This window comes from Rhipicephalus microplus, chromosome 5, assembly GCF_043290135.1.
Source record: "Rhipicephalus microplus isolate Deutch F79 chromosome 5, USDA_Rmic, whole genome shotgun sequence".
Classification (NCBI taxonomy): Eukaryota; Metazoa; Arthropoda; class Arachnida; order Ixodida; family Ixodidae; genus Rhipicephalus; species Rhipicephalus microplus.
Genome location: NC_134704.1, coordinates 93,093,283 through 93,237,461, shown reverse-complemented (window position 1 = coordinate 93,237,461; position 144,179 = coordinate 93,093,283). Strand labels below are relative to the sequence as shown.

Sequence of the window (144,179 nt, the reverse complement as noted above, 5' to 3'; positions counted from 1 at the left end):
ATTATGAAATATGCCGTAGTGGAGGGCTCCGGAAATTTCGACATCCTGGGGTGCTTCAACGTGCACCCAAATTTCAGCACAGCGTCAACAGCATTTCCACCTGCATAGAAAATGCAGCCGCCGCAGCCGGGATTCAATCCCGCGACCTGCGGGTCCGCAGCCGAGTACCTTGGCCACTAGACCACCGCATCGGGGCGCCTCATAGATGTGTAGCGGGTAGCTCGCTTCTCCACCGAATTATGAATAATGACATAGGAGCAGGGGCATAGCCAAAGATGCCACACCGACCACGTGACTCTCACTATTTTTTTTCATGGCATAGAGAGCGATAGCGGTAACGGACGCTAGAGGTGGTCTATATAACTTCGGCGCCGAAATTGGCTCTTGTGATACCATAACACTGTAATAAGGTCCTCGGACAACACCACTCAATATAGAGAGACTAATCTGCTTCCATTTCGCATGCATTTATATCCTACTGCATCACGCATTGTGCCGACGCCACCCTTACAATGACACAAATTTTATGCCACGTTCAAGTGCTCATGCTTATTTATCCTGCCGCATTTAACTGAATGTTCATGCCACACTGGCTGATGACACCGCTGGTCTCGCGTACGTGCAAGCGTCGCAGCTTTGATTCTCAGTATTATTTCGAAAGCCAAGTCATCGGCGAGGGCCCATGCAGCATAGCTTGCAAAAAAGAAGCGAGAGAACGCCGCCAAAACAACACTCACGTCTTGGGGTTCAGGCTAGTTCGGCCACGTCATGTGCTCGTGACATCGAGTGCCCATGGGGTGTACTTACATGCGTGCTAATACGTAAGCGTCATGTGATCCTCCCGCTTGCTAGCCAAAGAGGGCACGGAATGAATTTGGCTTTCGAAGGCTACACGGGGGCGAACTACGAGGATTTCAATGTCGCCTCCTCGAATCATGGTCTCACGTCGCTTCAAAACATTAATTTCCTCAGCTTCTAATGAACCGATTAGAAACATTATTGTGTAATAATGCTCTTTATTGGGTGCGCAACAACTTCCAGTACCTAACAATAATTCGTTACGTCACCGTTCGTTGTGTCATCTGATCAAAAGCCCTCAAAAAGCATTCGTAAAATGGGCTTCTCCTCAAAAAGTGCCTTACTGTGGAGAAGCCATCCTTAACGTCTAGTATGCTCTTTTAATATCGACTCCATAAAATGATACATTCTAAGAAAAAAAGGTGTACTTGAAGTTTCTTTCTTCCACACTGCACTAAGCATCGTCTGGCTTATTTTCGCTTCAACTGCAAGCACTGTGATGTCCCAGAAACCATATTCTATGTGGTATGGGGATGCAGACAAAGCCCTGTAGCCACTACACTAACTGAAGAGCAGTGGGATGTCCAGTTATCAGACCCGGGCCTGAAGAATCAACGCAACATGGTTCAACGGGCGTGGGAGATGGCGAAGCCCCACGGCTACCTGGAATAAGGAGGCCGCCCAGCTTGGGCGCCCAATGCGTTTGCCCAAACAAAAGTTTATTTTCTCTCTCTCTGTCTCTTTCTTTCTTGAAAACAGCGCTCTTCCACTTTTATCATCCGTCCTATTTCCCGCTGATAACGTTAACGCAAGTTCGTGACTGAAAACTTGTGACGTGCAACGATAACGAAAAGAAAGCACACGATATATGATAATCATCGTTGTGTGGCAGAAAAACGCCCCAAAATACGTCTTATACTGATTAAGGGTGCAGCCTAAAGGTTTTTTTCACAAACTACTCAAAAACACTCACTATTGTGTGTGTGTGTGTGTGTGTGTGTGTGTGTGTGTGTGTGTGTGTGTGTGTGTGTGTGTGTGTGTGTGTGTGTGTGTGTGTGTGTGCGTGTGCGTGTGCGTGTGTGTGTGTGTGTGTGTGTGTGTGTGTGACACGCGATGACACTAACACAACAAAAAATATAGAACCTACATTGTCTCAAAAAACCCATGTTGCCAGACTCCATAGACAACACCAACAAAACATGGAGCGCTAAAGAAAAAAAATCTCAGCATATCGAAGGAGTGAATAAGATGATGAGCGGGGCAAAGCGTTCATCCGTGCATACGTGTCTGCCTGTCTGTCTGTCTGTCAACTATACCAAATCGTCTGTCTGTCTGTCTGTCCGTCAACCGTACGAAATCATCAACTATGCGAAAACCATGCACTAACGCCATCTAGCGATACTATTTTCAAGAACACATACGCACAGCACCATCTAGTGGGCGATTCTGAAAAATAACTACAAGTGCCGACATACTACTAGGGTGGCTAGAATGTGCACCTTAATACTACTACTACACTACTCTAGAGAGGAGGTAACGACCCACATCCTAAAGAGCTTCGCCCTTTAGGGCATGCCCTTTCCTACCTTTCCTTCCATGGAGGAAGGAAAGGTAGGAGAGGGCATGCAAGGCCGGCACGCTAGCCACCATATGCGCGCTACGTGAAAGGGTGGAGGAAATGACATCATGGCGGCCATATTCACTGGGCACAACGGCGGTGTTGTTATGGTTACGTGTTGCGCAGTGGAGCTGGTCTAGCAGTAGTGAGCGGCCGCGGCTGGCGGTGGCATGTATGCCTCCCCAGGTCTCGTGCTGAGCCGTGGCGGACAATATCCGTGCTCTGCGCTGCGTTATTGTTTACGCAGTGTTCTCCTAGCAGTTACTGTACTCTTGGCAAAGTTTACAAATCCTTTCGTCCATCACGGGGTTTCAACAGTGCGTAGAACGAGTGCATATCCGGCGGATGCGTGCGTAGAACGAGTGCGGCGGATGACACGGATGAAGCAATTAGTGTTCAGTAATACTGCGTTGGGCACCATGACGAAGCGGAACGACGATGAACGCCTTGCAGGTCTGTGACGGTTGGGCAGTGCTCCTGCTTGTGACAATGGACGACGCTGTTGAGCCCAGCTAGACGCAATGAGGACCATGTTCACATACGTAGTTTCGTGTTCTGTGTGTACAGTAACAACTTGCATGTGCGCTATAAAAAACCTTTTCTGTTCCGCTTCGTATACTCTACCCCAGCATTGCATGTAATCTTAACGTAACAGCAACCGCGTTCAATTGTCACTTGCATCGCGTACTCAAGGTCACCACGGTCGCATAATGCTGACGCCTGTGAGTTTCACGCGGAACACGGACACAGTGGCCGGACGCTGCATCGGCCGCGTGACGGAATGCAACCGTAGAAGGCTCACGGCCGATCGTGTTGTCTGTGCAGTTGCTGAATTAATGACGTGAAAACACTCGCCGTTGTCAGTGCATCTAGCGCGCGTTCTCTTGTACTTGCTTCGTTGTCGGTGATCTATTACTCGCTGTTAATACTCGTATGAAATGATTTCGCCGAAGGTGTCGCGCTGGCGCAGAGTGTTGAGCCCCGTTCGATTAGTTTCAGATCGTCACGACACGCGCGCTGCACAGCTCACGTGCTTTTCGAGCCGGAGAGAGAGTCGTGCCTTCTACTTTACATTCGGATGTACACAAGAGAGGAGAATTCGCCCAGTCAATATGGCTGACTTCCGGCTTCATCGCGGCTTCACAGCGAGTTACGTCAGGGCCTCTCCTACCTTTCCTTCCTCCGTGTTCGACCCTATAAAGCGATTCTGTTGCTGCATCACGTATAGTTCTTTCCTGCAGCACAGCCTATGTGCATTTCTTTTTTGATTATGACATACACCTTGTTTTAATTACCATAGTTAGTCGAGCAACAAGTCTTATCAAGCAGTGTACAAGTTTTACGGACGCAGCCGAAGCAGCTGTTCTGAGTATGCGCGAAGACGACGTGGCAAAGGTATGCGGTGATAGTCAGAGGCTTTAAGAATGAATAAAACGGTCAACAGCTCACTTCGTTGCTATATCATGCTATACCTCGATCATAAATGTCGTCATCGCAATCCAGTATGTCTTTTCGCCATCTTTAATCGATCTCGCTTGTATTATTAACCTTCAGGTCGCGCAGATTTCTTATGCATCAGCTGAAACAAGACGAAGCATCGGTGCCGTGGTTTTGTAAAAGTAGGACCAAAAGAAATGCAGTGGAGCGCAGTAAAGCAAGCAAACTTTGGCGGCACAGTATGTTCAACGCAAAAGGAGCGGTGAATATTGGCAATTGTTAACAACTTACATGGTCACTCACCTTGTGCACCCGTTTTCCGCCTCGCTAGTACATTGATTGCGGTGCTTGTGTGCTCGGCTGACCCGAAGGCACCAGGTTCTATATTGGCTGCTGATAATGCATCTCGATGGAGGCGATATGCTGCGGAGGCCCGTGCACCATGCGATGTAATCAGATGGTCGAAAGAAGCACTGGTGGTTGAAATTTCCGGAGCTATCCACTACAGCCATCCACTACTCATAACCATATCATCATTTCGGCACGTAAATAGATGGTATTACTGCAGACCTGTCGTTCCTGCGGGCGTGCGGATGAAATATATTCCAGTCTTTCGCACCTGGCTAGACACAGCTCCGATTTCGAATCACGCGGAGGTACAGTTGTGCGAGGACCGGTTTTTCACACCTCGCTAGAAACACTGCAGCTACGTGTTCATATCATGAAGTGGTAAGTCAAGCGTGAGTCCAAACAATGTAAGTGCCGCAGTTTCGCAAGAAAAACGGGCCCCAGATTCATCGAATGCAATCGATGGGTTCTCGCGCCCCCTTCGTTTCCCTGTAGATTTGAATCGTGTCATAGCGCATGCGCATCCTGAGTATCAGCTTCATCGCGGGATGAGCCTATGTCGACGCAGTTAACGCAGTCACCACCGTAGGAGAGATGACGCTATGCTTACGTGGTGGTGCCCTCCTGGCGGCACCACGGAAACATGGTTACTGGGGGCAAGGCCTCTGAGGTGGCAGGCGGCGGGTTTGAACGCGCCGCGCGCCCGCCATCTTGGAGACCATGCTCGGGATAGTGAGAAACACCTAATAAAGGCAGCATTTTTGGGAGAACATGAATATATTTTATCTATCGATAACACTCGCCGCGGTGATTCTGCGGTTGTGGTGCTCGACTACTGACCCGAAGGTCGCGGGATCGAATCCCGGCTGTTGCGGCTGCATTTTCATTGGAGGCGGAAGTGCTTGAGGCCCGTGTGCTTAGAATTAGGGGCACGTTAAAGAAACCCAGGTGGTCCAAATTTCCGAAGCCTTCCACTACGGCATTCTTCTTGGTCAAATTGCGGTTTTGAGACGTTCAACTCCACCAATCAATAAAACTATTACCCATCGATAATGACGACGACGCCGACACCCCATTTTCGGCGACGCGGGCTGCTTCGCATTGTCCCGTTAAGGTTTATGCATTCTTCTTGTGAATCACCTGTGGAGCATACCCGCATGCCACCTTGAATAGATAGACAGGTAGCACTCATGTGCCAAAACCTGTGGTGCCTGTGAGAAACGAAGAAGAAGACGCGGGCACGATTGTCTGGCTACTTCGAAGTGTGAACGGAACAATTGAGCGAGCCAGCGCCCCGCGGCTCATGCTCGTGCCCACCACCCCTTCTTCCTCCTTTATTTGCAACACTCCCGTGGCCGGCAAGCTCGCGGCAATGTTCGGGTACACAGCGGCAGAAGTTCCGACGGACATTTGCGAACAGGCTGCGAAAGAGTGAAAGGGGAATGTAAAACGAGTGAAGTGGGGTAGTGTTACACGGAGAATATGGCGTGCTTTGCCAATGACGATGAAGCTTGGGGAGGCGGCGGCTTGTCCTGCGGAGGAGGTCGATCACACTCGCTGTAGTTTTAAGATGAATTCGTGGTCACGTTCTTTGCCATCATCAGGTCATACTGGGAACTTCTGCGCTTCTTGCGTCGCTTGTAAATGAGTATGATATTGGCTTGCTGTCATAGACTCGCAAGGTTTCCTGATAGCTCACGTACTTCTTCAGAGTCATTTTCACCAGCCGTTGCTTCTGAAGCATCTGTAGTAGCTGCGTGATCATGCGCTGCTGGACAACTTCGGGTGTCAGGTGGTCCTGAGCGTGTGGCTGGTTCGAAAGTGCATCTGAGCTGGATGAAGGCTCCAAAATTGACAGTGATTCTGCTTCCTTACTCGACGAGGACGACGATGATGTCAAAGCATCCTGGTTTTATCGGGCGGTGACCTCACCAAGGACGAGAATCTCGGCGTCGTTCGAAAGCCGCGGAGATTTGTCCACTTTCTCTGTGGCCGGTAGCGGAATGTCGGCGTCTGTCCCGGCGTCATTGACAGAAGTGCGAATCGAGCTGACGTTTCCGAATGCATGAGTGAGTGGTGGCGGCGTTTTTGGAGACATCGCTGCGGCAGTCTCCCGACGACTTCTCGATCACGGTGTGTCGCGCTTCGCAAGAGTCCTCGTTTCCACCGTTGTCTTGCGTGATGTAGCTGTGTGGTGTGAAGATCATACATACAGCGCAGGTCAGGTGCCATCTTCTTGTGATGTTCGGCGGTGTCCAAGTGGTCGTGGCGTGCATGTACTTGCTTGAGTGGACCTTGTAGCAGCGCTGCAGCTGCTATTCCGATCGTCTGCTTCTTTGAGCTTGATGGACGACTAACTCGACAGGCTGCCGCCAGGATTCGGCTTCAGAAACATGTAGGGAGAGTAGTAGCTAGGACTCCACGTACTGTTGCTTCTGGGGCAAGTCCTAAGGCATGTGGTGCCGCGTGACGGATAGTACAAGAGTTCCTCGTCTGGGTCACGAAGGTAAGATGGATTTGCCACGCAGCGGCTCAGGTTGTCGGAAGCCGGATCTTTGGATTCAATGCACATGGTGCACCCACGGTTTTTATTAGCCATCTAACTCGCCATGGCGCACCTTCCGAGCGAGTCTTTGCACCCAAGGACTGTGGATTGCGTGGACAGCGACAGTTCTTCCAGCGTGTACTCGAAGTCCTTCAACTGGTGGGGATGGCTTCGAGGTAAGTATATAGTGCGTAGGCTCGTGCGCAGCGAACTGCGTAGCCTGGGTTAGTATGAAGCGAAATACTGGCGTTGTAGTCGGGAGGCTTTGAGAAGGTAATGTCGCGGCCTGCTGGAATGACGAGGCGAGAAAAGTCATGAGGCCAGTTCACAGTGAAGTCATGGCTTGATCGAAGCGAGAGGAGTCGAGAAGCCAGTCGAAGGTGATGTGACAGTCTGCTGCGACATTGGGGTGAGAGGGGTCGTAAGGGCGTTTGACTGAGATGTCGCGGCCGGCCACGATGCCAAAACGACGGGAGTCGAGAGGTTGGTCGAAGGCGAAGTCGTGACCTACTGCGACCTCGAAGCGAGAGGATTCCTGAGGCCGGTCGAAGGCAAAGTCATGGCCTACTGCGACATAGATGCGAAAGAAGTCAAGAAGCTGGTCGAAAGCGAAGTCGCGGCCTGGTGCGACGTCGGTATGAGAGGAGTCGTGAGCGTGGTCGAAAGAGAGATCACGCCCCGAGAATGCGTGGTAGCGGACCATGGTGCGTAATCTCGTCGTACCGAGGTGTTGCTGACATGCTGTGATCGGTTCGTTTCGTTGTTGATGTTGCACAGAGAAGTTAAACGTCGCCCCGTGCATCGGCAGCATTGCTGGGTTCTGGCGGAGCGGCAATTATTGGCGAAATGGTTGCGTTTGTTGCAGCGAAAGCGTGGCTTCTCTTCATGAAGCCTCTTCCGCATCTCTTCTAGAGGAAGGTGTTTGGAGTAATCCTGGACAGTGTGTTCGGGACGCGGGGGGGGAAGAGTGTGGAGATCAAAGTTCTGCTGATAAAGCCGCAGCGCAGGGCAAGGGTGGCTGACGGGTCGGCAAGTCTCACTGCGGAGGCCTCCGGCTAGTAGATGATGTGAGAAGCGGAGAAGGCGACCCGGACCCGATCATCTGGCTGCATTGAAGGTCAAGGGATCAACTGAACGAGCCAGCGCCAGCCACTCGTGCCTACCGCCCCTTCTTTCTTTCTTTGTAACACACTCCCGTGGCCGGCAAATTAGCGCGCGTTTTACGAAAGCTTCGAGTCTGCCGGGAGGTCTTACACAGAGATGATGCAGGGCTTTGGCAACGGCGAAGAAACTTTGAGAGGTGGTGGCTTGTCTTGCTGGGGAAGCCTTCCATTCAAGCTATAGTATTTAGATGACTTCGCAGGGACGTTGTTTGATATCCTTAATGTTTCGTCTCGAAAACCGGTGCGCTTGCTTCACTGCTTGGCGCTGCTGATAGCGTCGACACGATGCCGAAACTCACGCTGGTGGCTTTTGTGCTTCTTGCGTCGCTTCTTGTAATAGGATGAGTCTCCGATTTTGTAGACACTGAAGACGAATGCCTGTTAAGCAGCGTTATTCTTGCGTTGTTGTTGTTGACGTTTCATGTGAAGCCTCTGCAGGTGCTGCGCGAATATGCTCCACTTGACCACTTCGGGTGTCAGGTGGTCATGATCGTGTACCTGGCTCGCGGGTGCTTCTGATTTGAATGAAGAATCCAATGTTGATGACGGTTCCTTTTTGTTTGACGAGGGCAACGATGATGCTAAAGAATTTCGGTTCCGTCGGGCAGTGACGTCATCTAGAGTGAGAATCTTGGTCTCGTTCGGAGGCAGTGGAGATTCATATGCGCTCTGTGGCCGGTAGCGGATTGTCGGCGTCCGTACCGGCATAGTGAATGATGGCGCACATCGAGCTGACGTTTTCAGGTACACGAGTATGAGTTAAGATGATGTTTTTGGAGACATCGCTGCGGAAGACTCCCAACGACTTCTCGACCATGGTGTCCCACTTGGCGAAAGTCCTCGTTTGCGCCGGTCTCCTGTATGAGGTGCGTGGCGTAGTGCTGGAGCTGTGCGGTGTGGCGCTCCTACACGCAGTGCGCACCTCTGGCGTTAGGCACCATCTTCTTGTGATGTTCGGTAGCGTCATAGACGGTCACAGGGTCCATGAACCTGGTTGAGTGTGGCTCGTGGCAGCACTTCCGCTCGCACTCCCGATAATCGACTTTCTTGGGCTTCAGGGGAGACGAACTGGAGCGCCTACCACCAGGATCAGGCCTCAGGTGCATGTAGGACGAGAAGTAGGGCTCCACGTGTTGTTGTTGCCAAGCCATGTCCTGGAAGTTCATGGTGCCACGTCACGGATAGTTTATGCATTCGCCCTCTTGATCTGAGAAGTGGGACTGCTTTCACAAGCTGTGGTTCAGGCTGTGAGAAACCGGGTCCTTGTAGTCCTTGCACATGGTGCATCCTGGGTTTCACTTAGTCATCGAACTCTGCATGGCGCACCTTCCAAACAAGTCCTTGCACCCAAGCACCGCGGATTGCGTGGACAGAGACAGTTCTTCCAGCCTATACCTGAAACTCTTCAACTGGTAGGGATGGGTTCGAGGTAAATTGTCCGCAGACTTGTGCGCGACGAACTGCGTAGCCTGTGTTAGTTCACCGCGAGATACTGGCGTCGCAGTCGGAAAGCCTTGAGAAGGTAATGTCGCGGCCTGCTGGGACGACGAGACGAGAGGAGTCGTGCTGCCGGTTGACAGCGAAGTCGCATTCTGCTGTGACGTCGAGACGGAAGGGGTTGTGAGGGCAATCGGCTGTGGAGTTTCGGCTCGCTGTGACGTCGAAACGAGAGGAACCGATAGGCTGGTCGACGATGAAGTTGCGACCTGCTGCGATGTCGGTACCAGAGGAGCCGTGAAGCCGGTCGAAAGCGAAGTTGCGGCCCGAGAAGGGATGATGGTGGACCCTGGTGCATAATCTTGTTGTACCGAGGCGTTGTTGGTACGCTGTCAGCAGTTCGTTAGGTTGTTGATGTCGCACAGAGAAGTTAGATGTCGTCCCACGCGTCAGTTGCATTGCAGGGTTCTGACGGTGCGGCAATCATTGGCAAAATGGTTGCGTTTGCCACAGCGAAAGAATAGCTCCTCTTCCTGAAGCCGCTTCCGCATCTCTTCCTGAGGTAGACGTTCGGGGCAATCCCGAACGGTATGTTCGGGAGAGTGCACAGGACGCAGGGGTGCGAGTATGATTGAATTTCTACTGCTAACGACGTAGTGGAGCAAGGGTGGCTGTGGTGTCCGCCAGTTTCACTGTGGAGACCTCCGGTAGGTAGGTAGGTATAAACTTTATTTTTCCTTTGTAAAGGAAAGGTGCAATGGAAGAGAGATGAGGAGAGATTGCTACGCTCGATAGTCCTCCGCAACCCTCTCTGCCCAACCCAGGATGGCCTCCTGGACGTCGGGTTTCAAGCTGCGCATGGCAGCCTCCCACTGCTCCTCATTACTAATTAGTTTTCGAAGGGACGGTGGAGGGGGGTGCTTAGAGCACCCCCACATGATATGATTAAGATTTGCTTTCTGTGCGGAGCAATATTTACAGGAGGAGGACGGGTAAAGAGAAGGGTACATGAGGTGAAGAATGTAAGGAGAAGGAAAGGTGTGAGTCTGCAGCTGTCGCCACAGTACTTCGCGCCTTCGTATGGATTTCGACGTTAGCGGCGGTAAGGATAAACGACCAAGGCGGTAGTGACTACAGATGTCGTGAAATGTTAAAAGGCGATCCCGCGCAGCAAACGGTGCCGTTGTCGGAACGTGGCCTGGCTCTTCCAGCGCCTGCGCCCGGAACGTAAATCCTCGGGCGCTGGCGTGAGCCGCCTCGTTACCGGCAAGGCCCGCGTGCGCGGGAGTCCATATTAAAGCCGTGTCTTGTTGCGGGGGATGGGCCAAAAGGAGGGAGAGGGCTGTTTTGGACACCCTACCCGCTCCAAAATTGTAGATGGCAGTTTTTGAATCACTAATAATAAGTGAATAATTTGGAACTGTAAGGGCCAGAGCTATGGCTGCTTCTTCCGCCTCCTCAGAAGAGGAAGCAGAAATAGAAGCAGCAGCAGATATCTGACCTAGCGAATTCACAACTGAGAGGGCGAAAAAAGGACGAGTACTGTATTCGGCAGCGTCAACGTAGAGCACTTCTTTAGAAGTAGAAAATCGTTTTTCGAGAGTTTTTGCACGCTGTCGTCGACGTTGCTCGTGGTGCACAGGGTGCATGTTTTTAGGGAGCGGCGGAATGAGTAGATTCTTGTGTATTTCACGCGGAATAGTGTGTTTGGCGTTAGTGGTTGGAGTTGGCCTGATACTGAGGGTATCGAGTATGTATCTTCCGGTCTGTGTGTTGGAAAGACGAGCATATTGTGAAGTTAAGTGTGCTTCAATAAGTTCCGTTAAGGTGTTCAATGTGCCTGTCTCCATGAGCCGTGCGGTGGACGTTCGAATGGGGACTCCGAGAGCGAATTTGTAGATTTTACGTAACAAAGTGTCTACGTTATTTTGTTCTCTTCTCAGAAGGAACAGATAAGGGAGAGAATAAGTCACTTTATTGAGGACGAAGGCTTGGATGAGGCGGAGGAGCTCTGCCTCTCGTAGCCCGCCATGCTTATTAGATATCCTGCCTATAAGGCGTAGAGTGTGGTCCACAGTTGTTTGAAGTGCTTTAATGGTGTGTGTGTTTAGTCGATTTCGTTGTATGTGTAGTCCAAGCACCCTGAGTCTGTCAACTTTAGGCACGGGTGTATTGTTCAGTGTTATTTGTATATCAGAGATGTGCTTTTCAGAGCCCCGATGGGCAGGAAGGAGGAGCAGTTCAGATTTAGTGGGTGAACAGGTCAGATTCATGTTACCCGCACAAACCACCACCCTGTCAGCAGCAGTCTGCAGAGTTTCCTGAATGTGCCCATCGGAGCCGCCTGTCATCCAGAGGGTAATATCATCTGCATAAAGTGAAAATTTGAGATCTGATATGGATCTCAGCGTTCGAGCCAGCGGCATCATCGCGATGTTAAAAAGGAAAGGTGATAACACTGATCCTTGAGGTGTGCCGAAACTCCCCAAGGAGTAAGAACAAGAGTGTTCAGACCCAATGTAAATAGTTGCCGTACGGTTCGAAAGGAACGCAGATATGTAATCATGAATCTTTTTACCAACGCCTATAGCGCTCAGTTCACTCAATATGGCAGTGTGGCTGACGTTGTTAAAAGCCCCATGGAGATCGAGACTGAGAATTGCTTGAGTATCGAGACTAGAGTTAGGGATAATGATGTCATGCTTCAGTCGAAGCATGACATCTTGACTGGAAAGGGATTTACGGAAGCCTATCATTTCGTGAGGGTATAAGTTGTGTTCTTCTATAAATTTGCTAAGGCGGTTGAGGATTACATGTTCAAGTGTTTTCCCGATGCATGAAGTGAGGGAAATCGGACGTAGGTTGGCTGTGTTTATGGGCTTACCAGGTTTTGGTATGAAAATAACTCTGGCGTCCTTCCACGCAGCCGGCAAGGTAGAAGTGTCGAAGCAGTGGTTAAAAAATTTAGTGAGGGCTATAATTGAGTTTTCATCTAAGTTGCGGAGAAGTTTATTATTGACGAGGTCAGGGCCTGGTGCAGATGAGGTGCGAAGGTTCGCAAGCGCGTGTCTAACCTCAGCCTCCGTTATGGGGCTACTGAGATCATCATTTGGTTGTCCGATATAGTCAGGTGCATCGTATCGATACGCGCTGGGTAGGTGTTTGTCGCGAAGATCATTAAAAAGAGTGTTTAAGTTACCTTTGTGCGAGTGAAGTAGTTTGTTAATGTGATGATTATTTGCGGTACGTGATATGGTAGGGTCTAATAAATGCCGCAGGAGCTGCCATGTCATCTTGCTGTCTAGGTGGCCATGCATGCTTTCGCATTTCTGGGTCCATTGTTGACAAGCAAGCTGTATGGCATAGTCCTGAATTTGCAAATCGAGTCTCGCAATTCTCAGTCTCAGTCGGCGATTGTGTCGCCTCTTCTTCCAGCGTTTGAGGAGAGATTGCTTAGCTTCCCACATGTGAAGAAGTCGGGTGTCAACTATTGTAAAAGGCGTATCAGGTGGTAACATGGTGGTATGCGTTTTTGTGTCAGTGTGCAATTGCTGTACCCATTCCGAGATATCATCTATCTCAGTAGGCGCCGAGCAGTGACGGGCCTCGCGAAACTTGTTCCAGTTAATAAGGCTCAGGCGCTTGGGAGCTAAAGGTTTGTGTCGGAAGTGTATGGTAGTTTGAATAATGTAGTGGTCACTACCGAAGTTAATGTTCAGGTTGGTCCATGTGACAAAGTGAACGCGATGGCTGAGTGTAAGATCGGGAGATGTATCTTTAGCTACACTATTACCTAATCTAGTGGGCATGTCTATATTGTTGTGGAGGGTGAGGCGGTGATCCTGTATGTGAACCCACAAAGCCCTACCCTTGGGTGTAGAAACAGAGTGGCCCCATACTTGATTTGGTGCATTAAAATCACCAAGTATTAGGAGAGGGTGATGTTTCGCGGCCGCAATGGCTCGGGCAAAGAGAGTATTGAAGCGATGGTGTTTCGCCTGTGGCCTACTATAGACGTTTAATACGTATAAAGGCGATTCTTGAGTTTTACAAGGAAGGACCTCCAAAAAGTTGTGCTCCACATCGACGCCGTCGAAATTAGAGTGAGTTACCGTCAAATGTTTTTGCGTTAATATTGCAGTATCGGGAGAATTTAGAGATTTAGTTTGGTGTACACTGTAACCGGGAAAAGTTATGTTTCCGTGGGTCTCTTGTAGGGCAATGACTGCAGGGGGTTTGGGGCAGGAGGCCAAATATTGTTGAAGAGTCGCTTTCTTTTTGCGGAACCCCCTGCAGTTCCATTGCCATACTACAAAGTTCGAGCGATTAGGGTTTGCAGCCATTGTCGGGAGGGGGTGTAGGAGAGAAGGCGGGTACGGCTATATTTGGATTATTGGCCGTGACGGCCGCAATCCATGCAGTGGTCTGCTGCATTTGAGTTTGTACAAAATCTAGAAACTTGTCAAGTTTGTCATTTATGGCAGCTTGGCCCGTCTCCTGAGCTGTGAATCTGCTCTCTATGTGAGAAATCTTACTTTCAATGACGGCGAATTTCTTCTGTGTTTTATTTTCGAGGGCGTTTATCCTATCGTTAAGAGTTAGAACTGTGTCGCTGAGAGATTCTTCTTCGCGTGGTGTGGCAGGGGTTTTGCGCTTATTTGAGGGTGGCAGCTGGGAGGTGTCTCGAGGCATTGTAGTGTCCATGTCAGTAGGAGGAAGAGGTATCGTGGGTTCAACAGCAGGGGGCGATTGAGCAGGAATGAAAGATCGTGGTTCGGAATGCTGCGAAAGATTGCTAAGGGGCATTCGGGATTGTAGCTCGAGCTTTAACTTTTGAATTTCTGCCTTGAGGCTAGCGTTTTCAGCTAGAACTTTTTCTAGGCTAATGTTTTGAGATAAGGAGCAGTTAGAGGAAGCTGCCTGTGCCCAGCTTACCTTTAATGGGTTTGGCAGATGACTGGTGGAATGGGGGTTCGTTGACTGGGTCGGGAAGTCAAGTTCTTTGGGAGTCGAGTTTGGGCCCCGCCTCTTGCTCTTGCTGCGACCCCGCTGTGGGCCACGCTCTTGCGAGCGATTAAGGCTCGGTGTCCGGGATGATGGAACTTCTGAGGGCTTAGGTGTCTGGTATTTAGGTGTCTTAGTCTTGTAACGCTGTTTGCACAATGGGGAACCGGTGATGTGAGCTCCACCACACACGACACAGACGGGTTCACATTCATGGTCCATTGAGGAATCCTTCAGTCCGCACTTGTGACAGATTGCATCGGGAGTAGAGGGGCAGACATCCTGGCGATGTCCAATTTTTCGGCAACGGGTGCAGGCTTCCACCTTCAGTCGGAATGGGCGGCAGCGAAGCGTGCAGCCTTCGTAGTTGATGTAAAAAGGGACGTGCGTGCCACGGAAAACAACCAAGATGGTTTCGGTGGTGCTCAGTCGGCGAGCGGCCCCAATGGTCATGGCTGGATTACATCTTTGGAGGGTTGGAAGGATTTCCTCGTCAGCGTAATCCAGAGGGAGATGAAACCTTCCACGACAAGAATCTACAGGGTCGGCAACGTGGGTGACGACTTCGTAGGGGACTCCGTTGAACTTTAAGGTCCGTATGTTGTGGTATAAATCTGCTCGGTCCATGCTTGACGTACTCACGAGCACTGTGTGACTGGTGGGATTGACCCTGATTTGATCAGGGCTGCTGATGGGAAGTCCAACTGCTTTGAGAACGAGTTGTCGTAAGACACAGGGGTGCAACTTGGTACAGTCGAGACCCCCGCGTATCCGAAGAATCACCTTGTAGTCCGCATCGGGCAGTGGTGGAGGTTTAGGCTCCCATGAAGATGGTTTCTTCAGATCCGCTGCGCAGGTGTCAGCCGATGAACCAGTGGGACGAAGGTCAGCATGTAGAGCACGCCATGAGCGAGCGGCGTCGCCTCCAGCAGCGACGCCCGCTGCGACGCTGGCCGCGTCGCGCTGGGCGCCTCCACTCATACTAGGCCGGCGGTTAGGCCTAGCGCGGAAGCGGTCGAGCTGAACAATAAACAGTCAGCACTGTTCTCAAGGAGCATTATCACATCCCAACAAGGTGTCGAATGGGTGCCAGGTCCACTTACAGTTGGTGTGATGTGTGATCCAGGGTCCAAGGACCTGAAGAGGTGGTCATAACACGGTAAGTAGCCGGAGCCAAACGTACACACGTCAGCGTTTGATCGGGATCAAGACGCGTCTCCTGGAGACCTCCGGCTTGTTGACGATATCTGTTCCTCGAGACCGCTTTCCTCCTGTACACTTGCACTTTCATGAAGCTCAGGAGGTCTTTCACTTGTGATTGGTCTTCCTGGGATGCTGTGGCGTTTTCAGTTGGCATGGCTTCCTTCTGCCGTAGGCGATAGAGGATGCTGAGGTCTGGAGGTCACGCCTTCAAGAGGACGTGCCGCAGCACCGTGCAATACTCTCCTGGATACACAACACCTTCCAGGTCGTTGATGTGGAATGTGGCTTCATCATGTAGATTTCTTAACAAAGTTACGTCGGTGGAACTTCAGACTGGTGTGATTCATAGCAAACTGTCGAGATGGTCGTCGACTAGCATGTCGCAACGACCAAGGCGGTTTGACAGGATCTGAATGGCAATGTCATAGTTCGCTTCGGCCGGGCGAATATCTTGAATGGCTGCCTTCACTGCCCCAATCAGGTATGTCAATAGGTATCGAAACTTGTCAATTTTTGGTATCCAGTCGTTGTTGTAGATACTGGCTTTAAACAGGCACCAAAATCTTTGCCAGTCTCGTCATTCGCCTGAGAAACTAGGTATGTGCAGCTTGGGCAGTGCGAGGCGATACGGCGGCGTGGGAGTCGGAAGGCCGGGCGAAGGTAAGGTTGCGGTTGGCTGCGATGTGCCAGCGAGGGGTTCACTAGGTGGAGCGGTTGTGACGTCGACGTATGCGGGTTGGGTTGGCGACTGCGTCTCTGTTGCGTGTCGAACCCTTCCTTTAGCGCAAATGACCCGATCTTCGTATTCACTAGCTCTGGTCAAGTCTGCCTCGAGGTCATCACGGTGTAGCGCAGCTTGCATATCCTTGTCGAAGGTGATGAGGTGGGCGTGTTTCACCACAATGATGTCGATGAGCTCCTGAAGTCTGTGAGCAGGGGTCATCGAGTCTACCAGTAGGGTGTCGAGAGTTGATATGGCCTTGGTGATGGCTGCCCGGTAGAAGCCACGCTGTACTCGGAGTTGATCCATTGTCGAAGTCGAAGGCCAGATGACCGGGTGGGTTTCGGCACCAGAACAAAGTGTGAGAGACGAAGAAGGGGGTGCGGGCCCGATCAGCGGCTGTGTTAAATGTCAAGGGATCAAATGAGCGAGCCAGCGCCCCTGGCACGTGCTCGTGCCCGCCTCCCCTTCTTCTTTCTTTATTTGTAACAGTGCCGCCACAACTTTGAAAGCGGCGTCAACATGGCTCATAATTTTGCCTTCCGGGACAGCAAAAGGGTACCTTTGCGAATTTAGAAAAGGTTCATTGCGACGTAGGACGACAAGGTGCCTTTATGTATATAGGCAGCGTTGTTTGGAAGCTTATTTCATAGTGATACGTACCAAACAATAGGAAACAGTGTCTATACATTGAGGACAGTAATGAACACACACGTACAACCAAATTTTTCCTGCGAATGACTAAGCGTAATGAGCATGAAAAATATTAAAAAATGCTGCCCGCATCTTCCCACGGGGAGAACTCGTGTAAATGTGTCGCAGAGTGGGGGGGGGGGGGTATCGCGTGAGTGTTGCGTAATTGTGTAAAGTTTTGAGAATGCTTAGTTGTTTCGTCTTCACTATTCCCAAGTTCCGTAGACTGTCCCGCCACCCCGCGGCTGCCAGCGTAGTTTTTTTTTCTTTTTCGAAGAGTATTGGAGTAGCGGTGAGGCAGCGACGCTCATATGTGCATGTACGTCTTGGCTGGCGTTGGGCTTTCACTATAGAACGTTTCTGTTGTAGTTACCTGACGTACACAGGTAACTGCAGTCGTTACATAGTCTCCATTTGCAAAAGGTGCGCTTTTCAGAGACAACGACGTAACAACTGAGACGCTTATTCGCGTTCATCTGTACCTGTGAGTACGCGGGGCTCGTTTCGGTCTGCTTGCCATTTGGTGCGTGACCTTTCGATTTGTTGCTATCGCGTTCATTGCTTCGCCTTTGCGGCAAAGCTGGGACTTTTTTTTTTCAAAAATGCGTCAAAGATATTGGCATTGCGATAACTTAGCAAAATCCTACATCGGTAAGCATTCACTCAAAACTGAAGACATGAAAGGAAATACAGAATGTTATAACACTATTTGGGTTTTGCATGACAAACCACGTAATGATCGTGAGGCACGCTTTTAGTGGAGGGCAACGTGCATGAACATCGCACGTTACAACAAGTGATGTGTTTGGCATTCGGGACTTCTTCGCCATCAACGAGGCATCGTATCCGAGAAACAGTTGGCACGAGACGCAAGCATGCGGCATGATACGCGCGGCGCGAGCATGCGCAGTGGGTGTGTGGACAACGTTTACGCACGAGGCGTGACATGATGCGACTAAGAAATGCTCCGCATTTGAAATGTCCAATTCCACAGGATATGCAAAACACATTGGCTTAATGCGCGTTTAGAACAAATAGTCGACGGTTCAGAGTATGCAGGATGTACTCTACTACGGGAATGCAATAAGCTGTACCAGTTACAGCATACTTAGTGATACCGACTGCGTGTTTGAAAAGAAGTGGTTAACAATTTAGAGTGCTTGGTACTCTACTATGGGAGAGCATAAAGCCGTCCCGTGGGCCTTGATAAGGCCAAAAACGAGATCACGCCGACGCACTGCGTGCATGGATCCAGAAGTGACAGAACACACCTACATCGAATTATCTAGGAAAGCCTTCGTGCTAGATCTAGTTAGACAACGGAATGCTGGCACGTATAGAAAATAGCTTTAAACGTTACATGCACAATAAATGCATGGCAAAATAATAATTAAGTTTCCGTTGTATCTTTTAAGCAGGTGACTGTAATCCAAAACCTACGCTTGCAACGATGCCGATTAAATATCCGTCACGAAGCTGCCAGCAAGGATCTATCAAAAGACGCGCTGATAGTCATTGCAATGAAATAATCAATAAAATTATGAATTATTTAACTATTGAACAATATTTACCAAATAAATATAAATTCTTTAATGGAGAAATCTGCGCAAACTACCTTTTGGGGGTCGTTCATGGAGTTCTTCTAACCTCTTCGGAGTTGTGTAAAGGGCCTACATCGGTACTTTTCAAGAGCCTACATCGGTGCACATCGCATCAGCACGTAGCGGCACGCGCCAGAATTTTTTTTTGGGGGGGGGGGGGGGTAAATGAATTGGTAAATCGTGTAAATGTGTAAATGGCGGAAATGAATTGGTAAATCTAACGTTGGTTGTAATCACGGCGTTACATAGAAATAACGATTATTGTTTTTTTTTAGAAGCTTCCTTCTTTTGCGGGGGGAGGGGGTTGTTCCTTGCCCTTCCTGCCATGTCCACTTGTTCTTATTGCTCTCGCTATGCCCACCGTTGATTTCAAGAGCGCTCACTAGATGGCGCGCCCCCAATAAGGCGGTGATGAGGACAGAAGTTCAAGATCTGACGAGATCTGATGAGATCAGAAGTTCAAGCAAGATTAGAAATTAAGCAACGTGGAATAGGTAAGCTTCTCTTAGGAGCTAGCGGGTATGCACCAAATCAGGGAGCACAAGGCGATATGGTATGGACATCATTTGAGGGCAGGGAAGCTAGCAGCAAGAGAAAATTTGAGAAGCAATTGAGAGAAATCGGGGAAGAGCGTTGGGCTAGGAAGCTACTTGTACATGAAGAATGTCGATACAAAATGGAGGAAGCGAACCATAAAATTGACTGGTAAATGCTTAGAAAACAGCAGGGGGCCAAACCAAAAAAAAATTATCGGTTAAGAAGAAGGTGAAGGAAGCTGAGACCGATATGTGGAGAATCGGCATGATTAAGAAGTCCGCACTAGAGATCAATCGAACTTTTAAGCATGAAATTGCCAATGAAAGGATCTATGATAATGCTCGGGGTAGTTCTCTACTGTTTGAGGCCAGGACGGGAGTATTGCGAACCAAGACATATCGTGCCAAATACGAAGAGGTAGACACGGTATGCAGTGCGTGTGAAGAGGAAGAAGAAACTGCCGAACACTTGATAACGTTCTGTAAAGGGCTTCACCCTATAGTTCAGGATGATGGCGCAGAGTTCTTCAAAGCACTGGGGTTTAGGGACTGGGAGGGCAAAATAGACTTTAAGCGGGTAGAATTAACTAGAAGTAAGTTATCTGATTGGTGGCTAAAGTCAAGGCACGAGTGAAAATTCAACCCTTCACTGCAAACTACGAATCCTCAACCTCATTATTTAAAGAAAAAAAATAAATTAGTTTTTGTTCATTAGGTATTACGGCTTGGTGGCGCTAGTTACCGCCCGATATAAAGGGTACAGCCATATCCATCCATCCAACCACCCATCCATCCATCCATTGGTGGTGCACTCTGTGCACGTGCTCTAGTTACATAGAAGACCGCTAGAGAGCCGCGCTATATATATAGCACTGGTTCTTGGCGCGCCTCCTTTCTCTTTCACCGAACATCACCCAGTGCACTTCGTCACTGCGTCAGGCTTGCTGGACTCCGTGCTGAACGAGGTGCTAGAGGCACCTCGTAAACAGGGTGGCTAGTTTTTCTGACACAATCTGTCCTCCATCTTTCAGCAGATCTGATGTTACCTGGTCCTCACCAGCAGCTTTACCTCTTTGCATACTCTCCAAGGCTTTTCTGACTTCTATCATTACTGGTGGGGTGTCATCTGAGTTACTGCTAGTTCTCATAGTATTAAGGTCGTGGTTGTCCCGGCTACTGTACAGATCTCTGTAAAACTCCTCCGCTATTTTAACTATCCTATCCGAATTGGTAGTTATTTTGCCTTCTTTGTCCCTTATTGCATACATCCGATTTTCGCCTATCCCAAGTTTCCTCTTCACTGCTTTGACGCTTCCTCCGTTTTTCAGAGCGTGTTGGATTCTCTCCATGTTATGCATTCTCACATCGGATACCTTACGCCTATTAATCAACTTCGAAAGCTCTGCCAGTTCTGTTTTGTCTATTGTACTTGAGACTTTCATAGTTTGACGCTTCTTAATAAGATTTTTCGTTTCCTCGGAAAGCTTCCCAGTGTCCTGTCTAACTACCCTGCCTCCAACTTCCACTGCACACTCCGTAATGATACTAGTCAGATTATCATTCATTGTATCTACGCTAAGTTTGGTTTCCTCACTAAGAGCCGAGTACCTGTTCTGAAGCGAGACTCTGAATTCCTGTACTTTCCCTCTCAGTGCTAGCTCATTGATTGCATTCTTGCGTATCAGTTTCTCTCGTTCCTTCTTCAAGTCTAGGTGAATTCGAGACCGTACTATTCTATGGCCACTGCATCGTACCTTGCCAACGACTTCCACATCCGGCACGATGCCTGGGTGTGCACTCATTATAAAGTCTATTTCGTTCTTATTTTGGTCATTAAGGCTCCTCCATGTCCACTTATGGTTTCCTCGTTTACAGTAGATGGTATTCAAAATCCGTAAATTATTGCATTCTGCGAATTCTACTTGTAGTTCTCCTCTGCCGTTTTTAGTACCAATGCCATAATGTCATACTGCCTGGTCTCCAGCCTGCTTCTTCCCTACTTTTGCATTAAAGTCTCCCATCAGTATAGTATACTGTGTTTTCACCTTACTCATTGCCGATTCCACGTCTTCATAGAAGCTTTCAACTGAAGCGTCATCATGGCTGTATGTAGGCGCGTAAGCCTTTACCACCTTCATCTTGTATCTCTATTCAGTTTAATTACAATACCTACCACCCTTTCATTAATGCTATAGTATTCCTCTATGCTGCCAACTATGTTTCTATGAATTAGGAACGCCACTGCCAGTTCTCTTCTTTCAGCCAAGCCACGATAGCAAAGGACGTGTCCATTCTGTAGTACCGTATATGCCTCATCTGTCCTATTAACCTCACTGAGCCCTAAAAGCGTTTATTGCTGAGGCAACGGTGATCTTATATTAGTAGAGACGTGACGCAAAGGTCACGTCTGCATTGTGCTTGATGCTTGGCCTGGTGACGTCATGCTGGCGCAGCTCTGTTACATCTCCTGTTTCTGGACCAACAACTAGCCTTAACGTCTTTCGGCTTGCGGGTACCAGCAAGGCTCGCGTCGTTGCCTTGTGCTGCGTCGTAGGGCTTGTGTAGGTCTTGTGGCTTCTTGATGCACTGGAATAGTGGCAGTGGCCTCCCGAGTTGGCATGATCCTGACATGTTCTTTTGTGCGACGAATTTCCTTACCGTCTTCAGTTTGCAGAACCGTGCCGCTGGCCGCAAGAAGACTGCTGGTGACCAGGTCCGCGTGATGGTACTTTAGGTGGTGACCTCGTGGCCACGTGACAGAGGTGGTAGATCCCTGGCGCCGTATTTGTAGTAGATTTTCCGCTTCCAATGTATGTCGCGAAGTCGTCCGTGGACCGTGCTGCTGGGCACTGTCTGGGGTTCCAGGTGGCTCCTTGGTACTGGTAGAAGGGTCCGGGTCTGACGTCCCGTCAGCCTCTGCACAGGAGACTTCAACACGTCATCACGGGGTGTGCTGCGCCACTCGATAAGAGCTGTATGAAAGTTGTGCATGTTAAAGGAACACTTCTTTAAAAGTTTCTTGGCTTCCTGCACAGCACGTTCCGTCAGGCCATTAGAACGTGGATGATAGAGACTTGAAGTAGCATGCGCTACTCCTAGCTTTCTCAGATAATCCTTGAATTCTCCGCTGCAGAACGGTGGACCATTATCTATGCACAGTTTGACTGGTAGTCCATGCACCGAGAAAACTTTGGAGCACCACGATGTGAGCATGCACGCAGTTGTGCGCATTTCTCGCACCTCAAAAAAGAAAGAGTAGAAATCGACAATCAGGGCTACCTGGCGTGCACCACAGTAGAAAAAATCGATTCCCACAATTTGCCATCACAGAGTGGGGACTTCGTGGCATAAAAGTGGCATCTCTACGTTCCTCGGCTGATATTTCTGGCACGTCTTGCACGCTTTGCAAAACTGTTCAATATCACCCAATTTACTGGGCCAGAACATGACCGTTCGTGCTCTGGCTTTCATTTTCTGTGCTCCCGCATGCGCCGTGTGAAGAAGGTTCATCATCGCCACTCTTTTAGACAGAGGTATGATTACCTTATTGCTGCAGAATACCAAGCCGTCCTGCGCATGTATCTCCTCTGTTGGGACTCTGGGTCCTGCCGGTCTCGTTTTCGGTAGCTGGCCCCGTCGCAGGATCCATCGTCCGACAATTCAGCGAGAAGAAGCGCCCGAACGAACGACAGAGATTTATTTACATGTTGAGAAGTGATCAACTGATCCAAAGAGAGAAGAGAGAGAGACATACAAAACGTCTTCGGCATTTTATAGCGCCGCGTTGCCAACACTGGGCGCATTGTCCGCATCGTCAGCCAATACGGTGGCCCCGGCACCTCGGCCACGAGGGAGGGGAAATACACCTCACAACAAATGGAGGGGCACAACCTAACACGATGCCCAAATATAGTCTCGACGCCCTAAAGATGCCCAAACATGGTCATGAACGCACAGCAGATTCCGGAATTCTCCCGGCGAGGGGGAAGAGCCTGAATGGGGAGGTGGGGGTCGACGACACAGTCGGTCAGGAACCAGTTCTCCCCGCAACTCCTCTTGCTTGGTTCCCTAGCGCAAAATCAGTGCTTTGACCTTTGTTCTCGCTTGGCTGCGAGGCCGTCTCAGGTGCAGGCTATCCCGGGAATGCGTCGACGATCTCCCAGAGGGGTTCGCAAACCTTCGGAGAATCCCAATGCTGGGGCCGGTCGTAACAGTCACTTTGTTCTCGCTTGGCTGCAAGGCCGTCTCAGGCGCAGGCTATCCCGGGAATGCGTCGACGATCTCCCAGAGGGGTCCACAAACCTTCGGAGAATCCCAATGCTGGGACCGGTCGTAACAGTCCAGGTGCAGGCTATCCCGGGAATGCGTCGACGATCTCTCAGAGGGGTTCGCAAACCTTCGGAGAATCCCAATGCTGGGGCCGGTCATAACAGTCTCTCGCGCGGGGGGGGGGGGGGTAAAGATCTCGATAGGATGAGGTTTGAAAGAAAGAAAGAAGAAAGAAAGAAAGAAAGAAAGTTTATTGAAATTGATTGGTTACAAATGGTGGTTACAATGGGGTTTACTACTGATACAGAGGGAGGTCCCAAAGTCAAGAGACTGTACAGGGGACCTCCCATAAGAGCTGAGTAAACAAAAGTACTTTAACGCAACAAAGATGTGTACACAAAGTAAACACTCAAAAAGAAGCAATTAACACTGAAACATCGTTGGATTATTTAAAAATTACAAAAGAAAGCAGAGATGATGAAAAGAAAGCAGAGATGATGAAGCAGAGATGATGATTGCAGCCACAGTCAGGAGAGATCAGCGCCGGCAGTCGCTTTGGTGACGACCGTCTTTGATGAAGTAGAGTGCACCACCTGCTTCAATGTGGGCTCAACAGACATCACATACGCACATGAGAACACAACTACTCAGCCGGTGAGCGCCGGACGATTCCGCCAAACTCCATCAGGTAATTTTCCCCTTTAACTGAATTAAAGGAAATACACAATTTATTCAAAATGTTACTCATACGTTAAGGTGACACAAATCAACAACACTGGAAGCACACCGAACCCTAAACCCTGGATAGCCGTGTCTTCAACGTTTTCAAACAAGTACACCTAAAAGAGTAAAAGAAAAATTACTAGGCCTTGTCTAGGTCAGGGGAAAAAAAGATGCCAGAGTTCTCGAGACATCCTCTCGCGCCAGGGGCATCGACTTAAGCCATCGGCGTTGCCATGGAGTGCACCCTTTTTGTAGCGTATGTCAAACATATATTGTTGCAAAACGAGGCTCCAACACAGCAGGCGGCCGTTCTGAGAGGACATGGTCTGTAGCCAGGTGAGAGGACAATGGTCCACTTCCACAACGAACTTGCTTCCGGCAATATAACAAGCCAGTTTCTGGACTGACCAAACCAAGCACGCACATTTTTTTTTTTGCTAGTGCTGTAAACCTGCTCGCGAAGGGTGAGTTTCCGGCTAACATAGAGGACGGGATGCTCTTCATCCCCCTCATCCCTTTCACTAAGAACTGCCCCCATGCCTCTATCACTAGCGTCGCATTGGACTATGAAAGGCCTCGAGTAGTCCGGTGGACTAAGCAAAGGTTGGCTCGACAAGGCCGCTTTCAAAATGTGGAAAGCCTTTTCTTTCTCCTCATCCCAGTCGACCATTTGGGGCTCGGTCTTGCGCAACGCGTCAGTAAGAGCGCTGGCAATGTCGGAATATCTAGGGATGTACCTACGATAGTAACCAGCTATTCCAAGAAAAGCCCGAATATCGGTTTTCGTTCGGGGCTGGGGAAAGTCTCGGATAGCTGCCACTTTCATTTCAGAGGGACGGCGATGCCCTCGACTGATAACATGCCCGAGATAGTACCTCTGCTTGTGCTAGCTCACACTTGGGCGCCTTTACCGTTAAACCTGCTTCGCGTAGGCGTGTCAGTACTGCTCTCAAATGCGCCAAGTGTTCTGGCCAGGACGAGGAAAACACGGCGACGTCGTCCAAGTAAGGCAATGCGAAGTCCTCTTGACCCCGCAAAACCTTATTCATTAAGTTTGAAAAACAGTAAGGCGCGTTCTTTAGGCCGAAACTCGACACTTTAGGGCGGAACGTCCCCAATGGTGAAATAAATGCAGCGTACCGGCTCGCCCTCTCGGTGAGCTGCACCTGCCAGTAACCTCTCACTAGGTCTAGCGTTGAGATAAATTCCGCGCTGCTTACCCTCTCGACGCGTTCCTCAATGTGGGAATTGGGTATGTCTGATCCTTGGTGATGAGGTTTAACTTACGATAGTCTACGCAAGGACGCAGATCTTTGCCGGGTACCTCCACAAGAGTTAACGGGGAAGTGTAATCATTTTCACGCGGCTCAATCACGCCCAATTCCAGCATCCTGTTAACCTCTGCTTTTATTAGCTCAAGCCAGCGAGGTGACACCCGATACGTCTTAGATCTTACCGGTTCCGACGAGGTAAGCTCTATGTCATGAGTGAGGACGGATGTCCGGCCTGGCTCGCTTACAAATCTGTCCTGAAACTCGGTCAAGAGAGCATGCAATTGCTGTTTTTGCTCCGTCGCCAGCTGTGCCTTCAGTACTAAGTCATCGATCTTTTGCTCGACCCTGACTTCACCAGATTCTGAAGCCAATTCAGGATCCTCTGTGCTACTAGGAAATGGCTCTGTTGCCACAGCGATCTCTAGTTGCTCTATCATCGGGGTGTCAACCTCCACGTCTAACTCTGGACTGGGTTCATTGTCGGTGTGAGGCTCGGTTGCTTCCGTGACTGTGGCTTTCGCGGCCAGTTCTCTCGCCTTTGATCTGGTTAGTGCCTGTACTACGCCCTCTCCCAACGTGAGGCCTTTCTCTTTAAGCATTTGATCTGACTTATTTGAGAACAAGTAAGGATACTGACGTGGGAGATTGGGCGACACCGCGGCTTCCGTCTCCAACGTGCCAAATGCACCTGTGAGGACCACTTTAGCTACGGGAAGGCACTGACTGTTTGCCTCCATGGCTTGCCTAATCCAGGCACAGTCTCCGGAAAACTGTCCGGGTTGCACAAATGACGGATAAATGACGTCCATAGTGGCTGCGGAATCTCTAAGAACCCGACACTGCTTGCCGTTCATGGTGAGGTCGTACATATAGGGCTCCAACAGTTTCATGTTCTCGTCGTCTTCATTTAAGGAGAAGAAAACCACTTTTGGCTTCGTGCAATGTACCGCAAAGTGCCCTATTTCCTGGCAATTGAAGCAAGCTCCCAATTTCCTTGCCTCAAACCTCTTCTTCGCCTCTGCGGACGCCCCATGGTGAGGTACCCTGTTACCCTCATTGTTAGAAGTTTCCGCGAGACTGGTCGGCCCCTCTTTGATTGACGCTGCCTTGGGCCGTTGAAATCTTCCCTTCAGTTCCCCTCTAGGCTCTACGCTTGCCCCGAGAGCGGGGCGCGTAACTAATTCTTCTGCGAGGTCGGCGGCTTTCGCCACAGTGTTCACGTCTGGTCTGTCCTGTACCCAGAACCTCACATTTTCTGGCAATCTTTAGTAGAATTGTTCCAGACCAACACACTCAAGCACCCTGTCATCATCCCCATACGCCTTCGCCTCCTAAAGCCATTCCCCCATGGCTATTAACATGTAGGCAAATTCCGGGTACGACTCACTTTTCTCTTTTACGGCATCTCGGAACTTTTGCCGGAAGCCTTCAGCCGACAACCTATATTTCTTAAGAAGGCTCGATTTTACTTTACTATATTCGTCGGCCTCTTCTTTCGTCAGGCGCGCGATTACTTCAGATGCCTCCCCCAGAAGTAGGGACAACAAGCGTTGGGGCCATGTCTCCTGGTCAAAACCTTGCCTTTCGCAAGTTCTCTCAAAGTAGACGAGGAACAGCCCAATGTCCTCCCCTAGCTTGTACGATCTCATTAGGTCCGTCATTTTGAACCTGACCCGCTCTGCGGTACCGGATACCTGGCTGCCTCCTGCTTTACTATTATGGCTAATCTCTAGCTAGAGGCGCTTCATTTCAAGCTCGTGCTTTCGTATCTTATGTGCCTCGGCCTCTTCCGCTTTCCTTTCGGCCTCCGCCGCCTTTCTTTCAGCCTCTGCCGCTTGCCTCTCCTGAATCTCCTCGACACATTCTGACAGCTCGTCATCCTCCACCCCCAATGCGAGAATCACCTCTATCAGCTCTGGGTTTCTTTGAGAGTCCGAGACCTCCAGATTCAACTCCCTTGCAAGTAGCAACATGAACTTTCGCAGGGATTTCAGATTCATGGCTGCCTCCAGTACCGCTGTCTCTGTTCCACAAAGATTCCTGTCCTGCAACTAATTAACCTTGACGGCAACGACAGCTCTAGATTCCTGCCTTGCCTCAAGTTTTCCGTTAACTTAGTCTACAAATAAAGCTTCAAAAAGCTCTTACACGGAATCCTGCCCTGTCACTGTTAACCTTGACGCCACTGACAGAAAGAGCTTAACCAAGCTATCACACAATTTCTGCCTGACACAAGTTACCTGTTAACCCAATGACCAAGACAGCCACTCTCTACCAGCTTTTACTTAACACATAGAGTAAATGCCTGGTAAAATTTAACAGAGAAAGCCGGCACTCACCCAGTTCGCAGTCATGCCTTCAGCGTCGTGCCTCTCAGAAGTGCCGTTCGGTTCCCTCTGGAAGTCGATGAGCTCGTGTCATCCTTCTCCTGTCGTCCCGTCGTTGGACTTCGGGCTAACTCCGTCCAGTGGTCGCTTTCGGGGTTATCGGCATCCCGCCGCTGCAATCCAGTTGTTGGGACTCCGGGTCCTGCCGGTCTCGTTTTCGGTAGCTGGCCCCGTCGCAGGATCCATCGTCCGACAATTCAGTGAGAAGAAGCGCCCGAACGAATGACAGAGATTTATTTACATGTTGAGAAGTGATCAACTGATCCAAAGAGAGAAGAGAGAGAGACATACAAAACGTCTTCGGCATTTTATAGCGCCGCGTTGCCAACACTGGGCGCATTGTCCGCATCGTCAGCCAATACGGTGGCCCCGGCACCTCGGCCACGAGGGAGGGGAAATACACCTCACAACAATTGGAGGGGCACAACCTAACACGATGCCCAAATATGGTCACGACGCCCTAAAGATGCCCAAACATGGTCATGAATGCACAGCAGATTCCGGAATTTTCCGAGCGAGGCGGAAGAGCCTGAATGGGGAGGTGGGGGTCGACGACACAGTCGGTCAGGAACCAGTTCTCCCCGCAACTCCTCTTGCTTGGTTCCCTAGCGCAAAACCAGTGCGTTGACCTTTGTTCTCGCTTGGCTGCAAGGCCGGCTCAGGTGCAGGCTATCCCGGGAATGCGTCGACAATCTCCCAGAGGGGGTTCGCAAACCTTCGGAGAATCCCAATGCTGGGGCCGGTCGTAACAGTCCAGGTGCAGGCTATCCCGGGAATGCGTCGACGATCTCCCAGAGGGGTTCGCAAACCTTCGGAGAATCCCAATGCTGGGGCCGGTCGTAACACCTCCTGGTATGACCAGTACGCACGGACTTGATCAGGAACTTCTTGCTTCGTAAGGGGCCATGCAGTCTGGGCATATTCACGAAACTTTGTCAAGGTGCTGTCGTCATTTGTTGCGGCAAGGAGGTCGTTCAGACGCTGCTCGAAACCTGAAACACAGTCAAGAACGTTTACTTGAAAGCGCTCTGTTTCTTCTTCCATGCGTTCTTTGCTAGGAAATCTTGACAACGCATCAGCAAGGAACAGCTCCTTGCCAGGTTTGTACGTCACGTTTATAGAGTATCGTTGCAATGTCATACGCATGCGCTGCAACCGTAGCGGACACTGATGAAAAGGTTTTGGAAAATATGGAAACTAAAGGTCGGTGATCAGTTTCAACAACTACGCTGTGCTGACCAAACAAATAGTCGTGAAACTTTGTACAGCCATGCACGATTGCAAGGGTTTCTTTCTCTATTTGTGCATATTTAACCTGGATGTGTGTGAGTGATCTAGAAGAAAATGGAATGGGGTGGCCATCGTGCACAAGAATGGCGCCTATTCCCAATTGACTTGCATCAACTGAAAGTGCCACTTCTTTCTTGGGGTCGAAATAGCTCAAGATTGGCGCTGTTAGCAGAAACTGACACAACTTGTGAAAGCTTTCTTCTTTTTTTTTCGGTCCAGACCAATGCGATATCTTTGCGAAGCAAAGTTCGGAGCGCGGAAGTTGTGACATGTTGGGTATGAAGCGCTGCACGAAATTCATTGTGCCAAGAAAAACCTTTAGTTCCTTACTGTTCTTGGGTGGGGACATTTCCAGTATGCCTTGAACGCGTTGTGGGTCAAGCTTCAGACCTTTGGTGGTAAAGATGTGACCCAGGTAGCGAACCTCTGCCTGCAAAAAGGACCTTTTTTTTTTTAAAGTTCAGCCATGGGTTATGTTTACGATAGCGGGATAATAGCTGTTCTAGGTTGGGGTCATGCTCTTCTTTCCCCACGGCAGGATATCATCCATGACAACTGCGGCGCACGGCAGTCCTTTTAGCATACGGTGCATCACGGCCTGAAATATCTCTGGGGCAGAAGCGATCCTGAAAGGCATGCGTAAAAAGCGATAGCGGCCATATGGTGTGCTCATTGTGGAAAGCTTCGAACTCGAGTCTGAGAGCTGGGTTGCCAGAAACCTGAAGCCGCGTCAAGCGTTGAAAAAAACCTAGCTCCAGCAATCCTCGGTGCTACGTCTTCAAGAGTTGGCATGGGGTAATGTTCACGCAGTAGGACTTTATTTAGCGCAGTTGGATCCAGACAGATGCGGACGTTGTCTTTCTTTACAACAGTAACCATGTAGCTAGACCACTCAGTTGGCTCAGTTACCTGTTGTATGACTCCTCGGTTTTCCATGCGCTGTAGTTACTCTTTTACCTTGTCTTTAAGGGCTACCGGGACTCTCCGTGCCAGAACGATGACACCCACAGCACCGGGTGTGACCTTCATAGTGTATTAGGTGTCCCAGTCCTGAGAAGACGTCTGCCTAAGGCTGTGCTGTCGAGGAAAGCTCGTCAGCATAAACATTTTGTATGCGACGTAAAATGCCGAGGCGTTCTGCTACTGATCCACTCAAGGTGATGGATAAGTTCTGTTCCACGACAAAAAAGGATTCTTCATGTGTCTGTGAATCGGCCGACAAACGCAGACGGATTTTCGCTTTTGCCGAGGTCTTGTGGCCAAAGAACGCCGTCAAAGTCGCATCGCAAGCTTGCTGTGGCTTATTTGGTAGCTCCCTAGCGTCATTTTACGAAATCACACAACAGTTGGCGGCTGTGTCTAATTTGCATGTGAATGCTTTCCCTTCAATGTTAACGACCGCACTCCAGTGGTCTGCTGCTATTGTGCTGACTGTCAAAGTTTCCACAAAGTAGTCTTCGTTATCCTCAACGTACACTTCGCGTAGCTCTTTCTTTCTGAGGTCTTTCTGTCTTCGTTGCGGTGCTGCCGACCTGCATGCCTGCGCGAAATGATTCAACCCACCACATCTCTTGCGCACTTTCCCTATCGCTGGGCAGCTTTCACCGCGGTGATTCATTGATTGATATGTGGGGTTTAACGTCCCAAAACCACTATATGATTATGAGAGACGCCGTAGTGGAGGGCTCCGGAAATTTAGACCACCTGGGGTTCTTTAACGTGCACCCAAATCTGAGCACACGGGCCTACAACATTTCCGCCTCCATCGGAAATGCAGCCGCCGCAGCCGGGATTCGAACCCGCGCCCTGCGGGTCAGCAGCCGAGTACCTTAGCCACTAGACCACCGTGGCGGGGCGCACCGCGGTGATTCAGATAACCGCACCGTGTGCATGGCCGTGCTCGCGTGTTGACTGCGCAGATGTCTGCGTTCTGTGACATCACCGCCCCTTCACAGATCTGGCGAAACTGCTCCTGGCGTTGCTCATTTATACGGCAGATTTCAAGTTTTTTTTTCGTACGATGGTTTTCTGCTATTAGCCGCTGTTGCAAGTTTTTGTCTTGTATGCCCAGGATTATACGGCTGCGAAGCAAGCGCTTTTCTAAATTCCCAAACTTACAAGTTTTCGCTAACATCCCGAGCTCTGTCAGCCACTCCATAAAGGATTCACCTTCTTTCTGGTTTCTGGAGCCGAAGCGAAATTCATTGAAGGTTAGGTTAATCGCAGGTTTGTAGAAGTTTTCGAACTTCAGTAGCAGTATATCGATGTCGCTCCTATGCGCCTCCTCTTCAAACTTGAAAGTATCGTATGCCTGTCTGCTATCTTCTCCCACAATTACGAGTAATGTCGCTGCTTGCACTTCTTTTGGTTGCTTTGATAACTGAGTAGTGGTGCGAAACAGTTCGAACTCACTTTTCCATGTCTTCCATCCTAACCATGGGTCACCGGATGTATCCAAGGGCTTCGGAGGGGGAAGCAGTGTTGACGGGATCGACATGGCGTACGGGCACCGCTGCCAACATGTAAGCAAGCAGGTAGTCGAACAGTGAAAAGCGTTTATTGCTGAGGCGACGGTGATCTTATATTAGTAGAGACGTGACGCAAAGGTAACGTCTGCATCGTGCTTGGCCTGGTGACGTCATGCTGGCGCAGCTCACATATATATATATATATATATATTCGCACGAACATACATACACACGCCCGCCGCTTCACACGTGCGGCCTTGGCGCGCGCGTTTGTCTGCGTCTCTATATACACACGTAGCGCAACAAATTTCCTTCAGCGCTTGCTTATGAAAACGAAACTATAATCCGCGCATAAAGAAGCCCGAATATTAGGAAGTACACATGCTAAATATTGGCATACACACCGAGAAGAATCAAGCCATCGTGATTTAATTGATCAGAACTACCATATAGTGTCCATCACCTTCTTTCCAATACGCAAGTTTCTGGTTTACGCCGTTCTCCGTCGCGCGTCGTCTGCATCCTGCGGAAAGTGATATAATGACACACTGCCATCTTTCTTTCGCGATGCAACACATTGCGGCATGCTGCAATGGTCTTTGGACATCGCTTTCTTTTTTTTTTTCGGGCTCGCGCGTGCGACATGGCGAAAACGAAGGAAGCATGCGACCGCTTCTCAACGCGCACAACTTGGTAACTTATCTCCTTTCAAGTTTGACCCTGTTAGCAGCGTTTTCAGGCGCGGCCGCTAGGTGGCGAGCACTCAGTCGGAGTCGCGAATAACGCGACATGAGACGCATAGATGGACAAGTTGCGCCCCTGAGTTGCTCCGCACACATAAAACTACAACAAAACATTGTTTTAAGTGCGAAGAACGTTAGGAACCTGGTCTGTCGTTCCCCATCTCATGTCACATGGTCCTGCATTGCTCAATACAGGCCTGAAACAAGGCAAACAATTCTCACAACAAGTGCAAATAAACAAAAACTAAATATAAATTACAGGATTAACAAACAATTATTCCCAATTATTTTAACTTACCCATAATCGCCAGAAACGCTACTGGAACATCCGGCCAACACTCGTGCCGCACAGGAATGTGTGCCATCGCTTCGGCAAATGTGTTTATCAAGGAGATCACAGAGTAGGCCGTTCCATGGATGCACATCCTTGGCTTTCACTGCAGCGGAACTGCCCTAGGCGCGAGATTCAGAACCATCTAGATCTGCACAGAAACTACGTCAGCGCTACACTAACCGCATAATTTGTTTTAAAGGGGCCCTGCAGCACTTTTTCAAGTAAGCGAATGGATTCACTAAAGGGACTTATTGCCTCACGAATTCACCACCACCATTTTTTTAAAATCCATTCAGTACGAGCGGAGTTACAAAGATTTGTCCCATGCTGCTATTGCATTCCCTCTTCTCTCGTCCCGACGAAAGCCAACCAGAAAAGGATATATATATATATATATATATATAAGGGAAAGAAGTGTATACCTAAGGGCTCGTTTTTCCGTGTTTTTAACACAATAATAATGAGATATAACAGACAGTAATGCCAAGGAATGTACAGGGGAAGTTATTAACATTAATGAAATGTAAATAAGAAGAAAGAAAAGTGGATGAAAAAATTACCAACTGTAAGCAGGAATCGAACCTACGACCTTCGAATTACGCGTTCGATGCTCTAACCACTGAGCTATTACAGCGGCACTCCCTCCATCCACTTTTTTTTTGGGGTTTATCTGTGAATTTAGAAGTAGGAGCGACAGTCAGCGCCATCTATAAGCCAAACAACGAGTGTGAAAACACTCTTATGCGCATGTTTGGCGTCACGTAGCACGTGAACTTATTATGAGCGGGCAGCTGATTAATTGTCCCTCTTATACAACCTAAACACACCAAGTCTGCCAGTACGAGACCCTCGTTCAATGAAATAAGGGAAAGAAGTGTATACCTAAGGGCTCGTTTTTCCGTGTTTTTAACACAATAATAATGAGATATAACAGACAGTAATGCCAAGGAATGTACAGGGGAAGTTATTAACATTAATGAAATGTAAATAAGAAGAAAGAAAAGTGGATGAAAAAATTACCAACTGTAAGCAGGAATCGAACCTACGACCTTCGAATTACGCGTTCGATGCTACAAGTATATATATATATATATATATATATATATATATATATATATATATATATATATATATATATATATATATAGTGAAGGTATGGGATATGGCACAACGGGAGCGTTGTCAACAAGGATAAATATATTTATTTCCCAACAGTTTCGGGAGGGGTCCCCTGATGAAGGGAGGACCCCTATATATATATACACCCCTATATATATATATATATATATATATATATATAGTGAAGGTTGGCAGATACAAGAGAAATGCAGGGAAAAAGGACAAAGTTCAGTTTTCATTTATGTTTTATTTGTTGGGTTGCGCATTCAGCTGCTAAAGAGAGATGCTAAAAAGCACTATGCATGCGCGAACGCTACCTTTTTTTGTATTCTTCAGATAGTATTTCGTTTGTTTACCGCCTGTCTTACGTAATACTTCTATGGGCTCTATTGCCTCCTCAACTGCGCATTCTTTTTTTTCCAATATGAGCGAACTCACCCAGTTTTACACTAGTTTACATATCAATATACCTTCTATGCAGACTGCAACAAGCCACGTCTGTCAATATACGCGCACGATGTGCAGAAGTTGTTTAAATTACTGTACATCGAATGATGCGAGCAGCATATAACCTCACAGACCGAAGAAAGAATCAGCATGACCATGTGACCTGATTTTGTCAGCACTTGCCAGTAGTATCACATGGCCTAACTCGCCCACGCAGTCGCTTCATGCAATTGACGGTGAACTCGAACTGGTCGGCCCCGCGCCGACAAGGTATATCCTTCGGCTGCGCACGGCGCTGTATTAAATATTGCTGCGGCGACCTTTTAAAGCTTTCGGTACCGACGGTCCAAGAAGAGCGTGCCAAAGTCATAGGCGCTTTCGTGGTTTTTTCTACAGTAGAAAGGTTGGCTTCTTCGCACAAAACGCTTGCTTTGAAAACGTAGAACGATCCATTGCCTGTTTTGCGAGGGGTAGCTAGCTTTCTATTCCTTCGAATCGACCAACGAACGAACGAGTAATGTCACCACACTAACGATACAAAGAACTGTTCAGCGACGAATGAAATGCAAAGGAAGTGTACCGAATACGAAATACTGGCAACGCCGCACACACGCTGGGGCAGCGATGAAGAATCTCGGAACGATGGCCGCCGTAGACTTTGCTTCTGTGAAGCGAGCGCGCGCTCCCCGAACAAACGCCACCGGCGTACCCTTTCAGCATACCCGAGGCACGGCCGCTCGATGAAAAACGCACGGCGCAGCAGTGCTCGAGCTGCCCAAGCGTCTGGCACATCCAGTGCGCCCGCGTGCTTTCGCATTCGTATTTTCCTTGTGGACACTATAGAGGCGCTGCTGTGGCTGCTGGGAGAGGAGGTAGAGGCGAAGAGGTGCGGTTGGCACTACTTTAGTTTATTTTTCAGGGACTTTATGGGCGCCCTCCCAAACGACTATGAACTTCGTGCTGCCGAGCACCAGGCCAAAGGTGCGCTTGCACCGCTTTATCCAACCTGACGGCAGCAATTCTCTGCCTCCCACAGCAGTGGTGGATGCTCAACTATTTCACCAAGGCTGTGGTAGATTAAGCGGTGGTTCTCAAATGGGGGTCCGCGAAGCTATTTCGATGATCCGCGAAACCCTCAGCCGCATTGTACAGCGAAAGCTGTTATGAGATCACAACTCGGGTCACGCGTAGTTGTTACCGTAACCACATCACGTGAAATTAGAAAAGAAAAAAAAAACTTAGCACTAAAGACACAGTGGGGCTCGAAGCCCGGGATTGCTGGGTGCCTGCCCAATATTCTACCAATTAGCTATGCCGGTGCTTGTGACTTGTTGGAAAACTAATTCTAGCCACCCTATGGCAAACCTAGCACTAGAGACACAGTGGGGCTCAAACCCAGGTCCGCTGGATGCCAGCCCAGTATTCTACCACTGAGCTACGCTAGTTAGTGCTTGTGACTTGTTGGCAAACTTGCCTTAGACAGGCTTGATGTTGGGAAAGCAATCGCGTTAATACGACTTATAAAGCGTTTTAAAACAGCAAAAGAACAACCTGACATGGCACGTCAATAGCTTAACGAGTGGGTCGCCCAATGCTCCAACCCTTTACATAGGCTTGTTCTTGTGCCCCTATCAAGCCTGCCCACTAGGGCACCAATTTCTCATCACCGCCAGCCACTGCATGTACAATTAGCATGGAATTTATTGCAGGTGTTTAGCAGATACCACACTTCTCAAAAGAATGACGAAAAATAGCATAGCGAACGAGGTTTTTTTATTATTTGTACCAATCAAGTGGAAAGGGCTGGCCGTCGGTGAGTAACGGTGACATAAACTCGTTTATTTTCTATTTCAATTAAAGAAAAAGCATAGCAAACTCCAGCTCACTACCCAAAAGTTTATTATTAATAATACCCTAGTGGGTAACAAGTAAGTGTGCTTGCAGCACTTACCCAAAGAGTGTTTTGAAAAGGCTCTGAAAGGACGACGACGAAGTGATTCTGGCGTAGAACACTGCTGTCACTATCTGTAATTTTTCAAAGTTTTTCTGCGACTCTGTGGAAGACACCGTTCCAGTGACTGCGGCAATGGACGTGGATTCGCCTGGGCTTCCACCGCAACCATCGAAGTCGTCCGCAGCTACCACGAGAAAGCGTACGGGCCACCCGAGTGATGCTGACAGCGAGGACACGCTGATTTACTCTACGGCCAGCGACGAAAGCTCCGATGAAGGCGACTTCGTGCCTGTGACAAGGCGGCAGCGGAAAAAAAGGCTAGTGATGCCGTCTCCAACATTAAGTAAGAATGTGACGAAGACGCGAGAGCTCACAATATACACAATTCTGTTTGTGCGGGTCGATGCGGCTCATAGTCTCAACCGGCTCAATCGTCAAGTCACGTCTAGGTTTCTTGAGGAACTCGCCCAGGGAGAGATCGCGGACGTGCGGATCAATGGCCGTAAGAATATCCTCACCGTACACGTCACTCAACGAGGCACATTGGAAGTGCTGAGCAACGTCAAGATGTTGGATAACATCAATGTTCGCTCATATATACCTGATGGCCGCGACTCTACGGCAGGCGTCATTTACGACGTCGACATTTCCATCAGCGAAAGTGACTTAGCTGCTCTCATCAAACCGGTGTCTGCAGAACTTACGATACTGCAAGCTCGTCGCCTTGGCAAATCACGCTGCGTGAAGCCATGTTCAAGGGTGACAGCCTTCCATCGCAAGTCAAGGTCGGCCATTTTCGACACACAGTGCGACTCTTTGTACCGAAGCCCCTTCAATGCCGGAAATGTCATAGATTGGGACATGTCAGTGCTGTTTGTACAAACCTGGCTGTGTGCTCGCTATGCTCAGAATCACATAGCGCAGACGCTTGCCAGTGTTGCGAAAGACGGGGACGCCAACACGGTCCCGAAGGCGCCACTGCTTCGAACTCCGCAGGGAAGGTCACCAGCCGTTTGGTAGCGTAGGTTTCTCAGCTCGCGACTGCTTCTGCGCAGAGCTGATAGACGAGCGGACGAGACGACGGTGAGTTAAACAAGGTTTATGTACAGCATATATACAGAGGCGTTACAAATTCGGCACTGGGGCCGACAGAGACTCGAAGAGCCGAGCTCTCCTCTCTAACACAAAGGTCTGCTCTCAAACGGGTCCGCTCGCGACGCGCCGCAGGGCTTCTTTTATATGCACCGGGTCCAACTCAAATGGCCAACCAGAAGCGCCGCTGGTCGTCAGGGCAGATTCCTTGAATGGGGTAACCTAATCTAACCTAACCCAACCCAACTCAACCTAACCTAACCTAACCTAACCTAACCCAACCCAACCCAACCCAACCCAACCTAACCCAACCCAACCCAACTTAACCTAACCTAAACTAACCTAACCCAACCTAACCTAACCGCTGCTGGGCCGCGTCAGACCCCCCAGACATGAAGACGCCCGTTGTTTACTCGACGGGCTCGCTTGCTGGGATGACTCACTGCACGTGCACGACAGAAAGGCGCCGTCCGCCTGTTGAGGCCGTTGAGTTGTTCGCATCAGGCGGGCTGGCCTTGACACAGATTGCCTTTTTCAGAGGCACGGCCGTTCGCTGTGGACTCGCAGGCATAACAGCACCCCCGCCGCCAGACAATGCGCCGAAAAGACGAGCTGCCTCCACGGGGCTCGGATGACAGGCGCGCTCGTTCGCCAGGTCCCTCCAAGGTCGCCTCCAGGGCCATGAGGAGAATGCAGCTCCAGACTCTGTTCCGGGAACACATCCCATTCTTGACGACGGATCCCAGCTCCACTGGCTTGTCGCCACAACTTGCCGACCAGCTTCGCTCGTCTCTGACGATCCTCGGTTTCAGCACTTGTCGATGGTTCTGCAACTTGTCAAGAACGGATCGACAACAGACAACACACGACACAAGCAAGTGCCCTCGGTCACCCGACAGAACACCAGACAAAGTATAGTACAACATATACCTAGCTAAGTGTCTATCGGAATTTCGTTCCCTCTGCATCAAGAGGCACATGTCGGACACAAGACTCTTAAAATGACAACTCAATTTTTTTTCCACGTACAACAACGTAACGAATTAGAATACAACATAAAGTTGGCCCCTTGAGATCACTCTGAACGAGAGCGCTCAGCTAAAGTCGTGATGAGGTCAAAATTTTGCCCCGAATCGCCAGCGAGAAAACGAAAGGTTGAGAAGGTACTAACTAAACGCACGGCTCAATGCGTTTTCATGCGCCAGTTCCAATAGTTGGCGACGATACTTTTGTGGCACTAAGAGCTGCTCATACTTGCGACCTTGCGCATTTGTGTAGCTCCGATACAAAAGCCCTGCTTTCTCAAAAAAAGAAACATTCTTTTTCTTTTTTTCCAAGTTTACGCTTCCCATTAGCGCTTTAATCGAGAGGTCCTCACGCTGCTCTCGAATGAGCGTTTCTCGATCAACCCTCGACAGCTCACTCCAACTTTCCGCTACAGGCGAGAGCGTTGCAGCCCTCTCGCTCCGATTCAATGGCGCCATGTCGTCTCCCCTTTCTACGGAAACCGCGCCGGTCGGTTCGGCGACGGGCCGCTCGCGCGACTGCTCACATGACTCACGCGGAAAATTTCCTCTCTGAGGTTCCGTCGACCCGCCGACAAGGTCACTTGAGAGTTCACCGCTTTGAACAAGGTCAAGCTCTTGCGAAAGCTTCCGCGCTTGCGATCGCGTGAGGGCCATGTACGCTAAGTTGGGGAAGAACGATTTACCCTGCTCTTTGAGAAGCTGCTCTGAGTTGTTGGAGAAAAGATAAGGAAAACGATCAGGAAGCGCGGCAGACACAGCCGCTTCGGTGCGAAGCTTACCGAACGGGCCTTCAATGACAACCGTGGCGATTAGTAAGCAAGCACTCTGCTCTTCGGCGACTTGCCTGATCCACGCGCATTCTCCTGTAAAGTCATCCGGAGACACCAATGAAGGATGGACAACATCCATGGTTGCCGCTGAGTCTCTAAGTGCTCGACACGCTTTCCCATTCACACTAATTTCTTGGATATACGGCTCCAACAACGGCATGTTCTTTTCCGATTCTCGGATTGTTGCAAAAGCAAACTTTTGCTTACAGCTTATCGCGATGTGCCCTTCCTTTTTGCAGTTGTAGCAGATTAGCGGCTTCCGTGATTCAAATGCCCGTGTTGTATCAGTGCGTTGTTTAGGAACCTCACTCGATTTCTCCGCTTCTGTTTGCCCTTCCCCTACACTGTGCTTCGTAAGAGACGGGTCCTTCTTGAAATTACGGTGCGGAGCGGGTCTCCATTGATCAGGTTTCTTTGAAAAGCCCTCTTTTCTCTCATCCTTTTCAACGCGCACTGCCCTGCTGTGCAACTTTCGACGAGTATAATACTCCTCAGCTAACTCTGCTGCCTTGTTTAGCTGTACTTCACCAAGTTTGTCCTGCAGCCAAAGTTTGACATCCTCCTCGATGCAGCGGTAGAATTGCTCCAATGCAACGCATTCCACCACTTTATCGCGGTCGTCATAAACACCTTCGCCCCTGAGCCATTCAATTAAATCGGCTTTAAGACGAAACGCGAAGTCAACGTGTGACTCATTCCCCTTTTTAGCATACCGGAACCTTTGCCTGAAAGCCTCGGGTGACAACTTATAACGTCTTAAGAGCACTTCCTTAACCTCGTCATAGCTCTCAAACGCTTCCCTCGACAAGCAAGTTATCGCGTCGGACACTTCGCCGGGAAGAAGAGCTAACAGGTTCTGCGCCCAGAGAGACCGCTCCAAAGCGTTTCGCTCACAGATGTGTTCAAACTTGACGAGATACTTCGCCATGTCCTCGCCTACTACGAACGGTGGCAGTTGGTCCCGCATTCTAAAACCGCTGACCTGAATCGTCGGAGAAGCTACGCTAGGCGCCTGCGAACACTGTAGGATTGCCAATTCTATTCGTTTCAACTCGAGGCGCTCCCGTCTCTCGGCCTCCTCGCGACGTTCGCGCCTTTCAGCTTCTTCGCGAGCTTCGCGCCTTTCAGCTTCTTCGCGAGCTTCGCGCCTTTCAGCTTCTTCGCGAGCTTCGCGCCTTTCAGCTTCTTCGCGAGCTTCGCGCCTTTCAGCTTCTTCGCGAGCTTCGCGCCTTTCAGCTTCTTCGCGAGCTTCGCGCCTTTCAGCTTCTTCGCGAGCTTCGCGCCTTTCAGCTTCTTCACGAGCTTCGCGCCTTTCAGCTTCTCCACGAGCTTCTCGCCCTTCAGCCTCCTCAGGTTCGCGAGCTTCTCGCCCTTCAGCCTCCTCGCGGCGTGCTTTGATATCCACCCAGGCCTCATCGACTTCCTCAGCCGACACTCCCTCATGCTTCATGATCTCAAGGATCGCTTGCTTTCGTTTCGCACGGCCCAAAGTAATGCCGAGTTCCTCACAAATTTCGATGAGTTCCTTCACTTTAAGGTTCTCCATCGTTCACACTAGCCTCTTGCTGTTTCCCCCTGTTAAGAATCTACTTGCCGTACCCACTATAAGCCTACTAGCAAGACGCGCAAGCAATTTTTCACACTCCCGTGTTTACCCCCTCTGCATTAACTTTGGTTTCAAAGCGCTTCGACTTGGCTTGAAACGATCAAAGCTCACTTCAATGCTTCAGACAGCCCTTCTCTACACTACTACAACCTGAGCTAGAATAGTCTGGTGAACTGAGGGGAAAACATCAGGCACTCACCGCATCGATGTCGCTGACGCCGGCCGATCCCGCAGCTGCCAACCACTGTTGCGAAAGACGGGGACGCCAACACGGTCCCGAAGGCGCCACTGCTTCGAACTCCGCAGGGAAGGTCACCAGCCGTTTGGTAGCGTAGGTTTCTCAGCTCGCGACTGCTTCTGCGCAGAGCTGATAGACGAGCGGACGAGACGACGGTGAGTTAAACAAGGTTTATGTACAGCATATATACAGAGGCGTTACAAATTCGGCACTGGGGCCGACAGAGACTCGAAGAGCCGAGCTCTCCTCTCTAACACAAAGGTCTGCTCTCAAACGGGTCCGCTCGCGACGCGCCGCAGGGCTTCTTTTATATGCACCGGGTCCAACTCAAATGGCCAACCAGAAGCGCCGCTGGTCGTCAGGGCAGATTCCTTCAATGGGGTAACCTAATCTAACCTAACCCAACCCAACCCAACCCAACTCAACCTAACCTAACCTAACCTAACCCAACCCAACCCAACCCAACCTAAACTAACCTAACCCAACCCAACCTAACCGCTGCTGGGCCGCGTCAGACCCCCCAGACATGAAGACGCCCGTTGTTTACTCGACGGGCTCGCTTGCTGGGATGACTCACTGCACGTGCACGCCAGAAAGGCGCCGTCCGCCTGTTGACGCCGTTGAGTTGTTCGCGTCAGGCGGGCTGGCCTTGACACAGATTGCCTTTTTCAGAGGCACGGCCGTTCGCTGTGGACTCGCAGGCATAACACCAGGCAGAACTTCGAAAATGTCGAAACTGTCACGGCCCTCACGAAGCATCGTCAAAAGATTGCCCAATCATGAAAAAGGAAATGCAAGTGTCGAGACAAATGGTCCAGGATGGCTCAACTCACAGGGAGGCCGCTGCCCAAGTACGAGGCCGGCGGTCTCATCGCCGGAGGCCCCTGAGGAGACCCAGTGCTGAAGCAAGGATTGAACCTCACCAAATGACCACCCGCATACCACCTCAAGCGTCCAGACACGCCGACAACAAATCCTCCAAGCAAGACAAGAGCATCACCGGCTCGCCTGAAGCATGGCCAGCGCTGCCAACGATAGACCCACCGTTTGAGCCACCGCATCGCTCGTCTACAATCACTTCGGAACGAGAATGCAGTGATAGTCGCGACAAAGAAATCGTAGCCATGGTAAAGGCCCTTATGAATACCATTTGTATGCTCCTCACTAGCATTGACAGTCCGGCTGCAAATAGTGCACTTCAGTTAGTGCATGCGCTGAAGCCAGTGCTATCAAGTCTGGAAAGGCACCATGGCTCCGCCTCTGCAAGCCTTTCGTAAAGAGGTCAAAGGAGCTTCGATATTTCAGTAGAATGCCCGAGGCCTCAAGCCCCGCATTTCTGATATCCGACAATTTGTGTTTAAAAACCAGTTTCCAATTATTGCTATCTGTGAGCCAAGGCTACACAATGCAATACGACTATTCAGGTACGAAGCCTTCAAGTCCGCTACCTGCAACGAAGAGAGTAAAGTCATTGTATATATCAGATGCGACCTTACCTATATCGAGCACCGTGTAGCACCTCACGATGACAACCAGTATGTCTGCTTGACAGTTAAACGTAGAGACCTCAATTTCACGCTTGTAGGCGCATATATATCACCTTCAAACCGTTTTGAACCTAAAAGACTACGTGCACTGTTAACAGCCACACCTGGACCATGGATCATCACCGGAGATTTCAACGCTCACCACCCACTATGGGGAAGTCAGAAGACAGACAGTTGCGGAAGGCAAGTATTCTCCATTGCTCTGGAGCAGCAGCTGCGTTGTCTAAACGACGGAAGCCCAACGTTTCTACGGGGAACGACATACAGCAACTGCCTTGACTTGACATTTGTCAAGTCAAGGCAGCTGCTGCATAGTCTGCGAACCACTTGACCTTGGAAAGGTCAAGTGGTTCGCAGACTATGAAACTCATGGAAGCGACCACATACCAACTTATTTGAAGATCAAGGGCCTGGAAAAATCGCCAAACTATGACACTTTGACTCGCATCGACTGGACAAAGTTCAGGTCACTGACAGAAAAGAGGTGTCAAAAAAATAAAGCGCCTCCTCTTGACACCCTCGAGGATATGATTAGAGGTGCTACTCAAGAAGCGACCTATCATATTCAACATACTTCAGAATATTGTCAACATCAAGCGGAATTGGAACGGCTCGGAGCGATCCGTCGTCACGCAGAAAGAAGATATAGGCGAACTAAGTCTATTCACGACTTGAGGGAGGCAAGGCGTCTACAGAAAAAAATCCAGCGGCGAATCATTTCACTTCAATCCTTTCGCTGGAAATATCTGTGCGAATCTTTGGATCCACACAAGCCTTTGACACAGACATGGAGGATTGTCCGTGGCCTACGAACATCGCCACATCAACATCGCCCCTTCAAGTGTCTTTCTCTCCACCAAAGCCGCACCGAAATTGAAGAAGCAGGAGATTTCTGCATGAAAGTTGCCGGTCATGCGTCCGCGTGCACCACGCGCCACCTAGAAAACGCTCCAGTTTCCAGAGATTCAAGAACGGACACCTTTTTCTCTCTAGAGGAACTACAAGCGGCCTTGATGGCATGCAAACGATCATCATCGCCTGGTTTGGATGGGATCACAGCATGGCTCTTTGCAACCTCGGAGAAGCAGCTCGACGGGCCCTTCTATCCGTGTACAACGACTCGTAGAGCAGCGGATTTATCCCTCATTCATGGAAATCCAGCCGCCTCGTCCCTGTGCTTAAACGAGGTAAATCTCCTCTGCACTTGACCTTTTATCGCCCCATCGCGCTTACCAGCTGTTTCGGGAAAGTGATGGAGAGGACGATTTTGACTCGCCTAGAGTGGTACTTGGAGCACCACGAGGTATACCCTCATGCTATGACGGGCTTTTCGCGTGGGCGGTCTGCAATTGATAACGTTGTAAACATGGGTCTCATCTGTTCAGCATCAAAAAAGACTGAAACGTTTATCTGCGGCGTTGTTCTTGGACGTGAAAGGTGCATACAATAACGTATCACATGAAGCCATTCTGGATGTCATGGAAAATGTGGAAAATGTTGGATTAGGGAGTCGGGTTTACCAATGGATCCACAGCTATCTGAAAGGCAGAACATTCTTTGTACAGACGGAGAATGGCACAACAACGCACCATTGCAACCGTCGTGGTGTGCCTCAAGGCGGTGTTCTTAGCCCCACACTTTTCAATCTAGCGCTACTCGGCCTGGTTGACGCACTTCCAGAATCTGTCCATCTATCAATATATCCAGATGACATCTGCATCTGGGCGTCAGGCGTAACACGCCTTCATTTGCGTGCCCGGCTTCAGAGAGCGGCTACAATAGCGACAAAGTACCTGGAAGAACGGGGACTAGAGCTGTCGTCAGAGAAATGCTCGCTTATAGCATTCACGCATAAGGCTATGAGCCCATATGTTATTAAAATCAACGGACACATGATCAACTACGTGAAGACCCACCGATTCCTCGGAATCATAGTCGATCGCGACCTCTCCTGGAGCCCTCGCATAGCCCACATGAAAACTAAACTCACCATGATCACCCACGTACTGAGGTTTCTTGCTGGAAAAACGTGGGGTGCATCAGTATGAGCAATGCTCCAACTCTACACAGTTCTGTTCCTCGGTTATATGCGATACGGCTTACCCGTGCTTTGCGGAATCCGAAGAACAAACTTGCGCGTCCTCCAGTCGATCCAAGCCCAAGCCCTGAGAATATGCCTTGGTCTCTCGAGATGCGCGTCTACAGCAGCGACAGTCATCATTGCGCGTGATTATCCAGTCAACGCATACATCCGCGTAGACGCTTTGAGAATGCACATAAGACATTTCGCTCTGCTTCCATCTCATCACCTCGTCTCACTTCGAACTTCCAGGCCCCACTCAGCATTCAGCACAACTGTAGCTCAGCATTGCGCAGTGCTTCCATTGCACTTCACGCATGCAGCACAGCCGCCGATACCATTATGGTGCCTACACCCACTCAAAACCTTCTTACAATTCCTGGCATCCAAAATAAGAAAAAGTCGTCGCATCTAGCCCTGAAACAGGCCACGTTACTTTTCCTGCAAGAGAAGCACAACGGACGCCTTTCACATTTACACGGATGGCTCGGTGTCTTCAGTAAGCTCTGCAGGGGCGGTGGTTATTCCCGCGAAGCACATCACAATTAAATTCATGACATCGCATTTGACATCGTCGACAGCTGCAGAACTTGCGGCCATACGTGCAGCTCTGGAGTTTATAGTGAAAGAACCGAGAATTTGGTCTATCTTCTCGGACTCGAAGGCATCTCTTCAATGTCTTATGTCACCCTTTCGCCATGGACCTAATGAACAGTTAGTAGCTGAAATAAGGCTTCTTCATCACCAAGCAATCGAAAAACAGCACAGCATAGTGCATCAGTGGATACCAGGTCATTGCGGTATATATAGCAATCACCGCGCAGATGAGGCCGCTAGATCTGCACACGATGGTACCCAATACACAGCCATCTTGTTCTCGAGAACCGACGCAGCTACAAGACTTCGTTCGCTTGCACGTGACCTCACACTGTTACAGTGCAACTCAACAGACTTCACAAACGCGCGCCTGCATAACTTGGATCCCGATCTGCAGCTTCGTCTTCCCCCAAGGATATCTCGAGCTGAGGAGACTCTTCTATGCCGCCTGTGGCTTGGAGTGGCCTTCACGAATGCATACTCTTATCTCATTGGGATGGCCAGCTCTCCTAGATGCACTTACTGCGATAATTTCTTCGCGAGTGCACCCATTTCAACGCGCAAAAACAAGAACTCACTGCAGCTCTGGATAGACTAGACGATCGGTCTTTGTCGGAACAAAGGATTCTGGGTAATTGGCCGAGCCCATCCTCAGCCCAGAAGGCTTTGAAAGCTTTGCTGCGCTTTTTGCGGACAACTGGCCTCAGAGACAGACTTTAGTGTTTTATACTCTTTGATGTTGCCTTTTCTCTGTCGCAATTTTTTTTTTGTAATTTCTCTTTCTCTTCGCAACATTTCTTTTTAACATCTTTCATTCCCCTCACACTTTTCCCCAGCACAGGGTAGCCAGCCGGTCTAAGAACTGGCTAACCTCCCTGTCTTTCCGCTTAAACTTTCTTCCTCCTTCCTCCTCTGAAAGGCCGCTCTTCTAGTTTTCGCACCAATCAGGAATTTTTTTTTTTCTTTAAGCGCGAGTGCCCCAAGTATTGATGGGCTGTCCAAAATGAAGCGATGTAGCACGTTTGACGTTTTTGGTAGCAATAAAAGGCACCTGTTTGACGCTCCGGTTGTGTTAATTTACCTACGTACCTGCCCCCTCCCTCGCCTCCGCTGAAAGGGGTCCTCCATCACTTCCACCATTCCACAAGGCGTCCCCGACACATCCATGGCCGAGAACCACTGGATTAAAGAATGCCCAAGAGCCTCTGCAGAACCTTATGGGGGTACTCTTCGAGACGAGTACGCATAAACAACCAAGCGCCAAGGTCGCTGTACTCCTCTACCCATTGGGAAAAACCAGTGGGTTCCCGGTCAGCACTGAGAATCGAATTCGGTAACCTCCCGCATTGGAAGCGGACGCTTTAACTATGCAGCCACCGCTACAGTACGAAGTACATACCGTAGCTAGTTTGCTGTAAATCGCAGTCTCCATGCAGGTTAACCGATATTTTTACAGTGCTGAAGGAACCGAGTGGCCGACGACAATGTGATCTCGACGCTGCAGCCAACAATTGATTGGCGAAAAGCCATCGACAAATCCAGCCAATCTCCCTTGTACGCTGCGGCTGTTTTTCTGCCGTATCGCAGTTTGTCTAGTGGTGCACTTTCTAAACGAGTTCCTTCTTCCTCACCGTTTCTAAATAGAAACATTGAGAAAGAAGCCTCTTATACCAGACAAAATTAGTCCGGACCACGAGAATTTAAAAATTTATTCCTATCGTCCTGCATTGGTAAAGCCGTGCCACGCCATTCCACGTTGTGCGACAGCCGAAATATCGCGTCCAAAGCTGGCACATGACAAAGTTACTGAAAGACCCGTGGAACCCGAGAAACGTCCACAAATCGACCTGAACTACTGCAGACAACTTCACGGAACCACGGCAACCGTACATCTTACTTGCGCGCATTACAAGGGGTTGTCCAACCCATGTCTGACCTAAATGCCATCATTTAATCAGCGATTTGCAGGCAAAACAACGAGCATGCATACAAACAACAATGGCGACTGCCTATGTTTCGAGTTTCGCGACAGCTGGCCGGCTGCATGAATCACCCTTTCAAAACACTCGGGTCATATGATCGTTCTCTCTCGTCGCAAACACGACTGAATCAGTGTGTTCAAATGCTTTCTCTTCATTCGAGAACCTAAAAAAAAAAGCCGACTTAACTTTTAGTATTGTTTTGTCCCTTTCAGTTTTCATATTCAAGCTTATCGCATCCGAGTTGTTTTGAAAGGGCTTATTCACATTAGACTGGCTCGAATGCGTCTGGCGCTGCGGTATCGAGCGGTCAGCAAACCTGTAAGCTAGTTGAAAATGAACTGCCTCAGGATATAAAGCAAACACGGTGCACTGACGATGACATAGGCGAGTCCACGTGATGTCATTTACTACTTCGCATATGTCATTTACACTATTCACTATAACAATCCTGCTGTAGCTATATGCACTACGGATGGTCAAACTGCAAAATGCCAACATGAACGCTGTTATGAAGAAAGTAGTTTACAAACTCCTGGATGCAAAGTGTATTTATTCGGCTTAAAATGCGGTTGGATATACTGAACCAATAAATAAATACTTTTGGAACAATAGATGAAGCTGGAATGGTAACGACCAACCTCTCGGGAAATGCCAAGTATTTTGCAAGCCCTTACTGTTTTGCAATGTTTCGCTTACACATAAAAAAAAATAAGGCAATACGACGAGCAGATCGTGCATAAACTTAATGTGCTTTTGTTTTTAATGAATATGCCATATTGCCTTCATAAACTGAACAAGATAAAAAATGACCGTACAATGCAACCTGCCAAAAGGAAACTAGGGCAGTTGTCAAAAGCAGGACAGTGGTGGACGTGATTATGAGTTGTACAAATAAACACAGATGGCAGTGGCAACACAGACTTGGACAGTCGGTGTCAAGTGCCACACCCAATTTACGACGCCGAAGCTTCGAGCTCGGTAGCAGGGGTCTCCTGCTCTTCGTCGTTGTAGATGTTTTCAGCCTAAAGAGAAAAAATAAAGAATTTTCATTACAAATACATCGCCTGTTTCTCCATCCAAACAGATAAATAATATAAGACATTGTAAAGGAAAATTTATTTCTCAAGGACTACAAGTATTGCAGTTGAGTTTTAGGAACATTGATAAAATGCAATCATATCTGGTACAAAAATACTTTCTACACATCTGATACTTGTGAAGAATACACCTGGCACACTGATATAGTGTCAAGGTGTGCAGCACCTTAGCGTGTTTTGCACGTGCAGTGCATTTAAACATTGTTGTGATTATTGTGCAGTGCTGTTTATAGTGCAGATATTAGCGATTTGGAGGGCATAGGATATAAGTGGCCTATCGTATACGCCGTACTAGTGTTTGCCATCACTCCATGAAGGAACTTTTGCATAGTGTACATGTGAAACATGTGGCACGAAAATGTACGCAATTAGTTCAGCTCGCTCGATGTCTTATTAATGGCAGACACTAAAACTGGGATTCAATTTACTCATAACAGAGCAGGCACTTACCATCTGCCAGACCTGCATGATGTTATCTTCAGACACTGAGCAGATGACCCACGGCTCATTCGGATTCCAAGAGAAGTCCGATATTTTGGCTGTGTGGCCTCCATGAATGAACTGCACACAAACATGAATCGTCAATGCCCAACTGAACGTCTCACCCGACGAATAGCAATTGTCCCAGCAGTTAAAACATTTTTCGCAATACGCCAGCATGTTTTTAGCACTACATTACCAATCTAATAGAGCAGCATCAGTAACACTAGAGTTGCAACTCTGCATTGCACTTTTAACATTACATCATTTTATGTCAGCGTAATTGTGTTAGCACACTGCCTAACAAAACTGGACTAGTCGGAAGTGCGCTAGAAAGGCACCCAAAATACAAAAATCTGAGCAAGAATTGCTTTTGAAGGAAAGTGCATCACTTAATTACAAAGCTAAATAAAGTTGGAAGACTCAATGAGGTGGTCTAGTGCTTATGTTGCTCCACTGCCGATTTTGAGGTCGGGCGATCGAACCTTTGGCATGTTTTCATAGAGTCAAAATTTCTAGAGCCCTCCTCTACACCACCTTTCATAGTCATGTCATGGTTTAGGGACATCAAGATAAAGTTCCACGAACGCTTCACGGGTATTATAATCTGAGCATGTCGACCTGGAGTGTCATTACCAATGAAATCCATTGTGAACGAAATTGCATGTAGAATAGTTAAACCTCGATATCACGAGATTGTTGATATAACGAAGAACTTATAGCTTCCTATCAATATGCTTCAACATAACGAAGCTTGTTCATCCATTATTTCGATGGAAGTTTCATTGCTGCCTCAACAAAACACTGATAATAAACCAAGCAATTGAGCACAAGTGCCTGAACAATAAGTGTACTGCTTTACCATAAGCCAGACTTTCGAAGTTTGTGTTACATTTAGATACATTTGTAGTTTACAGCGAGTCTCCAGGTTTTTTCTCCGTAGCTAAGTACCGGCAAGAAAATGGTAGGTGTAACCTTAAGAGACAAGAAGAGAGCAGAGTGGATTAGGGAACAAACGAGGGTTAAGGATATCATAGTAGAAATCAGGAAGACGAAACGGACATGGGCCGGGCATGTAGCGCGTAGACAGGATAACCGCTGGTCATTAAGGGTAACTAACTGGATTCCCAGAGAAAGCAAGCAGGTTAGGGGGAGACAGAAGGTTAGGTGGGCAGATGAGATTAAGAAGTTTGTGGATATATATTGGCAGCAGCAAGCACAGGATTGGGTTAACTGGCGGAACATGGGAGAGGCCTTTGTCCTGCAGTGGACGTAGTCAGGCTGATGATGATGATGTAGTTTACAGTGAAACCCCATTAATACGTACCTGCCTAGGATGGCAGTCTAACTATGCACTAAGCATACTACGCATTAATCACCAGCTATGAATTCGCATCTCCCGATATGCGCCATCACCGCCAACAAAGGAATAAATTCAGTGCCACAAGACAGAATTCCTAGAGTGCCTGCTGCAAAGCCATTTCTTCCTTTTTGCTAAAGTGCAGAATAGATTCTATCGTGCTCGCACAACCGTCCCATAGCACACGGCCGAGACGCTAAGAAACATTTCTAAACTACTATGGGGTTCGAGATGACAAAATGGACATAATCGGTCATCCGCGATACACAAGTTCCGCCGTCTGTTGCTAAGCGAGAACTGATGCAGTCTTTTCTTAAATGCTATACCGTTGCAGAGAGCCAAAGCGTTCACCACAGAGGTGGTTGCGTGCAGCGCTTCGCCTACTCTGCGCACAACACGACTGCCGACCCGCTTGCTGTTTAGTACACCCACTCTGCTTCAGGCCATGCACAGATAGGGCGAGTAGCCTATTGGGCTGACGCGACGATGGCGAGCTTTCTGCAAGCGATGCGCTCTCAGCAATGCTCCAGCAGTCCTAGCAGCGGACGGGGGCGCATTTGGGCTGTCGCTGAATAAATGTGTGCAAGAGTGCTGCGCTTGCTGTACGGCACGCGTGTTAGCATAATACAGCAAGGTTTCTCGGTGCCTGCGACCCGCCATGCTATCCTACACGACAGCGAGGTGCTTGCGCTTTTATAAAAAGGTGCACGCTTGAACACAGTTCCATACAAAAAAAACGGCACTGATTGCGGCCTAGCACATTCAGGTAGTCCCCTACTAAAAGCATGCAGTAGGATTAAAGAAGCGCTACACCATACGCGGGTGCCCGGACAGATAGCTAACGATTATTTCTGTGATAAGGCTTTTCATTGACAATAAGCCATACCGGCGCGTTTTCTCGGTGGTCGCCTTTCTCCTATGATTACCCGCAAAGTCATCGCCGCAATCGTGTGGAAGTCAGGATAACCGACTGGCTGATCTCCGCAATTAACAACATGTCCGGAAAACATTCGCAGCACACTGTCGCACTAAGTTCAGCGGCGCAGCAAAATTTTCTGGTGCGAAATTTCATTGCGGTATGCAGTTAGTGCGCACTAACTGGTAGGCACAAGATTAACACTATGGTTTAAGCAGTCCATGAATGCATTCATCTCTACAAGACTCGGTCGGGGGTTTATCGCAACTATGTTTTAACCATTAGTACGTTTAAAGCAGCTATGCACTAACTAGGTTTTACTGTACTACTACAAATCGGTAAACCACTTTTAAATGATCAGTTTGACCAACACGAAGTTACTCAATTACGTCAATGCTCTTCAGGATGCAGATTAATTCACCTTCACACCGTAACCTCTTGGCCTGCCCTTTCTGTTAGCTTGGATGACCGAGCAACCACCCAGAAAAGGCATTTGCAGGTCCCAGGTTTTAATGCTGGCCCGATTCTCGACTAGGAAGCATTTCTTAAATACCATTGCTTCCTTCACAGGGCCACAAACAACTAGCTGACAATTTTTTTCCCTTTCACTATCCCGGGTGAATCTTGTTTCCAAGAAGCCCAGGAAAAAAACCGAGTACAAAAAGTGCTGCCATCCATCTTCAGCGAAAGAACTTCACGAGCAAAACGCACCAAGAGCTCCGGAGGGCCGTCCTCGGCGTCCTCTGCAGATTGCTCCTCGCCGATCTTGCTGAGGTCCCACACGTGGAGCCGTCGATCGGTGCCGCTCGAGGCCAGGATGGTCTCGTTGTGAGGCGACCATTGCACTTGGAAGATCTCGTCCTTGTGCGACTCGAATGAGTGGAGTTTGAGCTTCAGATTCCGCAGATCCCACAGTGCCACCGTCTGCGAAAGAATATTCGTGCCAGGGGTAAACCACATGTTTGATCTGGTATTCTCTTCATAGTCTAGTACTTTGGGAACCTCGACTATATTTTATGCCTTGAAATTAGCATGCTATATAATAACACAGGTGAATAATGACAAAGCGAGAGGCTCTGTGCCAACAAGGATGCATGTGCATTTTCACGTAAAAGTGTTCATTCTTTCGACCTAGTGTAAAAAAATGAAAAATGGAGGCAATCGGGGAAATACAGACAATTTGCACTAAAGAAGAGGGACTTCGAAGGACACTAATAATGAAAAAATGACGACCACTACAAACAAGAAATAATGTCCTGGGTGGTACAAATGAAGTCCCTCTTAACACACAAAACTACTCTAAGCAGTCATTTTCAGCTCGAGCTGTGGTCAGAATGATACCTTGGTCGAGAGGTCAGTGCTAATATTAAACACCCGAAAAAAAAATAAAACATAAAAGAGAGTTCTCCTTTCAACAATATTAGTATTTTACCAAGTTTCATTTTATGCACCTTGTCAGCCGTGTGCACATGTATGAATACATAGCAGCAGAAAATGACAATGTAATAATACAAAACAATTATCATCACAAGGATTAGAATTGCAATGTTTTTTCAACAAGGTAGTCGGCAATGAACTGTTCAACTGCACAGCATGTGCCGAGATTTAGTGCAAGCGATTGATCAGCACTATAACTGCACTCCGACTACTTTTCTCGAGTTCGAGAGATTGCCATATTAGGCGCCGCTTCCGGCTACAGCGCTCGGCAACCGCCTCTGAAAAGAATGAAGGAGAAACAGCGATGCCCTCGTTTGTGTTGCGATAGTTATGCGCCATGTAACAAAAATGAAGCCACTGCTTTGTTGCAAGTCATCAACCTGTTGCTGCTATGAATGACATTGCAGTCCACAACCCCCTCACAATTCCTAAGGCACCAGAGAAACAAAGGTTGTGCACAGCAATAAACACAGTAGAAGAGCTATTGTTTTAGCATACCCAGTATTGCAATAGGATAGAAAGGTGGGCTAGTTGGTAATTCATGATGGTTCAGCGAACTGGGAGCGCGGGGGTAAACACAGACAAAGCAAAGAGGAGGCACAGAGCACGAGCTGTGTGCCTCCTCTTTGCTTTGTGTCTGTTTACCCCCGCGCTCCCAGTTCACTGAACCATCATACCCAGTATTCCCCCACTGATGACTAGTGGGGGTTGGACCCTAATACAGTCGAACCCCCTTTGCAAGAGACACTGCAAGAGACACTAACGTAAGAGAAATGAGCAAAGAGACCGGTATGCTTGAATCGATTTGGTGTTGCCAAGATAAAACATTCGTGGAACCCTGCTTACCACATACAGAAGACAGGACAGGCTTCCCTCTGCATGTCCCTTATTAAGGGGTTTAAGTGTACTTAGCTTGATTCCTTTTTCCTGTAGTAAAGATGCATGTGGTCATACGCACCTTGTCAGCTGAGCCTGTTGCCAGAATGAATTCGCTATATGGGTTGAAGGAGAGGCAGTTCACCTCAGCCGTGTGCGCATCAACTGTATGGCTTGGCTTATTTGTGTTGTTTGAGCGGGTGTCCCAGCTGAAAAAAAGAAGACAATGCACAAGGTGTAGACAACACACAGATATTTGACGAAGTGAAAGACAACAAGAAAAATCTTGTTCATTCAAGCTTCACAGACACATTAACCATTAACTGAATACCGCATAGAGTCAATAAGTCAACCCCCCAACTTGCAACCCATTATAGGCAAAAACAAGTCTCTGAACAGTCTCATGCTACGGCCATAGCACACCAGTAATTCTTCTCAAGAGGGAGTGAAGCGAAGAAACATTTATTTGACCGTGAAACACCGCTTAAGACTCGTCGTCACTTGAAAGAAGGATGCCGCAGGAACAATCATTGCCATCGTTAGAGCCACTGCTGCTGCTGCTCACCATCGGAAGGGCTGCTGATGGTATCGAGATGCCGCATGCGGGAAAACGCCGCGTGGACCATGTCGGTTAGCAGACCATACCAGGCATCATTGATTGATTTGTGGGGTTTAACATCCCAAAACCACCATATGATTATGAGGGACGACGTAGTGGAAAGCTCCGGAAATTTTTACCACCTGGGGTTCTTTAACGTGCACCCAAATCTGAGCACACGGGCCTACAACATTTCCGCCTCCATCGGAAATGCAGCCGCCGCAGCTGAGATCCAATCCCACAACCTGTGGGTCAGCAGCTGAGTACCTTAGCCACTAGACCACCGCGGCGGGGCACCAGGCATCATTAACAGATTGGGCCACTTCACCCAAAAAGCTCGGTTTGAACTTTGCTAGCGGAATGCACATATCTTTTGCGATAGTACGCGCTTTTGCTTCAATAGTCATCGCAGGAAACACTCAGGCTTTTGCTTCTCTGGTCGTGAACCCAATCTCGAACCCCTCAACGGCAGGGTGTCGTCCAGACTTCGGTCCGCGTGCCCCAGCGCATGCGAGGATCTTGGTCTGTTTTCTGCATTCCCTCAAGCACTTTTCTGACACATTTAACTTCTGCCCTGCTTCAACATTGCTTTTAGACTCTGCATAGAGTATCGCTTGCCGCTTGGAAGCAGCGCAGCACTGCTGCTCGTGTAGCGGTTGCATCTTGGCATCCGTTGAGCAGCTTTTTAAATCGCACACTTTTCAAGAGAGGTGAACGCACAAATGATGAATAGGCGCGAGTGCAAACAGACATGAAGACGCTTGTGGGCACCTGTGACTGGTCGTGTGGTTTAGTTACCTGCGAAGTGTTGCCAATCCACATGGTGCTGCCTGCTTTTCGGCGGAACGCCCATGGTGCTTAGCGAGAAATTTGGATTTTTGAATTGCCTAGTCAGCAAGCGCTGTTATAAAAAACGCTGTCCACTAAAGCTAGAACCGCATGTTGAGTCTTTCGCGAGCGGTAAAGGTCACGTTTTTTCTGCGAGCGAGAGATGCATGTAGATTTTTTTATGACAGATAAACGTGTGTCATAGTGTTGGCGATAGAAAATCGTACATCATGTTTCTTCGCGAGCCAAAATGCACCATCATACACATATGCGGCGACTGCCGGTGTTATTGCAGATCTCGCCCCACACATGCATGGATATGGTGGCGCTACTATTGAAACCATGATGCAGTCGGCGACGCATCATGAAAAAATGCCGCTTCTCGGACGTGCCATTGCTAGTACCTTCTCTAACCACTATAGCAATACTGTAGTTTCCCACTCGTCGCGGCTCATCATAAAAATGTCTGGCTTCGAAAGCGGCACACGCGCATGGGGAGATGCCAGCTCTTGCGACTCCATTGCCTCTGCAGCTGATGTTATCGATGCGTTGAATAGCAGTGGATCCCGAGGACGACGACTCTTCATCAGATTCCACAGAAAAGTCAACTTTACGATTCCATGTGTAGACCAACTCTGATGATTGGTCAGATCGCCAAACTTTGGGAGGCCATTTTATGGGGAGGGGACAGAGTTGTAACTGGCAATGTACGGCAACTAGTTATCACGAGTGTTGAGAAGAAAAAAAACAAGGTTTACACCGGCACACATCCGATTTCAGAATGAATCTGCACATTACACTGTGCATAAATGTGTTTAATCCACAATTCCCGTTTTTGAAGTTCAGTCACAATGCACCTGTGGTGCAATGATAGCATGCTCATTAGAGATGGGTTTTTCACTAGCAGTGATGGAAGCAACATTTTGCTTTTTGGAGCAGAAAAAAATGCTATAGCTTAGGGTTGCTATTAGCGTTTTCAAGCAGATGCATGTTCCCAACGACTCCTGAAGTCTATAACACTACTTAAGCATGAAACAAATATTTATATTTATTATTAAACACGCTGTATGCTAGTATGCAGCTAGTATACAAGCAGTATAGTTGGCGTATATCATGGGGGGGTGGGGGGGGGGGGGTCAAGAGAGTTTGGACTTTTCTGGTGTTCAGGCTGGGGAGGATACCCCTTGCAAGTGTCCCACTTGAGATTTAGCTTTAGCAGATGATTTAGTTGAGTGAACAGTCAAGTCTAGCACAATTAACTTTTTAAATGGCTCTTTATATTTTGCATACACGTGCTAAATTTGCCTTATTTGTGTGAACTATAGAAATCGAAAAATGGTGAAAAAAAAAGATACTGAATAAAACAATGCAATTGCTCGAGCTCGGACCCCATGCTTGCTTTTTAAAGTTTTATTTGAAAGTATGATTCAATTCTTATATAAAAAATAGAACCCATATTAAAGATATAAATTGGACATCACGGCCTGACATACAACCCCTCGAGATTTTTCTGGATTTACGCCACCGAGTAGCATACTAGGACGATAGTGTATACAGCTCCCTTTTGGTTTCGCTTAGTGTCACTGGATGGTCCCATGGTTCAACATCTTTCTTTTTAGTTTGCCAACATCCTTTCGGAGCAGGTTTGCAGCAGTTACTAGCAAATATTGCACTTTGGAGCAGCATTTCTCTTTTGGAGCAGCACTTCCAGCAGTGCACTAGCCTATCAAGAACACTTTCATTAGTCAGTTGGACGGCAACAGTCCACGAGCCTCCACAACTCGCATGATTTGATGCCAGCTTGTGGGAAGCCATAGAATCACTAGTACCACAACCTCAGCATAATATCAGGTTTTAGGTCTCAAAAAACAAGATACGATTATTAGAGATGCCCTAGTGAAGGGCTCCGGAAATTTCGACCATCTGGTGCTCTGTACTGTGCACCGCCGCTGCACAGTACACAAGCTTCTACCGCCGCAGCCGGGATTCCATCCCACGACCCTCGAGTCGAGCTCAACAGCATCCGTTAACCTTTACGATTTCGCATGCACACTGCAACAAATAAGACTACTGTACACAAAGTCTGCACAAAGACTACCGCATAAAGCATTGAAAGCACAAGCAGGACAAATGCACGCATCAAGGCGGAACTAGTGTTTGCCACAGCCACTGAGAAAAACTGACCTACACGGCAACGGCACAGTTCCAAAGATAAAGCAACCAATGAAATGTCAACTGCAGTTACAAGTGCAAATTGATGTTACTATCATTCCCACATAGTTCCCACTGATTACTGTGGCAGTGAACACTGCACTGATTGTGTTCATTTGTACGTACTCCAGCACATGTGCAACTGGAGGAGTAGGCTGTGTGGTAAATGTGCATACCAGGACAACGGCAATGAAGGAAACAAGCAAGCAAATACAAAATAAACTATTCACTGATCAATAAATTTCCCCCAAAGCTCAGCTGTGTGTAATGTTTTACATTTTTCTCTTTAGCACCCCTTTTGCCCCAATATTAAATGCGTGCATTGCTATACATGCCCTCGCTACTGCCAATTAAAATTTTTTTTCAGTGCGCTCCTTGAAAAAAAACGACTAGACAGGCTCTATGGTGCAACTACTGAAAGTACCTGCTTTTTCGTCACTCGGTCAGTTAGAGCTTCTGATCAGCATGGCATCACGTTAGCCGTAATCTTATGTGAAATAAATTACCTACATAAATAGGAATGCCTGAAATCGCAAGCCAACTGCATATCCCAGCGCTTGTACGGCATTACAAAAAACCACAGCCAGAATGTACTTACATCATCAGTTTCTGGTCATCTGCTACCGATCCAAAAAGGCTCTCGTGGAGAAGGTGCCATGCCACATCCTAAAATACACAATTGGAACAAGCGATATGAGAAACACATCTGCTAGAACGTTTCAACCAGAGTGAAGAGAAAAGCAGACCAGCCCACTCACTTCAACAACGGCGGTGTGTCCAGTGAAGATGGTTTTAGCGTCAACCACTTTATTCTCTTTTGGAGTAGCATTGATGTCCCAGAGACAAATGGTCTGGAAAAAAAAAAAAAAATCAAGAAGTGCCCATTTTGCAACACTGCTCTCAATAACCTTACAGCAAAGCGACCGTTGACTTGCACGAGTAGAGCCACTTCATTACTACATTCAAAACAAGAGGACTGTCCAAGTTAGTGCAGTTGACGATTGTCCCGAAAGAGTCTAGACCCTGGACTTGACCAGGAAAATTACCAGGAAGTTTACCAGGACCAGGAAGTTTACCTTTCAAAAAAATTCTGTGGCTCTCTTCTGTAGACTAAATTCCAGGTGAATGCTAAAACTTTTTCATAATGTGGCCTTAATTACAAAAGTGAGATTGGCTTTGTCAAAGATCAGAAAGCAGAGATCGTTGGTATGTATTCACTACAGAAGGTGCAGTGGGAAAACACAGGCACAAGTCACCCTTTTCTCTTCTGTTCCGAGCTCCTCTCTTTTGCATCCCCCTCCCCTTACAGGTTTTGCTTGTGGAGTGTTTTGCAAGCACATGAATATATACATACATATATATATTGCATGCAACTCACGTGGTCATCTGAGGCACTCAAGAGGTGGCCATTGAGATTAGGGTTCCAAGAAAGACCGTATCTGTGAGGAAAAAGACAAAATACGGATTAATGCACACAACATTAATGAACACAGCAAAATGCAAGTGCATGCATGGCTCGTCTCACACCTACAATTTTCAACTGCACAACCAGTATCAAGAGAAAACCGATAGAGACGGGTCATTGCTTTATGGCGAAAATTCGTTACCACATTCAAATCTCTAGAAATACAGTGTGCCTAAATTTACCATAAAGTCGATAGACGTCTTTGGATACTGTGTTCATGCTAGAAGACGGCGCTTTGCCTAAAATGAACTTTCTATGGTCAATGTCAAAGGCAGGGAGTAGGGCTACCACATATACAGTACATAAGTCCCGACAGGTTTGCATGATGCAAGTGGTGGGAGTACAATCTCTTGATCTACTGCATACATTACATACCCGGTATGTACAAATACAGAAAGCCTATGCTAAGAGAACTTTTTGTTGGGCTAGTTGGTAGAGCATTTCGAGCGCTGCGTGTTTGATGCATGGGTGTGTTCGTGTGTGAGTGATCTTGTCAAGTTTTCGCGCTCGAATTAACTTTTCGAAGAAAGCCTATCGCTAGCATTTCTCAGAAAAGCGTGGTCAAGTCTCGCAAGAGTTCCAAAGAAACATTCATGTTCCCGCATGGTCTGGGAAATTCCTCAAGCAGATCTTTGGGCTGTATTCATACATCATCTTCACCACCATAGCAAATTCTACTGCATTTCAGCATAAGTCACCTTCATGCAAAAAGACAAATGTGCTGCAGTTACATTGTCAAAAGCAATGACTTTATTTGGAGCTATCTTCAGCGATTGTACGACATGCCTGCTTCAGTCATTGGCATAGCCAGAAGAGAGTTGAGCCCTCCCTTCCCCCCTTCCCTGAATTTTTTCATTTTGTGTGTATGAGCAATTAAAAACATTTACAAACAAATAAAAAGAATTGACCCCCTTCCCCCCCCCCCCCCCCCCCCAACAAAAACTCTGGCTATGTCCCTGGCTCCAGCTGCATAGATGCAGAACAGTATCGTGCAGCGCATAGTCCTACAATTTCAAAACACTGATAAACCCACGCTACAATTACGTTTCAAGTGAACATGTCAAACATAGATGTCCAGTTTAAAGAGAATGTTCCCCTTTGATAGATCAGAGTTTATGCACATTAGCAAAGGCTACTTTCACAACTGGCCATGAAGAACGATGAACTGGCATGCTCACCCTTCCTTCTGATGACCGCGAAGTCTGAGATCAGGACTACATTCACCGTTGGGATCTGGGGGCAAAAGAAATACATATTCAGCTCAAAATCAACAGGGTGTAGGTAATAGGATTATCATTAGTGAAAAATGGGCAAGGTGATGGCGACTTCTTCCACCCTTGCTTATTCAACTATGTGTATCAGTAAATCTTGCAGCTTGGATCATAGTTCAAGGTAAACTGGTGTGCGAAAATGAAGACAAGGACACAAAGATTAGAGAGGCACAGGCCTTGTCCTTATCGTGTGTCCTTGTCTTCATTAGTGCACATGAGTTTAGCTTGACCTATGTGCATAATAGTTCATTTAAAGCCAAGCCAACATGTTAAATGTTAATATTCAAATGTTTCTATAACCTCCCGTGACTTAACAATGAGAAATGTGTCCAAGAACTTGGACAATGGAACACAGTAGGCAACGGCTTTTAAAGCTCTTGCTCCTTCTAGCGAGCAACTTGTTGGCTGCTACTGGGACACCTGCTGCTATTTAGTGAATATGATAAAACTTTTCCACCTCTGCAGAGACGGGGCAAATAGTGGGATGAAGCACGTGAGAGTTTTGCAGCAGGTGCCTAGGAAGTACCCAGCAGACTCAGTAAACAAAACTCCAGCTAAACTGAACACAATTTCTAGGTACCTTGACTTTTCGTTTAGCGAGAGTACTGTAGGTCGGTTTTTATGCATGGGTTAATACATACGCATTAATTTGTGTTCATAAAAACAGAAAAAAAAAACTGCATAGCTGGATACCAGTTCCCTCTTTTCCCAGAAAAGTCTTCCTAGAGTTTCAATGTTCAATGTAACGGACAACGAGCTACGGCCAAGTTAACACGAGGTACAGAAAAATTACGCGACACTTTTCACCATTGCGCTTGGAATAAGCATTTCTGCGAAAATCCATGGCTTTAAATTCACCCAATGGTCTTGGGAGGATAAAGAGCATAATAGAATGAAACAGAGAAACTTAAAAATCGTATACAGATAAGTAATGGGCCTTTTCAGGAGATTTGCATGCACCACGATTTTCAGGGATCACTGGGGGCACCATTTGCAAATTATCACAAAAAAATGCCTGCCCCCCCCCCCCCCCTCCCCATGGATTTTCCACGAACTTCAGAGGCCGGTCACCCATAGTTTCGATTTCGGCAATCTCCGCTGGAGGCGATGTTTAGACCTGTAAAAGGGCCCATTGTACAGATGCCATTCTGAAGTCGCTAAATTCACAATATTCCACAATACAATCAAACCTCAATATAACGAACACAGATATAACAAAATATCACTTATAACGAAGTAAATCAAAAATAGGCTAGCAATAGAAACAGAGTTAGGAATATACCTTTATAACATATTCGCTGATCTAACAAACTTATTTTCCCGCAAGAAGCTTGTTGCGAGGTTTGAGTGTACTTGCAATATACTTTAGCAGGATAGATACATTATTTTTCAACAGAATGCCCCCTCGCACAAAAGTGAAGAAGGGATGACTGACCAGGCTTTGAGGGGTGCTTGGTGTAGTCGAAGATTAACACATCGCTCGAGGGGGTCTTCGTGGCGATGATGCACGGGTTTTGCGGCATGAAGCGCGCTCGGTTGACTTCCCCCTCGTGATTGATCTTGATTTCAATATCAATCTTCCCACTGACAGATCCAAAACCACCGAACTCTGCAACGAGGGAGATGAAAAACACAAATTGAGACTAACTGTGCTTGCATTGACAAGAAGTTCAACCGGTTCACACTTGAGATTAACCACTAAGCGACACAGGGTTGACGTCCGTGAGGACTCGTTGAGTTCTACAACCCTTTGATGAGATTCGAGGCCATATGTAAAGATTGTGATGCAATGTACAGTAGAGCGACAACATCCCATCACGACGCTTTTCTTGGAAAAAAAAAGAGCACTAGAGACCGCGCATAATGAATCTTCTAACTATCGCTGCTTAGTTTTAGTATCTTTCCCCACGGTGTTTTTTTTTTTTTCAGTTCACATCAGACGGTGAAAATAGAATGCTTGATGGGCTGCATTCATGAACAAGCATGCAAGTCTTGTCCTGTCTTACATTCTATTCATAAAAGCCAAGCTCTGAAACATGTGCGACTGATGCATCCAACACTAGTACATACATCAGACTGCAAAAACTTGAGGAAGTTATTTTGAGTTAATCCCGATATATATGTAAAAGGAATATGCAATACACAGATAAAGAGAACTTGCAGTTATCAGTGGTTAGTATCAATTTACAGTCACAGTGCATGCATCTCAAGCTTAATAAAAGCTCCACTAGCCTGTTACAATAGACAAATATAGGCAACAACATACTTTCAACACATGCCTACTACAATGGCACGAAGCTAGGAACAGATTTTGAGACTGCACAGTCCTCTTGACATGCATAACGGAGTCATCGCTACCATGTAAATAAGCATTCAATCCATTCGTACCACTTTAAATGAGCAGAATGAGAACTTAATATTGTCATGTCGTGATGTTCGCAGAGGCAACAGACTGCCTGTTGAAGATGAAACTTTATTTGGGCGAACTTGTGACCAGGATACTGAAGGTCAGATTACAGCAACACACAGGCACTCATAGCAGCGAACAGAGCGTCACCCGTCAATCAACTAACAAGCGATGACACACGTCAGCATTTATACATGTGACATCTAATATTCCTGCTCTATAGCTAGCGGCCACGTAAACGATAGAAGAATCTGTACTGTTCATATTATCTCGAAGCCACAAGACAAACACGTATAATGGTGCGATAAAGAAACTTTAGAAAGGAGCTTGTCAATGTCTTACCTCCTTTCTCGCTATCGTAGTGAGTTGCATCAAACTGAGCATCTTCACTTGGCAATTGTACGCTTGCTATGAGCAGGTGGTTCTGTTCATCAGATCTGGTCAGTGGGAGAGAGTGGGAGAGATTTCACATCAGTGATAAAGCAGTTAGCATGCTTCAAAAGAACAAAAAAAATTTAGAACAAGAACACTTACGTGTGTGTCCCCAAAATGAGCCTGTGGATGCTGTAGTCCCTTCCCTCAGGGCTAGTGAGGCAGAAAGAAAACACCCTGGTCAACAGCTCCATCTATGGCAACTCAAGATCTTACAGAATGCAGAAATACTATTGATCAACAACTGAAAACGCTGATGTCCTTCAAATTGCACTAGAAGTTTATTCACAGAAGTAAAACTAGGATGTTGACAAGTTAGCGAGCGACGCTTCTTTCAGAGATTGATCTATTTCAGAGTTGCGGGATCTCAAAGACAGCCCACTCTCCATTCTGTTTCGGCATCAAAGCTGCCATGCCCATTATGGGAACAGTGCGAGCGTGGTGCTCCTAATGGCCAGGCTCGTACATTGCAGGCGAGCCAAATTCAACTGATGTTCTCATCAAAAACTGGAATGACCTGAATAATGACAGCATTGATGCACTTGAGGTGGACATTGGCAGTGCGAAACCAAAGCAATGATCGACACTGAAAGAGTATCAAAGGGTATAATACAAGCCAAGAATTTCATCAACAGAGATGCATGCCGCACTTACCGGCTCCGTAAGGAGATATTAACAAAAATTGGAAAAATTTACGAAACTGAAATTCTACTCGAAAGATACCACTGTCCTGATAAAATGAGTCGATTTACCATATTTACGATGCATTGTCAGCGCACGACAACTGCTCGCGAGCGCGAGCTGTGATGTCACACTCACCGAGGTGCATGCAAGATGCGCATGTTTTGGTCCCTTGCTTCCTTTTCTCGACCTCTTCTCTCATCCCACTCTTTCCCTTCCACAAAAACTCTGGTGCTTTGGACCAGCTAAAAGCATTGTCCACTGCTGTTCATACCAGTTTTGGGAACTGAAGTGGAAGTTGAGCGAGTCAAACGACGCGGGCGACGGCTGGCATTGTTGACTTGCCGATTTCGGGCATGTGCGACGGCAACGAACGCCAGCTTCTCTAGTTCACGACGCAGCTGCTAGATGCGACAATTTGTGAAAAACACGATATTTTTCAGTAATCTGCCTGAAATGAAGGTTGTCTATCGATTTCAGGGTCCAATTTTTCAATATGACTGAAAATCTTGGGAGGGGCGAAAATTTTGTTCAGTATCTGTTTAAGGAATACGTCAAGAAACTTGTGGTGCACCGAGGGCAAGAATGGATATTGCCCCAAACCACCGGGCTGTGCTGCATGCTTCTCGGCGATGATGTATTGCCACATTGAATATGCAGCACCAAGAGAACAACGAAGAACACACGCAGCGACAGAAGAAGACGAGGTTCTTTTCCGTTCAGTTTGCCAGTGTTCTGGTACAATTAAAGTGAGTTTCCTGTATTCGACTGCTGCTGTTTCTGCATTGTGACACTGGTGGAGGCGCTGGGTACATGTTCGGGACGCCTGACAACAGCCCTGCATCTAGTCCAGAAAAACTTCTGCGCATCGACACCCCCGTTCACCGCAGCAGCCGGCGCCTGTTAGGCCTCAGCCCGGAGTTTGGTCCATTGCCGGAAAGCGTGACTGTGCCAGAAAGCATGACGGCGCCTGGAAGCACTGGCCCCAACATGTCCAGCCCAAGCACGACACAGGTGACTGTTTTGAACCCTCGACTTCCGGTTGACTTCCACAAAAACGCATATGAGGATGCACATGACTGGCTCGAGGAATTCGAGCACACAGCGAATGTTAACGGGTGGAATACCGCACAAAAATTGGGTTACGTTTATTTTCCGCTTCAAGACGGAGCCCGAACGTGGTTCACGAATCGCGTGTGGTCGTCTTGGGACGAGTTCCGGCAGAAGTTCCTCGACACGTTCCCGAGCACTGAAAGACGAGAAATCACACAGCGTCTCCTCGAGTCACGGATTCAGAAACCAAATGAATCCGTTACGATGTTTGTTGAGGACATGGCGCGGCTATTTCGTCGAGCAGATCCTAATATGCCCGAAGCCAAAAAGATTAGCCACCTCATGTGGGGCGTTAAGGAGCAGCTCTTCGCTGGTCTGGTACGAAACCCGCCTACAAGTGTGGAGGAATTCTCCAAGGAGGCGACATCTATCGAACGTGCACTGCATCTACGTTATCGCCAGTATGGCCGCCCAACCCACAGTGCACCGATCAGCCTGGCAGCCACGACCACAGCAACAACACCCGACGAAGGTTCTTTGCACCAATACGAGAAATCGTACAAGAAGAGGTCAAGAAGCTCGTCGCCAAACCGAATGACTGCGCGATCGCCTCAGTAACGGAAGTTGCACGCCAGGAATCAGGCAAGCGCTCTCGCTTCCTGAGCCGAACACGAGCACTCCCAGGGCAAACTATGCAGACGTAGTCCGCCGACAGCCAGCGAACGTGCCGACACCACATCAGTACCACCAGCAACATACGCCGACAGTGCCTTGGTACTACTGAAAAACTTCGACACCAAGGCGGCCACCACTTCGCAAAACTGACATCTGGCGTACCCCTGATCATAGGCCCCTGTGCTTTCACTGTGGGGAAGCAGGCCACATCATTCGGTATTGCCCGTATCACGACGCAGGGTACCAAGGGTTTCCTTCCACTGTTCCTCGGCGCCATTTCAACGGAACACCTGACGTCGACACGAGTGTCATGACCCCGCGGGATGGTCTACCGAAGGTTTATTGCCAATTTCTCCCACATAGCCTCGCCGTTAACACGACTCACAAGAGAAGACGTTTCGTTCACATGGGGCGACGATCAACAGTTGGCATTTGACGATCTCCGACAACGCCTGCAGACTCCGCCTGTGCTTGCTCACTTTGATGAGGATGCTCCTACCATGGTCCACACAGATGCCAGCAACGTGGATTTAGACGCTGTACTCGTCCAGTGGCAAGACTCAGCCGAGCGTGTGATCGCATATGCTAGTAGGACGCTTTCCCGCGCCGAGTCCAACTACTCCACAACGGAAAAAGAATGTCTTGCTGTCGTATGGGCGGTTATGAAGTTTCGTCCGTACCTCCATGGTCGTTCCTTCCACGTGGTCAGCGACCATCATTCCCTCTGCTGGCTGACCAACTTGAAAGACCCGTCTGGTCGGCTCGCACGGTGGAGCTTACGCCTTCAAGAGTTTGATATGACGGTCGTGTATAAGTCCGGACGGCAGCACGCCGACGCCGATTGCTTATCAAGGTCACCGATAAAGCAAGACAATGACACAGAAGATGACAGCATGGCGTTTGTAGGAGTCATCGACACCACTACGATTTCGTGCAAGCAGAAAGAAGACAGTGAGTTGCTTCCCCTTATGGAATATTTGAATGGCCAGACAACAACCGTCCCTAGAAGATTTGCAAGGAGCCTGCCGTCATTCTGCTTACGTAGTGGTGTTCTCTATAAGAAGAACTTTTCTCCCAGAGGAAGCACCCACCTACTTGTTCCGACGTCACTCCGCGAGGAGATACTTTGTGCTTGTCACGATGAGCCAACGTCTGGTCATCTCGGATACACACGCACATTGGCCAGAATCCAACAGAAATACTACTGGCCAAGACTTCCAGCTATTGTGAAGCATTACGTGCGCACGTGCCTCAATTGCCAACGACGAAAATCGCCACCGTTGAAACCAGCTGGACTATCACAACCAACTCAAGTGCTCACGGTACCTTTTGCCCAAAGTGGAATGGATCTCCTTGGACCATATCCGACTTCCCATGCTGGCAACAAGTGGGTAATAGTCGCCACTGATTATTTTACGCGCTACGCGGAAACAAAGGCTTTGTCAAGTGGCACCGCCGTTGAAACCGCAAGATTCTCCGTGGAAAATATCGTCCTGAGGCACGGTGCTCCGACAATCATAACGGATCGAGGTGCCGCTTTCACGTCAGCGCTCCTGAAGACGGTGCTTGAGCTCAGTCGAACAGCCCATCGGAAAACCACTTCCTATCATCCACAAACCAACGGCTCAACAGAACGCCTCAACAAGACTATTGCCGACATGTTGAGTATGTACGTTGACGTGGATCACAAGAACTGGGATGACATTCTACCGTACATCACATTCGCCTATAATACAGCGCAGCAAGAAACTACACGAAGAACGCCGTTCAGTCTCCTTCATGGCTGTGAAGTGACGACGATGCTTGACGCCATGTTACTGCACGACTGCAATGACATCGATTTGGACGCTGTATCTTTTACCCATCGAGCAGAAGCGAGGCAGCTTGCGCGCGTCCGAATCACCCAGCAGCAAAACTACGACGCCCAACGCTATAATCTGCGACACCGACATGTCTATAGGGCCGGCGACAAAGTCTGGGTATGGAGTCCTATCCGCCGCCGGGGACTGTCTGAAAAATTGCTGAAGAAGTATTTTGGCCCCTACACAGTTTTACAACGCCTGAGCGACGTTAATTACGTGGTCGTTCCCGACAGCCCCTCGACAACTCGCCAGCAAAAACCAAAAATCGTGCACGTTGTGCGAATGAAGCCCTACTTTTCGGACTGATTTACACCATACATCTACTACACCGTCTTTTGTAGAAGAGCATCGGGACGCTGCTCTCTGGAGGGGGGCGAATGCCTTATTGAATATGCAGCACCAAGAGAACAACGAAGAACACACGCAGCGACAGAAGACGAGGTTCTCTTCCGTTCAGTTTGCCAGTGTTCTGGTACAATTAAAGTGAGTTTCCTGTATTCGACTGCTGCTGTTTCTGCGTTGTGACAGTATTCCCTGTCTTTATGAATAGGATTTTTTCATGGAATTGCCAACTAACCTGGCAATTCAATGAAATAGTCGAAAAGGGACTGAAGTTCTAGCAAAATTGACATACCGACGAAGAATGTGGGTGGGACAACTAGAGCAATGTAAGAGACAGAAGCTGCAGTGGCTGCTCAAAAGAAGCAGGAGAAGAAACATTAACAATCTGAAGTATTCATCTCTCAACTCACTGGGGTGCCTCTCGCACACATTTGTGTCGTGGGATGCAAATGGGCATGCATTGGTGCTGGGCCAACATGACCGGGTCTCCACCCAAGGTGAGTGTGCTTTGGTTGCCCGAGAAGTATCCATATCTCCGAGAACCACACTAGCAATGCCCCTTGACAAGACGGGGCGCCATCACTTCTCATTTTTCTTAAGAAGAAACAAGAGAAGGTAATTAACAGAAGTCCAGTGTCTAGTGAAAAACAAGGCATTAAGAGCTGCTCAGGACAGCGATAGCCATGCCAGCTTGTTTCAACTACTGTACTTGTGCAATGGAAATGCAAGCTGGAAGGGTAGCAAGACAAATAATTGATTCATTTTCATTAATTGCTCAGTTTATTAGTAAGGTAATTATTAACTAATCTATCCATTACATTCTTGAAGGATGCAATTGCAATTAATTTTTACCCTGTAACGTACACAGATCTGGTTAGCTATGACATTTTGTAGGTAGGAGCTGAAAGAAAGGTATAAAATATAAAGTACCATGCCGTGCTTAAGCCACTGAGCCAGTGCATGTGCAAAAACTGGCCGACAGCACTTACCGCGTTACGTCTGGGAGCCACTGGGCCGTAAGGCTGGGCCACTCCAGTGCGTGTGTCATTACGAGGTCATAGAGAAAAGGAGTGTTCTTCTTCCATATCTTGTACTCCTCATTGATCACCCTCTCTTCAACTGCGCAGACAGCACACTGTTACCTCAACGCCCGCAATACGACAGCAGAACGGTTTAGTCTAAAGTAAGCAGCACTACAAGTGATCACACGGGCGCATTCCAAACACACTATTATATGTAAACCCTGGTTGAGATCGTCATCATCACCATCAGCCTCACTACGTTCACTGCAGGACAAAGGCCTCTCCCATGTTCCGCCAGTTAACCCGGTCCTCTGCTTGCTGCTGCCAATTTATACCCGCAAACTTCTTAATCTCGTCTGCCCACCTAACCTGTCTCCCCCTAACCCGCTTGCCTTCTCTGGGAATCCAGACAGTTACCCTTAATGACTAGCGGTTATCCTGTCTACGCGCTACATGCCTGGCCCATGGCCATTTCCTCTTCTTGATTTCAGCTATGATATCCTTAACCCCCGTGTGTTCCCTAATCCACACTGCTATCTTCTTGTCTCTTAAGGTTACACCTGCCATTTTTCTTTCCATTGCTCGCTGCGTTGTCCTCAATTTAGGCTGAACCCTCTTTGTTAAGTCTACAGGTTTCTGCTCCGCAGCTAAGTACCGGAAAGATACGGCTGTTATATACGTTCCTCTTGAGGGATAGTGGCAATCTACCACTATCCCATTCTTTACTTGTACCTAAACGTAGTACAAAGGTCATGAGCACTTCATCTCCATTGAAATGCAGCCAATGCAGTCAGGATTCGATGCCATGACCTTCAGGTAAGCAGTCGAGCCTATAACAACTAGGCCACCATGGCAGGTACACATATATCCAAAATAGCCTAATCTAACCATACAGCCCCTGCTTTAAATATGCAAGTTAATTAATTTGCACTTACTAAGGAGGCTGTAGTGGAACGGGGATGCTGTAGTAAAACAGGATTGGCTGGGATTGCTGGTTAGTCTAAGAACTTGAGCAGCACAGCGCAGTGGTGCTCATGAATTTATTGAAGCTCGATGCAAAACTGCTTTCAGCTACCCATTACCTTTATCGAAACAACAACAGCCATGCCTGGCATTTATGCAGCCCTTGTTAAAGTACATTTTGCAAGAAGCATAGTTCCATAAAATTTGTCTCCAGCATGTATTTATCAATTCTTAATCAAGTGTTTTTTTTCATGTACTCCTTAAACAGAGGGTGTCAGTGCCGCACGATATGAAGGTTATTGAGCAAGCGTCGGCTTGTCTACCCAGGAACCTAGCGGCGCGCTCTAGAACAGTGAAAAATCAAGACTGGGCATTCTCTCCCTCGTCGATTGTTTCATGCTGCGACAATGGCCCCTAGGTCAAACTACAACCCCCTTTCTTTTAAGCCTTCCATTAATTGCGATTAAGTGCCTCCCTACTTATCTCCACGGGCGAATAAAAATTTGCTAAGCCGATGCTTTGCAGTGCTTCGTTTAAACAGCTTCCTCAGACGGGAGTAATTGCAGCTTAAGGAACAGCAAAACGAGCGAGTGATGCTTACGTAATACCACCCCCTTAAAAAAGTATTTGGGAATGTGGTGCTGTTGTAGTTCTTGGCCGATGCTCACGCGATAACTTTGAAATCGCGCTCGACTGTACATTTAGAAGAGGTGAAGTTTCACGTGGCTTCTAATCACTCACTGATAATGAAGCGCGCCTTATCGCAACTAAGAAAACTACAAGTGAAACGGTCGAGTGAAGAAAACAGTCAAGAGTTTTTGCCTAAAGCAGCTACTAGCCACAAAGCTACACGTCTACGTGGCTTGTGGTCGGCAGTATCTGAAAAATAAGTTCTGGTTTGTTTAAGTACCAATACGCCGTTAGGATTCATGCGACGTTAAACGAAACTACGGACTATTTTCGAATATTTAACGTGCATGCAGAACTGTGTACCCAAGAGTATCTGCACTTCACAACCATCAAAATGCGGGGTCGTTGCGGCCGGGAAGCGAACCCGCGACCTCGATGCTTCGGCTGAACAAAAGAATACCACACCAGAAAGTCCGTGTGCGACACCCATTCAGTTGTACCCATGTCTCAATGGTAATAAAATATTATAAATAAGCTATGAAAAAAAAAAAAAAAGCACGGCATGTGATGGTACGTGCTTTAGAAAACTACGGTACATCAAGGCATAACGCAATTTAAGTCACTCGAGCTTATAACACAAGCAAATGCGGTCAATTCTGGGAGGTTCTCTAATCAAATACGTAAAATCTTTTACGCAATAACCACGATACGCGGACAATGCAAACTAAATTAGGCAAGGATACGTGTAAGGCGTAGCCTAACATCACGACGATGTCTTTCCTACGTGCGGCGTAAACATTGATACAAAGTTATCTGGAAATTCATTGAGCACCAATTTGCGAATAACGATTCAAATATCACGCCCTTGAAACGCAATAACCTCGAAACTTAGCCGCACGGCGTCCACGCCAGCTTCCCGGTCAGACACCCCCGTACAGCCCCACGAAGCAGGAGCATCCACTGCTCTTTCGCTTACCGGCGTCCTTGTCTGCCATTGCTGTGCCTCGAGATGCTGCTCAACAAAACAAAACTGCGCTACAGTCGCTGATGAATGGTCCTAATGGTGCCGGTGAGCCCGTATTTTTGACAAGATTTTACAGTGAGCGCCGGCTTCTTCAAGCGAGACAATGCCGGCTGACATGCGCATACCCTCGCCGTCTCGCGCCAAATCCGCCAACCAGTCACGATATCTCAATCGCGATTGGCTGTGATTAGCGCCAAATTTTCACCTTATCGCAACGTTTACGTTTAATCTGTTTTAGAAAATAAAAATAAAGAAGTTGTTTAATTTTACGATCCGGACCGCGGCGTTTGCTCTCGCCACAAATTTCCTGTTCGTACTACAACTGTGACTAAAAAGATACAAATGAATTTATTTTACTACGGCCGAATGTCGGCACGGAGTGGGCATGGTTGGCACGGTAGACGACGAAGGATGGGTTAGTCGCGCGGTGCTCGTTTTGCGTCGTAAAATTCGCACGGAAGGCTAATTGGTCACCGACTCCATGGCGGTTGAGGTACGAGACGTTCTTTTCCCGTCGGCCCCGCAATCCCCTGTGCCTTGCACCTCCTGATAGCGTGCGTAGAGGCTGAAATAGCCGGCAGAGACCGGATATCTAGGCCTACTATTTTTGTCATGCTGTACGAGTGTTTGGCTGGTAATTGCCGTCAAGCAGCGGTTCAGGCGGTTCCGTTGCAGCTCGACGTGTGTCGGTTTCGTGTTCACACCTACGCGAATTGAAAACGTCGGCGCTCGAGCAGCTGGTGCTGCGAGGTGGGAGCCGACAGCTCGGGACAGATTTTTGACCGTTCGCGGTGTTCTTTTTTGTTTTGTTTTTCGCATGGAGCGTAACTGGCCGAACACATCGCCAGATGTTCGAACCCCCTGCCTCTTTCAGGGATGCTGACAGCGAGTCTTTGATCGCGCACGCGTGCCGTTACAAGCACACAAGCTGTCATCCGCGATGGAGAACCCTGGGCTGAAACTGACCGATGGTGAGCAGCGCTATTTCGGCGAGCTCTTCTCAGCCTACGACGTCGATGGGCAAGAGAAAATATCTGGCTCCAAGGCGTCCGAGCTGCTACTGGCGACACAGCTACCGACCGAAACTCTCCAGCAGGTATGCGACTATTCGACATCATTATTTCTTTTTTCTCGATAAACTTCGCGATTGAGAAATACCCGTTTGGTCAATGACCGGCTTGGTCACTTCGCCATATCATAATCAAGCGTGATACGAGGCAGCTATCTTGTGTCGATGCTCTTGCCTCTCTTTTTTTTTTTCCGGGTAGAATATCAGCCGAAATGTTTCCTTTCTGTCGCGTATGCGTGTTTCTTGTTGCATTGTAAGGTGACACTCGCGCGCTGACGGTGTCTCGCTGCGCTGGCATTGACAGCTGTCGACGCAGCGGCGTCAGGTCTTCCGCGGTTTGCATTCGCTGCTGCTTCCACGAGTCGGGCTTGCTCAGCCAGCCGAAGTGTCTTGCGTCAGTAGCTAGTGGCTTGGTCCGAGCCTTGGTCTGTTTTCCTTTCCTGCCGGTACGTGGTTAGCTTGTTCAGCTTTTGAGTAGTGTTTTATGGTACTTTCAGTATTCCCGCCTCATCACGCTGCTTGTTTGCTGCGCTGTGGCAGCCTCTGAACACATTCGGAGATAGGCCAACTAAAGCGCAAATCCCGTGTTTTGTTTCTACTAACCTGTCTTGGCGATGCTTGCCTCGGCGAACGTGAAGGTGAAGCTGCGCCATCGAGGCCCATTCTAAGCCATGCCTGTTTGCTGTGTTTATCCTTCGTCACATTTTTCATGGTCAACGAACCAAAGAACATTTTCCTTCTCTTCATTGATGGAGGCTGCCCGGCATACCGTGAGATCAAGGATTGGTGTTTGGTATGTACTCGGACACAAAAGTGTACAGATGTGGCCTCTGAAAAAGCATGGAATTTTTCAAGAAGTATGTGACCAGTGCCAGTAAAATTGCATCACGCGATGTTGCTTGCATATACCCTTGCAAGCTCTAATTTCCCCTTGAGCCTGCCAATGTCTCGGGTACGGTGGTCTCAGGACTTGCAGCCAAATGTATGCTGCATCTTGTACATTTGAGCAGGCAGCATTATCTCTGAACCGTAGTGAAAAAGGGGTGTCGAATATCATATGCCATTTTGCTTGCCTGATATATGAGGTCATATCATTATTTCATGTGCGTACACAATCCCAACAAACTTGAGCTACTAAGATCCTAGTGTGAAAGCTATAGTTCAACAGCTTTGTAAATGTAAAAGCTGTCAAATGCATTTTAAATGCGTGCAGTTCCGATAAAGTCTTGTCGGGTGCTAGATTATGTACCTTTATATTTCATAGATTCGTGGCCATGCTTTGTATTTTGGGTCTCTGTGGTAGGTGTCGCTGAAACTGTCTAGCTTTTATGGTAATTCTTGCGATGTATGTAAAAAAAAAAGTATTGGTGCTTAGCAACATACACAATAGCTTGAATGCCAATTGTGGAGTAATTCTGGTGTCCCATCATCTGGTTTTGCTTGCATTCCTGGCACGAGGGATATAAGTCGCCATGATCCAAACCCTCAGAATTTTTGCAAATGCAGCAATTCAACTGGATTTTCTATATTAGTTGGCATGTTTTAATCTTGGATTTCGTTGGCGTGAATCTGAAGTTGAACACTTTTTCTCTTTAGTTTACATTATGAAGAAAAATAAAAAGAGACTGCAAGTCCCAGTTACTAACAAGCTGTTGCCTAAGCCCAAATATCGCATGCAGTTGTGGTCAGCAAAGAAATGCATACCCTTATGCAGATTACTCATTCTTTGATATTAGCACTGACATGATGGTATGTGCATGACTGATAGGCATGCTGTGCTATGAATAGATTGTCTGTGCATGATCTGCTTTGTTGTGCCTTTTTTGTAATGATTGTGAGCTGTTGAATTTATCATCCGGGGAGTTGGGGGCTTCTCTTGTTTACCCTCATATGTTCACACTTCCTCTGACCCCAATGCATTATCTGGTACGTGACTTCACTGCACAGCGTGTTGAATCATTTCCTTGTTTTGTTTTGAATAAGGATGCCCGTATTTCTGTGCAGTTATTCCAGCATTTTACTGTTCTGTATATATGGTTCAAGAAGTTGGTGGGTTTCAGTGGCAGCATCCGTTAATTTAGTCCTTTTTGATGCTCTCTACATAATTGTGAATATCACTTGTTTATTTGCTAGTTGTGCCAACTAGAGGCTAAGACAGACCATGAAACATTGTAATTTGGGCTAATTGAACCCTTTTCCTGACAGATGCATCTTAATTTAATTTTATTTTGCCCTCTGCTGTTTCTTATGGTGACTTTGTTGAAGGCACTACCATGGCTAACGAGTCGTTCAATGTACCACTGTCTGTGAGCCACATTTAAAATATAATTTTCTTTCCTCAAAATGAACATAACTAAAAAAAACTTGATCTATATATGTAGTCTTACATTTGATTATATATATACAAAATTTAAGTGCAGATGAAGATAACAATATATATTTATTTACACTGAATTAAGATCAATTCCTGTAAAACACACTAATCAGTGTGTTATAACATTATATTTATTGCAAGAGAATGTCGAGTGCCTTGAGGTAATGCGAAAATTCGATGCATTAATGGACAGTTTTTCCTAGGTGGCATTTGAAAAGGCTAATAAAGAGTGGTAAAGGTGAAACTATGTCGAAGGAAAGTTTTGTGGTAAAATGGTGCGAAATATGCCTCGGTGGCTCACAAGTGGGGTCCTGCAAGCTGGCACTTGTGAAAAATAAAATATTGTTGTCATGTGCTTCTATGTTTATAGCAGTGAATAAACAAGTGTTTTGAAAAATACCTATAGTAGCCGATGGAGCAAAGCTTTTTCACGTTTGCACTGCAGGGCTAATTTGTAAAGAATACCATGCGTGCAATATGGTGTAACATTTCTTTATTCACTATTTGTTTTCTCCATTGTGTATAATGGAATTCAAGAATCGAACAGTAGTTGCACCTTTTCATCAGTAGTAAACAGTGCGACGTTTAAACAACAAAGGGTGTCTGTTAGTTTAGGGTAACTTTAGCATGTAAAGGGCCATTCGTGGACTAAGGGTATGGTCTGTTAAAATTTTCCTCGTAGCTTTTGTTTACATCCAAGTTATTTTTTCCCATTAGGCAAACACAGGGTTTAGCTGGTCTGCCACTGTGGCTTACATCCACACTAGTGGTTTTGTGGCTACAGCATTGGGTGTGGGAGCCATAAGGATACTGTTGACAATTGCAGCTCGCTACAAGTGTCGACTATGCACAACCAACTGGACCCAACTTTGGCTCTTCGAGGACGCTGCTTCATTTCACAACCATGGATGCATTTTGAGGGGGGTGAAACGCAAAAAAGTTTATACTTAGAATAATGTGAACATTATTGAACATCAGATGGTGGAAATATCTCTTGTGTGCCCCCACTGAGGTGTTCTTCACAATCATGCTGTGGGTCTCATCGTGTGAAACACCAGAACTGCGGGTGTGTGCTTATGGGTGTGTATTTCTTTTTCCGGGGAGTGCAAGGTTGCAGGTTTAATCCTAGCCTGCCTTTGTATTAGTGGCTTACTACGAATTCTCTTCTTACTTTGAGGTCCATACCATGTGGGGTGGTAGATATCTGTGAGGTGCCCTTTTACTGAGACGGCCTCTCGTTGCCTGGTGTGTAATATTGATTCATTAAGCTTTATAATTTGTGTCTTTGGTCAGACTTCTTAACATCTCTGACAGTGTTTTTTTTTTATGTGTGCTGCTGGTGCCTTTTCGGAAGTGGCTTTGGTGAAATTGTTTCCCAGATTACCGAGCTGTGCGGTGCCAAACGCCTGGGCCACTTCGGTCGTCCCCAGTTCTACCTGGCCATGAAACTGATAGCGGCTGCACAGGCCGGCCTTCCCCTCAAGTTGGACACTTTCTCTTCAGGTTAGTATAAAAGGGCTGGAAATCGCAGTACGGATTACCGTTTTTATCAAAGGGCCATGAACCACTCAGAGGTCGAAATTTAGTTGTGGTGGCGTTGCAGCTGTGCACAAGTTAACAATGAACGAACACGTAGGTGTGAAAATTTTTCGGAACAGTGGCATTATAGGCTGTTGCATGTGTTTGATCCAAAAGAGGCCCTGGCTCCTTCCACGTTTCTTCGCTGTGCTCTGTCCATCGACTCCTCTCTCTCTGGCTGAGGGCTCCTCGCAAGGCGAGAAAAAGTAGCAAACACCTGTGCCTGCTGGCAGACAAACAGGTCCTTTTTGCGGATGACATGACCAGACAAGAAGGTAATGTCACAGTGCATGTTGAGAGTTACTGAAAGGCCTGGAATGAGGGGACTGTTTCTTGAAATTTGTTGCTTGCCCGCAGCCCGTAGTGCTCCCACATTTGGCATTGTCAATTGTGACGGCATTCTGGGCCTGATGCTTGCATTTACTAGAAATGTTGCAAAAGTATCTAATGTGGTTTAGGTGCCCTTTTAGTGGTACTTGAAGATATTATTGCAACAGCGACTGGGTTCTTTATGTATGGTAGTGTGCATTGGCAACTCACTCGTATTATGGAGTGAAGAGTGCGCATTTATATGGTAGACAATGCTGTAGTTCACTTTTTTTTTTTTTTCAAATTTTAATGCAACAGCATAGTAGCTACATTCCGCCACTGACAGTGAGATCAAAATGTTCGCTTTTCAGTCATGGTGGAAACAAATGTAATGTTTTAATGGGTCTTAATTAAAACGTACACTAGTATCCTTAGGAATTAAAGTCCAGAGGCCACAGCATACACAAAATTCGAAATGGTTTTTAGCAGAGTTTCAAGTCACAATTGTGTTACCGCACTGCATTAGCCACAATTACATTGCACATGCTCCTGCTGCATGGTGTGGCTGTGGCATTTCACCATTTAGCGCGAGGGTGTGGGCTAGATTTCCAGCCATGGCGGTTGCATTTCCGTGTGGATGAAATACAGAAAGGCTTGTGTAATTAAGTGGGGACATGGCACCTGGGGCTATTTTGTCCATTCTCTGAGCAGATTCAATTTGTACTCGCAAATATGTATGTACTATTTTGGGATGATTTCAAAAGTGAAGCAGTTCTTTCTTGATATAAAATAAGTATTGAGGTAATTAAATGTTCGCTGTTATTGTTTGGTGAGACAGTAGATAATAATAAACTAGGCAGAATGCATGAGCGAAAAGAACAAAGGATTGAAATGCTGCAAGCTGATAGCAATTAAGCAGCCTATTGAAATTCAGCATTCACAGTACAGATACTAATGCTCAAGAACAAAGGCACATTAAAAAGTTATAAAGTAAGAAAAGAATTTGCTTACAGCAGTTCGAACTCTATGCATTGAGCGTCATAAAGCAAAAAGTGTTACGGCTGGAGCTATCTTAGATATTAAGAAATCGCTGCACCAAAAAAGCAAGTCGAGTAGAAGCCTGTTTGGGAAAATGCAAGAAAATAGATGTTCATTTTGAGTAACAGAAGATATGGAAAATTTTTATTAGATTATTAGCAGCCACCAGGGACTTAACAGGCATGCCTGCTGCTGCAGCTATGCCGTCTGGAGGCAGCTTGGCAGTAAAAGAGCCCTTTTTCTTTTGCCTTTTTTTATCAAATATAGCTTGTTTTGGTGATAGAAATTTCTATCGTGGCTGAAATATCAATCAAATATGTATGAAACTTAGAAGTTGTGGTGATGCTTGTATGTTATAAAAATACTATATTCAAAAAAATTAATTTTTTTTCATTATTTTTCATCGTTAAGACCATTGACCTCCCCTTAAGTGCACATGACGAAGAACCCGAGGCTGTCAACATAAGCCCAGGGCTTTTGATACAGCGTTCTTTGTAATCATGTTGTCTTACAACAACGGTTCTCAGCCATGAATGTGTCGGGGACATCTTGTGGACTAGTGGAAGTGATGGTGGACCCCTTGCCGCAGGTAAATTAACACAACTGGAGCGTGACACAGGTGCCTTTTATATCTACCAAAAGCGTCAAACAAACGTGCCACATTACTTCATTTCCGACAGTTCATCAATATGTGGCACAGTCACACTTGAAGGGCCCCTAAACCACCCAACGAACAAAATTTCATTGAAGTGAGAAAGTTGTGATCGAGTTTACAACGAACACGTAGCCGTGAGAATTTTTTTGAAATGGTGTCGTAATAGCAGAGTTACTCGCGTTGATGATCGAAACGCGGCGATCGCTTCTTTCCCTCTTTCCTACGCTACCCTCTTCCAAAACCACTTGGCCCCTCCTCGCCTAATCAGCTGAGTGTTCCTCCTCACCTCGCGTGGCTGGCGCACTGTTCGAGACAGTGTCTACTTTTGGTTGCCACGAGCCGCCACTCCGACGCTCCAGCTTGCCGTCACTGTGTTGTGTGTGTCATCTGGGTGCACTGATCGTTGACTAACCGCTGTTGCTGTCGTGCCGGCCTGTGCCCCTATGAATCGTGCCGGTATGGACCCTGCGTTGCGTTACGGGTCGCAGATGTCGATTCCCAAGCGGCAACACGACCAAGAACGGCAAGGTGCGCGCGCGCGAACAGCTGTTTGCAGAGTGACTGGAATTCGTCTTTTGTCGTTCGGCCAATCGCAAGCATCGAAAGTGGTAATGTCATCGAGTTTCATTGGTGATGTCACACATGTCAGTGGCAGGGAGGGCGATGACCCAAAAGGAGAAGCTATTGTTTTTTCGAAATCGTGGTGCGCCCGCTACCTGTAGCGCTGTGGCGTGTGGCATCGTTGATCGCGACGGCATTCTGCACGCGATGCGCTGGTTTACTTAAAATGTTTGGGAAAATATCAGAAGGGGGTTTTTAGGGACCCTTTAAAAAAAATTCGGGTGAAGGTTTCTTGGATCATGGAAATGGATTTGCGGACCCCTTAGGGTCTGCGGACCTCCATTTGAGAACCACTTTCTTAGAACATAATTTTTTTTCACATCAGTTTGCAAAATTCTGTTCATGTTTTATCTTCGTTTAGGTACATTATAAAATTGAAGGTGGTTCTAAAAATTTTAAAATTTCTGCAACCTTTTAGTAATAATAATCTAGGGTTTCATGTGCCAAACTGCGATACGATTATGAGGGATGTCGTAGTGGCGAGCGCGAGAAATCGCAACCACTTATCTTTAACGGGACCTTGAGTTCAATGGCCAAGCACTGCAACAACATATTTGGAACACTGCAGCTGTGTTCCTTCCCTTTACTAGCTTGAGATGAAAAGGTGACAAGGGTGATAGTGTGATGTGTTTAAAAGCAATCATTTTCTGGCATTTCTTGAACAACTGTTAGACATTGACTCGTATGGGCATTTGGTTTTCACTGTAGGCGTTGAAGTTCCCCTCCCGAGGTTTCATCGGCCCAACGACCACGGTGAGTTATAACAGTGATTAACTGCAACCTTTTTATTTTTTTGTCATTGACAATTAATTGTATTGGGTCAGTTACGAAGGTTAGGTGATCTAAACAAGCCACGATGGCCAATTTTATACATTTTAATAATGCTGTATGTGGAAATGCTCTCATGCGTTGACATTTTACATAAGCACTGAGAACAACAGTAGGGATTATATCCTAAATGCTTTTGCTTCCTGTAATTTGTCATTGATTGATTGAATAATGTAACATACTTGGAGACTGAAATGTGAATTTTTTTTTAGTCCGACTGCTGTAAGCAATTGCTCTTGATAGACATGCCATGATGTTAGGGGCTTTTGAATACCTACGAGCAAATCCTGCTGCTGAGGGTAAATGAAACTGAGTCAAGAAACTGATGCCAGTATTACACAAACTGTAGTTGCAAGAAATGAAAGTACGAGCATTGCTTAGCCCTAAATTTTTGTGTACGAGTATTGTATGTTACTGGCCATGTCATTTCTTGTCCATACCTTGTCATTTCTTGTGGCAGTAGCCCTGGAAGTAAATGCCCTCATTTGATTTGGTTGTGACTGTTCAATTTGCCATCCAGCTGGCCACCCAACCCAACTGCCGCCTCCGCCATCGAAGAGCCACAACAAGGCGACCAGGCAGCCCAGCCTGAAGGAGCTTGAGCTGTCACCGCAGCATCAGGTGCTTGCTTTCACAGTTATTACAACGACGTGATGGCAAGAGAAAGGGGTAGCGCTTTGCACCGGTAGGCACTAAGGTGCCTGGATTCTCCTCCTCCCCCGTCGCTCTGTGCAGTGTGGCAGCATCTGTGCCATGGCGGCAGTGGTGGATCTATGAGCGGCTTTAAAGGCGATCGCACCTCACCCGTAAGCCTGCCTCAGCCACCACCCTCCCTATAGTGTGTGTTGTCTACCTCCTACCACCAATTAGGAACTACCCTTCCCCCTCGCTTCCCTGTCATACATCAAGAACACCCACCCCCCGTAAAAACGACTGGCTGGATCCACTTTTGCATGTCGGAGCCCATTTCTCATCAGCACGCGGATGGCATGTGGTTTGTAAAAAGCTTTCCGTGCACTGGGGCATGCAACATCCACACATCTATTTCGGCGACCAGACTCCCGAGTGACTGCGTAAGCTTGCTTTGACACTCGCATGGGGCGTGAGCAATGAAATAGAGACTTCAGAGACAGACGTGCCAGCAGGAGATGACGCCACCCTGCGCCGCGCAGCAGGGGAGGAGGAGCATCGAGACAACCTAGTGGGCACCACTCGAGTCGTGCCATCCAGCACTCCTCGAGGCAGTTTAAGGGGCCCCGAAGGGAAAAATGATTTCGCTCTTATCGGTAAAATACTGCTTTTCCGCAATACCAAATAAGCATTAAAGCCTGGAAACACGTATTAAGAAAATGGTCGACGCCACCTTTCAGCTTGCAGTGACAACACTGATTATGATTGTGTGGTTCAGTAAAACTTGTAGCTGGGCGAGTTGGTTCATAATTCTGGGTTTGCATTTGCACACATCAGGTTACCCAGAATTATGACCCAGAATTACGATTGTTTGTGCTGGGTCATGCAGAATACTGCATAGCACGGCCAAAGACCCTTTGAGCGAAGAATAACAACCCTTGTTTTTGTTTTTCCTGTTTGTCTTTATTCTTCTAAGAGTTTCCTGCTGCGATAGTTGTTTGCTACAGTCCATGTCAACTGTCTGTTGTGAATATTTCTAACAGCGGTGATAAATTTGTACAATTTTACTGCATCTCAGTTCTGTTCAGCTTTGTGCGCCGCCTGCAAGTGCGAGTGTCGTTATGAGGCCTGTTTCTTTGCGGTGCAGCCGTACGGCCCAGCTGTAGCCGGCTACCCCCAAGTGCCCCCAAGAGAATCGAGGGACTCCTCTCCCGAGGTGCACATGGGCTCCGACAAGACGTGGACCAAATTCAACCAGACAGGTGCGCTTTTTATTGCCGACAATCGCCTTCAAAAACCTTTAGCGGCACGGTTCTCTCAACTTGCATTGCTGATTTTTAAATGTAATTAATAGGTGCATTAACCTGTTGTCGTCGATTGATAGCACACAAAATTTCCCCTAGAACCTTGAAAACGAAACCAAACCTGCTCGTCCTTGGAGAAATATTTCCTCAACTATCTCCACTCCAATCGACAACGTCGTTGTTCCGTTTTTGCGGAGCTTGGAGCCGTAAAGAAGAAGCTTAACGAAGTCATGGGTGATGACGAGGTGGGCAAGGGGAAGCAGGAAGGGGGCATTTCCAGGATGATGTCCTCCAGTTGTTTTAAGAGCTTCCACACTGTCGAATACTGCGTTGGTTCAGATTTTGTGTACTCTGGGGCATAGCAGAAATAAATTAGCCATTTTTGTCATTTCTTGGCTACAGGGCCATGATTGCCTAAAGTATTTACACCACTGATTAAATTTTTGTTCATGGTCATCTCGGGCCCTAACTAATTGTAAAATTTTTAATAAGAATGTCTTTGAGAAAAACGAAAATTCCACGGCCGAAAGGGTTAACCTGCCTAGGCAGCTCACTTTTTAATTGTTTTTTCTAGTCTCGAATTCCATTGAGAGAACTAGAGTAGAGGGGTAGTGCAGTGAGGAGCGAGAGGCGGAGCACGGAGAGCAGGCTCACTTGATCTGCCACTGGAATGCGGCATGCTCTCGAAGAGTGGGTGAGAGAGTGACCAGTGGAGAGACCACGTGATCGAAACATTACAAGCCCCAGCATTTTCTGTTGAACAGCAGCAAAATACGTAAAAAATCAGGTCAGTCACGTGTTCTCAATTGTCCTAATGCGCAATATATTTGTGCAACGACGCACTGGGCAGACGTCCAGCTTTCATTGTCGCTGCCAGTACAAAACAGTGGTATCAAACTACGCACGGTTGCTACCATTGCGGCCGCACTCGCAGGCTGCAGAAGAATTCAGAGGCTGTGATGTTCAAAGGCCACGTGACTCCTCGCACTGCGCCTACTCCGCTTTTCAGGCGAGAGCACTGCAAACTGCTTTTGGCTGCTCTCAGCGTGTCAAAAGTGCTCTCGCTCTTCCAATGGATGACAGTGCTCCTGCACCTGTTCTACCACTGAAACACGCCGGCTCTCAAGAGAGCCCTTTAAGCATGCTTTTGAGTGCTCCTGCTCTCCCAATGGAACTCGTCATAGAAATTTTAGATCCAGTGCTTTTTAGTTTCTGTTCACACACATGGGAATCTCGGATGCATTGCTCTGTAGTTTCTGTTCACACAGCCTTGCTGTGCAAATGTACCATTGCCCCACCATTCTCAAGGGTGAACGCGAGTCTCAAAACAACCAAATTGATTTTTTGCAAAAACTTATTTTTGGGGCATTTGTACTTCTAAGCACCCACTCTCAAATCACTAATGCTAAATTTGGCTGGGAAATGCTATAAACCTTCAAAGCACCCCGGCAGCAGTAAAATGTCCCCGAAGGAATAAAATTTGTTCAAACATCACGCGCGCGTCATGAGCGTTCCAGTATACCGAGCGCCGCCATCTTGAGCTATGTTTGAAGCTGTTTCCTTTGTACATCATTCAAGCAGAATGGTCGTCGCAGCGGTTTCTCTGAAAATCGTTCCCGGGTTGCTGATTGGCTCTCTCTCACTCGGCGCGCATTTCAAATGCGCCGCACAGTCTCCCATTGGCTGTCATGGCCAGCGCGCTTTTTAAGAGCGCCTTTACTTGTTTCCTATTGGCTGATGTAACAAACATACTTTTTTCTTTCTTTTTTTTTCGCTTTCCGATTGTGTGCGTCTTCTTTTGCGCTTGTACAAGTTTCTCGATGCACCTTGTTACTTTGTGCTGGTAGTTTTTCCGCGCGAATGAGATGCCCGGAGTCTCTCATCTGAAACCATCCTCGCAAAGAGCTTTTGGAATTGGTAAAAAGCTGGCTTGGAATAGGAAGACACCGACTATAAGGGCGCTGTCAGGACAAGAGTTTGGTGGAGTCGCTGTTTATTAAGCACCTTCACGTTTATGATCCGCTCCACGTAAAAGTAACAGCGCATGTGCAAAACGATCTCTGTAGACGGTCTGATGCGTTTGTAAATAGGCGAGGGGGGGGGGGGGGGGCTTCAGTGGTAAAACACCAGAAGAAAGCCAGATGTACCTGTTCAAGTCATCATAAGCTTCTTCTTCCTAAAGAAATCTCTGGTCTGCTTCATCACGCTTCTCGCTGGATGAAGAGAGGTTTTTCTTGCAGCATGTAAAACAGTGCTAGCAAACCTCGTCGGTGTCACGAATAGCCTGAGCCTCTGGCAGTTTCCTCCGTAATGACGCAACATCCAAAATGTTTTTTTTTTTTTTTTGGCAATCTCTTTCTTGTGAGCGCGTAAATAATTGACATAGAATACTTGGCCTGAGCTACGCATCACGTATTGTGAACAGCTATACCAAGTCGAGACGTTTGTGCTGAACAGTGCCGGACTCGTTTTGTTGCTTCTCCTACGGCGCTGCCGTGACCAAAGAATGCCTCGTGTTTTCACGTTTTAAGAAGAGCCTCGTCTAAAGTTTTTACTTTAATAATGTATGGCCCACCCTGTGTGTCGAAGGACAAAATCCGTCTGGCGCCACCGGTGCCCCCTTGCAGTTCTCTATCGCGGCCGTGAAGGTCTCATTTCGATGTCGGCAAAGTGGTAGAGACGAGGGACCTTTAGATTTAGGTGCACGGTAAAGAGCAACAGGTGGTCAAAATTTCTGAAGCCCTCTGCTACGGCGTCTATTATAATTATGTGGTGGTTTTGCGACGTAAAATGTCACCTTCACATTTTCAAGGGGCAAAGGTCTAGGTATAATACAGAAAGAAGTTATCTGAGAGCCATGCAGAAGAGGTGATAACGGGAAACAAAATGAATGGTTCGGTAGATGTCCGAGGTAATGTCTTCAAAGGCTTATTTACGTACGTTGTGCGTTGCACTACGTGGTTGAAGGTCCCGGTATCTATTCCACGGGGTGCAAGGGACACGTACAGTGAGAAAGCACCCCCATAACTGCCCACCTTCTCATAATGGAAGCCGGCAGTTACAGATAAGGCTTCCTTGGCGTGGATTAGGTACATAAGCTGTACTAATGTCGCAGACGGATTTTTTGGACTCCAAAAATTCGAACTTCTTCGGTATTTTGAATTTCACAAACTCACCGTCAAGGTTCCCATTGCACTAATGCATTTTCGCAATCGTTTTTTTTTTTTTTTGCATGAATTTAGCTTTCAAAGTTTCATTTTTCAAACAAAATCATCTGTTTTGAGCTATGCCTGTTGATTTGTGCTCGATTTCGGAAGCCGTCATGTTGATTTTTTCGTTTGCTTGGTCCAGTTTGGCTTGGGGTGGCTAGTTGTGTGGCCTCCAAGATTGGAAGCGCACACAATCGTACAATTTCAGGGGCCATGTCTGATCTTTCTTGGCTAGCAAAACGGCGAAACTCAACTTTTTCAGTCAGCCTTATCATCATCATTATATCCCAACAGGTTGTTTTTATTTTCTGAGCCTTTTTTTTCTGGTCATTATTGTGTACGTGGTCATGTTAGTGCCAAATGTGTTTGAGCCATTGTGCGCGTCACACGCTCGCTGCTGTTCGCGGTTGCAGTAGAACTTTGGAGATGGTCATGAAACTCTGCTACTGACCTGCAACTCGTGGGTTTGATCGGGGCTGCCGTGGTAGCGTTTCGATGGGGGTGAAATGCTGGAGGCTCATGCACTGTGCATTGTCAGTGCTGGTACAAGAAGCATGCATCTTTTTGCGGTTGGTATCTAGTTTTGTTAGCCTGGTTTGGTGGAGCCAACAACTTTGGTGCCCGCAACGTTCGGCAGCAGGGATTACCAATGCGCTTGCCAGGGAAGTTACTGTAGCACAAATAGAACCGAATTTGCTCGTACCCAAGAACAGCATGAAGCATGGCATTATTTGGGATTTCTTTAGGCTTTTATAGTCCAAATAAACTTCGTTTTGATGGCTTGACCATTTTTTCTAACTATTTTGCGGTCCCTGCCAGGTCTGGAAAATTGGTCGGTGACGGTATGTTGCACCTGACGGTGTTTGGCTAGGTCATCAAAAACATCCTCTCGCGGTGCTTCGCTTAGTCTTTACAACGAAATAATATTGGTGTAGGCTGCGAACTGGGCACGCATTATCACTGTAGAGGGTGGCCATCCTTTGGTCTGGCTTGCAGGAGGGGCGCTAGATCCAATAAAACCTCAACATAGTTTTGTTCAATGCAAGCTATCAGAATGAAGTTCTTCTGCTGCAAAAAAATTAGAATTAGAGTTTTCAGTAGAATGCAGGCTCATGGACAACCAGCAAGAACTATGAACCAAGCACCCTCTCATATTGAAATGCGACCGATAACAACTCGCCCAAGTTGCCATTTTACTGAAGTACAAGTGCTCTGTTGTAATAATGAAAGGCCCGCCCGACATGTGCTCGCAGGTGATGGGCAGCTAAACTGGAGCCACTTTGAGGAGCACCGGCAGCTACTGGGCAACGAGGAGGACAGCAGCGACCGGCATTCGAGTGACGAAGAACACGACGTCTGGAGCATCGCGGACGACCAGCGAGACTACTACACCAACCAGTTCCAGCTCATGCAGCCCGACCTGCGGGGAAAGATCACTGGTTCGTGCCTCTGCGAGAAATTCGGGGACACCGTAATTCTCGGCATAGGTGTCTGGTGGCGGCACTCTCATCTCGGCATTCATGTGCACAGGCACATGAATGCCTGGGCTCAACTTTGTGTTGTGTCGCGATGTTGTAGTGGATCTCAGAGGCCACATCGAAAGAAGCAGGAGGTTTATATCAGGTTTTTCAAGTGTCGCGATTATCTTACCTGGTCACAAAAAACTGCCTGCTCTTATAGTTAACTCGATAAATTTTCAGTATCGTGACATTTAAAGGGCCAGTAAACAACCTTGAGGTTCAAAAATGTTTATGAAAAGAAATATGTGAATCTTTGCTTTGTGAACATGCTGCCGCAAGAATTTTGCAAGTGCGTGCTATAATAAGGAATTTACAGGGGTTAGAAGAGCGGTTTCAGCTGGTTTCAAATTTTCGAGCGGCCTCGCCACCCTTCTCCCTGGCAGGGAGAGGAAGGCGTATCTCGTCTTTGTGACTGGTTTAGACCAATCGACAAGCTTCGTACTACTTCAAGTGGCCAACCGGCGACTTTGCTTCACTGCGCGTGAAAGGAGGATTGATCAGGCGTAGGAAAGAAGCAGGGGAATGGTTTTCGGTAATCAAGGCGTGGCACAGTAATATTCGGAAAACATGATGGCCACGGTCCACTTTACGAATTGGCAAGCTTCATAGTGGGAGCGTTAAAAAAAAACGTCTGAGCCTGTTTATTGGCTGCTTACATGGCCCTTATATATTAACTAAATTTATCCCCCAATATTGTATGCATCAATTTTGTAATAGTAGAGTAAAAGATGGGGTTCGCGAATGTTTTTCAGGTGCTATTGCCAAGGAGTTCTTTGAAAAGTCCAAGCTTCCTGTTCACGAGCTATCCAAGATATGGTAAGTGAACTTTGGAGCGTTGCACAGTATCTTTTCTCGTGATTTACCGCCAAAAAATAACTAGCCAAATTTATAAGCAGGGCCTCAACAACTAGAAAAAACATTGAGGGAATGCTAGGCACACACCGGTGTATTTTCACCCATCCTTTTGAAAATGTGAACTTTGTTCACGTTAGTAGCCTGTTACGTCTACATCTACCGTGAAAACCGGGATATGTTTGACCAGAATATAGATCCCCCCACACCCTCCCCAAACTTGGAGTCTCCAAAAAAGATATTTTTCAAATATGCAAAGTATTGCGGCGCATCCTTACCTTAGTAAACACGCGACACAAGCAGCTGTGCTGTCGTGACATTTCTTTTTATTTGGACGCTTATCTTATGTAGTTAAATGCCAGAAGACCACAAAGTTCTGTAACTATGACTCATCCAAACTTGAGTCCCAGAACATTTGCGTTTTTTACTAGTAACGTCCCAGAGTGCATTGTGCTCCATTCCATGCAATGCATTACTGATCTGGAATTTACAGAAAGACAGAAGTAGGCCACCTCAGCGCAAAGCCCTTTCACTTCATAAATTGGCTCACCCTTGATGGCGATAAATTGGCTCACCCTTGAGCCCTAAGCCATGCGCCATCTCGAGAGCTTTCACGTGGATGTACTCCCCCATCACGATTAGCAACCTTGCACGCAGCTCCTGGACGAATTTGGCGAGTTGCGTTTCCAGTTCAGGGTGCATTTTTTTGGTTGCTGCAGGATGTGATGTGCTGCTTTTGGCTACTCCAGCATCGGATGCTTTCTGCACCGAATTCCCGTTGTGCCGCCAGGTTGCCCTGCGCTTCGGCATACTCGAAAACTTTTTTCTTATAGCATATCGTAAACTGCAGTCGTCTGCCACTCATTTTTGAAGTAAATAGAAAAAAAGAAGACAGACTGACAACAGATAACTGAGGCAAAATGGCGTTCCTAAAACAGGCCTTGCCTAGCCATGCCCAACGACGCCGCTGGTGGTGGTGACGATGGCAATGGAAGCTTTCGACTTCAGCTGCACATCGTTGCGAGACTTCCACATTTTTTTCTGCCAGTGACCTGTATATAAGACGAGGGTTGGGGCACTTTTCATTGCGTATTTTTGAAAGAAGATTCCACCTATATTTCATTTTTTACGATAGGCAGCTAGGCACTGTTGATGCCAAGCATGAAGGAAGTGCAAAGCTGGGAGGCCCTTTTTCTTCTCTTGCTTTTTCCCTCTTCTTTTTGTTTTTTTCTCTTTACTTCTCTTCCATTTCTCTCTGTGTTAGAGGCTTCCTTTAGTTTCTGTCTGTATCTTTCTCCCTCTCCACTAGTTTTTTTCTTTTTTCTCTATTTTTCTATGTTAAAGCTATGATATGCTCTCCTACCTTCTCGCCCTGACTTCCCCTTTCCCAACCAACTTTCTCAACTGTAGTACAGTAGAACCTCATTGATACGTTCCCACTTAATATGACTTTCCGACTCCTGCGCTCAAAATCACGAAAACTAAATATTCACCCATAAAGCTATGTGTTTGTATGTTCCACTTAATACATTTTTTGAAAACATGATTATTCAGCAGCAACGTTTGCGGCAAAGTGCGATTGTATTGTGCATTCTGCGGACGAAAATTCTCATTTAGGTGGGCAAAAAAACTGCTCTCACGTGCTTGTGAAGCGCCAAATAGCAGACGGCCATCGCTTGGCGACGGCGGTTATTTTGCTTCTCCCTCTCCGACACTGGCCTGTCTGAGCCATCAAAGTTTCAAACAGTTTTTGAAAAATGCCTGTTATTTTCTGTAGCACAGTGGTTTTCGCGATGTAGCGTGGCCTGTAGAGCTGCCACATCAACGGCACGTACCGTATTTACACGCATAATCCTCGCACTTTTTTTGCCAGAAAACCGATGCAAAGTTGGGGGGTGCGAGAATTACGCGGGGAAAACTTTCTACGAAAACGCAGAGAGCGAAAAAGAAAACTAAGTGGCCGCAATGCGGAATCCTCACAAAAGCACCTTACAGCAAGCTTTAAGAAGTATTAATTTGAACTTACCTCAACAATAAAAGCAGAGGTTCAACACAAGGCAAGATTTATTTCAGACACAAAAAGTGGAAGCAAATAGTCAAGAATTAGAATACCATACGCGAAGCTTGTGAGCGTTGCGGCGTAGCGGTAGCGGTCGGCGCTCAGCAGGAGCCCTCAAAAAGTAAGCGTAGGACGTCAGTATTGGGCTGATGGCTATTTAACAGAATCGTCCGCAGTTCCCTTCTGAAGAAATAAAGTTTACCATCAATCCCAGTTTTTGGCACACGGCAGGCCCAACGCGTCTTGGTGGCTTTCAGCTGCCGTCACCGGTAGCGAACACAAAATTCGTCTGCTCCGAAGGGCCTACCGGCGGCCCTGTTGCCGTTGTTTAGCGCATGATCTATCACTTGCAACTTGAAGCAGCCGTGTGGCTTCAGTATCGCCCCATAACGTGCCAAGATTACCGACACAACACGCAAAACACGCCGCAGTGCGCACTGGCCACTTCGGGTTGGCTTGGATTGGATTGGATCTCAGTGCAATAGTATGCTTGATGCTTAAGAGATGGCGCCAGATGGTGCACGCTATCATCAATGGCTGGAACGAGCAGACGACATTATTGCGGCAGTTTTTGGAGGTGCGATAATTACTCGAGGGGAAAAAAATCATATTTTGGGGGGGGCGATGTGGGGGGTGCGAGAATTATGCGAGTGCGAGGATTACGCGAGTAAATATGGTAGTTGCTGCTGGCACTCGGCCTCCGGGGCTTGTTCTCATGCTCGTACTGCACCAACGGCTCGGTGAGTGAGAGCTTTTACCTGTCAACTCTGGGCGCTCTGCGATAGTTGTTCATGGCCTACTCATGTAGAGGTTTTCCACAGCGCGTGGGCTCTGTGCTATGGCAACAACAACATTAACTCACAACTCAACCAGTGGTGCGCGGTTTACGACGCCGATGACGATGTGACTGATATCACAGCCAATGGAGATCACTCTCCACTCTGACACCGATGCCGAACAATTGAGATATGCAGGCTGCCCCATGTTATATCTGGCCGGGCCCTGTGTGAGGCTGCACTGCACGCTGCTCAGTGTACATAGTTCACGATTCGAGACAGTAGCGTCTAGCATGGCGTCGAAGAAGCGCAAGGAGAAGCGTATAGACATAACGACCGAGCTTGGACTGTCAGCATCTACTGTGAATACTGTGGTTTTGAAGCGGAAAGAAATTGAGATGAATTCTTTGGTATTCGATGGAGCAACAAAGCAAGCCCGTGGAGCTTGTTATGGCGAGCTGGAAGAGGCGCTATTAAAGTGGTTTAAGCAAGCACGGGCCTCGGAAGTTAGCTTTGATGCAAGCGTGCTCAAGGATCAGCTGTTTCAGGAAGTGCGGTTTTGAGCGGCATCTTTTATCAGAGGACACAGAGCGCAGCGAAGACAAGCCTGTGACATGCCCGTCTGACATCGTCGAGGACATCGATGAGGAGTTTCATTACACTGGCGCCGATGCATTCTTTGCCGATTTGGTTTTGATAGACGGCAATGTCCCGATTTGCGAGCCGCAAAGTGTTGCAGAGATTGTCGCAGAGGTTGTCGGGGGCGACACAGCGAAGGAGGGGGGGGGGGGGGCACCGCAAGACAGCTGCAAAAATGAAAGCGTGCACTGGCTGGATAATTTCGCTGAACCCCTTGCTGAACTGGAAGATCTGCAAAGCTTCTTTTTGCAGGAAAAACAATGAAAATGCAGACAAGGGTCTGCAATGTGTGCAGAAAGAGCTTTTCTTGTGTAAAGGTGAGAGGCAGCAGCAAATTACGATGTTTCTTTTCTTTTTTTTTTTTTCGAGGAATTTTTTTTTGCTCATACGACTTTATATGAACTTGTCAGCCTTATATTTTGCTGGATTCGGATTGTACGTTATCCCAGATTGTACGTTTATTTTCTGCTTTCTTTTCAAAAACGTATCAAGGTTCTATTGTACTATACAAGGCTATGTGGCGCTCTGCTAGCATGCCTATATACAAGGCTATGTGGCGCTCTGCTAGCATGCCTAGATAAGCAAGTGTAACAATACTGATTGTTGGCCTAGTTGGTACTTGCTTACTGACATGCTTTGGTCGCAAATAACACATACACTGTGTGTGTTATTGCGGCCAAAGTGTGTGTTATTTGCGGCCAAAACATGTCAGTAAGATAAGCAAGTGGTTGTGATGCTCGCCTTTGGTTCGTGGGTAAACGGCTTTGAACCCAGCCTTTACTCACTTTCTCCTCCGTCAGAGTCTTTGCATTGCACGCTGAACAAGTCGAAGCAGCGAGAGTACTCCGGGTACACATGTTTGGGGAGCAAAACAGAAGAGAACAGAGAGAGTACACGCTGGTGGGGTAATTTCGTAGCATGCGCTATAAAGGTGGATAACATTCATGTCTATGTAATCCATAGGCATTCATGGGACTGTTTACGTGAATATGTCGCAGTGTAGCGAGAAGCACAACAGCTCTTCTGTGTGAAACTTTGCCTAATAACGTTACCCTTGCATCCTTTGGCTCCTGCATATGCGATGCATGCCTGAGAAATCATGTCTGGGCGCAGGCAACTTTCTGATGTGGACAAGGACGGTGCGTTAAGCATCGAGGAGTTCTGCACTGCCATGCATCTGGTAGTTCTACGAAGAAACAACATTGAGCTTCCAGAGACCCTTCCACCTTGTCTGATTCCGAAGGTTCCTGCCAGCAAAGGAGTGGACGGTAAGGCATGGGCACCGCCGCGCACATTCGGAACATGGCAGGAAACCTAAAACAAAGTTCAGTTTGACGCGAGAGTGCCGTAGTTGTAAATGATAAGTAAGCATATGCACCAATTGGGGGGGCAACTAACACTGTAACGTTGTGGTTGCTTTCGTTACGCGATGGGATGTGCGACAGATGGTACAGATTATCGTCTTATACTTTATTGTTCTACCTGCTCGCACATTTGCTGCATTCGCTCTCCATCTTTGAATATGGGCAACTTTTTGTTTCAACACTTAACTGTCTACCTCGCCGATAGCATTGGACATGAAAATATTCTATGCTTGGGCCACTGTCGCAGACATTTTACACATGTAAACAGGCATTAGCGACAAATTAAAGGCCGTAGTGGCTTTCTGGTGATGTTAACGATTTTAAATCTTGAAAGACTCGAGAATTGCCTCCTCGATAATATGAACTTCCCCATTTAACGAAATAATTCTAATGCCATCATCACTGTGTTAAATCAAGTTTCAAATGTAATTGTTCAAGTTGAAATTATGTCTATAGAACAAGTAGTGAAGACCAAAGGCAGCCTGTGCAGTGTTTCCTTATGGGGTGGTGGAGGTTCATGGTGTGCCCTCCCTATTATTTTAATGTATGGAGCTGTCTAAGTCCCAGCACCCCTCTCTCTATATGTCAGTGTGGGTGGGCTGATGGGCTGACTCTGCCCCCCGCCCCAGCTCTTATGTGATCCGATGGGGGGAGGGGGGGAGTGTCTGCTTGCCCTCGTGCACACATGCCTATCCCGAAGATTGTGGAAATAAAAGTATCTGCATCACTTAGTCCTGAATTATCGTGTTTCAATTTGTGAGCACTTCACGTACTAGCTACCAGTGTGGGAGAAATTTGGGGTAGGTGCTCATTCTGTTTTTCGTTTTTTTTTTTTTTTTTTAACGCATTGTAGTCGTGGATGGAACAGCCTACCAGATGCCACCACATCCCGTCGCCCAGCCGGCCCGCATAGCCAGCCCCAAAAGCCACACGCCACCTGCTTCGAAAGAACCACTCTCGCCTCAGAACAAAGAAGTGAGCCTGCATTTTCGTCACCATCGCATGGATTTGCACATAACGAAAACTCTTGTCTGCAGTGATTGCCGTGCATCGTGTACTTAAGACTCTCTAAAACGTGTGCTTCTTTTTTTCTTGGAAATCTCTGGACATAAGGTACAGTGGCACAAATTAGTCAGCCTCTTGATGCCATGAATCAGCTTTTCATCTAGGTTGTCATACAGAAGACATGCATAGGGAAGGTGAAATCCTCAAATAAAATTGGATTGGCAAGTTGTCAAGGGAGATGAAGGCAAGTTGCCATTAATTTTGAAATAAGTGCCTATGTGCATCTACTGCGTTGTCAGCATTAACATTTTTTCTCTCGGGAAATATTTAGCACAGTTTAGATTATGCAAGCAGTTGTAGAGTGATCTAAGTGGGACAGAACGAAATAGACAAGAGGTCCGAAAGAAGTTCAGTTGACATTCCACACACTGAATAGTTGAACAGAACTGGTGCCACAGAAGATAAGTGCCTCTTATGTCAGTGGAGGTTTAAGTTGTATGAGAATGGGAAACTTGCCGGTATGCAAGATAGCCAGCGGAACGAGAAATTTTTTTCTCTTTTGAGATCGCATCTTTTGGTAGACGTAATATACACTGATGATCATCCTGTTGAGCATGCACGGTAAAACATGCCTTGTGATACCTTAATTTTACTCTGCATCATGCCCAGTGCGCATTGGTTGGTATTGCTTTCATTTTTTTCTGTCAGTACCACTCCGTTTGACACATTCCTTTTGCTACCATGATAATTATAACATTGTTAATCAAACAGCAAATTAGCCATTGTTGTACAGCTTTGGTATTGATGGATCACATTGCACATTTAGGTCATAGCATTGCCAAGTTGAAAACGTTCCAGCACGAGACTTGCATGTAATTATTTTGCATAACAGATGCTAATATTTAACTCCAAGTGTGTGTTTTTATAGTAATCTATATTTCGTAGCCATTGTGCCAGCAAGGATGTTTCCTTTTGAGCTTGTTTTGCTGCAGTGCCTGCCAGCCACTTGCAGGGTTCATGCGGGTGTTTAAATTTGAACATTTTGTTTTCAAGGCCTTGAAAGTGCTGGAATTTTCGGAAATTTTGAAAATTCGTACATATTTAGTTTTAATAAACATTGTCGCACATTTCACAGCACATTATTTGTGATGCCATAAATGTAGCAGGTGGCATATGTAGTTTGCCCATGACAAAAGAATTGAGAACATGAGTAGCTTCTGAATGCAACCAACATTGTGAATTTCTTTATTCTGAAGAAAGGCAGGAGGGTGAAAATGGGAAACATAAAAATAAATGTTGCATTTAGGGGGGGGGGGGGGGGTCGATATCCAAAAAAGGAAAAGAAACTAGAACTTTGAGAAAAGGTAGAGACAGCGTAGCGACCTGACATGCATCATCAAGTCGAGCAGCCTTAGAAAGACTACCTAGACCAGGCAGCAGGAGACAGTGGATATTTATATGAAAATTCGGAAAGAGCAACAAGGTGTTGCTTCAGAACTATTCCTTAGTTTTCCTATTCAAATAAAAGTTTGCAATTTGTGTCATGCTGAAAATGATGAGTACCCAGGCAAGTTTAAGGAACTATAATTTAAAGTTGTCTAGAAAGAAAATATCATTGGAACCCTGTGTTTGACGTCTGTTCCAGGGATGTTACTCTTTTTCGATGAATTCTAGTTACTTCAAGTCTTTATCCTCTTCTGCGCATGTGTTAATTGGGCTGCTAACAGACAATGTGTTCCTTGAAAATTTGCGCCCATAGCCTTGAAAGTCCTTGAAAACCCTTGAATTTTTGTCGTGTAAGTGAGCACGAACCTTGCACTTAGCACTTCATGTTGTGTTGTGAAGTTAACCTCGTTGAATTAGTTGCTATTGCATTTTGCTCATTAATGTAGTATATTAGGTCACTCATTCCTACTAATTGTTCATATTTCATTTTAGGTTCCTGAAATCATTATACAAAGGGATTTAGTGACATTGGAGAAATGTGAAATTCCGCTAAATAAGGAAATGGCCATTCATATTATCTCTCCTCTTACATGTGTGCTTGAAGCACATAGTTTGTGGAATAATGTTTTCATTTGTAGGCAGACTTCACCCAGCCTTCCAACCTTTTTTTTTTTTTTTTTTTTACATTCGGGTTCCATGCGTTAACTCTGAGGGTTAAATTTTTTTTACCGAATGCTACCAAAATAGTTGACTTTTTCTGTTTTGTGTGAGAAAAAAAAATTTTAATTTTTTGGGTGACCACAAAGTGAGAGAAAAAATGTTTGTATTACAATTCATCGCTCGAGCCAAGTGCAGTGTGTGCCTTTGGTGTTCTTTTAACCGGTTCTTGAGATAACGGCATTTATTATGCGTGCGTGTGTGTTGGCTAGCATGGCAAACAGTGCTTTTTGTCTCCCTCCCTCCTCCTTCCCCGGCAGTGGACCAAGTTCAGCGACTCCCCTACTAGCACTGTGTCATCTCCCAGCATGAAGCCGGTGAATTTCGATTTCTCCACGGCCTCTGTTGAACAGGTTGCTGCTTCTGTGCTTCTTTATTGGCTTCTAGAGGGGGTTTGCAGGGGGGGGGGGGCATTGCACTACACTGGTTATCGTGAATGCCTCACAAGTAATTTGCGATGAGCGTTGCAGTGTTACGCATGTTTTTGTCTCGTTCTTTTCTATTATGCAAAACTGTTGCCTTGAACTTAGCTGCTGGGTTGCACTGGCGATTGGGAGAAGAGTCAACTTAATGCTCCACTGTACGAAATAGCTGCAATGTGTGTCGTGCGAGTTCGTGATGTGTTTGCACAGATTTTGTGGGTGTGCTAAGTGTCTGTTTAGTAACTACGTGTTGCATCCTTTAATCCAGTAGGCTGAGGCTGACGAGGAAACCAGTTCTCGCCAGCGAAACTTCGTCTCCAAACTTTTGCTCATAATTGTGCCCTGTGGACTGGCACTTGTGGAAGAAGCTAATGCATACAGACAGTAGAAGATATGTACGGAATGCAAAAATGTTGTCTTGTATCCAGGGTCTGCAGGCTCTACCTTTATTTTTTTTGTCATAAATCCTTACCAGCAAGCCACGCTTTTCCTTATTCACAACTAGGGCATAATAGATGGCAAGGCTCTCAATAATTATGCATTCATTATCAGGATAGGCTAGTGATTGTTCTCAAGTAGCTTACGAAGTGCCTTTTGAATGGGTCTTAAAAATATAATTTGATTTTGCTTCACTGGTATTGACATGACATCGATTTGTAGTTAAAATAGTTGGAAAGTGTTAGCTGGCGGACTCTGGGGTTATAGTTAAAAAGTAATGCATAGTTGCCAGTTACCTCCAAGGAACAAATGTTTAAATGCAGCAGCCAAGTGTGAAATTATCGCTCTTGACTTCTTTTTCTTCTATATCTTTTATGTATCTCTTGCTGTGTCAAGGTGCTATGCATCACACATACAATGGGTGGTCTCCTGAACTTTATTGTCGTGCGCTCTTGCACGATCAGCAGTGGCACTGGACTTGGTTTGCATATGCACCCAACACCAAGCAGTTATGCATATTAGTGCTAGTGATTGTACAAGAAATATGACCTTAGTTCCTGTCACATAAAATTTCACTGTGTGCATACCTTTTGATTTGGCTGTACGTACCCGCATTATGTTGCCATATCTTTTTGCTCGAAAAAAAGCTTTATAGGGTCCCTGAAATAGCCTTTTTTTCCTTTCTCTCAGGGACACAAAAGTTCAATAACAATTTATGTCTCAGTGAAAGCTCAATGTATGACAACGTCTGAAACTGCAATAGAAATGAAGGTAAATGCACGGGAACATATGCGTCGCAATAGGACATTCGCAAAATGATCTCGATAGCGTCAGCGTTGCCGCCTAGAATTACTAAGTAGCAATTGAACTAGCTCCACTAAATAAAGGAACCTTTTATGCATCAAGAGACATAATAAAATGCTGCTTTTTATTTCTGTTTGATTGACGGAACAAATAACCGCCAGACGTTAATATAGGGAATGGCGCGACTGGTTCAAAAGTTCAATTTTTGCCTGGTTAAACTTAACAGGTCGTCTATCTAGCAGGGCCCATTTTAACTAGGCATGTTTACCATCTTGGAGCCATTGGCAAGAAATTGTTCAGTGGCTGTTGTTGCTGCTGTGGCTCCCGCTTCTTTCGTTCTGCTGCTACTAGTTTAGGTAGCCGCTTACTAAAGCCGGGCAACGTTGTGCACGGCAACAGTGACGTGAGACGTTTTACTTGAGGCGGGTAATTTGAAGTGCGCTAACACGATGCGGACCACTGAAACATGATTTTATTTCAAAAGAAGCAGCTCCTTGGCAGAAAACTATCACTATGAGGTTTCTGGACCACTATTTTAACAATCAACATCGACTTAATAATTGCCTTTAGTGTCCCTTTAATTTGCAAGTGGTTGGGTTACAAAAATTCATCTTACTTCTTGAAGGAATTGTCTCACATGAATGAAGTTACAGACAATTAGAGGCCAGCCGCCTTTCAAGGTGTGATTTTTCTGAGCTCTTTTGCCAAGCAATTAGAACTAAGCCCGTAAATCACAAAGGGCATGCATACTTTCTGCAGAGCACTTGAACCGGCCTTTCAATAATCCAAGGTACCTATACTATGGGCTCAGAAGGTTTGCAAAATATTAAGACTATTTCAGGTTTCCCTTAACAGTTTTAGGACATCCACTTTCGGTTAACTAATTAATGTATCCTGACATCTTTTTCTGTTGGTTGCAATTTCTGTTGCTATTATTGTGTGCGTGCGTGTGTGTGTGCGCAAAACTAGTGGTACAAACGTGCATGGGTGACTAGGCACAGTGCTTTTGTCGTTCACGACTGTTTGCACTTGCATGCTCACTGGGGACGGTGTCAAGTCATGGCAAGTAGGTTCGCATTTGCTGCCTGTGCCTGCTCTTCTATTGTGCGGCTGAGTTGTATTAAGTGCACTTACGATATTTTGCTAGGTGCGTTTGCATATATGGAGCCTGATTTCATGTGAGCTTCATTAATTTGTTCTTTCGATGTGCCCAATTAGTTATGGGTCTGTACACCAGAAGCTCTGTAAGACCAGTCATTAGCCATTTATGCGAGACATGAACGTTGTGAACATAGAGCAGCACTCGAGTAAGCCTATTCGAAAGTACTAAATTGAAGTTCTTTGATAATTGGCAGCAACACGCGAAGCTAGGAATATATGTGGAGGCAAACACGCATATATGTTGCCAAAGTAAGGATTGGATGTCGTTAAGTACTCACGGCACGATTGAATTGCCAATAACCTACTAATGGTAATATTTTCCCCATCAGCACTCACAGTTGGTCATTCCGTTTACGTTTGCTTTTGCTTATTCTTTCTTCCTTTCTTTTTTTCAGAAGTACGCGAGTGCATACACAAGTGATCCAATATTATAAACTGTGCTTTAAAATAAAACAAGCGGTCATGATACATACTCCAAATATTAGGCATAGTGGTCAGTCTTGCCTATTTTAAATTCTTGCGGGGAAGGTAGATTGTACAAAGACATTGTAAAAGTGCGTTTAATATAATATTGCATGGTATGTTTATATTTACCTATTATTTCTTCGAAGTACACTTACTGTTGTGGTGGGTTCCATTCGTTCTACCTCTTCCTCTTGTCTTGGGTTCATGCAGGATCCAAGGATTCTGCACCCTGTCGCTCGTCGCGTGTCGCCCGACGGGTGTGCTCTCCCCTACAACGATCAGGACAAGGTGGGCTTGGCTGCAGGTGCGTGTTGCTTCGTGCAGTTTGAGCTCGGAAGGATAAGCGAGTCACATGGTCGGACCAGTCGATTCATATATTCAACAAAAATTTTAAACTACACAAAAACACATCACAGATGCACTTTGTGTAAGCATCTATGTTCCTGTTTTTGTCCAGTCTTATTCATACATTTTAAGAAACTTTGTGCTAAAGTAAGAGGCAACCACAGCAAAAGTCCAGATAAAAAATTATTGATGTACAACAAGTAATCTTATGTCAACAATTTGTGAACGTTGCCCAAGACGCGCGGCCTGCTCGTTAGCAACTACAGCGTAAGTGTGACTCAGTAGATTTTCGTGTGCCACTTGTGTGCTTTGGTCTAGGCACACATTAAGGAGAATTCGATCGTAAAAAATTCTTTAACCCTCTTCTAAGGTGTTTTTCCTCAATCATCTTGTGGTTTTGTGACAAAGCACCCCAGCAATGATAGCTATTGTGATTGCTTTTAATATGCTGTGATGGCAGGGTTGACTTGTTTAGATATTCTATCTTTCTGCACTTCTTCCACTGTCTGTAAGGAGGTAAGAGGATTATAAGTTCCAACTCTGTTTCAGATGCATGTGGTGACTGCAGGTCTGGTGCAGCACCAAAAAACATAGTGAAAAGGCTTTCTGGTAAGTAGCACTTCAAGTAAACTTACTTACGATCAACTACGATTTCGTTTGTATTATTAGGGGTTGTTTGTATCATATTTTTTACGTTGCTCTTGGGTGACTGGAACTTAAAGAGATGGTATTGTTTCGAAAGGTGTTGAATCTCAAGGGAGTTGTAGAATCAAATTTGTTTCACTACGCTAAAGTACCCTTTGTGAGCATTGTAAAGTTATGGTCAAAACATACTGTAACCTAGTTACATCGGTTAAATACTGGAGCAGAGAATGACTTGTTGAAATTCAAGGTTTTTGAAAAGTTCTCCAGAATTTGCTTCCTTTTTCTTGGTGTGGTGGGGAATTTTTCAACTTGACTGCAAAGGGTAGTTTAGCTATTTAGAGCATGTCCCAGTCCTCCTGCGATGTCATGGCTCTATCCATCTGGAGCAGCTAATTTTTTTACTGCCATGCCCCTTGCAAAAAAAAATTTGTGCGGTTTTTTATGCATTTGCCTAAGACAACTCAGCCGTCTCCTTTCTTTTTTTTTATCACTTGATTGTATTCATAGCGGAACAGTAGAAGTGAATCTCTTCATGTTTTGACGTTGTGTATTTGATGGACGCGTTTGTCTTGCAGGCCCTGCTGTGCCTACAGCTCCTCAGCAGACATTGGCTTATGTTGTCACAACTGAAGTCTCTGGAGACAATGCTGCAAAGTAGGTTCCTCATACAGTGTAGCTTTGCACTTAATTTTTTTTTATTTTGTACTGAATTTTCAGAAGCTGATGGCTCGAGCATTATCTTGTCTTTGATCGTTAGCTTCCTTTACATATTCGTTGCTCCTTCTTTCTTTCCTTGATGAGAAAAATAATGCCACAGGTCTGTTTATGCTGTTAGTGTTTATTTGAAGGTTTCTTTTGTTGGTTTTTGATACGTTGTTTGAACTGTTCTATATGAAAGCACCCTTTTAATTTAAGGCCTTAAGAATTGCAAGATGTTATGGGCTACATGAACTAGCGTAAGCTTATTATTGTTGGACATGTGGCAAAAAAGTTGACGTAATCCAAAAGTTAGGCTAGTTCCAGATTCGTTAAGTGATGTATGTTTTTGGATGGACATACTTGTCTCATTAGCCATCTTTGTCACTGTCGCAATTTGAGTTTTGCTTGACATTTTAGGAGAAAAAAGACTAGTTGAATAGTTCTGTTCAGAACCTGCTCTTCTGGCAAAATTTCATTTTTAACTTGCAATAATGTATGAACACTGCTTGAGTGCAAAAACATTTTTTTTTTTTTAATTTGTTCATGCTCGCAAGGGATCTGAGACGAAGGTAAGAATCCTTGATTGTATAGTTCTTAGCAAGCAGTCAGAGTTTGGGCATTGCAGACATGCATAGAGCATAGATCAGCAGGCAGAAATTGTTTGCAAAACCTGGTATGCCTACATTGTATGACTACTTGATTTTTTCCGTGCTGTCCTCAGAACGTTGTGTCACAGTCCATAAAGTCATTCGATACAGAGTTCGCAGTGCATGCACCATGAAGCAAAATAGGACATGAAAGATTTGTCATTAGTGTGGCTTTACAATTAGGTGATAGTATTTCTGGGAAACCACATTTCATACCAAAATTTTCTTGCTTGCAGTTTTACAGACTGTTTCTTGGCAATGCAAGACTTCCAGAGATTTCTCAAGTCTCTAGTGGTGCTTGTGCAAAGAAACGTATGGTACTTACCCTCACTAATGTTCACCGAGGTGGTGTAGCAGTTCCAGCGCTTGGATGTTGATGCGAAGGTCGTGCTTTCGGCCCCGGCCACGGCAGGCAGTTGTGATGAAGGCGAAACGCTAGAGGCTTGTGTATCGTTTGGTGTTAAGCACATCAAAGAACACCAGGGGGTCGAAATTTCTTAAGTTTCTGGCACAGCATTCTTTGTAATCATGTTTTGGGATGTGAAGCTCTAGATATTGCTACATGCCAGTGCATGCAGCTAAAGAAGACAAAGCAGATAGACTGGCGCGAGCTAATCTGTGTGGCTGGCGCTGCTCCCCTAACCGGCTGACTACGCTACATGCTACGCTATTACGCGAGCTCTACCGACCAGCTGTGCAACCGACGTCGCTGTCTTCTTGTTACGAGACGTTATATTGATTCACGGTGCTCCGAGACAGCTTCTCACAGACCGTGGCCGTACATATATATCCCAAGTTATCGCCGACATTCTGCGTTCTTGTTCCACGCAACACACACTGACAACCGCTTACTACCCTCAAACAAACGGCCTCACGGAACGCTTTAACCGCACTTTAACAAATATGCTCGCTATGTACGTGTCGCCCGACCACCGAGACTGGGACCTTGCCTTACCCTACGCAACTTTCGCATATAATTCATCCCGTCACGGCACAGCGGGCTTTTCGCCATTTTACTTATTGTACGGAAGAGAGCCGACTTTACACACAGCCATCTCAGCTCACACCTCGTCTACCACCGAGTATGCCCGGGACGTGATTGCGCGAGCCGATCATGCCTGTCAGCTCGCTCGCGCTCGGCTGATGGCGTCGCAAACCAACCAATGCCGTCGGTACGATGCGGAACATAGAGACGTACGTTTCGCTCCCGGTACCCTCGTTTTACTCTGGTCTCCTCATCGTCGGCTGGGCCTATCCGAAAAACTTCTGTCTCATTACACGGGGCCCTACCGTATATTGCGTCAAGTAACACCTGTCACCTACGAGATCAGCCCCATCTGTCCATCATCATCTACTATGCGGCCCAGTGATATCGTACACGTCTCGCGGATCAAGCCCTACAATAATGCGTCAGATAACGACCTTTAAAGCACCGGGACGGTGCTTCCGCCGGCGGGGGTCATGCTACATGCCAGTGCATGGAGCTGAAGAAGACGAAGGAGATAGGCTGGCGCGAGCTAATCTGTGTGGCTGGCGCTGCTCGCCTAACCGGCTGAAAATACATCGGTGACTACCCCTCTGAGTCAGTCTCCTTCCCGTAACCATATTATGTTATTATTGTCACTACTGCCTGGTGTTTAACTGCTTTGCCCAGTGCCACAGACCAATACCAGCAGATTAACTAAGAACGATCCTAGGGAATGTCAGTGACAGCATTGCAGCATCCAGCAGGAGCTTCATCTGGTGACACGAGTAGGTCTACAAGAACAAAAGACTTGAATTGTAAGACTTAGCTTTCACATTTCTTTGTGGAAGAAAAACAGGGCTAGTACAATTTTATCGGGTTTCCAGGTGTTCAGTAGGCCCTAGCTTCAACTTTCAGCGCTGTTGCAGGGGGATCTCTGGTACTGGTGCTGCTTAGATTGATAACTTGGCAATACACAAAGCAAAATAGTAATTAAAGCCTGTTGCTGCCATTTGAATTTATATTATCGTTATTGCCTGAGAGCCGTTTGCAAAAGCAAGGCGCATGATCTTGGATGAAATAGTCAGTGGCTTGCGTTATAATTCACCATTGAATATATGACATAGTTCTATGTATGCTTGTGAAATAGCCGCATCCATGTCACTGCCGCACCCAGAACTTTGTTAAAGAAAAGTTACATTTGAAAATGACCCTCATGTTAGCAACACCCTTAAAATTCGGGATGGTTAGCAAGGTTATCTGTCGTGCAGTGCAAAAATGCAGAATCTCTTTAGAGTCAAAGCCTAAGGCCGTGGGTCTGTCTCTCCTAGCTCATCGTGGGCCGTACCGCCTAGTTCGATGACTCACTCGGCAGGTGCAAACTGACGGACAGACGGACGATTCACAGTATATCGATGAAACCCTCCGAAGCTTCACCTCACTCATCGTCATTCACTCCATTGATGTGCTGTGATTTTTTTTTTGTTTTTGGTGCCACAACAAGGGGCATTCGTACCAGAGTTTTGAGCGCCTTCAAGTAGCTAAAGCACAGCCTCCGAGGTTTAGTGGCTCTCTCTGAGATTCTGCTTCCACGAAACAAACAGAACAGACGGTGGAAGAGGGCATTCCTTGTGGGCTCTAGGTTAACAAAAATCGTGGAAGTCACTCAGACTCACTCGTGAAATATACAGTCGAACACGGTTGTATTGAACCCACATATATCGAATTTTCAAATATATTGAACTCTCAAGTTATCCCCTTGAAATTCCTTTGTAGAAGTACAGAAATTCGTTCGTTTACCGTATTTATTCCCGTAATCCTCGCACTCGAATAATTCTCGCATCGCCCAATAAAAATAAGATTTTTTTTTTTTACTCGAGTAATTATCCATCCCCGAAAATTGCCGCACTAATGTAGTCTGCTCGTTCCAGCCGTTGACGATGATAGCGCACGCCATCTGGTGCCATCTCTTAAGCATCAAGCGTACTATAACTGCACGGAAATTCAATCCAAGCCACGCCAAAATGGCAAGTGCGTGTTGCGGCGTGTTTTGTATTTTGTGTCTGTAATCTTGTCACGTTATGAGGCGATACTGAAGCTACGCGGCTACTTTCAAGTTGAAAGTGATTGATCATGCACTAAACAACGGCAACAGGGCAGCCGGTATGCCCTTCAGAGTCTACGAGTTTTGTGTTCACTACTGGTGACGGCAGCTGAAAGCCACCAAGACGCGTTGTGCCTGCCGTGTGCTTAAGACTGGGATTGATGGTAAACTTTATTTCTTCAGAAGGAAACTGCGGACGATTCTGTTAAATAGCCGTCAGCCCAATATTGACATCCTACGCTCGCCTTTTGAGGGCTCCCGTTGAGCAACGAACGCTACCTACGCCTGCAACGCCCACAAGCTTTGCGTATGGTATTCTAATTCTCAACTATTTGCTTGCACTTTTTGTGTCTAAAATAAATCTTGCCTTGTGTTGAACCTCTGCTTTTATTGTTGAGGTAAATTTTAATTAGTACTTCTCAAAGCTTGCTGTTAGTTGCTGGTGTGAGAATCCCAATTTGTGGCCACTTCGTTTTCTTTTTCGCTCTGTATGTTTTTGTGGAAAGTTTTGCTCGCGTAATTCTCGCACCCCCCAACTTTGCATTCATTTTCCGTCAAAAAAAGTGCAAGGATTATGCAAGTAAATATGTTATATCAAACGGTATTTTTGCCTGCCTTCAGATATATCGAACGCTACGCGAGCTTGAAGGTGCGCTTCGGCACTTGCCACCCCCCCCCCTTCCTGCGGTATCTTGGTAGTTTTCTGTCATCTATGACCTCGTGGCACTCAATTTTTCAATGCAAAAATGCCGAAAGTCAAGTATAGTCACTAATTCAGAGATGAATGGCTCAAGGATCCAATCCTATGCAAGTGGCTGGTTTGCAAGACAAATTAGGATGGAACTAAAGTTGCTGAGTGCAGATATTGCAGATGTGAACTTGAAACCAAGTACTCCGATCTCTGAAAGCACTGATTCACAGAGAAACACAAAGCCGCCGCGGCATCCACGGCAGCGACGCAGTCACAGATCACCTTTACGAGGGCGGCGATCTCTTCATCAAACGTGGCTGAAGGTACAGTAGCACTTTTTTTTCATTGCTGAACATTGCAGCATTGCGAGGGCTGACCATTTGTCCGGTGTGATCACAAAGTCGTTTTCGGACAGCAAGGAACTACCGTATGAAACGTACCAAGTGTGCTTCTTTGTTGAAGATTGTGCTCTACCTGCAATTCATAAATGACCTTGCTGTGGACATTAAACGCGGCAAGTTCAGTCTCATCATCGACAAGTCGACTGACGTGAGTGTAAGCAAATCGTCTACTAAAGCACAGCGAAAGCGAAAATAGTGACAAGCTTCCTTTTCCTCTGTGTCCTTGAAGCATGCACTGCCCATGGCATAGTTGAAGGCATCAAGCACACTTTAAAGGAGTTCAAGATTGACTTGAACAACATGGTGGGCGTCGCAACAGACAATGCAAGTGTTATGACGGGAGTAAATAATGGGGTATATCAAAAGTTGAAAGCAGAAGTGCCAAATCTGATCCTTGTACGGTGCGTCTGTCACTTCTTACAGTTAGCCATTTCTGCCGCTGTGGCAGACTGCTTCCCTTGAAGCCTTGAGTACCTTGTTAGTGACACATGCAACTGGTTCGCAAGGTCTGCCTTACGCCAGCTTGCCTACAAGAGGCTGTATAACTCGCTAAATAAAGGAGAAGACCCTCTAAAGATTCTACAGGCATGCTCTACACGCTGGCTGTCTATCGAACCGGCTGTTGCAAGGACTGTTGACCAGTGGCTGGAGCTGAAAACTCACTTTGAAATTGCAAGATGAAGTGAGAGGTGCTACAACAGCAAAATGCTTCATGCAGTGTATGCTGATGATGCCAACTTGGCATACCTACTTTTCTTGAAGCCTGTTATAGCCGAAGTTAAAGCAGTGAATAAGTCATTTGAAGCAAAGGATGCTGACCAGACGAAGCTGCTGCAGGATCTTGAGTGCCTCCTGGTATATCTGATACAAAAGGTCATCCTTTCGACGACAAGGATCTCCATTCTAACCACAAATGTGGAAGACCACTTGGATCCTCAGCCTTATCTAGGCTACCTTTTTGAGAACCATGTTAAGGAAATGCTGAAAAAGAGTTTTCCTCCCCAGGATGAAGACGCACTGCGAAAGCGGTGTATAAAGTTGGTTGTTTCCCGTGTGCAGCAAGTACGCCAAAGGCTACCCGACAACGTAGACACCCTAAGCAAAGTAGCACAGCTGTCAGTCAAGATGTTGTGCGCAATAAAGCCACCACTTATTCCACTGCTCGAGACAATGGTTATCGATTCTTCTGAGATCCAACAAATTGGGAGCCAGTGGAAGGTGATTACAAGTGTGACGTGGTCGAAGACAAATGCCACAGATGACTTGTGGACCGAAGTGAATGTGTACCAAAACGAAAGCGGACAAAACCCATTTGGTGCTCGCATTCACATTGAAAGTGCTTGTGATGCCGTAATCGAATGCGAAAGTTGAGCGCTATTTCAGGGAACTCAACTTGGTGAAGACGAAGCTCTGGAATAGGATGGCTCCCATGATGGCAATGCAACCATTACAATAAGAGCAGGCCTTGAAAGGCACCAGAAGACATGTTTTGAGTATGAACTCTCAGGAGAAGTTGTGCGTCATATGCGTTGTGCTCAAGTCTACAAAAGCGCTAGCGAATCGTCAAGTTTGGTTGCTGATGACACTGTCGAGGAAGATCGCATTTTAGATGAAGCATTGCTGGAGCGGATAGCTTGTGGCATTTTTCTGCCAGGTAGCAAGTTCTCATGGCCTTCGACCTTATGGCGTTTGTCAGCACATTCCGTCTGTTTTTTAAAATAACACAATAAAAATGTTTATTCGCGCGAAGTATGACGTGCGACTTTCAGAAATATGCTAGGATAAATAGATAACTTGGCACCTAAGGCAAAGAGAGTGAAGGAAAGGTCAGCTGTACTTGCTCTGCAATCAAAACTCTGGAGCTACCAAACACTGCATCGATAAGTATGTGATCACGCATGTGGATTATATGTCATGCGATCTGTAATATGTACATATTAAGTGTGTGAACTTTAAAAGTTGTGAAAAGGGACGTCGCATATCGAATAACTGCAGTGTCGCACGTGCCCGCTTACTATCGGGACGATCATCTTTGTATTAAGGTTTGTTCATCCCTTTGATCATGTGTGAAGAGCAGAAGGAAAATTAACAAGTGAATTTAAATCTGCTAGCACAGCAGGCCACCAATTATCAGACAAACACGTAAAACATGTTGAACAATTAAAGCATTGGCTACAACTTTTTTTTGATCAAACTATCATAGTCGTCACAGTTTTGATAACAGATCCTAGTTCTCATCTTAGGGCTCTTAAACACAGTTGGACTTATAATTGACTTGAAATGGGTTTAATTATAATATAGTTGTAGATTTGATTGTTAGCAATATTTTGGTGACATTTGCTAAAGCTATACCGACAATTTAGTGACTTTCTGACTTTAGTGTAGTGCCACGTATTAAAAAAAAAAATCGCAACACTGCATCCCCTTGCGAGTGATTTGTTGCTTCCACTGACGCGTCGCCTATGTACCACCGCATGTACAACATTTTTCTTTTGCATGCGTGGTGTGCAAAGCAGCTGCTAACTCCTTGAATTGTAGACTTCTTGTGTAGCTATGGCCAGCGTCAAGAAACACAAGACCCGTGATTTTGCGATGAAGTTGAAGGCTATTTAGCGTGTTGAGGCGGGCGAGAAATGTTCGGCTGTCGCCGACGACTTCGGGATACCACAAAACACTCGAGTATCTTGTTGAAGAACAAGGCAGATATCAAGGTAAAGGTGGCGGAGCAGCAAACGTCAGTAGCCTGTCATGTGCGTGGGAATGTAAAAAAAGCACACTATGCCTGGTTTTTAGAAGTGCGCGCGAAGATTATTCTGGTGCATGGCCCGATGCTGATCGCCAAGGCCAAATGTTTTGCCGCTGTACTCGGTGAAACAATTTCACCGATAACAGGGGTGGCTTCACCGATTTAAGCAATGCAACAGCATCATTGGCAAAAACATTTCTGGCAAAATCGAAGCTGTCAGCAGCCAGGACATCCAGTAGTGGATGACGAAGAAATGGCCGGAAATCTCTGCGAAGTTTTCTCCCGCGGGAAGATCTTTAATGCCTGGCGAGATGTGAAGAGGGACACAGTGGTCAACTGCTTCCGCAAGGCAGGCTTTGAGACTGCAGAACTTGCGGAAACAGGTGAAGATGACGACGGTGACCGCATAGACGATGCGTTTCGCGAGTTGATAAGATCGAGACTAGCGTCTTTAACATTTCAAAACGAACAAGCAGGCCAAGGTTAGCGTTGTTTTTTTTTTTTCACGCAAATAAACTATTGTGATGCTGCAAGTGGGCGAAATTATTGTCATTCTTAAATGCACCTATTGTAGGTGATGATCCGCTACAGGTAAGCTTTTGGGGCCTCCATTTTTTATATCAAATTTTTTGTATATCAAACTAATTCGCGGTCTCCTTCAAGTTCTATGTATCCGTGTTGGACTGTATTTTGGATTTTACACTTGGAGCTCACATGGACTCAAGCTTGCCGAAATTTCACTGAGCTGGACTCGCTCATGCAATACCAACGAGGATAGGCAACAGCGTATCCATGGACACAAGTCCGGGCTTGACGATAGTACAAAACTGCCACAGCGTGGACTGGTACAATACCCCTGAAAACCTGGGCAGTGATCATTACATACTAAGCACCACAATCCGCACCGGCCGAATCCGCAAACACATTGGCACAGCCAAAATTACAGACTGGCACGCCTATAGAAAAGCGCACGTGACCGCCATAGACGACTTGGACGAGTAGTGCAAAGTAATTCGAAATGAAAAGCAAATGTACACCAAAACTGTCGCCAGAACAGATGATACCCCTGAAGTAGACGCTCACCTTCTCCACCTGTGGGAAGCAAGAAGAAACCTCACTAAAAGATGGAAAAGGCAAAAGCGAAATAAGAAACTCAAAGCGAAAATTGAAGAAATAACGCAGCAAGCCGAACAGTGCACTAATCAACTCGCGACAGCCAACTAGGAACAATTTTGCGATTCACTAAATGGAACCCTAGGAACAGCAAAGACATGGAATATCCTAAGAGCCATGGTTGACCCTCTGAAAACTAAACGCGAAGGACAAAAATCTCTAGAAAGATTATTGCACACATATTCATGCACACGAGATGACCTCCTTCAAGACATCTATATTAAGTGTTTCGGCGCCCGAGTCATCACAGCTTTTTACCAGGCTAAATACACTGGGCTCCCAAACTCGGAACTGGATGCACCTTTCACGCATGCCGAGGTCAGAGCGGCAATCGTCAGCATGAAATGCAACACAGCGCCTGGGGCGGACCAAATCACCAATGCCATGATTCGCAACATGAATGACGAAGCCATAACAGCGCTTCTAAACTTCATTAACAAATACTGGGTGAATGGCACTATACCTCAGCAATGGAAGCATGCTGTAATAATTATGATACCCAAACCACGAAAGAAATTGGCAATAGAAAACCTCAGGCCAATCTCTCTTACCTCGTGCTTAGGCAAAGTGTTTGAGAGATTAATAAATACCACACTTCAACGGCACCTTGAACAAAATAACTTGTTGCCAAACACCATGTTTGGTTTCCGCTCGAACCTTTCGACACAGGACATCCTTCTGCTTTTAAAGGAGGAAGTACTAACAAATGTTCCAAAAGCAGGAGAAAACATTGTCATGGCCATCGACATAAAAGGCGCTTTTGACAACGTAAGCCATAAGGTCATATTAGATCGGCTAGCAGCGACAAACTGCGGTCAAAGGACGTACAAATATGTACAAAACTTCCTTACTAAAAGAACCGCTGTTATCAGATTAGGAGAAGACGAATCCAATGTCTTCCACCCACCGAGCAAAGGCACACCACAAGGCGCTGTGATCTCGCCTACGCTTTTCAACATAACCATGATTGGTCTAGCCAAAAAACTGGAAGGTATTCCCGACATCCGACACTCCTTCTATGCGGATGACATCACTGTATGGACAACCAAGGGTAGCTTGGCGGAAAAAGAAGAGCCGCTTCAACTGGCAGCTAAAACCATCGAAGATTACACTATAGAAAGGGGGCTTCAGTGCTCAGCAGACAAATCGGAACTCATTCGGTTCTCCAAGAGTAAAAAACAAAGACAGACCCGAGCCTCTGCCTTGAGGTCAAGCTAGACGGCAATATTATACCAGAGAAAACAACTGTTCGAATCTTAGGGATGTGGTTACAGTCCAATCTGCGATGTCTCCACACACTGAATATGCTTAAACGAACAGCTCAACAAATTGTTCGTATGATAGTTCGAATAACAAACAATCGTCGTGCTGGACTGAAAGAACAAGACGTGCTTAGTTTGGTAAAGAGCTTAGTCATCAACAGACTAACATACTCGTTACCCTACCACAACATGAATAGAGGAGAAAGAAAAAGCAGACAAAATAATAAGGATAGCGTATAAAGCGGCTCTGCGACTACCACAAAGCACTTCAACTGCGAAGCTATTAGCGCTCGGACTTCACAATACATTTGATGAGTTGCTGAGGCACAAGTAACCACCCAGATTAACCGCCTGCTACAGACGCCAACCGGCAGAAAACTTCTTCAGAGGATCGGCCTCCGCAAACAAGTACAGGCACATGGAAGAGCTAAGGAATTGTCGTGCTCAGTCAGAGCCTCGTACAAAATATGCCCCCTAACGAAGAACATGGACCCAGTTTTACATGCTGGAAGACGTAAAGCAAGAGCCGCTTACAAAGATAAACAGAAAAAATATCTGAATACGGCGAGATTTACTGACGCTGCACCATATCAGGCAAATGCAAAGAACATGGTGGCCGTGGTCACAGACCGAAAAGGAAACGTCACAAGTTGTGCCTCCATAGCCCAAGCCTCAATCACAGAAGCGGAGGAGATAGCGATCGCGCTGGCAATCAAGGAGGGCAGGGAGCGAAAAGCCCCAATGACAATAATCATGGGCTCGAAGGCTGCATGTAGAAATTACGAAAAAAGTAGAATATGTATGAAGGCCTTCCAAATTCTAACCAAAGCTCACAAGGACTTCCCAATTGAATACACCCAAACCATTATCTGGGCGCCAGGGCACGAGGGCGTCACCGGGAACCAGTTTGCGGATGAGGCGGCTCGAGGCTTCACAAATTACCGAGCTTCTTTGCACACTGCAATAGAGGATCCAACGCCCCTAGACCCTAACTTTGGTGCAATTCTTCAGTATTACAGGGACAATAGAAAAGTGTATCCAGCACCGCATAAGAAACTCACAGCAATGGAATCGGTGGCATTACGCAGAATCCAAACAAACACATACACGAACTTACACAGGCTGCATGTATTCTACCCCACAGCATACAAAGATATATGTCCGTGGTGTGGGGCCACACCAACTGTTTCACATTACGTGGGAGTGTACGCATCACAATGAGGAACACCACAACATGAACAACGCAGAGGAACAATGGGAGGCGCTGCTGTCCAGCTCGGCCATTTTTGATCAGCGCTGGCTGGTCCAACGGGTAGAGATGATGGCTAGGGCCAGCGGAGCCCTGGAATAGGGGCCCGACCATTTAAAATGCTTCACGTTATGCGCAAATAAAGTTTTCTCTCTCTCTTTCTCTCTCTCTGGACTCACTCAGACTCACGTATATCTTTCTTCAACCAGACTAACTGGGACTCGAACTCCTCGAAATATTACTTGCCTGGTGTCACTCAGACTCACAGCTCGATCCCACTGTAAGTCCAAGCGAGTCGACTCATTAACTAGTTTGCCGGCCTATGCTTGTGAATGTGTGCTGCGGTGTTGGTCAGGGTTTCCTTTGAGAATGCGTGAAAGTGACACAGAGGTCGTTTCTCGCTTCTCGCAGAACAGTAGAGTACTGCAGTGAAGCTAAGGCAAGTAGCGCTGAGAACATGTGTGAAAAAATTTTTTTTCCTTCCCGGTGGTAATGGCCTGCAACCCGTAATTTTCACACCGTAGCTCGTGAATGAAAACCTCTGTCCGTTGCACGAGTAGGTAAAGTATGTAGTATGCTCCTTGTATCTAGGAGGAGTTGTCGGTCTTGATGTGTATAATATAATGCAGCTCGTTCTCGGGGGCAACGGGTGCTGTGGCAACCGGTTCCCAGGGCCAACTGCCCCCCAAGAAGGAGCCTCCTCCCCCACCACCCCCGAGGCCCAAACGCAACCACACCCGCAGCTCCTCGCTTGACCTCAACCGCCTGGGTGTGTACACGCTTTTTGAGACGTCCCGTGTTCTTGGGGACACAGTTTGTCCAATTTATAGCTTTCTAATGCGCTTCTTTTGAGTGTTCGCTTCTTTTTGCATCACCGTCCTAACACGTTGTGTGCAGGCTCTCAACAGTGCTTATCTTATGCAGGCACGTTCGTGAAGCTGATCGAATCGACAAGCAGTAGAGTGACTAATGTATTCAGTGCTCTGACAACAGTCGTAAAAGCATTACTGCCACTACAGGACTTCTTTTGCTATGCATTCCCATAATTTAACAAAATGACGAAGAGTGTTTTTCAACCTATTATTGCCATCAGTGCCGCCTATGCATATTTATGATAAAGCTGCAAATGAATGAAGACTATATTGCTGTCTGTAACCACCTTTGGGTCTTGCACGCATGTGTGTGGCTTAGTCTTATAGTACTTGCCATCTCGCAGCTTTCGCTGTTTGAAGCACGCACAAATGTGAATTCAACATATAAGGAAGAGAACGTATTTGTTGCTTTGCTTTCATTGCAGGCAAGGCAAATCCACAAGGTCTGGGAGCCCCACCGGCTGTACCCCCAAGGATTTCTCCAGGGAATGTACGAAAATTTTAATACTCTTCTTATATATGCAAGTGCGCGTGTGTGTGATGCTATTATAGTAAACGCTGCTGCTTGTTAACATTCGCCGTTGTACACTGTTTGTTAGCATTCAACGTTGCACGTTGACATCCGCACACAGTGCAGGTGTTAATGACTAGGCAGTACATGGTGGCCGATCACCATCTCTGTAAACACGAACTCTGCAAATTTGTTTAATCAACTTGGAAACCAGTATCGGGACGGGCAGAGTCAAGTTATGTGAAAATACATGTGGCCACTTGGCTGGCTCTGAACATACTTTTGTGGCATGTAATTCAGGAAGGGTCCCACAGTCTTTATGCGACACCCTAGCTCCCAGTTCATTCTCTCTTGTGGGAGTTTGCTGAGATTTAGGAAAACAAGGCATTAACAGTTTTCTGTTGTGTCAAAGTTTGTTACTGAGGTTCAGCTACAGTCATTGCGCCAGACAGTTTTGAGGTGTGCACGAGGCAGTGATATGTGCTGGTGAGCTTGCTGAGACCGTCATCGAGTGCCTCACTTACTCATTTCGTCCCTTAGGAGCAACCAGAGAATGAAGACGATAAAGAGGAAGTCGTAAGTATCTAGGTTCGCAAGGACTTGGCTGTCCGTGGCTTCACTTTGTGTCTTCTGGTAAACTGTTATGGGGAAAAAAGAAAAAAAGGATTCATTGTGCGATTTTTCGTACTCTCCAACTAGTACACTATCATCCAGGAAAAAAAGAAGAGGAGGAGGGTGTGGGGGGGGGGGGGGGCGTGTTTGCTTTTTACTGACTTGGAGGGCTCAGATCACAACAACCATTTCTGGAGTCGCTGCAACGCCACTTGATTGGGCGCCTTCGTGGTGTGATAGGGACTGCGTGTGTATGATTATCGAACATTTATTTTGTCCCGGCACTGTAGCTCCTTTCCAGTCTTCTTTACAGCAATACTTTGTGTATTGCAATGTGGAACAACTCTACAGTGTGGCAGAACACACTTTTCGCTTGAGCCATGGCTTTAGGTGAAATTTGCATGCAAGAGTACTGGTTCGAAGCTTTGAGGCAACACGGTATTATGACGATTTTTTCACATTAACGACCTTTTAGAAAATCCTTCTCTAAATGTTCATTGGTTTAATGTAAACATAGTTCACTACTACGACTTTCAGAATGTTGAATGTTACAGAATAACTTATCGAATTTTATCCCCCTTATATAAATAACAAATAGCGATTTAAAAAAAAACTATGGACCATTTCCCCGAAGGGAACCCTTATGGGATGTGAAGCAGGAGCGGTGCGCACGGCGTCGATCCGGTTGAAATGGATGTCAAGGCATGTGTTGGGAAAACAGTTTGAAGCGAAACTCGGTGTAGCAGTTACTTGAGTAAACGTTTGTTTGAAACGCAAAGACACTGGAGGCGGGACGGGTTGAAGACGCGCTCAGCTTCCTTGGCTTACGTCTCGTCAGTGTTACCCGTGTGCCATCTGTATTCTTAAATGCGATCGGCGTTCTTGACTCTCACCTCGTCAGTGACGCTGGACTTTCACTGCCGACACTTGCGTTCGGCTTCCCTGGCTCGTGCCTCCTTTGTGTTCACGTCACCATTCTTGAACGCAATCGGCTTCACTAACCCTCACAACGCAGGCAACAGCCGGTAAAGTACACTAGCGGGAAGCGAGATTCTCAGTACACTATCTAGATTCCCGAGGCGCGTGCAGTGCACGCACCTGCCAGCTCGGGACTACTTCTCGCCAACAGATGGAGAGAGGTAACGCGAGTGAGCCGATGCCCACGTGAGGAGTGGGCTCGAGCTTTGCGAGCTGTGGATAGGGTGAAGTGATCGAACGTTTCGAGTGGTGCAGAGGGTGAAGAGAGAGAGATGACACGCGGTAAGCGGCTACAGGCTTAGGAGAGAGTGACGTCAACGTGCGCGCACTGCGAGGGAAGGCGTGACCTACTTGGCACCGTCCCAACACCTGGGGCCAGGGGAGCGCAGCGCGGACAGAGAGACAGCGTTACACAGGCTAGTCAAAGAGCTGCTTCGCATTTAAAAGTTTCTCATGACTGTAAATTTAATGACCAGCTCCGTAAGTACCACTATCATCATTATCAGAACGCCATTTTATTTCTCTACCTGCCTGCCTGCCTTATTCAAATGTGCGATAGCCCTATCACCATCACTATCTCCTGGTACTTGTTTTTCGTGTCAAGCTTCTCCCAGTTGTCCTTGTTTCGTTTTTTTAGTCGGACAGTTTGACCTGTATGCTTGTTAGACAGCTGTTTTTTAGAGTTTTGGTTGGCGGTTGAACGTTCAAGGTGACCTCTGGAAGCAGCATGTAGGAAATGCTACGACAGTCAAAAATGCGACGCATATCTGCACCATTTATCGTGATGAGAAAACAGGGACAAGAGTGAAGTGTGAGCGAGTGAAACAACTTTATTGTTGATCCAGCATGAAGGGGGAAGAGGTAGGGGAAACAAAGGAACACTCTAGCGTGCTCGGGCTTCTTGGTGCAGCAACTTACTCGCGTCAAACCCGTGGGAATGCCGCTTTCGGCCGCTGGCATTCTAGCATGCCAAGCACGTGCTGGACCACGTCTCTTTGGTTGCCTGGCTCTTGGCTCATGATTTTGCTACTGATGTTATTCGGCATTGCTTCTTGGTTACCCGGCGAGGGGCACACATTGAAACAGCGCACGCGAACCACGGGAACAACCAGTATTCAATGCTGATGCTTTGAAGTGCATAAGAACAATGCGCACGCTTCAGAGTTTATCTTTCAGCAGTCGAGCTACCCACATCGGAATAGATCGCACTCTTTGTCAAATAAGTGTTTCAGCAACACAATTTTTAGGTGCCCTAAGGCAGTTGCTCCTTCAGGAGGGTCACATCTGAAGAAAATAAAATCTCCTGGCCATGCTTGACCTTAGCTGACTTGGTAATGTTTTTGTCCACTTACAGGCTACAAAGAGCTTCACCGGAGACATTCCTCGAGCATTTGATTTTGCCGACTTCGACCAGTTTGCCGAATCGCGCAGTGATGTTGCAAGCGCTCCAGTTCAGCAGCTTCAGGTGGAGATCTCAATGCCTCGAATTTTAATTGCACCTTTTATGCTTACAGCTTCATTTATTTCAAATCAAAACTACCATGTTAGCTTTCTTTTCATTGCTTTTCGCTCTTTGTAACTTCTCGATACTTAAAGACAAAGTTGTTGTTTTCAGTGTTATCCTAAAATATCATTTTAAGTAAACATTTCATCAACAAATCTTCATTGTGAAATTGCTTTGACTGTCTCAATTTTTTGTAATAATTTAATCTTGTTTTGCTTGCTCGACAAGAAAAATCAAGCAATGCTCCTATCCCGATACCTAAAGTGTTATTGTCTGTAATGATTTAAGTGAATAGATCAGTTTTGTGAGAATGCTGGAAAGCGCTGCAGGGATTTTTCAAGGCAAGTTAGTATACTAGAAGCTGCGGCTAGACTTTTCGCCAAGCCCTGTTGTGGTCACTGTTCCACGGTGCTGTTTTCTGGTTGCATATTATGCTTCTTTGCTTACTTTTGTTCATCACACAAGTAACCCCTGAGCATATATTTTTTTTAAGCTTACATAGTCTTACAAGCGTCTATATCTTTTGGAGTGGTAGCGTACAACATTCCACTTTTGTTCTTGTCTTCCGACAGCCTGGTGCATTTGAGGTTTACAAGAAGCCTTCGGCTGAATACAGTGAGTAATCCACATTTCAGTTAGCTTGAAAATAACGTAGTACCATATAAATTTTTGGCGTAGTAGCCACATTTGTAAGGATTCTGGTGCCTTAAAATGCTCTACGACTATTTGTTTGGGCCCCGCCGCGGAGGTCTAGTGGCTAAGGTACTCGGCTGCTGACCCGCAGGGCGCGGGTTCGAATCCCGGCTGCGGCGGCTGCATTTCCGATGGAGGCGGAAATGTTGTAGGCCCGTGTGCTCAGATTTGGGTGCACGTTAAAGAACCCCAGGTGGTCAAAATTTCCGGAGCCCTCCACTACGGCGTCTCTCATAACTATATAGTGGTTTTGGGACGTTAAACCCCACATATCAATCAAAACTATTTGTTTGGTTGCACTTTCTTGAGAATCTCTTCTTGTAAGGTAAGAAAACGCGCTCAATTTTGGCTGCTTTTTCTCTTTTTCAGTGATGTCATCACCGTATTCATCGGAGTCCGAGTACAGTGACGTACGTTCCTCCTCCTTTGAATTCTTTGTTGGGTGATGAGCCTAGTCTTACTGCATTACTGTACACACTAACATATTGTACTCTCTTAAAACCCAAGCGGAAATGCCAGCACTGCCCTCGGCCATCACTTTCTCTCCCATAGAGAATTTGCTTAAGTGCTTTGCCCAATAGTGTTAGACGTTTGGGAATGCACGCACTGCACGAGTGTATTGGATGTCTTTTTTTTTCTATAAAGACGTGTTTGCTGATTGTTTTTAGATCAGGAACTTGAATGTCCTGGCAAATTTTGTCTGCTATTTCAACATCGTTCCTCAGGAAGGATACCTAATGGGTTAAACAGTAACGACAAGCCTTTATCTCTTGTTATGCGTAGTATTTACATTAGTCGAGAAAAAGTAGGGACAGTTCAAGCGGAAACAATCTAGCCTGTCTATCTTTCACAGGTGAAGGGCAGGCAAGCCGCAGCTTTATGGGCAGGGCCAACCTCTTTCCTATGTTGTCACAGAGTACAACTTGTTCTGGAAATGATGCCAAGAAAGAGAGTGTATTGTTTCCCTGTTTAGACATTTTGAAACTGCGTCAATATCTAATGCCGGGCTTGTCAACTTCATTTTACCATCTTACCAATCAGGCAACTAGAAAGCGAGCAATGCCATTCAACCAGCAAAAGAGAAAATGTTTGCTCCAAGTTCGGTATTGCCGCACTCGTTGGAGAAGCGCACATCCAAATATAACCAAGTTCTAAGGATTCACTTCTGCATGAAATGATTGGCACTGGTGGCCGTGTTACTGAAGTAATGACCACATATTTACAATATAGGGTACCTGCTGTGTTTAAAGCCTGTGTCATTAACCTTTTCCCGTTTGCATAAAATGAATAAAACTGTACTAAATTTACCAGAAATGTTTTTCTGTTTATTCGTAGAGCTTTTCTTTTAATCAAATTGTCCAGTTATTCCAACTCCATGAAGTTCTTTTGTTTTACTTACTTGCATGAAAAGCATAGCTCTTATTAGGATGGCTTGACTGCGTAGCAACACAACGAAGCTGAGAATACGATCAAGGCAGAGACTGGAATGGCATTGCATGGACAAGTAGTGTAGTCGTCCTCATCAGTCATTTTGGTTCAAAATTTCGCGAGTACGCGTAACAGAATGTTAATAAGCAAACTCCCGTCACCTATAAAAATTCTGATATCTTTTTTTACACTGTTTGTGAGCTCACTGTCCGCATATTAGATACATCTTGATGCGCAGTACAAAAAAAAAGTTTTGCGAATTCAGCTTGCCATCTTTTGTTTGTGCATGTGTGTTTTAGTGAAGATTCGAGCAGTAGAAATGTTGCCGGAAAGTGTTGCATTGTACCAAATAATTTAATGCTCATTATTTCCATGAAACAATTTTGTGCTTAATAACAGAATGCATCTCGACATAATCGTCGACTTTGGACCCTTTTCACAATTTGGAAGGGCCCGTTGCACTGTGCGGCCTATTTAACTGTTTGTGAGCGTGTACCCAACATAAATTGCCCTCGACACTGTTGTTTGTAACGCAAGCAACATAAATTGTTTTGAATTCCTATGGCAACACTTCAATATAAAGCATTTCTTTTCATGAGTAGTCGGAATGAAGACAAAAAAATGAATTCAGTGCCCTTTTGAGAATAGCAACTGCTATATGTTGCATGCTTCTTCAAATATACCTGTCATTTTCTGAATTGTTTTATGTGCCTCTTGCATGTTATGTATGAGAATTGCTTTGATCAAATGTAGAAGCTATCACTTGGACAGTTTACCCGTTTTATTCTTGAGGCACAAAGCCTTGCTAACTGCTCTTGATGAGCATTGGGTGGTGTAGGTCGTTTACTTCTTGCTCTCGTCTTCTTTTTACCATTCACACTGCTAGGTTGTTATTTAGTTCTGCCGTTGCTCTGTGTTTTGTTGCAAATCCATTTGTGCTCTCTTGCTTGCAGAGTTGCTACCTATCCCGACTGAACTATGCTATTTTGACTAAACTCTCTTCCTCGCTTTCCACTTTCAGTTCTTCGATGAATTGGTAATGAAACCCACCCATTTTTGCCATGCATGCTTGCATGTTTCTGTGGAGGTGTTCGATATCGCTAGGCATATTGCCACTTTTTGCATTCGTTTGTTTGGTAACCGCATTGTCTTTTTTTTTTCATTGCTAGTTAAACTTGTTTCAAAAAGACTTGATGCTTCGTGCATTACTTTAGAGACTGAGGCTTTACTTACAATGGATGGTAAATTAAATTCTACATGCCTAGCAAAACTCAACATGAGCCAAGTCTATCTTAGCATTGTCATGGTACCACGAAATGCCGTTTAAACAACTCATTGATTTAGTATTACAATTCTTCATCAAGGGGCCATTCTGAAAATGAATGTCATGTGTTTCAGGCTAGCCTCAGGTGGGTTGTTTCGTGATTCATTGCAAGAGTATACAGTGTACAGCAAACAATTAAGGTGCAGTTGGTTGTTGCCAATGCATAACAAGGCTATTGTTATTGTAATAAGCTTGTCTCAATATGTGAAAATTCAAGGTCAAGGAATGCACATATTTTTATTTCCATCATCCACATTACATGTATTGGCATAATTTTCACTCGCACACTCGGTTCAAAGCCAAGATTAAAACCTTAGGTGCCAGGTTTGCAGCAGATCGGTTACAGCTGTCATTACAAAAAAAAAAAAATGCAGTGTTTCAGTCTGCGAGTACTGTACACTAAGAAAGTTCATCATCATTCCCGGTGCAACAACAGCCAACCCAACCCTATCGTAGCAAGCTTTGTATTCTTCATCGCCGTCTTATCTTTGCTGCCCTTACTGTTTAAATCGCTGCTGCCTGTTCTTATTTTTAATCATCAGCAGTTGCCAGTTTTGTGCCGTTGTAATGTGGGGAACTCTAATTATTAGTCTTTCTTGCTACCATTATAACATTGCTGCATGCTCGTAGGTGTGGTCACTAAACCGTACTAACGTCTCTCTGTACATTAGGCCTTCTTCACATTGGGAAATGGCAAGAGAGCAAAAGTGCCCATTCAGGCAGACATGTCTTTCCACTCTTGTTCGGGATATTCACATCTGTTCTGCTGCCATCACTTCTATCTACAGAGTTCGTAACCAAGGAAGTGAATGCATCCCAGTTTCCTAATTTCACACCTTTTTTTTTTTTTATGAATATGTGGCTATGTATGTCAAACATGGAGAAGAAATAGTTTGCGTAGGTTTCAGCATGTCATTTTTTTTTATTTAGCAGTTATAGCAGTTTATTTGTTTATCATAGCACCCAGCACGCATTGGTATTACAGTGGCTGCATAAATGGACACCCCCGTCATGGATGCAGTGGATTGGCCCAGCTCTGCAGAAGTGAGACGTGTTAAAGCGTTAAAACATGCCAGTGCACTACTGCTGCACCTTATATTAATGCCAATCTACTGCATCCAAATCGCTGTCTTCACGAATGCGTCTTTGTAAAGGCTGTGGGTTCTGTCAGGCAACACAGGGCAGGTTCGTGATTGCATTCATAAAAACAACCGCTGACTACTCGGTTGCCATTCGGAGTTTGCGACCAGTTTTTTTACATCACCTGGTTTGCTTGTCAAGACAGCTGAAGGACTGTTTTTAGAAAAATGGAAGATTGTCCACTTCTGCTTTTGCAAAAGAAATGTTAGTCCAACACTAATTAATCTCACCACTTGGTTTTTCACCTGCTTTTAGGTGGCAGAAATTTAGGTCACTTCTGCCTGCTTTGAGCTCTAGTGTGAACAAGGCCTTAATGTATGATGTGCGGAATTTGCTCTTTATTAATGCTATCTGTCGCTGTATGTTCGTGTGCCGACGTTTCGCCGTGTTTTTGCTCCATGGTGTTTCGCTTGTGCAGGACTCTAGTCCAGCCCCCACAGATGACAGTGCAATGCTTCTAGTCGATGACCAGACGGACGACGCCAACGAAAAAAAGAAACGGCGCAAGGCACCACCGGCCATGGCAGCCACTGAACTGAAGTGAGTAGTCTGGTTGTGATCCTTCGCATGGGAAAAGCACTTGAAGTGTCTGCTGTGCCTGAGAGGTTGCAACCATAGAGTTTCATACAATAATACCTAGAGGGGAATCTGGTTCTAGTGTCTACGTGGGCTCCTTCAGCGGCGCTTGTACCCCCATTGGCATTATGGGAAGTACAGGCTTCAGATCCGCTTCGGATGGATTGTGTTCTTGGGATTCGCGACTCCTTTTTCTAAGGTAAAACAAAGTGATATAAACTTATATTTAATTGAAACTTACTTCATTAGTTTGTACGCAAACTTTATTGCAAAAAGATTTCATGACGAAGTGGCAAAAGTGAAACCTGGACAAATATAACCATCAGTATATGCATCGCTCCGCCATTGCGTTCCAGGTTCGGCATCCAGATTTAATGACTTATTTTTTACAACACTTGAAATTGCTTGCTTTTCTAACGAAAGTATGTATGATTTATATATGTAAATAACATTACAGTATTAAGGGCGAAACACTTAACATTTTGTCTTCTGCGATGCTAGGTGCATCTGTCCAAGTAGTCTGCCCCTAACGTACCTCTGGTTTGTTGTGAAGTCAAGTCAGTGGAGCGTGACGGTGTGTCTACTTAGCTTCATCATCGTTTTGCAGTCAATTTAAAATGAGTTTAGCCAAGACGAGCTCGTGACAAAACATGAACTCGATGCAATATTCCGCACTGGCATGAGACGCTACATCTATGCGCAGCGGTGAGTGGACGACTCTTTATTAAACTGTCAAATACGACTCGTAAAGCTCAGATATAGTTATCTTCAGCCTCTTTGAACAAGAAAGGCACTGTTTCAGTGCTTTTCACCGCACCCCACTACCTGCACTTCGCGAAGAACAAAACTGAAACTGTAGAAAAAAGTCTGTAGACAGTTCGCTAGCTAACCCTATCCAATTCGAAGCCTGTACTTCCCATTATTTCCATGGAGGTACACAATCGCAGCGCCAGATTCCTCTCAAGGTATTATTGTATGAAACTCTATAGTCGCAACTCTTAAGAATTGGTGTCAAGAACATTGAGGAACAGGCATTCAGGTTCCGGTAAAGTGGGAGCAGGGGGCATTCGTAATGTGACTGGTGATGCATTTTCCACTGGGAATCCTCACGACAATGTCTGTTCCAAGAGGCTACCTCGTTCATATCTCTATCGTCAGTTGAATAAACATCTTTTGAGTTCAGCTCTCTTTGTAGAAACGAAAGCAACTCGCTGTTGTCAAGTTGATCAGCGCAGGCACAGAGTAAACTGTGTGCTTACAGCAAGCCAATGCGCCCCGTTGCGCAGAACCACTATGAGCATCGTATAGACGTGCAGTGCACGTCGCTTTCAAATAGCTTGTTTCCGCAATCGCTAGACAATCTACTCGTCGCATCCATGCATGGTCTGGAGAGAAGTGGATGAAGAGCACTTGTAGTGCAGATGCACGCATGCCATACAACAGCCAGCCTGGCAGTGACTCGCTTCGGTATATTAGGGCCACGCACTGCACCCTACTAGCTAGGGACGATCAGGTGCACACGAATGTACCGCATTTCGATGAAGCTGTCTGTAGCTTGTAAAGGCAGTTGCACTTCCTTGTAAGCACGCAGTGTGCATATCTTTGTGAAGCAAATAAGCCTAAATTCTTATCGGTGGGGATGTTAACATGCGGTAATAAAACTTCACAAAAAAAGGATGAATCACTTGGTTGCCAATTTGCACTTGTTTCGAATGGCAAGTTCGTACAAGATGAAATATTGATGTAACGACCACCATTTGCAGTGCTTTTTAATTTATAAATTAAAAAGCACATATGCAGTCAAACCCATATATATGGGTTTGACTGCATTTGTGAACATTATATAAGAAAGGAATTTTAATACAGGTTCAATAAAGCCCAGTGTGCACATTAGGTGCACACAAGGCCCGTGCAGATTTAGGTGCACAACCCCAACTTCTAAAGCCCTTCACCTCGGTGTCTCTCATAATCATATCGCGGTTTTAGAACGTCAAACTCTAGCATTTGTGTTACGAATTTCAGTTCAAAAGGTTCGGCGAATGTGACAAACATTGGTCACAATGCGCAGCACATTGATCTACCTAGCACTGCAGGATCAAAGGCGGTGCAATCGCTGCAAAAGGAGATCAGCTTTCTGACGACGTAAACTTTTTTCGCTCACAGGACCATTCCAAACGAGAAGTACGGCTTGCAGCAGGCAGTGCGGGCCCACCGCGAACGAAACAACATGCTCATGCTCCTCAACACCGAACTGAACCAGGAGTTGGTGGAGGCAACTGAAGAGCGACTCTCGCTTGAGCTGCAGCTGGAGAACCTCAAGCCCTTCTCGTGCTGATGCAAGCACTCGAGACGGGAAATTCATCCCCCGCATTGCTCCATCCCTCCTTTGGCCCTCCTACCATGGGAGGACTACTCAATTCGTCGAAACCACTCCCTCTTTCGCTCCTGGTCTTAAAAATCTTCTCCCCTTGCTTTTCCCGAAGGTTCAGCAAGGAAAAACGAAGTGCTGATGTATTGAAATTTGATGAGAGAGGGCAAGCAAGTTAACTAAAGTTCTGTGGAACGTGTCTTAGCCAATCACGGTTGAATAAAAGCCCGTGGCCACTGCAGCTAATCGCAGTTGTCATTTTGTGCCTGCTTATTTTTTTCACATTGGCGCTTTTTGTTCTTGGTCTCGAAATTCTCTCTCCTTGCTTCTCCCGAAGGTATACGAGGGAAGAACAAAATGCTAATGAAATTTGACTTCGAGACTGGGCAAGCGAGGTAACAAAAGCTCTGTGAAGCATGTCTTAGCCGATCGCGGTTAAAAAGTTTGGAGCCACTGCAGCTAATTACCGCTGTCATTTTGTGCTTGCTTTTTTATTTCCCTCGGTGCTTTATGCTCTGTGTTCATATTTCTGGTTAAAAGAAGGCATACTGCTCTGAAGATTCACTTGGAGTTAGACAAATATGCAGCATCAAAACAGTCTTGGCAAAGTCTTAATACCGGTTAGCTTTCATAGTTATTAATACCATTATTTCTATCTTAAAGTGGCAATTCAGCTGATTCTAGAACACTGTGATCTTAAGCACGCTGCAGTGTACCACGCTCATTTTCGGCATTCTTAATACTGCATCTGTACTTCTAATTTTGGTGTCAGAAACATTTGTTATTGATGGCTTCATGTAGTGCGTCCACTCATATTCTATGTAAAAACGTCAATGGAGGCTGGGTCATCTGTGTTTTGCAACTAGGCTACACTTTCAGACAGTTCGTTGGTCTTTAGTGATTGCCTACAATGCCGCTATTGTTAGAATTGGCTGGACTGTGTGACGGATGAAAATATGAGATAAACAATTGTTACAAGAGGACCCTTCATGGGTGCTCTCTCCTGTTCTTTCAGTGTTGAGGCTGGCTGTTGCTGACGAGTTTTAAGCATTGTTATTTATTGAACGGGGGTTTTGTCCTGTGTTTTTAAGAACTTTCATCCCCGAGGTTACGTGTCCGAGGGTACGCATACGTGTCCTGTCCAGTCGTCCTTGGCTAGGCGTTGAAGCATTCTGTGTTCTCTTTGCAACTTCGATGCTTGCTGCAGTGACGTGACAACAACATTTTGGCAGGCTTTAAGGCTTAACCTTCACTTAAGAGATATTTCAGCAGCAGTGTTGGGGTTCGTTGTGAAGCTGCCAACCTTGCCTGCACAATCACAATCGTGTAACTGCGTGATGATTCGCGGACGTAGCTCTGGTATACGGTGCATCTGTGTGCTTTGGTTACGAGCACTCGAGCTGCTGAGCCACTCATGATTGGGCGGTACACAGCACTCGTTTTGCGGCACTGGTTACACTAAAGCTACGGAGTGCCGTTGGCATTGTGCAGTTGGCATTGTGCAGCGAGGCGTCTTCACTTTCATTTGGCACCTGTGTACAACTGTAAACTGAAGCGTGCCATGTCAAAGCTGTGTTCTTTGTCTAGCACTATCATGTTTTTGCTTTCCTTGGCAATACGCCAGGTCTGGAAAAGGGGGCTCCCCGGTAGAGACAGTAGTGATATGTACATAATTTAGTCTTGTACAAACGGATGTGGAAGAAAAGATGGCAACCTTACAAGAGAGCCTCCATCCCGTCTGGCATGTATGCAACTGTGTCGGTGTGCATATAGGTTGTAAAGTGGTATAAATATTATATACATATAATGCGTGAATGGGTGTATAAATATTTTCATTTACACATGGCATGCGGTGAGTGGCGTGTTATCCCGTTGTCGTGTCCCTCTGGCAGCTTCTTACCGTGCACGCAGGGGCGACACTTCCCACACCTGCAAGGCGGCCGGAGGAAAATGTTGGCCCGGCAGCAGGCGTACTTCTTGGCATTGATGTGTAACATACCAGATCTTAAATTTGATAAATATTGAAGCCGGTGCCAAAGTACTTCTCCGAGTTGAAAATTTTTCTATTGCTGCAGCCACATTTTTCTCCAGCAAAAAACTGCATCGTGTGAAGCCATTGACTATACCTGCTCTCCGAGCAGTACTTGGGAAGTTGTTCTAGAAGCAAATATTTTTCATAGTGTTCACTCGGACACTTGCTCCGACGTTATTCGGGAGGTCATTGCCCGTGCTCCGACACCTTGTTTCTTCACGAGATTGTCAAGGACCTCGAACATTTTATTTTGTCGTTTTAGCATGGGCTCGATATCTTGAGTGCAGGCAGGCACATTGAGTAGTGTGCAAATCTTTGTTAGTGTTTCAGGTGAATGCCACTACACGCCTGCTGACAGCGTTTTTTCACACCTTACAGACTATATTCGTGCAAAGCTAAATGAAAACCCAGTAATGATCTCGCGCCTAAAAAGCAGTTGCGATTGTGTCTGTGGTTGTGGAGCCAAGGTGTGGAAATAAAAAGTTGTTCATGCCTCTGCTGCCTTGTTTATTGTGCACTAAGCATTTGGGTTGCACAAGTCCATATTATATCAACCGTTTGAGTAGTTCTCGTGGTATCAATGTTTTGCTGTGCAATGCCAGTGGTTGCCAGAATTTGACTTCTCTAGGATTGCCACACACCATGATGTCGGAATAGATAAGAATAACCACGTAAAAGCACATTCATACTCGTACTGCTAAACAGACTTCTAAAATTGGTCACTTCCCTATACTGCGCACTACTAGTGTCATGGATTACAATGAACCGTCATTGGTGGTGGGTTTGTTTCGCCATGCTGTAGGCTTCATGAAAAAGAAGATATCTTTGTAATCGTGGACTTAGCCAATTCAAAATGTAATTACATCATGGTTTTAAGTGCGAGGCGCTTACTAGTAAATTGCGGCCACTTCAGTGTGTGTAGCTGCCTTGGGCTTCGTGATGGTGAACATAACTGGCCGGTCGATCACAACATGTAAATCTTTGCACGGCGTGTACGGCCCGATTTGGAAGCCAGCGCCTTTTAGAGCAAAGGGGCCCCAGCAACACTTTTCGAGCATGGTCAGAAAAAAACTGCCTTTCTGTATCGAGGCTCCCGAGAACACGCGAGCCAAATATAGTGCACAACGCGGCCTGGAATTCACAATAAATTCTCAATCAGCTAAAAATTGATTTTCGGGAACAAAGCACGCAGTGATGGACCCGCGTATCCTACTGGAACATTCCACTCGCTCCTAATGGGACGCGCACGCTGCGAATTTTTCGTTCAACAATGCACAGGGGAAACTTCCCACCGGCACTACGGAGGTCAAGATCCAGTGCCTGGGCTCAAAAATCGCTCGTCACAGTCATTGGCCGATTTGATCATGGCGCGCTCGGTCGCTACTCGGGCTGCTTCAGGAGGCCGCGACTGTCCACGCGTACGCACTGAAAAGCTGCGTATTCGAAGAAAAAAAGTGCTCAAGGTGAAAAGGTGCACATAACGCATTTTCTTGCGCCGTGCCATACCTCCCTGCATAGCTTCCAGCGCTTTCGTCGGAACGAGAGACGGATACTGGACGGATCCTAAAAACTTTCGCGGTAATGAATTTGTGAGGTAAGAAGTTCCTTTAGTGATTACACTCCATGGCTACGTGAGAGTGTGCTGCAGGGCTCTTATTGTCGAGGTTGGCCGTGCCTTGGATAGGAAGTGATCATCATGAACTGGTTCGTTTGTTGTCTGTGAGCACTGGCACAATCGTGAACTGGCACGTACAACCTTTGTCCTCCTCGTCAACGGCTTCCTTCTTTTCGCTGCCAGTAGAAGTGCGCCGATTTGCCCGGTGATTACGCAACATGGGCGAGATAACGAATGTAGAGAGAGATAGAAACAAAAACAAATTGCGAGGCGAGATTGAAGAGCGGCGTCGTAACCACTCTGCTATCCAAATACGCTGTCAGATTAAGGCATAGCCTTGTAGGGTACTGCACGGCAAGGTGGGAAGAAGGAGAATGGATGGTCAAGAGGAGGTTGGGAGTAATTACAGAGAGCGATAGGTAAGTGAGACATGTATACATAGGAACAGTTGGGAAGAAACGGAAAACGATAAAAGGTGAGATGCAGACTACAGATAGAAAATAAAAAGAGGGACAATCAGATAAATTGAAGGAGAGAGTCGGACTATGCACAAAGGTCAGTCATAGAAATTGAAAAGAAAAAAGAAAAGAAATACACAGAAGGGTACAAAGCAACATACACACAAAAGATACTTCATAAAAATGGCAGCATATCCACGGAGTGAATGATGGAGAGTGGGGTGAAGCATCCATCCGTCCATGCGTGCGTCCGCACGTCTATTCATCCGCTCCTGCGTCCGTCCGTCCGTGCAGCCACTTGTGCGTCCGTCCATGCATCTGTCTGTGTGTCCGTTCGTCCACCTATTCAACAGTCCAAGTACCACCATCTCGCATCTTTTCATCATATGTTTCTCATATAGAAGCACCGCCATCCAGTGGACATTCCAAGGACTGAACGAGAGGAGGCACACGCACACTTTCTTACGGCTTGCGCTTCGTGTCTACTTCCCACCTTTAACCACCTCGACTTCATGGTATATACTAGTTCACTGTACTCATGGCACTGCGGCCCAACGATCGCTAAACCTTTCTAAAACCAAGGAAGTTACGCCCAGCGAATATAACCTAGCAACCCTTCCTTGTCAGATAGTGCTCAATGTACATGCCAATGGCTGCTATGGGGGAATGAGAGACGGGAGAATTCGGTTTTTAGTTAACGCGCACGCTGCGAATTTTTGATTGTTCAACAACGCACAGAAGAAATCTCCCACCGGCGCCACCTTGGAGGTCAAAATGTAAGACTGGTTACACACTACTACTACGACTACGAGGAGCGAAAACTTCACCCCTAAAAAGAAAGCCTAGCCTAGCTAGAGCACAGTATGTGTGGCATAAAAAAATAACGCAGCTTATTCACGGGGTGAATGATGATGACTGTGTGAATTAAGTCGTCGTCGATGCAGAAATGTTACATCATCCGCAACATTTCGAGGCACTGCACCGTGTTCGGAACGTTTATGGTAACGTTCACCACCTATCTCTTAATGCCGTATTGTCCGCTGCCGTGCTTCAAACGCCTGATGCTAATGAAGGGCTAACGAGGAACGATCAGACGTTCTTCGACCGGATTGAGCGGGAGCAAGTGCGCCGGTTTTTGGCGGGTAGCAGCAGCCGCATGTCACGCTCATCGGGGAACCTTCCCCGCCACCTAGGTACTTTTACAGATACAGCAGATCTTATATTCGCTCTGATTATCTCGGCTGCTTGGGGGGGGGGGGGATTCTCATGAAGAATGGCGATGCGATTGGCACGGGATTGCTCGTTCCTGATGCTGGACATAGAGGCTAGGTTGTTGTAACTACAAGCGGTCGCAAACTTTGCAGCCGTGGCTAAAACAGCGATCGAGAAAGTCTCGCATGAAGTGCGCGCCTTCAGGCAGCGATCGCTTGAGGAGATTGGCCGCGGCTTCCCGCGTCGCCTCGGAATCCGCCTGCCGGTGCGCACGTTTCATCGCCGCTTCTTGGGCTCTCAGCTCGGTATTGTTATGCCTGCGAGTCCGCAGCGAACGTCCATGCCTCGAAAAAGGAAATCTGCAAGGCCAGCACGCGAGCCAGCCTGACGCGATTCACAACTCAACGGCGTCATCACGCGACGGCGCCTTTCTGGCGCGCACGTGCAGTGAGTCAGCTCAGCCCGCGAGCCCGTTGAGCAAACAACCGGCGCCTTCCTGTCTGGCGGGTCTGACGCAATGCCTGGCGACGCCACTCGTCTTTGGGTGCAGCCACCTGCAGCGCAGCCTCTCCAGATTCGATGAGAAAGAATGACGCGGCCCAGCGGTGACGCCATTGGAGGGGTCTGACCTCACGACCAGCGGCGCTTCTGGTTGGACATTTGTTTTCTCAAAGAATCCACTCGGTGCATATAAAACAAGCCCTGCGGCGCGGCGCGAGTAGGAGACCTATGTGAGAGCAGACATGTGTGTCGCAGTTGAGCTATGTGTTAGCAGACATGTGTGTCAGAGAAGAGAGCTATGTGATAGAGAGTTGAGCTGTGTGTCAGAGAAGAGAGCTATGTGATAAAGAGTTGAGCTATGTGTTAGCAGCAGACCCATTTGAGAGCAGACCTATGTGTTAGAGAGGAGAGCTCGGCTCTTCGGGTCTCTAAGCTGTCGGCCCCAGTGCCTCTGTATATATGCTGTACATAAACCTTGTTTAACTCACCGTCGTCTCGCCCGCTCGTCTGTCAGCTCTGCGCAAAAGCAGTCGCGAGCTGACAAACCTACGCTACCAAACGGCTGGTGACCTTCCCGGCGGAGTTCGAAGCAGTGGCGCCTTGGGGACCGTGTTGGCGTCCCCGTCTTTAGAAACAGTGGTTGCAGTGGTGAGATTCGTAGCGCCCTTCGTAACGTCGTCGGAGGCGCACTTCGCAACAGTATCCGCTTGTCTGTGACGCCATGTCGCTGTGGCTTCTCGGGCGCTCAGCTCGGCGTCAGGTTCCGTGCAGCTCCGGCTTCGCGGGCTCTCACTTCAGGGTCCTGTCAGCGAGCACACGCTGCAGCAGCTTTCCGAGCCCTCCGATCCGCCGCCTTGTCGCATACTCCGAGCGCGCAGACCACTGAAGAAAGAGGAAGCCTGCCAAGAGGGAGACCCCTAGCAGTGTCCCATCGCTTCGAACAATCTCGAATGATTTTCACATACAATGATATTTGAGCCGGGGTGCTCCTTTAGCGGTATCCAAATGCGCTCCCATCAAATCAGATTCGAGTACAAATTCGCCATCTAACGCTCTCGACTCACACCCGAGCACGCGTCTCCAATGCAGTGAGCCCCATTTAGTCCGCAATTGTAGTACTGGAGTACCCCTGCTTCATCTAGCTTACACTCCAAAAACTGGAGCAGGTGGCTACGACCAAGCGGGACTAGCCTATGCCCTAAGAGCTTCGCCCCTGAATATGTCATCTTCATAAGCGGCATGCACTCTCTTCGTAATCTTCAACTTCGTCCTCTTCTTTCTCATCTGCTTAGCTCCCGTCATGCCACCAGTTCCCCATCAAGGCGATTCCTCTCGAAACAGTGCATTCTTCGCCCCTTCGTGGATTTCACGTCAATGGAGCTGAAGCACCTTTCCCTTCATGCCTCACCCCTCCCAGCTTTTCTCTTTCGTTCTTTCTTTCGCGGCTTTTTTTTTTGTTAATTTTGCGTATGCCCTAATTGGTATTACATATGGCATGACGTGTATGTGTGTCATGTATGAGATGGCTCATATGTCATGGTTTTTGCATTTTCGCGGCCGTTTTATCAAGTGAGTACATGCCAAATTGGTGTGACATTCATGAGTGCACTAGAAACATAAATGACTGGTCGAGATACGAAAATAGCGATGTTTGCGCGATTGCGGCATGATTCACGTCCCAGTCTTATTGCTCTCTTGTGCCATTTTTTTTTCTAATATGACAAATGACAGAATTTGTATGGCATGACGCGAGTGTGTGATCGACATAACTGACAGGTCGTAACATGAAAATCGTGACATGCATTTCATGCGAGCTATGATTTGCGGGACACTGTCTTGTATAGGTGTATTCTCGGTAGAGTATTCCTTGACTGAAGTGAAACCAACTATTCGTTCATTTCGAATGCTCATGAATTTAGAATATTTTTCAATTCGTTTTGAAATGAGTTCGAATATTTGAAATTCTCAAATATCCGCCTGTGCCTGTATCATAAAACATAAAAGAGTGACCATGTGTGACCATAAGTGACCATGTGCCATGTGTGAAAAGAGTGACCATGTGTAACATAAAAGAGTGACCATGTGCGATTTATGCCAGGAAATATGTTTCATTGGCATGGTGTACTATACATACGGTAATATACCAGATTGCAAATGCATGCATGACAAGCATGCGACAGTGAACAATATGTTGCGATGTCATCAAAGTAGCCAGAAATTTTTCGGGAGGAGGGGGCGAGGGGTCAAATGTACTTTATGTAGTGGGCGTGCGTTTGTATGTTTGCGTGTATATATGCACATGTAAAATTGAAAACTTTATAGGTACCCTACTACGCCGGCTATGCCACTGCACGACATGGACGCCTTGATTTGTTTCAAAGTCAAACAATGCAGTGTATGATCGAAGCTTTCTCTCTGACTGCTTCGCATCTAATCCTGCAGTGCCTGGGATATGAGTTTTATCTACTACTGGTTACTAATCTACTACTATCTACTAATTAAGTGGTTCAATTTTTTTCCGCTTCTTTTTTGTTACATCTCTCTTCTATTATCTCTTACTTCCCTTTCCCCAGCACAGGGTAGCCAAGCGGTCTTAGAACCTGAGGCGGATTCAGCCACTCGTTTTGGTGGGGGGGGGGGGGGGGGGACACCTAAAGTAACGCCGAAGAGGGAGGCATGGTCATGACTTTTTCTTTTTACTAGCAGGAAAACCCCTTCGCGGCATAAATACTGTTAATGTGTGCTCACAGCGGTTTTGCTCATTTCTCCTAATTCGTGATAGGGGGTAGATTGCGTGCATAGAATTGAGGGAAGGGGTGCTGACAGAGAGTTTGGGAGAAGGAGGGAGGAAGCGATCGCCTCTACCACCCCCTCCTCTGGATCCGCCACAGCTTAAACTGGCTAACTTCTCTGTCCTTCATTTCCTCCTCCTCCTCGTCAATACCCACGCTTCGCGTTAGTTAATTACTGGCTGCAAGCACCGCGAAAAAGGAAAGAAATGGTTGCAGTTCTCCCCAAAATCCAAACCATTTCGCCGATAGCAATGCGCTACATGTCTCTGTATATAGTCGAACAAACTTATAACGATACTCAAGTGCCACAAAAATTTAGTTGTTTTAACCGATAGTTGCTATAAACGGCTTATAAAAAAGTGCTATAAAGAGCAAACTGTACGGAGGACAAGATGTAGTGAGAAAACTATGATGTCAGATCTGATTCACCAGCAGATCAGCGATACAGATGACAAAGATGCCCATTTTTCGAACATGCTTGAAAATGTGGACGCTATTACGGGACCGCCACAAGGCACCTAGAGCCAATGAAGAACAACGTCTGAAGTTTCAGATGCCAAAACTCTTCCAAGCCTTAAATTGCATGCCTGAAAGTGTATGAATAGGAGCCCCCGCCCCTCCCGCGTCGTAGCAAATTTTAAAAGTTAACTTTGCCGCAAAGTTAATGCGATATAGCACATTCACTGATTTCAATAAAACGTTGAACATATGTTCACGTTGGTACCGCGGTGATATGTGCCAAATTATACAACCATGTGTAGTTTAGTTTTTCAGAAAAGAAATTTCAAAATTTGTAGCTGATTTTGGAATCACGCTTGTAAACGCGGGCCACCCTGTGTATATGATGTCAGGGCCTACTGTTTTTTTTTTTTATTTTTAAATACCCGTCTTTCCCAGCAGACGAATGCAACGCACGCTTTCTTCGACGAGGTGACGACAACGTGAGCACAGTTCAATTTAGTCAGCTCCATCACCAAGTTGCTTTTCGCGCATCAGAAGATCGAGGCACCGTATGTTTACACCCTGGCTAGCCGTGGTGGGGTGTAGTGGCTCTCGTGACGTCATCGGTGGCGGTATCTTCTGACGTAATTGGATATTCACCAAGGACGACAGAGCCACTCCCTGTTTCGGTTTCTGTTTGACTCGTCGTTTTTTTTTTTTTTGCTTAATTAAAATTATTGACGAGTGCCTGGGCAAAATGAACCACCCTAGCTTTTTCACCTCTGCCAATACTGTTAGAAAACAGCATTATCTCAATATGGATGAAAATGCACCGGAGTTCCCCTTTAAGGTAGCGGGCAGGGAGTTCAGCAGCTGAATTTTCTCAATTTATCCTTTCTTTTCCAGGATTGCTTTTCCGTACGCACACGCAGCAGCCAAAATTTACTGTTATAGCTGATAATGCGGCATGCAGGCTTTGCGGTATGGGGATTATTTCACCATAAAAAATGCACAAAAGATGATGGTGTAGCAACTCCTCATTGTTATACCCGTTATTGTTAAACACTGGTGATTTTATAAGTGGGCTTGACTGTTTAGCATTATATGCCGTGTATTTTGCAACAAAAGCATCTCGCTAATCAGCTAGCTTACCACCTCACGCACTTGGTGAACGCACTATAGCCTATTCAATAGGCGCGTCTATTTAGCTTTTCGCTTTCTTTCCCCATCTTTCTTCCCCATACTCGTTTACCTTAATGCAGGGCAGTAAACCGGATGCTCCAATTTCTGGTTAACCTCCCTGCCTTTCCCACATTCTATTCTCTCTCTTTGGGCGAACGTTTACGTAGACCGTGCTCTATGATCACGAACACAGGTAAGCTTTCACTGTGTTGGAAGGAAAGCTTTCCCGTTCACAGGATAGCAGCAATGAGCTTATTCTGTACGCTGTTCGAAAACTTGGTTGCTGGGGTTCCGTGGCGTGCTGGGGTTCCGCAGCCTTAGCACACACAGCGTACCGCCGCACTACTGTTTCGCATGACGTTATCGCATTTGGTGTTATACGGAACATCACAGCGACCCCAACGGAAATTCTGACTCGAACGTTTGCTATCGCAATAAATGCTGACTATCGTTTCCCCCCGAGTCCGATCACTCACAATGCTCTTCTCTCGACCTTCTGCTGTAAAATCGAAAAAGCGAAAAGCATTTCAATGAACATGTTTATGTTATGTAAAATGCAATGCTAGATAAAAGCGAAAGCCTTGAGTGCCTCATGAAATGCGGAAATTGACCATATGCGCCAGCGTCCCTCACCGTCGATACAGTGGCTAGAATACCGTCGACGCGAGTGATGTGAGAAGTGACGACATGATGACGTCACCATATGACGACATGATGACGTCACCATATGACGGCACAATGACGTCATAGATTGTCACAATTTGTGATGCCGCGTAACACCATCGATTGGTTAAAAATGCAGGCTGATCTTTGGGGCAGTGCTAAACCGGAAAAGGTGCTGCACATCGAGTTTCCAATAAATACACTACAGGAAACTCTGGCGCTAGTGTTTATGGGAGCTGCAGCACACGGCGCTTCAGCGAGCACGAGAATAGTGGGTAGTACTCGGTTCTGTCTAATTTTCGTGCTCCTGACTCCCGTTGGCTTCGCGTGGCTTGAAGCTGCTTTGTCACGAAACGAAGCAGTTGCACTTTACTACCTTAAACCTTCAGGCTCACTATTTCAAATCGGCTCACGAAGTTCAAAAGGGTTCGTTATTTTCTCCGGAAGAAAACCGAAACACAGCAATAAACGAGGCCACAAGTGCGATTCGTGGCCCGCAAGTACAGAGACTAGCGAAATACGGGTACTATCCATCATTCCCTTGGTCACTGAACGATTTTAGTGCCAGGATCTTGTCTAGTTAATTTTTAGAAAATTCTATGGGGCAGCAAAACTGCAACGCCTCTGATCCTGGAGGTCGTGAAAAAATTTGAGATTGTTCGCGCTTCGCCTTCAAGTGCAGTAAGCGTAATCGGTTTTTCGCTCACACCGTCGAATGACTCGGGAACCGACACCACAATTTTCGCTCAACAAGCTCTTCAACGATGTCGCATTAAAAGCCACGTTAGCTTTTGGAGGGGCCTGAGATGGACGAATACGCTGACAGAGGAGAGAAATTGTGTGGCTTTCACCGTAGTGCTAGTCGTCTCACGCGAATCGATATAGGATCCTAGGGGTTCCTTTTATGGGAACGTGGTTTTCTCTTTGATTTTCTGTCACAATGTTTTGTGATTCAGTGTGAGGTGGTCTGCTATTACTTTATTTGTAGAGTAGAGATTCACAGAGGACGGCATCGTGACACACTTTTTCCACCATCGCTCTCCACCAAAAGTGCTTTCTAAGTCAGGCTTCCCCACACTAAGAGACTATGAAAGGAGAAGCCTGCTTGCTGTTCGTTTTTTTTTTTTTCAATTTGACGGGCGGAATACTGCGTGTTGGGCGTGATCGATTGATTGATTGATTGATTGATTGATTGATTGATTAAGTGAGTGAGTGAGTAATGAAAATTGAGCTAATGGTGTATCAATGACGTGCACATTGGGCTAGTTGTTAACACAGATTTACTTGTTTTATACCGCAAGATCTACAAAACACATAAGTACACTCCGAAAGAGCCGGCACTAACTGCCAATTTGTGTTTTACGCCAGGCTCAGCAAAACATATAAGAGGGGCACCCCAACAGAACATTTCTTACGAGCTCCATAACGAAAACTTATTTATTTGGCAACTGCCAAATCGCAGCCAAGCCTTCCCCTCTAAAAACATGTCAACACGCTTTGTTACTCATTTAGCAACCTCTAAGCAACGATACACAAATCTGAATTTTGCGACAGCCAATAGTGCAAACTTCGCGAATCCTTTACTGTATTTATAAATTTGATAAATTTTATCTTCTTGTTTTTGTCGCGTAACATGGTCGCTTATGAAATCAACGAAATCTTTGAAAAACTGGGCTAATTTGCATATTGTGGCGTCATCACGTGATGAAGACTTATTTGTATTTGTTGTGTTGACACAAACACCGCTGACCGTCAATTTCGGCGTTTCATTCGCCAAGGCCGTAAATGACCTATATAAGGTTTTCGCCAAAGAATTCAAGAACACTTGTACGTTCCAAAGTGTGTTCGGTGAAAGCATGCGCCCGTCGAGACAGGGTCGGTCAGAACGGAGTGCTATGCAAGCGTCTCCCTTCTTGCATGAGTGGGTGGATTGAGGCCGGGCTGCAGAAAAGGAGGAGGAAGAGGAGAAGGAGAAAAACTTCATTTATCCCAAGAGGGAAAGGTGCGGTGGTGGAGTGTCAGAGGAGCCTACCCAGCGTAGGTCTTCACTACCCTCTTGGTCCAATCTAGGATCTGGTCCTACACCTCGGGTGCCGAAATTCACAGAGCAGCCTCCCACTGCTTCTTACTGTTAATGTTGTCACGCACCAAGAGCCGTAGAGACAAGACAGGAACAGCGGGCAGAAAGACACGATCGTGTATCTTCAAAACGAAGCGCTAACACACACACTTCTTCGTTCTCTTTGCCCTTTTCGGCGGCTAGGACTTACTGGCTCACAACTCTAAGTGGCATTATTCCCCTTTCTATTAAAGGATCGACTTGATGCTCATACACAGGGGAACAGCAACGCCCATGAGGGAAAAAATAAGAAACCATACTTATAGTGCACAGGGCATATGCAGATGCAAAAAAAAAAGTATCTGTAGTTGGTCATAATAAGAAAAAAAACATCACCATAGTTCACAGTTCGTTCGAGACCCAACGGACAAAGTAAAAAAAAAAGAAAATATGTGCTGCCTGGGCACAATAAGGCGAGTATCACCGCATAAAATAAGGTTTTAGGCGGACGACATACACAATCTCTGTTCGTTGTGAGTGGCGCTGGGTCGCTGCCGAGCCTCCGTCTAGAATAACTTCATAGTTGACCTCGCTCAACCGCCGTAATATTTTGTAGGGTTTGAAGTACTTGCTCAGGAGTTTATCGCTGAAACCTCGCCGTCTAACATTCTAAAACGGGCTCTCGCTGATCCAGCCCCGAAACGCATCGTATGGGCTCCTGGCCATCAGGGCTTACGAGGTAATGAGGCCGCTGACGCGGCCGCCCGAGCGCTTACCCACCGGGCTCCTCACCTTGGCTCTTATGACTCGGAGGCCAATACACCGCTGCTGCGGTTCAAAGGAATTCTGACCTATTATCGTGACACTCACCGCCTTAACCCGGCTCCTGCAAAGGGGCTTCGTTTGAAGGAACTTGTAGGGGTGAGGCCAGCACAGCGTCGGTGACCTCCTCTGCGTCCCCCGAGTCGGTAGTTGGTTCCATTGCCGGTGTCAGTGGTGGAAAGGCACCAGCGGCAGCGTCTGAGTAAGAGCGGCGGACAGGGCAAACCACAGTTGGGTGGCCGTCCCCGCAGCGTCGACATGGGCGGTCACATCCATCACTAACGTGACCGTGCACACCACAGCGACCACAATACGGTGTTGTGCACTGGGCTCGTAGATGGTCCCCTGAGCCGCATCTTCGACATACACGCTGGAGACCACGGTAGTCAAACGTAGCACGGTGACCGGAGATGCGCAGGTAGTTCGGCACAGGATTAGCGGCGTTCATCTCCATTCGAACATACCGCGTTCCAGTGAGTACGCCGCGTCGCCCGCTCATCAAACCACTGGTGACAGTGAGCACCTTGCCATATGGGGATAACGCTTGGACGAGAGCTTCGTTTGAGACGAACGATGGCAGGAACAGGCAGGCGACGTTGGTCACTTGTGGGCCAACGGGAACGACTTGAACACGCTCGCCGCCGATCACCAGGCAGCCAGCATTGACGATTAGAGACATGGAGGCCATGCTCTTAACGGTGACTTGGAAGTTTCGAGCTCCCTGATGCTGCACGCAGTATACCTCTGAGAGGCCGACTATTGAGGCCGTCGCATCAACGATGGTCTCGGCACTAGTCCCCGTAGGGACAACAACGTCGAAGACAAGCGCCTTAGAAGGCACCCAGCACCTTCCCCAGCACCTTCCCCAGCACCTTCACCTGTTTGTCACGCACCAATAGCCGTAGAGACAAGACAGGAACAGCGGGGTAGAAATACACGAGCGTGTATCTTAAAAACGAAGCACTAACACACACACACACACACACTTCGTTCTTTTTGCCCTTTTCGGCTGCTAGGGCTTGCCGGCTCACAACTCTAGGTGGCAATATGTAGGTAGAAAATTAGGTGGTGGGTTCGGAGCACCCCCCCCCCCCCCCATGGTATGGTATAGGTTAGCTCTTTGTTGGCAGAAAATGCACGAAGGGGAGGGACGTGTTCGCGTCGGACTAACTCGACTGCTGCAACGAGACGCTCTGCCATCACGCGATTACTGAGAGTGTGAGTGGAGAGACTACAGCTGGCACCGTTCCCAGACACAGACGGATGCGATAGGAGCCGTTAAAGGCCTTCGCCTTAATATTTTATGCTACAGCACACACTGTTATGCTGGATTGTACGGAATACTTTTTCCGTGCGCACCACCACTTTTCTAGCCTCCTTTTTAAATGCGAAGCATTTCTTAGCGAACCTCGGCGACTTTGAGCGTAGCTATCTAGCCGCCTACGACTTTTAGCTCTCCTGGCCGTTTCGATAATGGCATCGATACAAAACTTGGTATGGCATAACATGACTGTATAAAGAACATATATGACTAGTCATGACATGAAAATCATGACATGTATGTCATGATTTACATTTCATGGTCCTGCAGCTCTTGCGGTGGTTTTGTTCACATGGCATGTTGCAAAACTGGTATGGTATGACATGACTGCATGGCGAACACAAGTAACAGGCTCTAACATGGAAATCATGACATATGGGTCATGTCACAACATGACTACATGCCACGCTCATGATGCGCTCGCGGCCGTTTCGATGGCTTCACATGTACAAACTCGGTAATACATGACATGAATGGACGACATAGGTAAATGACACATCCAAACATAATCACGACATGCGTGTCATGTAGCAACATGACTACATGCCACACTGATGATGCGCTCGTGGCCGTTTCGTTATAGCTTCAAATATGCCAAATTTAGTATTACGTGACGTCAATAGATGACGAAGGTATGTGGCTGGTGCAAACATGATAATTATGAGATGCGTGTCATGTGAGAACATGACTACATGCCATGGTCAAGGCGCCAATAGAATGCGACGTGACGCGCGTGGTGCGCGTGCTCACCGGCGTCCATTTCGACGCATCAAGGTGGCGTTGCGACGCCAGGCGCCGGTTTTGCTATACACCCGCAGGCATGCGCCGCGCTGCAGTACTTCGACGCATGCGCGTCAAGCGCGTCCGGCGTCCCTCCGTCACGAAAAGAGGGAGACGCAGTGTTGTCTGGGTAACGCTTCAGCGCTAATTTCACTCCGGTTGCCTTCGGGCCGCGCCGACGGACGCTGGTCGCGCCGGTCGCGCCTGGCGTCAGACTATAGAGTGCTCGCGCTTTGCTGACGTAGCGTCGCTGGGCCCAGCGTGCGCGCGCGTCAACGCTATATTGAAGTTTATTGGGCCTTTCCTAATGTGCTCGCGGCCGTTTAACTAGCTCTACATATACCGAATTTGGTGTTACGTGACGTTAATGGATGACGTGATATATGACTGGTGCAAACATGATGATCCTAACATGCGTGTCATGTAAGAACATGACAACATAGCACGCTAATAGCGTGCTCACGGCCGTTTTGCTAGCTCCACATATACTAAATTTGGTATCACGGGACGTGAATAGATGACGAAGGTAAACGACACATCCAAACATGATAATCATGATGCGGAAGTCATGTAAGGCATCATTAACATCCACCTCGTAACGTTGTGCTGATTTTAAAGTGATTAAAAAAAAGAAAAAAAAGAAAGAGCTTCGTAAGTGCTAAGGACGTCCCTGATCGTTCTACGTCAGGGGCGTCCGTCAGTACGAGTCATGGTGCCCGTCGCGTCTTGGACGCCTTCGAAGGCGCTTGTCTTCGACGTTGTTGTCCCTACGGGGACTAGTGCCGAGACCGTCGTTGATGCGACAGCCTCAATAGTCGGCCTCTCAGAGGTATACTGCGTGCAGCATCAGGGAGCTCGAAACTTCCAAGTCACCGTTAAGAGCATGGCCTCCATGTCTCTAATCGTCAATGCTGGCTGCCTGGTGATCGGCGGCGAGCGTGTTCAAGTCGTTCCCGTTGGCCCACAAGTGACCAACGTCGCCTGCCTGTTCCTGCCATCGTTCGTCTCAAACGAAGCTCTCGTCCAAGCGTTATCCCCATATGGCAAGGTGCTCACTGTCACCAGTGGTTTGATGAGCGGGCGACGCGGCGTACTCACTGCAACGCGGTATGTTCGAATGGAGATGAACGCCGCTAATCCTGTGCCGAACTACCTGCGCATCTCCGGTCACCGTGCTACGTTTGACTACCGTGGTCTCCAGCGTGTATGTCGAAGATGTGGCTCAGGGGACCATCTACGAGCCCAGTGCACAACACCGTATTGTGGTCGCTGTGGTGTGCACGGTCACGTTAGTGATGGATGTGACCGCCCATGTCGACGCTGCGGGGACGGCCACCCAACTGTGGTTTGCCCTGTCCGCCGCTCTTACTCAGACGCTGCCGCTGGTGCCTTTCCACCACTGACACCGGCAATGGAACCAACTACCGACTCGGGGGAGGCAGAGGAGGTCACCGACGCTGTGCTGGCCTCACCCCTACAAGTTCCTTCAAACGAAGCGCACAACGAAAGCGCGATTGTCGATGCGACGCTTGGCGCGTCGGCCTCCCCGCTGGTGCAGGAACCGTGCGCTTCGAAAGACGCAACGCACTGCCCTGAAAACGGCGTCGGCGTCTCTTCTTTGACGCCACTTGATGTTCAGTGCACAAATGACCCCAGTTATCAGGCTGCTGCTGATGGAGTTGGCCCTACGACCCCGGTTATTTTGGAAAACAGTGGCGAAAACGCCACAGCCTCTTCTGTTTCGACCGCTCCGACCATTTCGACATCGCGTCGTACACGTAAAAAATCGCCCACACAAAGGGTGCCTACACCGGACTGCCGAGACGCGGACAGTGCTGCCAGCATCAAGAATGTGGATCCAAGCTTGCCGGCGGCTCAGTCCCTACCTCCTCAGGACACGTCTTCGGAAGACGGCTTCAGCCTGGGACTGGATAGTAGCATAGGACTGTCTAGCCTTGCCGATTTTGACGTTGAAATGGGAGCTCCACGTGAAACAAAGCGAGGGCACACTTCCAGCTCTTGCTCCGATGAACGCAGTGATGGCCGTGGTAAATCCCAACGGTCCAAAAAACCTCGACCCTCTTCTGGAGGGTCGAACAGTGCGTTGTAATTTGGTCGAGCAAGTGTCCCCTGGACACTTTCCAGGACACCGTCTAGAACTATGCGTCCAGGTTAGTCTTTACTTTTTATTATGGCTACTACACTGCATATTATTTCATTGAACGTTCAGGGTTTTCGCAGTCCGGCAAAGCAGGCTGAAGTGATCAGTGTCGCCCGCGCTGCAAATTGTGATGTCTTGTGCCTCCAGGAAACAAATTTTTTCTCGCTATCCGACGTGCTTGCTTTTAAACGAAGGTTCAACCTAGATTGTTATTTCTCTTTTGCTACATCTCGTTTTACGGGAGTAGGTATTATTATTTTTAACCGAGCTCTATTAAGGGATCATCATGCTTTTTACGATGGCGTGGGCAGGGTTTTGGCTTTAGACTGTAGCTACTTTTCTTTCAGATTAAGGATACTATGTGTGTATGGGCCAGCGCAAGCTGGACAATCTAATGACTTTTTTAGAGACCTGGATGTGTTTTTTCTTGACGGTCGTGACGTCATGTTGAATGGCGACTTCAACTGCGTTCTAAATACGCGAACCGATGTACAAGGTCCTGGCTGGGGCCGGTCTGCTTGAAATTCACGTGAGCTTCGCCGCCTTGTCCACCACTTTTCATTACTAGACGCGCACAATGTAGTGCACGGAAATACCTTTGTTTGGACATGGCGACGTGGACGATCCTCCAGCAGGCTCGACCGGGCTTATATCCCACGAGCGTTAGAGGCGTTTGTCTGATTTATGCGTTCCGTCCTTCCCACCTTCTCCTGTGTACGTATCTGATCATCGGCCTATTGTCTTGAAGCTCGAAGTTCCATTTTCTTTCTCAGAAAAGCCATGGCGTCTTGATGTTCGCGTCCTGCAGGACGCGCGCTCAAGATCAGATTTGTCACGCGCAATACGTGTGTCGCTCACGGCGTCTGGTCCTGAAGATTGGGATGCGCTTAAAACACAGTGGCGCCTGCGCTGCGCAGTAGAGGGGCGTTCGCTTCGTCGACGCGTTTCTGAAGAGCTTGCTGATACCGCGATGAAGTTACGCATTGCTTTGCGCGCCGAGACGCCTTCTCCTCTGATGCGAGCGTGGCAGCGTGAACTGCGTGAACGCTTTCAGCGCTTGACTGCTGCTTCGTCCCTGGCGGCAGCAGCATGGCGCTGTAGACACAACCCATGTGCACATCCCGAGGTGCTGCGCTACGCGAGACATTCCTTTTTTGGGCAATCAGAGTCACCTGTCTCTATGACAGCACAAATACCACCTGCGCAGCGGCTTCCTACGCGTGATCGATCTGTTTTCTTGGCGCATTTTGAAGCAATGTCGTGTTCGGCCATGCGGACTAACTGTGATGAAACACCGCCAATGCTTAGAAGTTTGCCCCGTATTCCTCAAGAAGTTGCAGATTGCCTGCACATCCCTCCGTCGGCTGAAGAGGTAAAGGTGGCACTGAAATCTATGAAACGTGGAACGGCCCCAGGGCCAGACGGTTTACCTGTTGAGTTTTACTTGACATTTTGTGATGAGATTGGTGCTACAATTACCGCGGTAATCCGGCGATGCTACGAGGACGGTGTCTTTCCATCAAGTTTTCGAGATGGACGCATTGTGCTTATTCCAAAGGGTGATGCTTCCTCTGTTAATCCTGAAGATTGGAGAGCTATCACGCTCCTCAACGTTGACTATAAGATATTCGCGGCGGTAGCCGTTCAACGTTTGAGGGGTCTGTTGAACACCCTAATAGGTCATCACCAGACTTCATCAGTGCTTGGACGAGAAATACACAGCTTGTCATATACGACACGGGATATCATAGCTTATACATTGTCGCGATCTGCGCGTGGTATCCTTGTGTCTTAGGACCAGGAAAAAGCGTTTGACCGACTAGAGCACGCGTATATCTTTAATGTGCTCACAGCCTTCGGCTTTTCTCATTCGTTTGTGGAAATGATTAAAAATACGTACACTGGTCTGAAAAGCACACTAGTTCTGGATGGTTGGGAAAGTGCTGCTTTTTCCATAACACGTGGGGTCCGTCAGGGTTGTCCATTGTCTCCTGTGCTATTTGTCCTCAGCCTTGAGCCATACTTGCGTGCTCTTGACGCGGATTCACGTGTCCGGGGTCTTGCGCTTCCTGGTAGCGGTGTCGTGAAAGTCACAGCTTTCGCTGATGATATAACCTTGTACCTTTCAGATGAAGATAGCCTTTCACGCAGCCTGCATGTATTTTCCCAGTATGGCGACATTTCAGGTGCAGCGTTGAACATCTCCAAATCCCGGTATTTCTTCATTGGCTCTCCAAACTCCAGGCTTAGCGCCGGTGTTCCCATTCAGCCGGCCGCGTCCCTTCGTATTTTAGGTATTTCATACAACCACTACGGCATTTGCGAATCTGTTTGGTTAAACGCTCTCGAGGAAGTAAGACTGAAAATTCAGGATGCACAGGATTTTGACTTCCCGCTTCTTGAGCGGAGGTACCTTGCGCAGACTGTATTTTGCGGTCGCATTTGGTACCTTTCTCACGTCGTGCAACCATCTTTACGTATCGTGCGATCACTACAGTCTGCTTTGTGTTCCTTTTTTTGGTCAGGCGGCACTGAGTTGGTCTCTCGCGCGGCACTGGGACAGCAGCGTGCTCAAGGAGGCTTTGCTTTCCCTTCAGTGTCCATACGCTGTCGGCTGCTGGCACTGCGTTTCCTTTTGCGCCTAGTGCAAGGGGAGGAATCTCCCGCACGAACGCTTGCATACTACTTTCTGGGTACTCACCTTCGCTATTTGATGCCTAATGCGCAACTTAACAGGGGGCCACAGTCAATAACACTTCCTGCGTTTTATGCAACAACTGTTGCATTTTTTCGCCATGTCAAGTCGAGCTGTCCTGGCATAGATGTTTTGAACAACCACATAGTTGAGACAACTGCTGCTTTGTTGCTTCCGTTGGTCCCGCCAGCTCGCCGTGCTCGCTCTAGACGGGTGTCTTGGAGCTCCTTAACGGCTTCTTTTCTGCCTGGACACCTTCAGGACTTCATGTGGCGCCTGGGATGGGGTGTACTTCCCACTCTCGACCGCCTCGAAAGGTGGAGAATAGTCCAGTCAGCAACATGTCCGAACTGCTCCCTTCGGGAAACAAATCAGCATTTTCTGAGGCATTGTATCATTGCTCGCGTTTTTTGGAGAGCCGTACATGCTGGATTTCACTGCCTCAGAGTAAATCGCTTCGTTTCTTCTGGGCGTTGTTCGCGAGGCCG

At 46.9% G+C, this 144,179-nt stretch overlaps 3 protein-coding genes across 8 annotated transcripts; 1 reads left to right on the top strand and 2 right to left on the bottom strand.

The window, feature by feature from the left end:
• Positions 1–10,058: 10,058 nt before the first annotated feature.
• On the bottom strand, positions 10,059–15,538 carry LOC142817867 (uncharacterized). The gene is made up of 2 exons (XM_075895760.1): positions 15,454–15,538; positions 10,059–15,370 (listed from the first exon to the last, which is right to left on the bottom strand). The coding sequence occupies exon 2, from the start codon at positions 15,329–15,331 to the stop codon at positions 13,673–13,675; it is 1,659 nt and encodes a 552-aa protein (XP_075751875.1). The 5' UTR covers positions 15,332–15,370; positions 15,454–15,538; the 3' UTR covers positions 10,059–13,672.
• A 32,104-nt stretch (positions 15,539–47,642) lies between these two features.
• On the bottom strand, positions 47,643–71,256 carry Caf1-55 (chromatin assembly factor 1 p55 subunit). Its single transcript, XM_037425200.2, has 13 exons — positions 70,695–71,256; positions 68,093–68,222; positions 62,593–62,643; positions 62,401–62,495; positions 61,087–61,260; positions 59,559–59,613; positions 58,294–58,354; positions 57,674–57,766; positions 57,514–57,581; positions 53,361–53,487; positions 51,677–51,889; positions 48,660–48,770; positions 47,643–48,134 (listed from the first exon to the last, which is right to left on the bottom strand). Exons 1-13 carry the CDS (start codon positions 70,711–70,713, stop codon positions 48,066–48,068), a joined length of 1,266 nt encoding a protein of 421 aa, XP_037281097.1. The 5' UTR covers positions 70,714–71,256; the 3' UTR covers positions 47,643–48,065.
• Reps (RALBP1 associated Eps domain containing) lies at positions 71,101–123,203 on the top strand. 6 transcript variants are annotated; one of them, XM_075895758.1, is made up of 23 exons: positions 71,101–71,235; positions 71,617–71,838; positions 75,565–75,688; positions 79,095–79,139; positions 79,735–79,835; positions 80,992–81,106; positions 85,611–85,796; positions 86,630–86,693; positions 91,317–91,471; positions 92,421–92,542; positions 94,996–95,052; positions 98,236–98,329; positions 98,920–98,979; positions 99,591–99,669; positions 111,581–111,720; positions 112,249–112,313; positions 112,875–112,910; positions 115,279–115,389; positions 116,001–116,043; positions 116,491–116,531; positions 118,571–118,585; positions 120,432–120,553; positions 122,753–123,203. In XM_075895758.1, the coding sequence occupies exons 2-23, from the start codon at positions 71,683–71,685 to the stop codon at positions 122,922–122,924; spliced, it is 2,103 nt and encodes a 700-aa protein (XP_075751873.1). In that variant the 5' UTR covers positions 71,101–71,235; positions 71,617–71,682; the 3' UTR covers positions 122,925–123,203. The 6 variants fall into 6 exon arrangements, with proteins under 6 accessions (XP_075751873.1, XP_075751871.1, XP_075751874.1 ...); XM_075895756.1 differs by having other exon boundaries at positions 94,996–95,088; XM_075895759.1 differs by lacking the exon at positions 94,996–95,052.
• Positions 123,204–144,179: the final 20,976 nt, after the last annotated feature.

Bases quoted from the DNA above. Each gene is read 5' to 3' on its own strand.
- LOC142817867 (XM_075895760.1), bottom strand. From the start codon at position 15,331: ATGAGTGGAGGCGCCCAGCGCGACGCGGCCAGCGTCGCAGCGGGCGTC.
- Reps (XM_075895756.1), top strand. From the start codon at position 71,683: ATGGAGAACCCTGGGCTGAAACTGACCGATGGTGAGCAGCGCTATTTC. The intron at 79,140-79,734 runs GTGAGTTATAAC...TTTGCCATCCAG, and splicing joins TCATCGGCCCAACGACCACG to CTGGCCACCCAACCCAACTG. The intron at 98,330-98,919 runs GTGCGTGTTGCT...ACTCTGTTTCAG, and splicing joins CAAGGTGGGCTTGGCTGCAG to ATGCATGTGGTGACTGCAGG.
- Caf1-55 (XM_037425200.2), bottom strand. The intron at 59,614-61,086 runs GTCAGTCATCCC...TTTTGCCCCCAG, and splicing joins CAAGCACCCCTCAAAGCCTG to ATCCCAACGGTGAATGTAGT. The intron at 58,355-59,558 runs GTGAGCATGCCA...TTTTCCTCACAG, and splicing joins CGCGGTCATCAGAAGGAAGG to ATACGGTCTTTCTTGGAACC.